Raw genomic sequence first — 143,111 nt, forward strand, 5'->3', positions numbered from 1 at the left:
TCCATACCAGCTTCCACACAATCCTCCCCCCCATCTCCAACACATCCTTCACAACAACAAGTTGTCCTTGGCATGACCCATGTTTCCAGCTAGTAAAGTCCTCCTCTGTTCCCCCCATTCCCTCAGAAGGCATCAGTTTTCTATTTTAAAAATATCAAGTCACCCTATCTCAGCTGCATTATAAATAAAGACAAACAAAACAACCCAAAACAGTTTTGTGTGTGTGGAACAAGAACAAAACACTTCAAACCCAACGAAGTTTCCAATAAGTCACTCATTGAAATTCAGGAAGAAAAAACCCCAAAGGGTAAAAATACCCCCACGTATCCAAGTTCTCTGAGGCCATTTCTTTCCCTCATCTGTGTTCCATCATCTTCTTCCTTATCCAAAAAAGTTGTGGTGTCCGTGGGAGTATGAAAAAACATTGGTGTGACCACCGAAAGGAACTCTCTGTCTGGCAGCATAAAGCCACGCGTTATCCCGTCTCCAGGAACTCAGCCTTGCTTCAATGGTCATAAATATTCTCTGATGACAAAGCAAAGGGTAGTCATTCATCCAGACTGAATAATACTTTAAAACCTTGAAAAGCGCACTGGGATCTGTGCTCTGTCCCCAGCCAGAATATAAGAACCATGGGAAACAACCCCTGATTGGTCTTGTGTGTAGGACACCCAGTGCTGCCCACCTCCACCTTCATGATCATCAAGGCAGGAAAGAGGGCTTCTCCCCTTCAGAGCTCCCAAGCCACGTGGTGGCTGTCAAATTTATCTGAGGACAGTATGAAGCTTTAAAACCTTCCCAATTCCCTCCCTTGTAAAAATACTTTCCGGGGTTTTTTTTTGCTTGCTAGCCTCATCCCATCTTGAGGGTGTATAGGAAGCCGGTCTTCACATTACACAGGCATCACTGGATGTAGTTTCACAGAGCAGCAAATTAAAATACCATACCTGTGGAAGTGATCAGCCTCAACTACCTCACTGAATGACATGGAGACACTTGGAGGATGAAGAAAGCATCCAAACACAGGCTGTCTGATTAATAATAGCTAGTGTACAGTATTAAAAGGTCCCCAGAAAGCTAGGTCATGGTTTTAGATACACTCTCTGCCCTTGGAAGTTTTCAAAGCTTCACAAAACATTTACACACATTTTTAAAAGGGAAGAAAAAAGAAAAAAAACCCGACTCGTTACAATATTAACTGTACACTACGCCGCGTAATCAGAGATCTCCTAATTTTCAAGAGAGTGTCACTTGACGTGTCGTTGCATAAGCATTCTGCTTGTGCAAGCGGATCCATGAATGATCAGTAACGTACGTCATAGTCTTGCAAAAGTTATTGATGAGAAAATTATCTTTATGACTAGCTTTCATTTAGTTTGAAAAAAAGCAAAAATATCTAAATGTAAATCGCTCTCCTCTTTTGGCCTCCCTTTCCACTCCCCATCCCAGAAGTTAATAACATATTTACAATGAATGAATAACAACTTTACGCTTACCCATATGACTTCTCCTTTTACAGTATTCTTTTAAATTAAATTTAATCTTGCCATTCAAGTTAGAAACAAGTAATAAAACTGACCTGTTTATTAGTCAGTGTCGTTTTAGAATTATATTCACATTTCTTCCTTTGAGCATGTAACTGATTGTTGACACAATGGAGACCAAGCATGCATTTATGGTGCATGATATCATTGTGTGGCTAATAGAGGGAGTTTACTTACTCCACAGATGACTGCCACAAGAGAATGTAATTGCTCAATAATGTGTCGATGTACCCATGGGAAGGATTTAAGTCATCTGAGACCTGTATTGGGAACTTGCCAGGGACCCCAGCACTACCTCTAATTTGCACGAAATGGAGGAATTGTGGCCATCTTCCGCAATAAGGATAAACAGAATGAGGGAGAAAGTCAGGAAGAGCCAAAAAGGCACCCCAAATCCAAAAACTGGTTAGACTTTCAGTCGACTGGAAGTTTAGAGATTAAAAAAAAAAAAAAAAATCAAGTTAAGTTTCTGATTTAAGAGAAAGACTAAGAAAAAACTTTAGATTAAAACAAGGTTTTTAAAAATATTTTTATTTTTTAAGGGGTCCAGGATGTGGAGAGTATTGCCACCTAGCCATAAGATCCTGGCAAATGTAAATGTTTCCTCATAAAAAATGATTATGACATGGTACGTTAAATAAATGAAAGAAGAAAAAGTATTTATCAGAAAATTGAACACAACGAGAAGGGAAAAATTGTTACCCAGATGCAGGAAATAAAAGCTGTAAGAGTAACAAAACTTCCAAGGGGACAAGGCAATATAAGTGCGGTATAGTCCAGTACACAGGATGATCTGCATCAGGGAGAAATTACCTCAGCAAGAATTAAAGGCTCAAAAATAGAAAAAACACCTGACTGAAAAACTATTTACGGACAACGAAATCTTTGTATCATCTGCTCTGTGGCTTTATTTTTTTAATCATGTATGAAGTTAAAGTGGAACGTCTGATTGATTGGATACTAGTGTGAGATAAATACCAAAGCACAGTTAAGAGCTCACTGAGTACTGCAAATCAAGCAGCACAATGCAGGATCAACTTAACAAATCAGAATATTTCCCATACTTGTCAAGGATGCAGAGAGTCACAGGATGAGATTCAGTTTGGTGGATGCCTACTTTTAAGAACATAACTCCTTCCATTGATTTTGAGAAGGCTACCTAAACGCTTTGGTTCAGGTATATGCATTAAAAAAAACCTGGGTGAAGGCAGGCCTTGGTTAAGAATTCATCACTGGATGTTGAAAAGCTTTTCAACCAATGGAAATTGGGCCCATACGTAACCTACTCCACTAAAAGTTTAAAAACTCCTGTACTAGTTCTGCTACTTTCAGGTTAGTTTTTCAAACTAGTCCTTTCCTCCATCCCTCCCGCTATTTCTTCCTCCCACCCCAAGCCAATTTTTCCCATTTTCAAATAAGATTCAGAAATCTGCCCAATGGCAGGTGGGTGGAGGCACTCCAGATACTATGTTTATTGGTAGCCCAGCAGTTATTTGTGGTTGACTTTTTTGGTTGCCCACAGGAATTTCCAGGGTGGTGTAAATAGACAGATGTGGGTTATTTTCTGCTATACAGATCACACCATAGAGCGATATCAAAGGAAAAAACAAATCCATGAATAATGCACTAGTGGCAGCGTTTGAAGCCCAGAACTTTAAAGACTGGCCTCTGAAATTATCGGTTTAATTGTTGAGTATGGAGATTTAGGCCACCAAAGAGCTTTTCAAATCAAAACATCACTGAAAGGTTCCCTGAATATTTAAAAGTTTGTAAAAAGTGAAAGCGGGCTCAACGCTGCTCCTGCCCTGACAGCACTGCCCTGATCTTAAATGCTAAAATTGCTCTTTCCTCTTCCTTGGTATCGTACTGATTTGCTTTTTTATTCAGTGAGGCATCTCAACAACTAGTCCATGGCTGTTTGCTGCTATAACATCAGCAAGCTCAAGGGGAGGGCTTCGAGGGTATGGGTGCCCAGGCAGACTTTTTGCTGGTGTAGATCAGTGAAGATCCACGGATCTCAGGCCAACTCATATCAGCCAAGAAATTTTGCTCCTGGTTCTTTTTTTCTTTTTACTGGTACCAGGAGGCACAAATTACTTTTGCTGTGTGATTTTTGTGTGCCTTATACTCACAGAAGAGAAACATCGGGGCGTCTTTTCCCTTGAGACTAACGAGCAGCGCATGATTAAAGTCACGTTAACTCAACAGTGCAACTTGCTAATCATTCTTACTCTGGAATTGCCAGCTAAAGCTTTTTTCATCATTTATTTTTTCAGGAGGATTTGTGTATGTTACTGTCAGTCTATTTTAGAGCATGGCAGGTTACAGAGGCGCTTTCATTCATGGCTGGACATAGATTATTTTAAGTAGAAGGAAAAAGGAGACTTGGTTTTAACAGCATTGCACTGTCATCTTGCGGTTGCAGCGCTCGGTTCCTAATCCTTATTTGGAAATGCCTTGAACAAGAATTTGATGTGAGCAGGAAGAAACGGTGATTGCCTCACTCCCGGGGCTTCGGTTTGTTTGGAGGCCTCCTTCCTGCCACTCTTGTGACAACAAGACAGACTGACCTTGCCAACTGTTTCCACTTCAGTTCTTTCCATCTCCGTCCTCCTCCATGACCTCCTCCCTAAAACCATCAGTATTTAGAAGACTTCATCTCCTCCAGACTTCCAGTGCTTCTACTATGAACACTCATTCGAAGACACATTTTCAGGGCATTGCTGGGTACAACCCTCCTTCCTGCCCAAGCTTTGAAGAGGGAATGCTCTACCACTGTCAGCTCCTGATTGATTATACAGCTGTTCACAACTGAGGCAAATCACTTCAAATGCCATCTTGGCTTAATTCACTCTTCCCAGCTTGTAAACCATTTTTGCCTCTTTTTCTGGACTGCTCAAGATACAAGCCAGTGTAGGAGTCTCCTTGTAGACTTCCAATCAGCTCAAGAGAGTTTATTTCCTGAGCTTGTCCAAAACATAAGAGCTAGGCTTCCCTTCACCTCCAGTTGTGCTGTGCTCAGCTAGAGCACGGCTCTCCCACCTGCCTTCTTGTACCCTCTTTTATGGCGAAAAAGAAACCATATTCCAGGAAGATATGCAAAATGTATCCAGTCCCAGTCAAGCCTGACCCAATCATCTATCGGTGCATGACCAGAAAGGATGAAATGGTAGTCAGCCTAACTAGTTACTTGGAAATGTGCAGCATGATGCTGCCCCTAACCTAAACTACAGATTCCAAATGCTGCAAATCTTGTCCTCCTCCTCAAAAACCCCCTCCTACTATACAGATTCTTCCTTACTCTTACCAATACCAGGAATCAAAAGCTTAAAAATCTACATTGTTTGTATTTGTGCTCTTCACTTTAGTAATTTCTCTCAAGTTCGAGAAGAAAAAATAAGGTCACTATTGTAACCTTCAGTTTCAGCTTTTGTATTTGGGCTGCCAATACTTTGAGGGAATGTTTATTTTTGCAGAAACCACTGTTAGCATTAAAAGTCAGAGAAAAAAAAAATCAGAAATGGGTTCCTACGGGGCTTAGTTTAGTATTTGAGAAGAAAAACACTGTATTTTGATTAGAATTGTGTTACTATTGTTCCCTGAGTGGAATTCAGAGTATGCATACTGAATTCCCCGTTTTCAGAAAGAATTGCCTACAGCTTAAAATGTTGTAAGCCATGTTTGCTTCAATTTTTTTTACATGTGAAAATTTTCATGATCTTGCAAATAGATTACCACAGCTAGACTTCTGCATTGACCCAAAAATTTTACTACCAGCAGAGGGATCCTCTGTGGGCTTTGGAATCCATTCATGGACCGGAGTACAAGAGGGTTATACTCTAAAACTTCCAAAATACAAGATACTTATCTTGTATGCAAGATGCAAGATTCTTTTTTTCAGCTATAAGGTAATTTAAAAGGTCAGAATTATCTGTTTTATCCTCACACTTTCCAAATGACTATGTTTTGATTTAACTTCAGAAAAGAACAAAACTTTTTGCAGAGATAAAATGTAAAAACACCTCAGGAAGAGGACTGCAAAATGATGGTGGGAAACTTTTGGAACCGACAGCTACCACCAGTGCGACTGCCATTATGAAAAAAAATGGCCTGAAATGTGAAGAATCTTATTTGTGGCAGATTTAAGAGAGATGTTAGGGGAGTTATTTGACTGATAAAGGGTGCATGGGGAAGTCCACCCATCAGGTATGGAGATGCCCCCGGACACAGGAATTGATAAACTGCAGAGGGCAAAGCAAAACCAAACCAAAACAGGGGCACGGCTCACAGCTTGGTATTGTGGGAGTAGAAGTTATAGTCTCCCCAGAGGGAAAAAATACACGTGCACAGACAATCCAGACAGTGTCAAAACCAAGCTGCTGCTGCTGTTGCAGGGTGCCTTGGCTCTGTTTCGGAGAGACCACCTCTAACAGCAGAAGACAGCTCGATGGCTAATTCAGTCCTTCGCCTCCCCGATACTGCCAACGAGGCTGCTAATTAGTACTAACTGTGGCAGTGGTTTCTGTGATGTGGAGGGCTGCTTGCGAAAAGCTGGACGGAGACCACCAACTCACTTCAGACAGGCCACTAAACAGCCATCTGAGGGTAACCACGAGGTCGTTGGCAACTTGGGTTAGATTCAAACTAGTGACTTCGAGGTGAAAAGGCTCCATATTCCATTACCAGTCCCCTGAGTCATCCCATCCACCCTGTATAGTTATTTCAAAGTGCTTTGGTAAGCAATATCTGAGGACATTACATGTGTTCAAAATGCTAAAAATACACGTCTAAGAGGGCCGGGAAAAGATCAGATCACCCAAAAGTAAATTTTCCTTTCTGTTTAAAAAGAAAATAAAGGAAAAAAAAAGAAAAAACCCCACCACAATTCTAACACTTCAAGCTTGTTTTTTTAAAAAAATAAATATATAAAAGGCCTCCCCCCGCCCCGCTTTGCCATTCCAACTAATTTCTTGCACATATAACTGGAATGCTAACGAAAAAATAATAATAGTCCTTTTACCTTTATATTTTCTAAGTAGCCAGATCAATAGTAGAAAGAAGGTGAAAGTACTTGAGGGTGGGGGGTGCGAGAAGGGTAGCAGGAACAAAACAAAATGCTGGAAGATGGATTAAGAAAAGCCCCGTGCTGAAAACGATAACTCCCAGGGATTCCACCCAGGGCTTCTCAAACTTGCAGATTTGTTTTAAGAGCGACGCTGCCCTCTGGTACCCCAGGATATGGTATTTTCAATGCAACTCCAGAGGGCAACCAATCTATTTTTGTCACCTATCCTGGGATCTGACAACTCTCACCAGGGGCTCAGTTAAACAAGCCTCCAGTTTTCAAACAAAGTGGATTTTAATTGAGAAGCACCTGTGGCGAGAAAGTCTACTGGCATTATGAAAAAGCAAATTTATCACAGTGAATCATAGAGGCAGGGGGTGGGGGGGACCACGCATACGTCATACCTGCAACACAGTACTATTCCTTTCATAAAACTCCCTTGAAGAAATGTGTAGGATTTGACTGCACCCCATGAAGAGTGTTTTTCCCAACAAGCTGTTCCCAGGGTGTTGAAAAGCTATCATTCATAAAAAATTATTGAGGAGGAAGGAGGTAGCAAAGGGGAGTTCAGAAGGCCAGAGACGCCAGTGGAAACCACAGAATGAGCCCCTCTGTAAAGCGCGCACCTGTTTATGGCCACCATAATAGCTTAACTAGAAAATTGTGGGGGGTGGCAGAAGGGGGGAAAGAGGGAAAACATAATGAAAGCTTGTTCTAATATTAAAATACGCTTTAACCCATGGAGTGCAGGCTCACTATGGACAGCTGCAATTGAGAGTAAAGCACTGACAATGAAAAATAGACAGAATTGAGGGGGAGGCTCTTCAGACACATCTTGGGATCATTAAACAGACGTGCGCTTGGGCCAAAGATTGGAAGTGCACCACTTCTTAAAATAAGTGGCTGAAAAAACCTGTGTCTTAAATAATATTTAATGGTGGCCCAGAGAGCAGTTGAGAGTAAAGACTAGGTGCTGAGGTCTGTCTAAATGCAGCAATGACAACTGTAACAGAAGAGTTTACAAGGCAAGGAAAAGACAGTGAAGCCACCCCGCAAAGCCTTGGGTGATACACAAATATTTAGAATGACAAAGAATGGGCTGTAATTTGAATGACACTATCAGTACAATCCCTTGGTGATTTGTATCAGTGTACCTTTGCCCTCAGTCAGCAGTACCAGTGATGCACACAAGCCTGCTGGTTCAGCTGAGACCCGACATTAAGGACGAGACTCCTTGCAGGTATCGGTCAGGACAGATGCTTTTTTTCCTCAGGAAGAAACTAGGCATTTTTACCCATTATTCCCTTACGAACTGGTGTTCTTGACATTTTTGCCAAGACTTCTCAAAATGTTTTGAGAAAACGAATCACAAATTGAACTGAGGGAAACCACAGGCAGGGGAATATACATATCTCACAAAGAAAGCTGGGTTTAAATCTTTTATCTTAAGTATTCTGAGCAAGGCTGCCTTTGATGCAGAGCGCTCAGTCTTGCTAACAAACTAACACTTCTGGAGGAACCTATCATGATGGGCCTATAAAAAGGAGAACAGGAGGGCTGCCCCAGGAATTTGGGGTAATACAAGCCAGCTTTATGTTTCTTTTCATTAATATTGTTGGCCTGACATTGTCCCATTTATTAGTGCACACACAATATTGTCTTTTTTTTCCCTTATTCATATAAATCAGCCTACCGAACCTCACTTGTAATCAAAAGTAGGAACAGTCTATGATGTGCAGAAGAAATGAAATACATGGTGCAGAATAAAGGAACTGAACAGAAACATCACCTGCTCTACACCCTATGTCTGGGAAACATAATTTTTTTAAGAATTTATCAACAATTATTTTTTTTTCCTTTTAAAATCCCCCCCAAAGTAATAAGCTACTTTTGCCCTGCCAGAGGGCTTTGATCTGCAAGGCTTGCCTTAACATTTTTATTTTTTTTTAAACATTGACAACTTAGGCTGTTTAGATCTGTATTTCAAGGTGTAATCCTTTTCAGTCAGCCCCTCTTATATATCCTTCCAGCATGCTCTTCCCCTCCTCCACGTTAATTCTTACATATAACATTAGCAGCTGAAACAGTTCTGTCACAACTGTAGGCAATTTCACCCACAGTTAATGAACAGGTAACCTGAAGCAGCAAATGGTTTCTTCTCCCCCCACCCCCCAAAAAAACCCCCACAAAAATAAAATACATTGCGAAGCCCAGTACAACACATGATCTTGCAACATGAGACCACAACTCCAGGCATCCCATGACAGGTTCTTATCACTCTTCCCACTGTTCTTCCCAGCCATTGCTCTACCAAAATTCAGCACCACTTCCTCACATTTCCAGTAACAAAATATTTTCAGAAATTACTGGGAAGAGATCACTTATCATTGAAGCTAGTCATGCTGTGAATTATGTAAGAAATTAGCCACAAGAAAGTCCTTTGTCATGAATACTTTCTTCCCTATTTTTTCCCCGCTTTGCCCATAAGCAGTTTATCCCACAGAATCCCACATACACTAGTTTCATGATCTGTCCTGTAAGAAATGTGTCAAACACATTACATGCTCAGTGTTAAACTGATTTCTCATTAAAATTGTTTAAATATATTTAAAACAAGCAATATAGAAAGGATTTATCATGAAAATTCAAGAAAATGCTTTTATAAGCATTCATTAAATAGCTCACGTGGGATAGATTTTTAAAAGTATGTAATAATAGAAAGATTCAGCTGTATAACAACTTTCAGCAAACACTATTTCAAAAGCCAAATTGCCCAGGCTAACAGCTGAAAATCCCCTCTATACCCAGACTTAGGACTTGATATTTAAGATAAATTGCATAATCCATATTTTTTCCTTATTATTGTGCTGTGAATACAACATAAACATGTATTTCTGAAAAAGTCAACAGTAGAATAGCTCTCATCACCAGCATGCTTATGTCCTAGACTTAACACCACCGTTGAGAAGCTTGATCAGTTCATACATTCCAGATTTTTGAGATTTTTTTTTTTCTTTAGAAAACATAGCTTTTGTGCCTACTTTGATCACATTTTCAAAATCTGACAGAAGAAAACCTCTTAAGAACAACCCCACCAAAAAACCAAAGTAGAGATTGGACTGTTCATCTTATAACAAATATTGACTATGAACATATGTCAAAAGAGTGAAGATATTCAGAACTCTTGATTTATTACAAAACACCCCACAAAAACTAAAGGCATCGCATAACAACTCCACAAGTGGACAGACAGGTTGAAATACTTCTTGAATGACAAAGTGAAAATTCAAACAGAAATCCCTTTTGCGCGATTATGTGTCTAAACTGATGTTTGATTGTACTCAAAAATGACAGGAAACTTTTAAGTTTAGCCTAAATATGTTATGGAAGTCCTCTGAAGTTTAAACAAGACCAAGTGCAAATTACAGTGTGTCTTACTGACAGAGCTTCAGTGATGTCTCTGCATCACTACTAGGGAGGTGTTGGCTGTGTGTCTGAACCGAGGGGAGATGCCATGCAGCAAGAAGAGGATGAGGTTAATCTTGAATGCTCTGGACTTCCATCTGTCTTTACCTCCAGCTGCTTTTTCCTTTGCTATGAAAAAGACATGAAAAATTAGAATTCTCTGATTTATTTACATATTCTCTGTTTTGGGTTTAAATATTTTAACTATTTAAGTATTTTCTGAATTATATAGTACTTTTAGAGTAAGCTGTAAGGCTGCAGAAAATGCTGAGCCAGACAGCAGACTATCCTTGATTCTGATAAGGCAACTAAAACCAGTACAGAGCCAATCCTGTCCAAAATAAATTTGGGGTGAAAGTAGACATTGCTCTGATCTTAGTCTGGAGAAGGGAGGCTCTTCCTAAAGGACACCTTTTGGACAGCAAAATTCTGCAACTGTCACAGTCTAGGGGGAATGATGCAAAATAATAATTTATCATTTATTTTACAAACAGACTGATGATGTGTTCCCCATCTTCCAGTAGTCTTCTCCTGGACCTGAACTACTCCCTCTCTCCCTCTCTGAGATCCCTTTTTGTTACTGCTATCTTCAGTGTAAGTAGTTTCTAACTCCATGTTAGATGGACACCACCAGGCATTATGTGTGGTTTCTGTTTGTTTTTTCTTTTGTCTCAATTTGTCAAATTACCTAGCATGAGTTTCCTAAGTAGTGCTGCTAAAATAAAATGTTAGAAGTTTTATAATTACTGAATTGAAAATGACTTCTCTCAGAGAAGTGGATAGAATCTCTCAGTTCTTGATTTCTTTTGCCAGCATCACACTAGTTGGGAGCAACAGCTGTTGAAAACACCCCGTACAGCCCCTGGATTCATGACCAGAACAAAGACAGTGCAAAAGCAAATTCGGCAAATTTAGTAGCTCAGCTCTCTAGTCTCTACTTACAATGTATAAACTAAGGGTTTCCAGAGCTTACAATATGGCCAGATGTGGACTGCATTATGACAGGGAAAAATGCATAACTCTCATTTATATTGGGAATAGTTAGCCTTTAAAAAAAAATTTTAGGGATACTATTAACATATACAAGAAACAATGGCAGTTTCTCATCCTCATAAAATACTGGATCTTATCAGAAATCACTGTGAGAGAAAGTTCCCATAAAGAAACCAATTAAAACCTAAAGCAGCATGGAAAATTTCCACTTGAATGGTTATGGTTTGGTCAAGCTACAAGCAACCAGAACCAGATCTTAACATGTAAAGCATCACTTAACCCTGAACAGAGACACAGCTAACGGGTCTTCCCATAAACAACAAATTCCTAAAGACCTAAATACACATAAACAACAAAGACCTAAATACACGTACCAGAGGAAGAAATATTTGTCTTTCAGTATACTTTAAAAAGAGCACGCACACCATTACCCAGCTGTGACCTCAACATACTGCAGGAAATGAGGAAAACGGTGGCAACTAATCTTGGAAATCGCTTGCCACCTGAGGGTTGGGCACCGAGGTTCGGCGAGCTCCTTCCGCCGGGCAGCTCTGTCAGGACCTTGGACAGCACCCGCGGGCCGCCACCTCCCAACCCCGTGCTGGGGGTGCAGGATCCACGAGGAAACCTTCGGGATTTTGGGAAGGAAGTGAAAAAGCACAGGAAAATGCGTTTTTCTGCATTACTTCATAAATTATTTGCCCCCCCCCCCCCATCATTACGAAGAAGTCAACTTAGAGCACTGTAAGCCAACAGCAAATTCTAAGTCAACATAAACCAATGGTATAGTTAAGGCTAGGGACAAACAAAGCTTTAAGGTAATTTTGGGTACAGCTTCACACTTTTAGTACTTTTTCATTTGCAAATAAAAGGGAGTTTTTGTTGGAGTCTCACTATGCAGACACACCAACCTCAAACTACAAAATCAACTGCAACATAAAGACTGTGACAATGTCATTAACTGCCTGGGATTTTATTTTTGGTTGGTTGCATTTAAAAATGGTGCTTCACAAAAGCAAAACAAAGCTAAATTACTAGAAGCCGTAAAAATTCAGAACATTTATGCTTATTTCTCACAATTTGCGAGACAGCTCTTTAAAAATCTGTCCACTTATGATGAAAACCAACTCCCTATTCCCTTTTAATAAAAAATAGACCTTAAAAAAAAAAAAGATCTGATCACTATTGTTTGAAAGCACTCAAAAGCAATAAGATGGTCACAAGACTTGATCTGACTGTTCTGCCCCTTTACAAACTCAATAAAGCTTGCTTTTTATGACTGATTGCTGTGCTGTATTAATCCCTAGCATATAAAACAAGCCTATTGGAGACCGGGACTCCACTGGGGGAGGACAGGGAAGCTGTTGTGTTCTGAGAATTAATCCACCTCAGAAAATCAAAAGCCAGCCACTCACAATACAGTAATCAGCATGTTCTCCACTGTGAAAGCCCTACATTTCCCATTTAGAAAACACAACTATTACTCCATTATGTACTGAAACACACAAAACCCTTTTATTTATTTGTGTTTGTTATTATTTGGCTTATATTTATGGGTTTGTGTGTATTCCATTGGTGGGTATACAACCATCAAGTTAAAAAAACCCCCAAACCCGTCTATTCCCAACTGCTTAAAAGGAAAAAGGGACTCCCACTGCTTTTTCCACAACTTTCTGGATTTGCTTTGTGAACAGGATTTTAACTCTTTATTACCCTAAATAAAAGGAAATTCTTTGCATTTTTTCCTTACACAGAAAGTTCATTTTCTGTTCAGGATAATTATGTGGGTTTGGTTTTTAGTTTTTTTGGTTTTTGTTTTGGTTTTGGTTTTTTTTTCTCTCACTTTGTCAAATTACCTAGCATGAGTTTCCTAAGGAGTGGTGCTAAAATAGAAATGTTAGAAATTTTGTAATTACTCAATTGAAAATGACCTCACTTTATTTCTAGGTGTTATTATATTTGATTCTCCTTTGTTAGCAAAAGCTTATTCTTTCCTTTTAAAGTTGAATAATGTAGCCTTCTAAGTAAAACTTTTTTTTTTCCAGAGTAGATTTTTTTTTTCATTTAGGTGCTAGAAGTATGAATTTTCCGTTGTGTTATGGAGATAAAGATTAAAAAACCGAAACAAAACCAGCTGCATATCTTATGTGACACAGTAATTAAACTGCTAAATGCATTCTGGCCTAAACACAAGAATTAAGGCTTATGGAAATCATTGAGAAGCCACAATCTGACAGACAATGTCCTCAAGAAGAACCAAAAACATACAATCCTTTTCCAGTCAGCTAGCAGAAGGCACCTACCTGCGTAAGAAATGACTTTGTAAACCACCACCTAAACACAAGTTTTTAATATCTGCTGAAATGTGCCTATCAAATTATTTTAAAAACAACAAATAAAGCACTTTGCTTATAGTCCTATTTAGACGTTGCTAAAAAAAAAGAACACTTTTCTCCCCCATTTGTTTTTAAAGAAGTCACTAAAAGCAACAAAAGCTATAGTCTTTGTTCCTATTGCCATTATCCCTTTATGCAAATCCTTTACTTAATAAACGGCAAAAGACAGCAGTTTTATATCATTGCCTTTAAAACCAACAGGTGACTAAAATCCCACCAGGTCAATTCCAAAGTCCCACCCGTCGGCACAGCAGACACTGCAGTCTCATGGTTAACTTGAAAGGACCTTCGTAGTCTGGCTCTACTCACCAGCAGTTTGAAGTACTCCTATGTATTTCTCATGGTTCAAAGTATCATGTGGGTTTTTTCCATTTTTAACAACAAATTGGAGGAGCAAAAGCTGATGCACATGCCTGAGCGTCTGTTACGTGCACATGTAGTTCTAGGACATAAACTTGCCGTTGCATTTAAGAATGGGATTAAATTATGAGAACAACACGAACAATTCAACTTTTCTGGGACCTTCCGTTTAGACACAACTGAAGATAACAAAACGACAGCGACACACAAGTGCTAGTAATATTAAGCTGTAATTCTTGTCTTGCTTATGCATGGAGGATTACACTTGGCTACCAGGGCAAAGCTATGGCACACACAGAGTTAACTGTGCCCCCCCGCCCTTTCTTCACCCCCCCTTCTCCCCCCATCTCATTCATGCCACATTCCACAGTGGCAGGGTCCAACAACAATATAGGAGGGTACCCAAAATGAAGAGGCAGGGCCTTCCATTCTTCTGCCTCTCTTGAATTAATTAACTGGAAATGAGTTTTGTCAATGTTTTGGAAAGGCAGAGGGGTGAAAAGAAACTGCTAGAATTAATCACAGTGAGAAACTACCTCTTCAGCAGTCTGCCAGAGTTCAGAAAACCCATGAGAAGTGCAAAATAAAAGGAAAGTGGGCTGACTTACCATCCAAAGGAACAAATAAAATTCAAACAAACACCCAAGTCTCCAAAACAGAGACATGCCCCAGTGCAAAGGAATGTAGCATCTGTTGCCACAACAGCTTCAGCTTTGTTTTTAATATACTTGTCATGAAGACTGAAAGGTAACAAGGTAGAAGAAACAATTTACTAATAACTCAAATATACAGAAGGCATGTTGTGTTTAATTCACTAAATATTTATGTACATCCAGTGTTCCACTGATCCTTGTATAAGGAGAGATATTTAAGCACCATGATTGAAAACGAGTAACTTTCACTGTTTAGCCCTGACTCAGCACAGATCGTTTAAATGGAGAAGGCAGACTGCAAAGCAGTTATTTCTTTGCTGAGTTTTTAATGATAGTTATCTCCAGGTTCAACAATGGAAATTATAACAACTTAATACTGCATGCATGACATCTTTCTACTGAAAAAACCAAGCAAGCACTGAAATTTTAACTATTTGAGAAGAAGGATCTTTTTCCATAGGTTAATTTACCTAGGTATTTAGAAAATGTATAGGTGTCCTTTTGTTTACAACAGCGAGGCAGAAGTATCATTTGGCAGTTTTTCTGAGAATGAACGTAACACTTCCAGCAGACTGGAACTAAAACAGAAGAAATCTTGATTGTCTGAACAGGGAAAAATATTTTTAAAAGATAAATCCTTTTTTAATGATTTGACTGTTCTTAATTTTTTGTTCACGAGGGCTTTTTCTTGACAGATCTCAGAATTAACTTGTCATCTCGTTTCTCTGTCTCTAAACCCATACTCTCAAGGGTGGAATTGTCTGCCAGCCCCTTCTCTTCCATCTGTGCAATGAGGTCTTGGTTTCTCTCATTCTGTTCAGTGAGATTGCGGATAGCATATACTGCCCACTGGTTCACAACTGTTGGACAAAGTTAAGGATCATTTATTTATTTAAAGATGAAACAATGCTTGTTTTAATTTATTACTGCATTCACCTTCCCCTGCTGCACACCCCCCTGCCCCCATCCCTCAAACCCAGAAAAACAGTAGAAACCAAGGGTTAGAAAAAGACATTTACAGGCAATGACTCTGAACCTGCAAATACTCGTATATGAGGTAATTTAAGCTTAAATGAGGTATGTCCATTAACTTCAGGCAAGTTTATTAGGTTTTATCTTGAATTAAAGAACCCAACCAAACCAAAACAGAAATGAACTGCAGGAATTAAAAGGACATATTGTTTAAACCAAAATTACAGTTAATTGAAATGTTCCAATGATCTTCCTAGTGAGATTAAAAAAAATAATAAAAAAAAAGTCAGTCACCGTGTTTATGATCTGAACACTTCCGACACTGCACTTCCAAGAACTGGCAAACTAAATGAGCTGTAAACCAGGTACAAGAAAGAAGACAACTATTATTTTCACTCTAGAAGCTGAAGAAATGTAGAAAAAGAGAAACGTCTCTTCTGTAGGTTAACAACTGAAAGTAGCATAAATAATGTGGGAGACACTTCAAAATATTTAACTTCTAATGTTATCTAAACTTGGTTGTTTGTGCCTGGGTGCTTTCACAAACATGCCAAGAGAACAGACACCAAGATCACCAGCAGGTAGCTCCTGCTCACATTTAAATGGGCACAAGCTGCAACTCATTCACCTTCTAAGGTGGTCCCTTGAGGCCAGGATTGAGGCACATGTCAGGGCCATAGACAAAGGATTTACATTCCCAGGATTATCAGTCAGGCATCTTCCAAGTGAACTACAGTGTTCATTTTATGATGTGTCAGAGATGTTAGCCCCAATTCTGCAGCTGAAAAGCTATGTTATGATATAATCTTTCCCAAGTTACCCATACGGGAGGCAAGCCATTCTGAATCACACAAAAGTGGTTTGCCTGCAGGGCACCAATTATTTACTACATGTAGCTTCACATCCAGTAGAAGAATATGCATAATTTACTCATCTCCTTGACATCTTTTGGGTTGGACAGTGTCTAAGCACAGAGATAAGACAGTATTCTTATGGGCATTTGCCAGGGGGTGACTGAAGGGGAAAACTCCTCAGTTGTGGAAGATGGGAACTTCAGCCAAAACAATAAAATACAGGAACTGGACTTTCTTACACAATCTATCATGACAGCATTTGGAAAATCCAGTACCACGGCACGCACATTCTCACAGTAGCAGTGTTGCCGTTTTCTCTGTGTGCCTTGCACTGGCTGTTGTGGCTACCTTGTGCCACTTCCAGCTAGTCCTCAGGCTTACATCTCTGCTTACACCTTCAACATCTTACAGTCACTCCTGCGGGGTTGTTGGACGCACCAGACAATGTGGACAAACAACAGAACGTAGCAGGAACACCTTGCTTAATGTAAGACCCGGTCCTGCCTTCATGAGATTACATTTTAAGAGAGAGCAAGTGATAAACTGAGAATAGAGGAGACTAAAACACAAGTTTATGACTATACCTAACCACAGCTCTACTTCGATGCCAAAAGAGACTAGAGAAGGGACTGAGATAAAAAGCACATGAGGAATCATCAACAGACAGAGAAAGGTTTAAATGAAGAGTAGCTTGGACAAGTGTCACGGGAACCTATGTGCTAGGGAACAATCCTGTGCCGGCACGCACCAGTGGAACAGCCCCCTGCCTTTTAATAGCAGTTCATATTTATTTTCATGTTCAAGCAACCCAGGACTGAAAAATGGCAAAGCAGTAACAACTACAGGGCTTTTTTCTGTCAGAGTTCTTCAGACTTTGTCAGGAACCATGCTGCATAACTCCTTTGTTTAAAATATTCTGGCAAAAGGCTGGATCCAGGTCGGGTAATGACAGAGGAGAGAAATTAAGAAAAAAAATAATTATGTATCACATCAAAGTCTTAATAGGTGAACACAACTGAGAATATCAATGTATTCTCTTCTGTCAGTGTATCACTACTATGGTTAAGTGAAAAGACAAGTGCCAAACTACATGTAAGTTACATAAACCGAGTATTTCCACTGAAGATTACACTTGAGTCTATAAACCAACAATAAAATACCAATCAAATCATATATAAGCAGAATCTCACTCATCAGCTCCAATGGTGAAAATAAATTTCAGAATAGTAAAGTACGCAAGCTGATGAATGCACATGAACAAACAGAAGAACAAAGGCTGATACCTAGCAGGTCTTTCCAAGGTGTGATTTAAGGCATTTCACAAGTGCCAAAAACTAATATGAAGATCTCCCAATGAACTGTGAGAAACATGCTACTATCCTCCCTGGCTCTGCTCCTGGGATGAGGAGCAGACTTCTTGTGTTGTGTTCCTAAAATGAAACTCTGCATAAAATACAGCACTTGCATAAAAGAATACCTCCTAAAATTAAAAAAAAAGTTATTTTCAAAGAGTGACAGTCCTCAATCGTGCCAAGTGCCACACAGAGAAAAAGTACTCCCAAAAATATTTTTTAATGTATTAGCCTTGGGAATAATCCTGTTACCATCATCTTTATGTCCTTCAACACAAAACCACTGCTAAACCCCACAGCAAATGTTTTCCTATTATCATATCCATTCATGCTTACATAATATCTAAGACATCCCTATTATCTTATGAACTCTACCATCATTATGGCATTTATCATTATTGACTACTGTAGCTGAAGCTGCAAAATGGTTTCAATAACGTTTTCACTCACTCAAAAACTCTTTTCTGCATGTAGGTTTTCCATTGTAAATTCAGTCATGAATATGCATGATTTCCCTTGTTCGCATGCTGTGTGAGGCTAAGACCTTTGGATGGCTGTGTGCAGACCTAGACAGACTTAAGTGTCAGCAGAGATTAAAGCTAGTCCCCAGCTAATATTCACATTACCCTCTTGCTCCTCTCCAAAGATAGAGACACAGAGAGAAAATTAAACATATTCTAGAGTCTCTAATCCTTACCAACACTTTAAGCACTTTATTGTATGCTCAGCTTTAGAAAAAGAGCTTCTAAAGTTTCCATAGTTACTACAAATAAGAGCATGAGCCTGCTTCTTGTGAAACCGCATAAAAGAAAAGAAATGCAGCAAGCACAGTAGATCTGATTGCATAGACTTGTCTAGATTTTTCCAAGAGGACCTACTGCACTCTCAAATGAATTATAGACAAGGAAGTGAAGATCAGAATATCTCCGTCACAGTGCAGAAGGCATGCAAAAGAAATAAAAATTTTCATTTCTTTTTGCAGGAGCTTCATTACTAGACTACCTGTGTGTAGGAAATGAAAGCAAACATTCGTACGCATTTATAGCGCGCCTCTTTCAAAAATCATCAGTACTGTATGCTATGGGATTCCTATGTTATTTTGACTTATACCAACAATAACAAAACTGAATCGACTTGCTCTCTGTTCCATACTTGTGTAACATCTTCATACAGCAATTTAAAATTTATCATCTAAACTCCTCTGGGCCATAACTTCATTTGTCAGGGAGCGGGGCATACAGGAAGAAAGGAAGAGAGGTGGAGAAAATGTGCTGGAAATCTGCCCTGGAGGATGAAAAATTTTACTATCTGGAATAAACCACAAAAATCTATGCCACTAAATCCTGTGGAAGTTTTGCCACTGACTGCAAAGGGAACTTTTCACAATTCTTTTTCATATGGATTCTACTACAGGGGGTTGCTAGAGTCAATGCTAGCAATAGCACAGTGACTGTTTTATAAGTTTAATGGTGTGTGAAAATACAACCACATACTGTCAGGAGTTGCTAACCAATATCCCATTGTGATGCATTACTGGAGAGGACGACTTACAAACCATTTCCCTAAGAGACTATTCCAGATTTACATTCTCATATTAGGAGGTCCAATTTGGACTAAAAGTTATTGGCAAGTCTATTGCAGCCATCGGAAGCCCTATGAATTGTTCTATAAAACAATTTGGATTCTATGGATGAAGGATAGTAGACATAATTTTTAATGAGGCTTCAGTCTGATGAGGTAGCTATACTGCAATGCATAAGTAATCTTGAAAGTATGTTGCTTGAAAAAGGCAAGTAGTAAGTTTTAAAAGTTAAGTATTATCATTAACCAATACAGGATGCTGAAAAGTGGTGACAAAAAAATGAAATACGTACATCTGTTTTCTTAAGTCCCTTTGATAGTTACTAATACTGAGGAATTTCTAAATATAATATCCTTGGTGGAGAGATTGATTTATTGTACAGTGTAGATACTTTTTTTTATTTCAGTTCCCCGCACTACAATTGATTGTCAATAATCAAATGATTACTGAGGGAACTTTCTTCCTTAAGAGTCATTTGGCCTAATGAGAGAAAAAGGATATTCTTTGCCCAATTCCATTACCTCATTTAAACCAGATTTTTGACTATTTAAATATTAACTACATTTTAATCAAATATAGGAAGAGATACAAAACTTTAGCAAGAAAGACAACCCACATGGGTTGGAACCCTAGTCAAATGGGCTGTTTATGCAACAGCTAAAGCCACCCAACTTCTCTAAGAGCTTTTCTGAAACAGGGCTCCCGGGCTAGAAACCAGAGATAATGAAAATACAATTCTTGTTAATTATGTTTCCTTCTGGTCTTCAACAAGTAATCCAATTATCACTAAAACTTCTGTAGACAGGAACGAAGTACTAAAGTGTCACGTTAGAAGAATTACTTCCACTTACAGACCTGACTGGATCATGTTGAAAAGACATAAACCATTTCCCCCTCAAGTCTTTCAGTCCTTTTAAGTACTTTTGTTTCACAGTGACTTGAAGATAATTCTTCTCACCACTAAAAGAGGTCTCTAGACAGCTACTGCAACCGTTAATCACAGTTTGGATCAACGTGCTGTGATTGACCACACGTAGTAGACAGTCAGGATTTTGGTCCCTCACAGCCAGCCAAAGTGCTTACAAAGCTCCATGAGTTTCTTCCTGTTGGGGGTTTTAGTAGTTTTATGAAGTCCTAGAAGCTGTATAAGATGACAGCAATTCCTCGCAACTCCTTTACCTTTTTTATGTAACTTTTATTTGTGCTTAAGACATTACCAAAAGAGTAATCACAGAAAATGTGAAGAACTAGAGGTTTTATCTTAATTTATTTACTTATTTTAAAGAAGCTAATTAATATTTTTATAATTAATGCTTTGGACTCTATTTATACCTGACATTAAATTATCAGCATCAGAAAACTTCAGAAATTCAGCCTATACAAACTTAAAATATTCTGCCTAGAAGTTCGAATAAAAAGGTCTAAAATATTTCGGTTGCCTGTATTTTTATTTATTCCATAGCAGTTATTATCACCTATGACTGCAGTCACCACATTCTGGGTTTAAAAGCTAGAAACAGGCAGTGCTCTATCACCTGGGAATGTCCATCCTTCCTTCCCTCCCCTGTCTGACCTGGCTCTTGCAGAGCAGACACAGCACAACTCATCTAACCTAGAAGCCTCTGAGGTGAAGAGGCACCATTGGATGCTGGAAGAGGCATTTATTCTGGATCAGTCTTTTTAGGGGTCAGATTTCTAACCCTAGGGAACCTAAAGCAGAGGTTCATTTCTGCTACAGGTAACTCTCACCTGGTCCAAGAGATCAGTAGGAGGGTTGGACCAACCATTGCCAAACAAGCTTCAATCTCCACCACTGCGTGGCAGCAAAGCTTCACTGGAAACGCATGGAATAAGATGCCTGCAACCAGCCCTTTCCTACACCTTCCTGGGACAGAAAGACCAGGGTGGGCTGCTGATGCTTACTGCAACTGCTCCCATTACAAAAAAATTTGCTTCCACAAAATATTTTGGTCAAGACGGAAATCCTATCCCCAAAACCCTGAACTGGGATATACAGCTCAAATACCACTCTGTAGAAGAACACTGCTTTGCCAGAGAAAGATCTCACATGATACCGTGTCAGAATAGACAAATGGGCAAAACTACTCAGTTTAAAGTAAATAGTTTCAATGCTAAGGCAACATTCTCTGTAATGCACAGCCGACAGAAACTAGGAAACATCTGTAGCAGAAAATAATTGTACATTAAGTATTTTTTTCCAGTTCCCAAGCCTTCACTAATCTCCCATGCCAGTAGATACCTCTTCCTCTAGCAGACAAACACCATCTTTCTGGCTACCTGTATTTAGATCAGTCTCTGAACATCCTACCCATCATCTGTAATGACGAATCCATTTCTTAAAGTGTTTCTTGTGGGATACAGGTTTCTTTAAAATGGGACTGAGATCTTCTGTATAATCGACAGGCATGTTATATCTCATGTCTAACTTCCAGTGAACGTTCACCCATTTAAGTATCTACGGCCAACAAATATGCTTTAAGACCAGAATGGATGATTATACCTCTTTTGTTCAACATTTCTGCACAGAACATAGATGACCAAAGGCCAGCCACTCTTGAAATGAAGCCTGTCGATTCTGTTTCATGTACAAGATGTACTCACGCCTTATTCTGAAAGACATCCAACGCCGACCAGGAGATTTCACTGTGTCCCTAAACAAACTGTTCCAGTGAGTAAATATCTCATTCATTACAGCCCGTGATTTCTTTCTGGTTTAGATTTGTTTAGAATTGTTTCCAAACACAGATTTTCATTATAGATAAAAAAAAAAATAATTTACAGGTCATAATCAAGGCACTTGGTAAGCACCCTTTGCATGAACTAAAGAGAGAAAGTGAGGGAGATATTCCAAGTTTTGCATAATTCTTGTAGCACTTCCCTGCATTTGTATTTTTCAGCATCCCTTCTGAAGCACAGGCGCCAGAGCTATGTAACAAATTGTGTCAAAATTTGCTATATGGCTGATCACAGGTGCAATGCAGTTGCCTGCTCCTTCTGCCTATTAATAATTCAGAAGAAGCGAAAAACAAAAGCTCACAGTATTCAGTCGCCCTCTCACTCCTAGCTATGATGCCACAAGCAGAGTCCAAATTCTCCAGGTCATTCAGAAACACATTTTCAGCACTGTCCAATTCCGACACCCAGAGCCAAATCATGAAGCTCATTCTTCATTCCAAGGCTTGACCGCTTTTAACTCCACATTCGCTTCAGTGACGCCCAGCTAAATGCCACCCAATGTTCATTAAAGTGCTGTTTACTACTGCAGCAATTTGGGTTACTAAGATGTTTCTTAGACCAATGTGGCGATTTTTCTCCCCAGCTCACTGGTACTTCTAGGTTAACAGATCACAGAAGACACCACTGAACAGCATTATATACCCAGTTCGCTATTAGTCTTTAACGCCTGCCAGCTAAACAACATTTAATCCATATTCTATGTGCCTCTTTTCATGCTCTGTGGGACTTCAGAGCACAGTGCCAACACACCTTAGTATACTATGAAATTAAACACAAAATTTCAGTCAAGTACTCCGGAGCTACAAAAGTCATAGTACATGTTTAGTTATGTCAGGCTATTTTTATTATAATGTCTCTTATGCCAAAACTTACAGAACTTAAAAAAAAAAAACAAACCTGAGCCATAACCTCTAGTTTGTTTTACTTTTTCCTATACTCAGACTCGTAATACTAGCTTAAAACCATGAATATGACACATTCATTTTTGCTGCTTAGGCTGCCAATTTTTTTAAAATTATGACTTACATTTTTAATAGAAACCCATAATTTTTGAGTAACTATAAATCATCTGGTTTTAAAACAGAAAGAATCACACCCTTGATCAATTTCAAGCTAATGCTCCACAGTTATAATATTTGGTTCTTACAGTCCCTTTTATTACACTAATCCCATTTTAAGAATTCATGACAACTAAATCTGTTAGTTATCTGTAAGAGGTACCAGAGAGTTAGCAGGTTATTACATTAAAAAGAAAAAGCTTCAATTGCTGTTACCTAACTGTTAGAAATGTCTTAGCTTATCTTCTTTTCCCAGGTACAGAAAAAAATGCAAAATTCCATTAAGTTGAAACTCATGTATCAAATTACTATTAAAACCTACCGCAAACATTGAGATGTAAAGCACTAAAGCATAGAGGGATGGTAATTGTGTTCACAAACTGATTAAGTATCGGGCAGGCTGTAGTCATTTTAAATTTCCTTGGACATGTAAAGAAAAAAGCTCCACCTACACACAGAAATATATTCATGTGCATTTATATGCATACATATAGAAATAAACAGCTTTTCTGAAACATTTTAAAATGGAAATTATAGAAGTCAAATAAAACTTCCAAAATATGGCACTAGACTTAAAAACCCAACCTAGTTAATATCTGAGATGTGGTCAAGGTAATTATAATGTATCACTCTAAGGTAGATGACAAGATAAGCTGACTCACAATCTGGAAGCTCTTTTCCTTTTTATAATCTCTAGAGATTCATCTCTTTATATAAATTCAATAAGGATCTGTATGCCAGCTTATCTCTCAGCATTGTAGTTGAGTATCTTATTGATTCAGGGTCTCTGAATAACTTATATAGCATAATCCTGCTGATTTTGGTAATTTCAAATGCCACTTTATGACAAATAATCAAAACAACAAAGGTAAATGAAAATGCAGTTCCAGTCTCATAAACACCAGATGATGTCCAGCGTGCATCCAAAAATAATAACGGTTAAATAAATGGGTGTTTTGAAAGATGCAGCTAAATTACAACCAACTAAAGTTCTTCTCCCACGTTTTGCAAAATAGCCATTAGCCACAATTATATCTGCTACAATTTCAGGAAATGGCTGCACCTCCTTGAAGAAATCTCAGAACACCAAGAGACAAGAACAAATCGACAAGGTTAATGGAATGGACTGCAAATATATCCTTAGTGAGAAAGAAAGGCTAGATTTTTGGAAACCATTTCAGAAATAGAAAGACCAAAGTCTAAACAAAGATCTGGGGAAGTGAAGGAAAACGATTTAAGGATCAGAAAGGAGCTACATAGGACAATGCATTTGCCAGCTGAAGTTACAGCTTGTTTTAATAATAGTGACCGAAAATGGGACAACAGAAAAATGTCAGAATGAAGATATTATGCAAAGCATTGGCCATATGACATCGGAATATTCTTTGGAGGTATGCAAGAAACAATGTCAAGAAGACAGACTGAAATATGATAAGGTGGTTGGAGAAGGCATTCCATTCTCAACAATATTTTTGAACCACTCCTAAGCTTTATTTAAAAAAACCAAAAACCTTGAGTCTCAAATTTCTAGTGCTCTGTCTCAGCCCAGAGGGGAATTTTTCAGAAGAAAGTCTACAGAAAAATCAAGCAAGCTGTTTGAGCTATAAAAGCAGTGAAATATTATATTTTCTCCATTTCTTTTTCTTTTTTTTTTCTTTTTTTTTTTTTTTTTGGTGCTCCTGGTAACTAAAGATCCGCTTTCTTTCAAGAATTCAAGCCTGTCATGGATTTAAATCCACCAAGAGGATTAGGACAGAGGACAAACATGACAATATTTGATTTAGAAATAGAGTTATTAACTTTAATTCCTCACTTTTACATGCATGAGTTGGTGCCTACAGAGATTACTCTTCTCAAGGGATTAGAAATATTATAATGTAACATTTGAAAGAGCCTTCTTGCAATGTGTATACCTCTGTTAAACTTCCTCCAGCTCTAAGAGGGAACCTGTACATCACAAGTTTCTTAATGACAGTAGTTGTCACTTACTGGAGCTGGGTAGAAGTGAGATACTGAAGATTAGACTTGATATTTACATCTCTGCAAATCTGGTTTAGTATTTTATATACGCTCAAGAAAATTAATACTCCCCCCTCCAACTCTGAATTTCAGTATTTTAATCATCGTGCAGAGGCACTAAATAAGTTGCATCCTGAAATTATGGAATCAGCTACCTGAAATATACCACTAAGAATTACAACTTTGTTAAATGTCCAAACACTAAATTTAATCTGTGATCATTTCTGGAGGGGAAAAAAAAAACAAAACAAAACAACGGGACAGCGCTTTCATTTCTCAGACTATCTTTTCCTGTACTGCACACTGCATTCCCTCTGAGGTCTTAGTCTTTTTCATATTAGGAGAATGTTGCATTTGAGAAGAGAACATTTTTTCTTGGGGAACAGTATGGATTACTGATATAGCTAGTAGATGTAGGACATCTCACAAGAAAACTTCACATTTCTGTTTCCATTCTAAAGCAATCATTTTCTTGCAATAAACATTTCAGAAGTGCAGCCTTTGAGTCAGAATTCAGATCTACCAAATATCATGCTTAACATGGTATAGTTTTTTGCTTGGTTCTTCACCTTTAATTGAGTTCTGTTTCAAAGAGTTTACAACATACAGAAATAAACAACGGGTTAAGACATGGAAGCTGTATTATCCCAACTCTTCACATGTGAAGCCAATGTCAAGAGGGATTTAAAATAAAATTAGGTGACACAAATGCCTCCTGTACCCTTTTCAACAGGGAGCATGCACCTAGATCCTCCCCCTCCAGAGTTTTATAATCATCCCACTCAGGGCACTTTATTCAACACTGTATAGAAAGGGAATCCAGACCTCTTTAGTGCACTGACACTTCTGTAAGAACACAACTTTTCACTTGCAACGCTTCTTTCAAGAGTGTAAAAATGACCTGATACAGAGTGATAGAAGTAGGCATTGGTGGGCAGATGACCTTCCCAACTAAAACTGAAAGCAGTGTTTGGGAATAGCCGTGTTCTTCCCCTTTCACCATGAGAAATAACAAAAAGGTTGAAGCCTCTTGGGAATCACTTAAGAAACTGGCCCCCTACTGCAGTCAAAAATTCCCACCACAGAGGGATTCCCTTGTGAGACACACAGACCTCTCGACTCCATTAGTATCTAACAAAATATAGCTATAAACAGTTCCCAGCAACTTGCAGGAACAGGATAGGATTTGGTCTGCTGAATAAGGTGAAAGAAATAAGCCCCTCTCAGACTGTTCTTGCTCAATGAATAACCACACTTGTACCTGTTCCAGCTTCTAGTCTGACCAGTTCATCTGAATATAATTGTAAGATATAGAGAAGGAGCTAAGGTTCGTGCACATGCCACAAACCAGAAATCTTCCACTCTCTCTTTAAAGAAGAATTCTCAGCACATAGGAGTTGAATTAGTCTGAACTGGAGTGTGGCAATACAGCGATTTCTTCTTGCCTGACCATTTTTTTTCCCATCCTCATTCCATCTATAGTAGCTGGCTTCCACTCAGCTGATATTTTGTGTTGTCTTTGGCACTATGAACCTAAAAGTTCAGGCCAACAGATTTCTGCTCTTTACCTGTGCTGACAAGTCCCAGTCTCTTACTGCTGACCTCAGCCACTGCTGGGGCACTAAAAACTTACTATCTACCTTTTTTGTTAAACTCATAGTGACACAATCAGTACTGGTTTACAGAAAATAAGATTCTAAGTGCTCTGTGCCCCAGGATAAGGGTTGCAGCAGCAGCAACCTGTGATAATGCAGAATCAAAGCCCTCTACCAAAGAATACACTTCTACTTAGTCCAGGTAGACTTCAAATTTACTTCTACAGCAAAGAAAGTTACTTCTACAGCAAAGAAAGCGTTAATGGGACGAGAAAAAGGGTAGTTTCTTCCAAGTAGGCAGAACTTGACTGGGCATGGGGAGGCCATCACTGTTTTCATCAGTAGTCTAGGTCCTTTGCACTGACCATATCCACTGAAATAATATGATTTTATATACGCTTATGAAAACACAGAATCAAGTTAACTCACCTCAAATTACTAAACACATTGGCAGTGCCTAAAGTGAGCTTTCCAAAGGCAACCATTGCTGATGTAACATTATGCTGTGTTTTCTTGCCAACATACATGAGATAGCCACATTTACATGCAAATGTTCAACTGTATGATGGTTTACTCTAAAAAGTCAACTCACACTCCTATTTTTGCTTTCTTCTGGCTTCTGTTCAGCTGTGAGGCTTTTTTTACAGTATGTGGCCTGTTTTAGGTTGCACTCTGTAACTTAGAAATAAAAAGTCTGTCAGCTCCCCTAAAAGTCTTTGCTGGCATCTCACAAACTGCCATTGTTGTAGACTGTGGCAACTTGATTTCTTCTAGCTTTAGCCAGAGGTTTCATGAACCACAATTATACTTGCTGCTGCCATGAAGTCAAAAGTATTTTCAACCTACCTCTTAGATGACTTTCAGACTGAGTATAACAGCAGAAGCTTAAGGAAGGAGTATCTGAAAAGTAACTTGTATTTTCTACATTTTCATCCATTATTGAAACTAAGGGGCCTACGTATGGATATCCACAGCAACCACAGGTCTTCCTTTCACAAATGCTGAAAATTCTTACCCCTAAAACATAGCCAGCTGGGTGTTTACTCATATATATAAACACATATATGTGTGTGTACATACAGGGCAGTGAGGCCCTGGCACAGGCTTCCCAGAGAAGCTGTGGCTGCCCCCTCCCTGGAAGGGTTCAAGGCCAGGTTGGACAGGGCTTTGGGCAACCTGGGCTAGTGGAAGGTGGCCCTGCCTGTGGCGGGGCAGCGGGGTGGGGTGGAACTAGATGAACTGTAAGGTCCCTTCCAACCCCAACCACTATGATTCTACAACACCCCCCCCCCCCCAGCAAGGTATTTTTTCTTCAAGTATGACTGCACTTTTGGCTAACAGAAAAACATACCTGATTAGGGGTTAATATAACATGGACACACTTACATAAGGTCATTCCAATTACATTCAGACATTCACAAAATTAATTTATCAAGAGACCTACTATAAGAATCTCAAAAGGTTAAGACTGGCAAGCATCCTGAAAAAATAAAAATATTCCATCTTCAAAACTGCCTTTCACTTCTGATTTTCAAGTTTTACCACTAACAGCTATTACATTGCAGTACTTTGGATAATATGTTTTTTCCTAAAATAGTAATAAATATTTCTAAGGACAGCCATTAAGTTAAAAAAAAAAAAAAAAAAAAAAAAGAGGCACATCTGTGTGTGTTACTCATGAGTGTAAATGTTAGAAAGTAGCGAAAAAACAGACAACTTGGTTAACTGAAAAGTCTTCAAAAATAAACAGGTTAGCTTATTTAAAGTCTGTCATAAGCACCTTTTTCGTATGATTAGGGTCGATAGTCTTTTGATCAGAATGGGCTGGCCTCCCTCCTTATGCTTGCCTTAAGCAAATGGAATTTGTGAAAGGTCAGAAATGAAGCTGGAAGGAGCAGAAAGAGCTTAGGATGAGGTAAAAGACAAAAACAAAAAGAAAGGCTCTCATCTGATGCTAAAGCCGGTCAGAAATGAGGAAGATGGTGGCTCAGAGAGCAAAACACAAGATATTTTAATTTAGAACACCTTTTCAACCCAAGTAACCTGAAAAGCAGGATCTGGAGTAAATTTTTTACTGGTATTACCCAGATAGGCATCTCCAACCCACTCTGCTATTCTGTGGCAGGTTTAATTTATTTGTGTTTAAACACAGGTTACATAGGTAAAGCACAACACTCCAACTTTTCAGAAGCAGGATAAGAATAACTAAAGTTTCAAAACCAAAAATTTATCTCATGAAAGAACCTTTCCTTAATCTAAAGGCAAATGAGTCCACTTGTATTTTGAAACACCCCTTTTTCTTTTGAATACAGAATGACAGTTATGATTAGGATACAGCCAGTCCAAGATGGAAGGTTTAAAGGGTACAGAAAAGTTAGTGACATTCAGCCTTCTCTGAAGTTTAACTCTTCAGACCTCAAGGCCCATGATAAACTGCATCTTCCCAGCCTCACTCTGTTTACCTTTACCCTGTGCTAAAAGCCTAATAGCTAACAGTTGAAAATCTGGCACCTTTCAGTATTTCTCCACTGAATTTACTTGGAACCATGCAAAGTTACAGTAGCTGAAAATTTAAAATATCAATTCAAATAATTGCAAGAGGTACAGCAAATTTGTTCTTAACTGTCCATAAACATCTTCACGCCTGTTACTAATGAGGGTGGGGTTTTTTGTTGCTTTTACTCATGAAATATCCTGAAGGAAAAAATACTTTTTGTTAGTATAAACATAAAAGATACAAATCTGTCTGAGATGTAATTATACAAGATAACAGCTCTTCTGAACTGGGCACTGAAAGATGAATTCAAACCTAAAAAGTTAGAGCAATGCAAACACGTCAGCTGAACTTCAGCTAGCGACCTCGTGAGCAACGAACCTCCTGATATTTCTATCAGTGTTACAGAACTGTTCAGGATCTCCAAGGATGCAATTTTAAGGTAATGACAGGTTTACAAAGGAATTTATTTTAGGATAAGAGCAGACCCATTTCCTCTTTCAGTATGCTTCCATATGCCACAAATAAAAAGATTTATCAAAGGATTTTTCCTCTCAAAGGTAATAAAGAGCTCTTTTTAACATCTAACGTGGCATTCAAGCTTCTCCTGATGAATTGCATACTTCAGGGAAATTATTTTTTTTCCATCCAGAAAAAAAATCCTATCACTTTTACCACAAAAATGACATTTTTCTTTGGAAAATTTTGTACATGTAGTTTGGAGGCAAAACTTAGTAAAATGTAGAAAAGCAGTGTATCAACTCTGTTTTCAGTAGAAAACATAATGACATTGTAACTACAGAGCTTGGGTGTCTCCAAACTGGATATAGATCAACAAAGATGTGCATCTACAACAACTTTACTAAGAAATCTAAGAAGTTCTTATATAAAAGGAATCTGGATGAAACTTTTTCCAGTCAGCTTTACCCAAGGAGAAATATATCTGAGTAACACAGCCCTGAAACCACAAAAACGAGCCCTAGAAACATGAATGTAAAGAGGAGGTTCTGGACATGACTCCTCGAAGGAACCACGGCTGAAGAGCTACACTAAGCTTTCCCTTGCAGCTTTCTACGTCACCTTGGCAAACTGCAGCACCACTAAGTGATCATATTTAAATTTCAGCAACTCTTCCAACACCCAGCTCCAGAGCTGCCTAAATACTTCCTTTTAATTACTCTTCCTTGAAGAGAGAAAACAGACAAAATATATATTCACTCTGGAAAAGTTACAATGCAAGTAGTTTTAGGATGTTTCAGTTTTAAGCAAGTAGACTTTCAAATCTTAGTAAGACCATTGCTCTGGTTTACATCACAAAATGGATTTGTGCCAGACAGGACTGTGTGTGCAGAGGGAGGAGAGAAACAGCTGAATCTCTCCAGAGGAATGTTATGCAATGGAGTTGGGCACCTACACGCTACTAAGGACTTGGTTTGTGGTGTCTAGAAGTAGCAGAATATGCTGCAAAGCAGATGAAAGTAGAGACAGACACAAACTGCAAAGTCCTGCTTCCCTGCATAAGACACACTGAGAATGGAGCAGATGAGGAATGTTAGAGGCAGGAGAGAAGCAAGGGAGCATTAAGTTCATGTAGCACAAGAGCACCTGGAATAGCTCTAGGTCAAAACGATGAACACAGTAGTAGTTAGTAGCTGTGCTCCAAGAGCTGACGCAGCAAACTTTGTCACAGCAGGCTAGTCAGCTCTCTGCCCATCTGCTGCTTACTTTTACACATACCTGAATCCTGCACACCATGGATCAGTGGTGAAAGCTCACGTTAAGAGGTGTCATTATGTCCAGTAAGTCTTTAAAAATCAAGTAAGCAAAGTTTTATCCTCTGGTAAGAAGTTTATGGTACAACCATAAAATGTCTGCCTGTATCAAAAGGTGTAAGAAGTACCACATTGCTCAAAAGGCAGTAAAGGCTCCCATGGTATTTTATTTTCATTTAATTCAAGATTATAAATTACACCTCTGCCCTTTGAAGGCCTCAAACTTTATCCTCTTTTACTAACAGCTAAAATGAAGAATTAATCCTAGAAAGAAATCCTAAAAGTCATTGCACAGCTGTGCTTTCCAGCAAAGGAAAAGTAACTCAGGATCAAAACTCCTTACTAGGTTTTGTCAGGGCTGCTCTTCTGCTTAGGGAAAGGTCACTTTCCCTGCCCTTCCCACTGCACCCAGCAGTGCCCTTGACCAGAATTGGACGTGGAAGTACAACAGAATGGATGGCATACTCATTTCAGTCTACTGAACAGATTTCTGTTGAAGCAAAAGCTCCAAGATCTGATACAATGACCAGACATAGTCTTAATTCAGATTTCTATTACAGCTCTCCAAACTGACATTTATAAACCAGTAATATTTATTATTTTAGGAAACAGAATACAACCACAGTTCAACTTACTTCAAATCCAGTTCATGAAAGCATATTTATGAGTTTGCTCACTTTTGAACCAAGCATTTAAATAGAACCTAGAAACTCATGAGGCCAGTTAGACTTAGGTGCCAAGTGAAAGCAATGCTGGCATAAATATATTAAACCCCCACACCTCTTCTTATGAGTCATATTCAATAATTAGAATTCTTTTGAAAAGGATACAAGGGTTGTTGTCATCAATGCTGCAGTTGTCCAGGATCAAGGGGATGCCATCTAACTCATAAACCTAAATAAAACCAGAAGTTTAATTTAACAGATGTCTCAACAACATTAATGTCATTTCATGCAAGAAATATGTAAAAACATAACAGGGATGTTTGTTTCATCAAAAATATTAAACATGTTAACATAAATTGCAGAGTAAATCTGGTATTATCAACAGTATCACAAAATAGTAACACAAGCAGACATTAATTTCACATTCTTCCTTCATTTAGCATGTGTTTGACTGAGGCAGTGCCTATGTCGAGCTTCTCACACCACGCCAGAAAAGCTGCTTATTGACAGCTCACGCTTGCTTCAGAAGGAAGAACCATGAAAATCTGAGTGAAAAAAACAGGGAAAAAAAAGCCGAAAAATACATATACACATACACACAAGTTAGCATGGGGCCATGTGTCTTCTGTATCTCTGCAGACTTCAAAAGCAACATGTTACCTGTATGTACCTAAGCACAAATTCTTTATATCAAGAGACACTGACTTTTTGCTTTCAATAAGGTGTTCATTATGTTATTAGCAAAACAACAAAGATGAGATCTGTAATTTTTTATTTTCTATATATTCATACACATGTGAATTCACAAATTACACTAAAACATTTGTGTCTGTGGATGAGATAATAACAGAAAATCCTAACAGACTCACACATACATATACATCCACACTACCAAGAACTCAGGACAAGCTGATGTTATCAATAAATCTGTGGCATAATTATCTTAAGAAAAGTATATTCCATAAGAAATTTATCTAGATTTCTAAGGCACACTGTAACACCATACATCATCAGGCACATTTATAGCTTTAGAAAGTGTTACTTATTTAAATGAAAACTTGTTCTAATTATCTGCAAAATTTCAACCTTGGAAATACCTTCTTAAGGCATATAAGCATTTTTTTTTTTTTTTAAGTTAAAAAAGTAGTTTCAAAAAGATTTGAGAGCATGAAGATTAATTGTTTATAATCTTATACCCATATATTATTTATATTCTTTAAGTCACCTGGACACGTTCCTGGGCAACCTGATCTGCATTTAAGCAGGGGAGTTGGACAAGAGGTTCCTCCAGAAGTCCCTTCCAACCTCAACCATTCTGTGATAGCCAAATGGTACTTGTCAAAATCTTAAAATTCTTCAATTCCTTAAAATTTAATTTCAAACCAAGAACTGGGGAGCAAAGGAATTTAGACAGAACGTCAAATTAGGTTGCGGCTTGATGATGGGATTCTCTCTTCCATCTTTTTTTGCCCAAAATAAGATGTGATTTTATGTACCATATAAAACAACAAATCACTGCAGGATGGATCAGCCTTCTGAAATGCAAGTTCTGTTGTAAGAGAGTAAAGTTGGGTAGGAAGAGATTTAGATGAGAAATCCAAAACAGTATGGATCGGTAAAACCGAGTTCAGAGACAAATCTGAGCACATCCCTCTTACAAGTTCCTTTCCAAATAATCTTATTGCAGAGTCTCAAGCTATAACATGAGAAAGTAAGAGAGATGGATTTACAAACAGGCAAGGCTTACACGTGAGAAAAGCAAAGAGCATTGCCAGCTCTTAAGACCTAACTGGCACATCTGTGCTAACATGCGTAACTATACCTACATCAAATACAGTTTATAACGCAAGTTTTAAAATATTCATTTTTTCCACAAAATTTCTGTGTTCTCTCCAAAGGTCATGCATCATGTATGATATCATACTTCAAAGCTTGAACAAACTGACCTTTCAGTAATATGCTTGGGAAGCATTAGTTCTTTGATTTTCATGCTGCAGCCAAACTCTGATATGCCTACAATGTTACCTTTTATTTTTCATCAGTGAAATGCTGAACAGTACAAATAAATCTAGATTAAGTGCTGTCAACTGAAATAAACCATGCAATCTGTTCCAGTTCGATTCAAACGAGACATTCGGTTAACAGAGTAAGTAAATATTCAGGGAAAATAAAATTTTAATTAAAATCCACACATGCTTCAAAAAGTTACGGCGGGAATATAATGAGATTCCTTCCAAGTTAAGTGGGAACAGAAGCAGCAAACCACAGCCTTAGTGATACCTTGATGTAAAAACCAGTTGCTAACTACCACTGCCTTACACATCCCACAAAGAGTGCCTTGAACATTGTATGATTAAATTGTACATATAATTTGACCAAGTTAGGCATCACTTTTGTCACCATGATGTCAGCTTTACTATGTGTCACCTGTGACTTATTACACGGTGAAATGAACCAAGGAAAAGAAACACAGAATCACAGAATCATTCAGGTTGGAAAAGACCCTTGGGATCATCGAGTCCAACCATCAGCCCGACTCTACAAAGTTCTCCCCTACACCACATCCCCCAACATCTCACCCAAATGACCCTTAAACACACCCAGGGATGGTGACTCCACCCCCTCCCTGGGCAGCCTATTCCACTCTCTGACCACTCTTTCTGGGAAAAATTTTTCCCTAATGTCCAGTCTGAACCTCCCCTGTTGCAGTTTAAAGCCGTTCCCTCTTGTTCTGTCACTAATCACCTGTGAGAAGAGACCAGCACCAACCTCTCTACAACGTCCTTTCAGGGAGCTGTAGAGAGTGATGAGGTCTCCCCTCAGCCTTCTCCTCCTCACACTAAACAGTCCCAGCTCCTTCAATCTCTCCTCACAGGATTTATTCTCCAGACCCTTCACCAGCCTCGTTGCTCTCCTCTGCACTCGCTCCAGCACCTCGAGATCTCTCTTGTATTGAGGTGCCCAAAACTGGACACAATACTCAAGGTGTGGCCTCACCAATGCAGAGTACAAACCTTACAATGTGTCCATCCAAGACAAATCTATATACTTCTCAGAGTGACTTGTGAGGCAAAGAGCTCTGACTCCTGAGTGACCACTACTAGAGAAGTTCCAGTCCATGCCAGCTGTTCCTGAACCACCCCTCATCCCCTGAAACAGCATTTTATGGTAACCTAGAATTCATATCAGTGTACTGTGATGATCTGGGCTGCAATGTGAGCCAGTACAGCCACTGCTCTGCATGTAGTGGAGCAATTTCTGCAACGTGAGTGCCACAGATAGTCAAAGGAAGGAATCACTGTCCCCCACCAGGCTGTCCCACTTGTATGTTGAGAGTCTCTCAAATCTTCTCACTTTCATCTGCCTGTAACCTCCCACACCAGCAGACTTTGTAAGTATCGAAAAACCACCATCCTAGGTCTCAACCTCTTACACAGATTTATTTGGACTATACTGCCCAACACAAAAAGGTTAGCGAGTTTTTCCAACTAATTACTGGCCTCCAAGTTTTTCCTTTGAAGAGAAATGTCCATGAAATGCACAGCACACAGTAAGGCAGCGGAGCTTTTCAGGGATCTTCTGCAGGGCTTGGGAAAGGAGTCAGGATTGCACAAGCCTCAAGTCTCACTTTAAATAAGGTGCAAAAATATCCTGGGAGGAAAGCATGTAGGGGCTGGTGTGAAACTGGCTGTAATCCATCCAGATTCTGGAAGAAATTAGAGATAGAAACTAAGGGATTCAACAGTTCTGGTGTCTGTCTTGTAAAAATAATTGCTCACATTGGCCTGTGATACAAAAGATCACTAAACCTATTCTCCGTTTAGACTATTGACAACGTAGCTGGGCAATAACACGGAACTGCACTGGACTGTAACAAAACTACAAGGTTATTTTATTATGAAGAACTATAATACTTTACTCTGAGCTACACTGAAATAGTAAATGAAGCTGCAACCTATATGTAGGCTGAAATCTCGACCATGTTTAAGTTAATTACAAAGGTTACTTAAGACAAGTTTAAAATTAAAAAAATACAGCCCTGCACTAGTGAGCTCTAGTGCTTCAGTCAAGCCAGTACCAAAACTTTTGCCCTAATGTTATTATGTTGGTTTCTGAAATTGTTTTCTAAAAACCAGAAAAATAGCACATCCAGCATTCAATGGCAGGTATTCGTCTCTGTCAGTTAAAAGAAGATATCTTTCACCATATAGCTTTATACTGCTGTCCCACTTGTTTTCTGTACTTGCCTTTGAAACATAACGAAGATCAGGATCACACCAGTGAGAAATTGAAATGTATTACACTTAAAATAAGATGCTTTTCCCAGTGACAAAATAACTGATAGTTTTTACTCCTTCTCTGTACCTGGAATTTAAATCCATTTCCATTACTTAAACTGGACCCTAAACAGAAGCCCATGTAGGCAGAGGTGCTATATAAGTATTAAACAAGAGCTTACAAAAGTGACCAGCCCAGATTGTATATTCCCACTGTTCTCACAGCCAAGGAACAACATAGTGTTTTATTCGGATGGTTTGGGACATGTCAGTCCATAACCAATGAAAATATTCAGACCAAAATTAAAGCTTTTATGTTATCTTAACAGAATTTACATTTATTGACCTATATATAAATAAGGTCAGTAGCATAATTAAGGATAACTGCCTGAACAGAACTACTTCTGATAATCTCTCAGTTAATTATCATTAACTCAATTATTCACAGCAGAGCCCAGGAAAAGCATAAATTAACCATAGACTGTTTCTTGAATCTTTCCCTCTAGCAACAATGGAGCCAAGCTCAGGGGTAAGAATTCAAATTCTCCGAGCATGACAGTGCTTGTTGCTGAATCTGCGTGCATCTACTAAAATGCAACTACAATCTCCAGGTCCAGCAACTATACAGACAGCAACAGAAAACCTCCAGCACAAATAATCTCTTCAAAGAATCATTAACATTCAGGCATTAGTAACATTACCTAGTCAACTAAAAGAGTACTGTTAAGCAAAAGGAACATTTGTGCTTTTAGATAACAACATAAATTATTCTTCCACCAGAACGCAACCAATTCTCAGTCCTGAATCGATGCAGAAGGCAGGATGAGAGAAGTGTTTGTTTCAGCCACAGAAATGCTTCTATTTCTTAGAAGGTTTTTTTGGTCTAACTCTAGATAAGCAAAAGGAAATGTGTTGTCACAAACAGAAGTGGACTACTAACAGGCTGAGTAATCCACGCTAACACTTGCTCTTCTTTTTACATGTTACAGACAAGTACATTGACAAATAGACAAATTTCTAGTTTGAGAGGTGGTTGGGGGTAGGAAACACTCTAGAAACAAGTCAAAAAATGGGAACAAGCAGGAACCATTTATAGGGAAAAACTCCAGGTAGGTCATTCATTACACATCCCCAGTTTCCCACCAGAGGACAAATCTGTCTCCAACAACGGTCACTTTCAGAGTATTACATTTCAATTCACATTATGGAACTTAAAAGAAATAAAGGTTTCTGAGAGCAACAAAACTGGAAAACTTCATGTTTTTACGGACTTGGCTTCTTCACTTCACTCTTCACAGCGCTCCTAGTTCTGTCACACAGCTAAAAGTGTCCAAAACCACGCAAGCAGCAGCACATGGTTCACAGGTACAGGTGTGTTGATCGGTTGCCAAACATCAGCCTTAGTCTGTAGTGGATCAGGGATTAAGCTGCCACTCCCCAACTTCCCCTCTCATGACCGCTGCTTTGGGTTTCTCATTTACCTATCTGCTGATTCTCATGAGGCAAGAAGGAGTATAACAATATTTCTGATACCCCTATTTCTCTGACAAATTTGATTTAAACTGGCTAATGGATATAAAAGCTGGGGAAGGTAAAGTAAGGAAGAAGGGGAAGAATAACACTGCTGGGATGGCATGAACACAGAAAACCTGAAGAACGTATTGAGGTCACAGACAACAAACTGTTTGACTATATTTTCTGTTTTCTCTTAGTAGTCTAGATTACTGAAATTATTATAAACTTCTCAAGAGCCGAATCATCAAGATATTAACATCCATCTTACATGAAACAACAGCATCCTAAACTGTATCAACAGCAGCATAGCCAGTAGATCAAGGGAAACAATTATTCTCCTTGGTAGTCATTAGACAGCAACGCACTCAAGGGGCTGAAGCTATGCCATATGAAGAGAGGTTGAGGGAACTGCTTTGAGGAAAAGGCTCCAGGAGAACCTGACGACAGCTCTCCCATACCTACAAAAAGGTTACTAAGAAGTTAGAGCTGCTCTCCTGACTCAAGTTCACAGTCGTTTAGAGAAAATACGGTCGTAAAAATGAAACTGAAAAGGTTCTGACTGGATACATGGAAAAACTTTTTTCTATGAGGATGTGAAGCAGGTTGCCCACAAACACTGTAGGCTCTCCATTTGGAGATCTTCAAGACTTGTCTAGAAATGCTGTGAGCTACCTGCTCTGAATTCAGCTTCGAGCAGGAGATTGGACTACAGACCTCCTGATATCCCTTTCAGCATGAATGACTGTGCGAGTCTAAGACTTTTCCAGCTCACTCCAACAAAAATGAAAGGTCTAAGACCATGGAAAGAAGCATAAGTCCATTCTCTTCCTCACATTAGTTCAAGACCAGATTCCTTCTACCCTAATACAACCTTTTCTTGGTTATAAAGCTGGAAAAAGTTGTCAGAAACAATTTTTCAGAGTATGTAACAAACAGAAACAGTGCTAGAAAAAATATGATTCTTGCCCATTGGTGGAATAATCCTGCATATTCACTGACTTCACATGACAGAGAAATCTTAAAATAATTTCTATTTTGGATGCCAGATCATTCATGTAAATTTATTCCTATTAACTCATGTAACTCTGAACTAATGACTGAGTAAATATAAAGGATCCCTCAATGCACAAATAACTGTACAAACCAAGACAACTTCATGTTTTCTAGAGTAAAAGGTAAGAATCTTGCACGATCCAATATACTGAAGAAATATCTGGTCTGACTAGGAAGAAAAAGGAATAAAAGTGAGGTCTAAAATCCACAATTCATGAAAAAAAAAAAAAGCAGTAAGATCATACACAACATGGTTAACCTACAGCAGAAGCTTGCTAGTGAACAAAATAACCCTTAACCAGCTTCAAGGAAAAAAGTATGTTCTATTATGTACATCCAGGAGGATGAGAAGTAGTGAGCCTAACAAACAGAAGGTTCACATTACACATTCATAAATATTTTTAAGAGTAATGGTCAGTCAAGCACTGCAATACACCGAAACACAAGTCTCAAATACTCCTGGAGCAGTCTCCAATATTGCAAGACTCCACAAATGACCTGGCAATTCTTAACCGTGAATACTCTAGCCAGTCCTGCTCTGGACAGGTGAATGGTTACGATCCTTTGAATCCCTTCCGTCTCTAAGTCCGCATAACTTTCTTGGACAGAAAATCATATTTGAATAAATCATGTCAAAGAAAAGTGATCCAATGAAATACACATTGGGGATTTGTTGCCAATCTTTGGTCGTCGCTAAAGATACATTTAAGTCTTAGTCCTTCTCAAAGTACCACATGAGGACTGCATAATGGCTGTGTAATGAGAAATATACCCTTCAGGCCCTGTCACCAAACAGGCTGACCAACAGGAGTCAATTCTCCTCCGAGACCTGCTCAACAAGATAGGTAATTAGTAATTAAACATCCGGGCAGAATCCAGCTTTTGATTTGAGTAACAGAGCGGCTTAATAAGAGTAGGAATATATCAACTGGTTTGGTTCACAAATTGGCTCCTCTGCAGCTATGATGGTACCGAAAAATGTTGTTTCATTTGTGAGTCTCAGGGGTTTGTTTTGTTTTGTTTTTCCAATCAGCAGAAGTGACAGGAGATACACAGGAGATTCTACCTCAGAGGACAAAAGAACACTTTAATCCCTTAGTGTGAGTGGATTCCTAGGTCTACTGCAGACTACAGGCACTTTGGCTTAGAATAGAGGCAGCTGTGGCTTGCGGCAACCAAGTCTATTATTGGAGTTCACCACATCCTGCAGATCTACTGAAATACTTGTGGACAGAGACTCCTTTCTCCAGGACATCACAGCAGGCTTGCTTAGCTAGTTTGAGAGCTCCTTGCACCAGCGTGAATGACTGAGAGCTAACAGAGATCTTTATACATCCATTTCAGTCAAGGCCGTGTCCCCAGAATACTCATCCACCTACTACACTGTTTAGGTAAGCACGTATTTAACATTTTAATGTGTGACATTCAGAAATCATGGCAATAATACTTGTTGCTCCTGCTACATTAATTTCAAATATATTCTCCCTCTTTCAGCATTATTTCCTGGAGAGACATGAGGTTTATTTCAACTCTCCCAAAAGACGTGACCCTTGGCTCTTTCTGGGAGATTAAAAAAAAAAAATTTAGAAGAAAAAAAATCTTAGAATCTAAAAGCAGGATTTCCTTTGTGATGTCCTAAAACTCTTCCAAAGAGAACTGGTTTGGAAGATGATGGTTTTGGCCTTACTGAGGGGTAAGGGAAGAGAAGAGAACATAAAGGTACCAAGTACACAATCAGGACTGAGCCAAAACAAGCAGAAGCTAGAGTGTCCAGCTACTAGGAGAGGGTAACAAGCCATCTCAGTTGCTGAATAATTTTTTCCGCTAGTCTTTCCAAGGGCAAAACACAGGAGTTTCCAGCCATTGAGATGATAATATAAACACTTGAGAATTCAGAATAGGTTCCCGCAAGAGACAGTAACACAATTGGTTCATTTGTTTTTTAAACAATTCAGCTTTCATCATTCACTTATTTACAGTTCCTGAAACAGAAGCCACTTTTCGGTAACAAACTGATGCTGCTATGAGGAGCAGGCTCTTAGCTCTTTTTTGGTTTAGATCTGCTACTTAACGTGGATAAAGTAAAGTCCAACACAGGACAGATTTCGCTTGAACCAGACAATAATTGCTAGTGTGGTCTTTGCCTATCCTGGCAGCAGCAGTAAGAGAAAACAATGATGCTAAGCGTTATCCAGTATTAATCCCCTGCGCTTTGTATCAGTTGAATTTGTACAAATTTCCATCAACAACAGAGTATGTCTCTCTACTTCTAGTCACTATCTTATTCTCAGTCCACTAAAACCAGTAATCAGAGGGTCTTAGTTTGCTGATTTCAAATCATTGCTATAAAAGATGTTCTCCTAAATTTTTCCTTTCGTCAGAACAAAAAAAAAGCAAGTTAAAGGAAATTAAGTGTAAGAATTAGCTACGTGACTAGAACTGGGCTGAGGACACAACTTTTACAAGATAATCAAAATTCCAAAATTGTACTTTGTTCCAAAGCAGAGTGAAAACTGAAGACTTCAAATTACTCCAAAGTTCTGAAAAAAATACAGATATAAAGTTTGGTTAAGTCACATGATTCATTTCAGCTGTTTTAATCCCTACTGCAATAGGAAGTTCCAAGTCACTCTGGCAAGCTGCCACTGTTTTGGTGGCTATGGTATTTTTGTCTTCCATGTCAAGCTTTACAAAGCATTTTCAGCATCTCTCAATTAAGATGAGGGACTTTTTTTTTGTTGGTTGTGTATACTTTGTGTGTGTGTTTTTGTTTGGCTATTTTTTCTCTTCAGTTTCACATTTTATATTATGTTGGAATAGCTCTTCTTCTGGAACAAAAATTCCAGGCATTCTATAAAACACCCCAATTTTGAAAATCATTGACATTGACAGAAAAAATAGATTACCACAGGATGCTTCTGTTGAAGACTTCCTCATTACCGTACTACACATGATCACACACTCTTGTAGCCAAAAATCAGCACAACAGTCTTGTGACTCTATTAACCTCTTCGCTCTCTTAGTCATGTCAAGTTTGGTACTTAGTTCATTTCTCCCCCAGCAGCCTGCACACGTGCTTTGCTGCTACCTTCTCTCAACATTCCAATTGCTCCCTGAATTCCAGTTCAGCTGAAATACCCCGAAAACCACCACTTAGAGTGAGTGGGAATGGAAAAGAAGGAAAAGCAATTCAAATTCATACCCTCTTTGGAAGAATACACAGCCTCACTGAGGCCACATGTCACCACTCTCCCACATTTCAACTGTATTCCAAAATTGCTTCCCCTCCCAACATCAAGCATTACAATTCTTCCTTGGAAACTTCTGAATTCAGCAAGCAAAAATAAATGCCAATCAGATGTTCTGTGTTCTAATGATGACTTTTGTTGTGTCCAGCATTACTTAGCATTCTCCTTTTATTTCACTTTGAGCCAAGGGTTTAAAAAAATTCCATGTCAGATGTATAAATTCATCTGTGGCAAAGACAGAACACACAATACTCAAATCATGAAAATAACGTGTGAGAAGAGATCTAGGATAATTTCAAAATGTACAAGGATTTGTGCTGGTGATTGCCGCGTTTCACGGTGAAATTCTGCAGCTAAATACAACAGCATGCCACGCTGAATTGCGGCACTCGGAGTGCACGACAGACTCAAGACTAAAAGCAAAGTACCACAACCACCCAAGTGGTGGCAGTTTCCTGTAATTCCCCAGAGTTTCCTACTGCAATTATGAAGTGACTTTAATAGTGACAAAATGTTTTAAGGAACTGTAAAGAATAAGTTATTGAGTGTATTTATATCACCCCAAACTTCATGGTCAAGGGAGGGTGGGAGGAAAGAAAAAAAAAAGAAAAGAGAAAGCTGGTAGTCTAGAAGATTAGAAACAGCACATAGACATTATTAATGGCATTCACTATTCTCTGTTTCCACATTCCCTCGTATGCAGAGCTTCCAAGATTTTAGTGACGGGTCAAAGAACAAACCATTAATTTGCTAGTACGTGGGTAAAGGACACGCACTCCATTACATGCTAAGTATAAAACTATCCTTGATGATAATTAAATTTTCACTAGGCTAAAGCATAATAAAATAAAGAAGTGTTTCAGGAAAGGACAGTAAAATGCCTTTCTAGAACTCTACAGAAATTGTAAATGGTAGACCGCAGGACCTGGCCGACTACTAAAGCCGCAAGACAGTTTAACAGTGTTTACTGCTTGTGTTTTAAATCAGACCAGTCAGGGAAGCCCCAGCAGTCTGCAGCCAGCCATACAACTCCATCACTTAAAACTGCAGTAAACAATACTTCTCACTGACCAATGCCCATTTCATACTCCATTTTATACGAAATTTTACATTTTCCAAGAAACAGATAAATAACAAAACTATGGTCCTTTTGAAAGAAAAAAAAAAAAACCACACCAAATCTTGCAATTACAATTTGCTTTGTTTCAGGAGATGTGGTCTCAATTTGCTGCCGAGCAATACGTACAGCCTACTGGGGATGGTTTCCAAGGAGGCAAATGCAGGTGCAAATCAAGCCTCGAGTTGGGAGGAAAGAAGCTTTAGACACACACTGTTCTGCTGAGACCAATTCATACCTTCTTCTCAGTAACTTTTTCCTTTATGATGCCTTCAAGTCAGAGTATTCTTCATCCAAAATAAAACAGGTGGCATGTCATTTCAAATACAAGGCAAAGCAAATACACTTTCTTTTGTTTTTCAAAAGTAATTCATTGGCTTCCTTTTTATTTTATAACCTGGTACAAAATATCAATCCTGGTCTAAGTACTTCCCTGTAAATCCCTTTCATTTCTTCCTCCAAGTCATTTTATAACAGAAATTTATTTTAGTCTCAATACACAAATAAATCCCAATAACTTTCACTGGAACATTCAGGAAAAGTAAGAGAAGGTTGAAGTGTTCAGCTGAACTTCATAATGAGGACTAAGTCCTCTTTTAAATGTCATCAGGCACCAATCTCTTTCACAAGCTCTATATACTCAGCTATCGGTTTCCTCCCATATTATCTAGAAGAACAGCAATTGAAACCTACCACTTTTACTTCATATATAGCAATAACAGACTGACTGACGTGTTGGGGTTCATGTATTTAAGTTTCTTACGCTGCTTTTTGGTACTGTGCTTCTGTAGAAAGAATCTACTATAAAGTAAAACAAATTGTAAGCAATGTCAAAAAAAATAAATGACCATAAATTATTATAAAATGAACACAGCAACTTTTGGTTCAGTTTAGCATTGCGTACAAGTCAGGTTGAATTTATTTCTTCTTGACTAAAATAACGCCACAAACTACTTCAGCAACATTTTTACTGAGACAACTATAGTCACACATTTTATGAATAAAAACCCCTTGTGGTCAAGAACTTTGCCTGAAGAAGATACTCTCTTGAAAACAGAGTATCCCAGACAGACTAAATAATTTCCCACATGCTGAAACTGAACTTTAAAAGAAAACAGAAGACTCAGCGACGTGTTTAAAAATTTCATAGTATTAATGGAAGGGAAACTGGGGCATGAGAGAAACACTTTTTAATGGAAAAAGTGTTCAAATGCATGAAGAGAGGCTTTATTCAATGATCAGTAGTAACATGATGTGTCTGTTCTTCTCACTTTATGGCACCCTGTGAAAAACAATGACTATTTCAACAATTATAAATCTGATTTTCTGTAATCAAATTTGATTTCTCATCAGCTGTGTCTTACATAAACTAGTCATTTAATGAGAAGTAGAGCTGTACTAACGAAGGTGTTTTGAATCAACAACTGTTATGGAGTGGCTAGCAGCACTGTATGCTAATATGAAACTTGGAAAATATCAATGCATGGGAAGATGACAAATGAGACTTTTCTGTTATTTAAAGAGAAGAATATTAACTTAAGGTTTGTAAACCAATACAGTTGCACTTAAGTGTTATGCTTTATCAGCTTAACTAAATAAGTGGGGGAAATCCCTGTGCACACATACTATTCAAGCTTTTAATGTTCCTCATATTGCAGAACAAAAAAAGGTTTTACTTGGGTTTAGGGTCTTTTTTACAGCTTTTATACAAACAGAACTAAATCCTTAACAATTCCAGGATTTTTCTAGTAATGGTGTTTCATTTTTAACTGAAAAAGAAATCTGAATGTTGATTTTTAAATGACTGTTCATCGTTCTTCATACTTGCAACCCCTTTTGCTAATGTAACTGCAGTTAAAAATAACTGCTGGAGAGTTTTCCCACTGACAGTCATTACAAAGTGTGATTCTGGCGGTGTAAAGTTTTCATAACTTTTCCATTATAGTTTTAGAAACTTCCAAATTGCCAAACCACAAAAGGATTCAGAAAACAAGCCGAATTACACTCTAGGTTAAACTGGTGTAATAGCTCAGTACTTGGGCCCTTCAGGAGTTATCCACAAACATACCAATATATGAGCAGAATAAATCCTTGCACCTTACACTACACCCCTGTGACAGCTCAGGAAATCAGTTATCAAATTACACGGTCCACTTGCTTCATAACCCAGCCCAACTACATTCTGAAATGCCACCGCTGACTGAATACCTATCCCCTGGAGCACCCTTCGACAAACAGATAAATGCAGTACTTAACAAAGCTCTCCTGCAGGTTGAGAGCTATCTGTGTTTTGAAAACTATTTTCAAAGAAAACAAACTACTGAAAAGGGTTAGGAACTAGGGAATGTCAGGAGGTTAATGCAGAAGCAGGGCACAGCAGCTTCAAAACCACGCGCTGCAATTCAAGAGGTCTGCAAAGGAACTAGAAAGGAGTTGTCAAGGGTTTACCTACACAGAACGTCTTGAGGTGGGAGTCTCCATGGCCCAAGTCAATTCATCTGAAGACCCCCAAGGTCTAATTCTTCTTATTGTGATCAAAATAAGTACAAGAATCATTACAGGAGATGCAGAACATCGGGTGGAAGGAAGGAGAAGAATAATCAACCTCATCTTAGGTGAACAATACGCTAGCGAAGCCTGAAGGCTGCAACAACCTTGGGTCATTCCAACTCATTTCAGTAGAGTTTCTAATTGCATTAACCCAAGAGATGCAGAGCCAGGATGCCGGGCTTCAGCACCGCCTTGTGGTTGCCATTTCTTGCTGTACTTTTTGGATGGTGCCGGAGGGGCTGTTGGCTCATGACAGTGAGCACTCCTCCGGACAACATTCAGGAGTGGCTGGGTATATAGTGCAGGCTGTGGGCTCTTCCCAAGCAGAGGTATGGGAAAGGCAGTTCTGTGATTTGATTTTGTTGGGGGAAGATTATGGTGAAGGAAGAGAAGCCCATAAAGGAGAACACTGTCATGGAGATGTGAGCCATGACAAACTCTGCAACTTGCCCTCAAGGCTAGAAGTGGTCCCTAACACACTTTACTTGCTGTACCCACTAGGGACTGGCCCAGTCCTCATGTGACACTGACTGTGTTTCTTTGCTGACGATCCAGACTTACAGAAAGTCAAGTGATTATTCTCTACATCTACCTGAAATTCTAAGAATACACATTTTCTTTTAATGATTCACCAAACATAACCTTTGCACAGGATCAGATTCTCTTATTAAGATAAATTTAGCCACCTTGTTGAGATTAAGATCAGCTTTACATTTAGAAAACACAAGAATCCTGATGTTGTGATTTATATGTCTATAAAAGCCATATATTTAGTATGCATGATATACAATAACTCAGGTATGCATGCTCTAGCACTAAATTTCATGCTGAAAGCTTGCTAATGCCTCAGGCGATGGAGCGAGATGATACATGAAGCTGTATATAAGGAGACTGCATACTAGTTTCTTAATTTACCTCTAAATTACAACTACCAGAGGTTTTTTTGCGTATTTGTGCCTCTAAATGTCTTGCAGCCTGGTAATAATAACTGCAGGTACTATGAAAGTAAAATTGCCAGCTTCTAGCTGAACTCATATATCCACGATGAACAGAATTCTAAGTTTTTAAATTTGTAAAGGTGGTGTTCAAATAGTTTTAAAAAATCATTGATAAATGTATCCTTTCACATGGTCAATTTACATGAAAATAATTGTGCAGAACAGGGTGTGTATATATATCCCCAGGCACTATGCCAATTGTTTACAAAATTTTAAATGTTCTGTTTAGCTTTATTTACATTGTTATTTCCTTTCTTGCAACAGATCATTAATTTGATTACAGGTCTGTACCTATGAAGTCAAGACTGCAGGTTCTAACTGAAAAAGTTCTTGTTTCAAGACACAGTTTCATTACTCTACATTAAGTAGCATGTTATTAAATATATCACGTTATTAAAACTTCATTAAAGGAAACCTACACGTGCACAGCAACTCTTCCTAGCGAGTCCATTAAAGAAAAAAACATTTCATATGAGAGCAGAGCTGGAGGGTACATTTCAGTAGCTGAAATTTGTACCAGAACAAATGCAATCATAAAATTAGAAACATTTTTAAAAAATCCTTAAGATCTGCAAGTCACTATTTTTTTTTTTTAAAGAACAAAGACAACTTCTATAGGAGTTTATTAATAAATACTGTTTTCTTTGAAGTTGATTTTCAAAGGGACAGGTCGACACTTTTATAGAAAAGCCTGCAGGAGCAGGTTGACAGTAATGGTGGGTCAGAAGGTGAGAGAAGAAAAAACACTGAATCAGAACCTCAATCAGCTGCCACCAGATTGATCTACTGTAGGGACATTAAAAATGACATTTTTACTTTTAAAATTAAGAAAGCATTTTTAAGCTTTTTTTCTCAGCCAGTACAAATTCTAAAAGCACTTTCAAAAAAATGCATTACATGGTGAGGTGCTCATGAAATTGCTCGACTCAAAGGCTGGAATTAAAAGGCGACACTCCCAACCACCAAATACTCCAATTGGATCGCAAGTTCCAGAAGAACTGGCATGAGAATGCCCTCTCAAATTGCATCAGCTTCTCATGACTGGAGCTGCGAGGAACACAGAGCCGACACAACTAAATAGACCTGGTTAGAAAATACCAAGGCAGTGACGTCTAATTAAGTTCAAGGCAACATAACTTAGGTGCAAGTTCAAGGGAACTTACCAATTTATTATTAATTTTCACTAAACTGTTCCCATTTTTGTTGCAGGCAAAACACTGCATTTTTATTTATTTATTACTACAATACTGAACAACTGCCTGAAGTAAAGCCCTTCAGTATTTCCAGGGTCAAGTGTGCAAACTTAACTTTGCTGGACTAAAGGGTGAAAGCATTTTTAGAAAAGCTGGAAACTGTCCTATGGAAAATTGCAGGCACTGAAGAGCTCCACAGGTAGCACCCCTCCTTTTCTAAAAAGACAGGGGGGGGAAAAAAAAAAAAAAAATCATCGATTTGGAGGTCATTTACCCTTACTAAAACTCAACGGAAATGTCGCCAACTTCCATATGAATTCACTGAGCTCCATAACTGTGGTCTAGAACAGTAATTTCTAGACCAAAATCTAAATCCTTATTTTGTCATAGCTAAGATTAATGTCAAACCAAAGCAGACTGTAATGCTAAAACACACAAAAAAAGAAAGCAACTCAATACTTAGTTTATGACAGATACAAAAACTTTTATTTTCTCAAGATGAAGCCAATCCTCATATTAAGTCCAGTTTCTATATTTCACTTGAAACATCAGTCAGATTGTAATAAATTAAAAATATTAAAGCAACCTGAAATATTGCACACATCACCTCAAAAATTACTAGACTGGAATGAAGCACACTGGATATTTTTCCTTTAGAGGCAGTCAACTGTCTAAAATTTTTTGTTACACTTAAAAGCAGCAAAATTATACTTTTGAAGTTACACAAGCAGAATGAATCTCAAACTCAAATTAAAATACTGCAAAAGCCTCGGTTATACTCATTCATATTGCAAATAGATCCCTTATACTGGGTGTTCTGTTCCTCAGGAAACTGTCATCAGGGGAATATAATTTCCATGGTTTGTATCATATCTAAATTGCACAGTGTGATACATACACTGTTCAAGACTTGCACAGTTTTGGCATTCATAGTCTTCAAAGTACTGCTGGCTTGCAAAGTAAGATTTTTTCAGCCTCTAAATTCATGTAATTTATGTTCATACAAAATTTTTCATGTTTTCAAGTATCAGTGCTGTTTCTTTTTTTTTTTCTTTTCACATCAAAACTGATCCATAACTCATTTTTAGCAAAGTTCATTGAGAGATGCCAAAAACCAGCATCTTGCCATCAATGAAAATAAGATCTAACAAGGTACATAGAACTTATTCTACAGTTGTTTTTTTTTAAAAAAAAAAACCTAACGATGCAACTTTTTTCCCAGGAATAGAACAAAAGTTACGATTCTTACTCAAGAGATTAATTAGTCTCCTATTTGAAAATCTCTTTCACAGTATATACGAGTAAAGCAGTGTAAACACTGCTTGTGGGAAGATCAGTAAATCAAAGATGAACAATTCATTTCAACCAAAAATAACACCCCTCTTCGGTATTTTTTCCAAAGTTGTCGCCACACAGTAGTATACTGAAGCAACGGATCAGGGTGTGTGTACGTGTATATATATACACCTCTATTTATGTATGTATATAGAATCCCAGATGGTTTGGGTTGGAAGGCACCTTAAAGATCATCTAGTTCCAATCCCCTGCCCTGGGCAGGGCCACCTTCCACTAGCCCAGGTTGCCCAAAGCCCCGTCCAACCTGGCCTTGAACCCTTCCAGGGAGGGGGCAGCCACAGCTTCTCTGGGCAACCTGTGCCAGGGCCTCACCACCCTCATCATCACAAATTTCTTCCTTATATCCAATCTAAAACTACCCTCTTTCAGTTTAAAACTGTTACCCCTCGTCCTATCACTACAGGCCCTGGTAAAAAGTCTCTCTCCATCTTTCTTATACACCCCCTTGAAGTACTGAAAGGCTACAATAAGGTCTCCCCAGAGCCCCCCTCAGCCTCTCCTCACAGAGGAGATGCTCCAGCCTTCTGACCATTTTCGTGGCTCTCCCATGGACCTGCTCAAACTGGTCCGTTTCCATCTTGCGCTGGGGTCCCAGAGCTGGACACAGCACTGCAGGTGGGGTCTCACCAGAGCACAGTAGAGCGGGAGAATCATCTCTCTTGACCTGCTGGCCACACTTCTTTTTCACATATGTAATATATATTTATATTCATGTATATATTTTATATGTACACACACCCACCCCCATATATTTATATAAAATTATACAGATTACCGATAGAAAACCAGAAAATAGCTAATTTCTATTGATTATCAATTTCCCTATTCCCTAGAATTATGGAAGATATTCCATTTCATAAATGAGAACAATGAACAATAAAACAAGAACACCACCTTGACAGAAAGGCTGTATTTCCAATTTCAGAAACAAACTGTTACAAGTGTGTGGGTTAGTGCTCAAAGTGCATGCAAAACAAAGCACTCTTCTGTACCTCCTCAGATCACTAAACTTTTATACCTACAGGACATTTATAACCCACCAGAATGATAACATAAGAGTTATTATATTGAACTTCAATTTTGTTTTATCTTGCAAAGAATGACTTTGGTCAAACCATCCCTTATTTGTGTATCCCAACTGCCAACAGTTTCTATACCTATTTTAGCCATTTGCAACATGCACACAGACATTTATTTTCTCTCAATCAGTGGCAAAAAAGGGCATTTCTGAATTTCAGACTGTGAGGATACATCTGAAAATTTAGTAAGTCCGTCTTGGAGACAAGGGTTGTTTGGATACAACCCTGCTAGAGTCCACAGGAGCCTGTGTCAGTGTCTGGAAGGTGAATAAATAGATGTGCAATGCTGTTGTCTATTCAGTTACTCTCTCATGCTAAACCCACAGGGATCCTCCACCTGAATATACATCAATTATTAGCAAGCACCTAATCTTATCCTACGGAGGGATCACCTTATGAGCGAGAAGACAAACCACACTGGAGGCACAGGTTTCTTCTTTCCTTAGAGAAGAGCTTCACATCAGGATATGGGATGGCAGCAATGAGTCCTGTGATGTTTTCTGATGGAAATGCTTGGAGGGAAGATGGAAGGAATCTTGCTAGCAGTCTCTAATCAACTAAAGCTTAATACCTACAAATCAAGCCATCATCTTGACTTTTGCAAATTTAGCTCATTCTGCATTTCCCAAACAGCAGAGGATTAATTCAACATCTTCTTGGTGCTCTGACTTTCAGCACAGAGATCACTTGACATAGTACTTTGAAGTTGCTCCCACCACTACAACATCTAAATGTAGGCAGAGCTCTATTCAGGGAACTTAAACTAATGCCCAACTGTTCTTCCAGTGTCTTTATTAGATCTTTGGTCAATGTCCCTTCAAAATCCTTCCAGCAAATCACTTCTGCCATAACAGTCTGAACAAGTCTGACTGACTGCAATTATGATGTGTGAACTTGGGAGACATGCAGTTTTAAACATTTAAATGCTCATTAATGAGGTAATTTTTATCTCTGCTACTTCTTTATGGAAATACTGAGCTGTTTTGATTAAAGAATAGAAATTTTTCAAAAAGCACAGTTAATGTGAATTGCCAAAATAAAGATATCAGTAGACTGTAAAGGGAATAGTGCTCTGTTCTCCCTCAAAACACAGATGGAAGATCCTCACTACTTATAAAGTCCTTAAACAATGTAAGAACTGAGATATTTTTCTAAAATCTCCTTAAAGATTAAAAGATGTTCTCCTCTCTTTACCCATTCTACCACTGCATAGATAAAAGCAGGCATGAAAAGCTAGGTAGATTTCTTCCAATCACTGGCTGTGGATAGAAAGGAGATTAGATAATCCACAGCTAATAAAAGGATGCAAAAGCGATCACCACTTATTTTGATATTATTGCAAGCCTCTAATAATATTTGGGCTCCTCAAAGTGCCCTGCATTTCAAGCAGAAAAGATAACTGAATGGAATCCTGCAAGTAAGATCTGAACAGGCAGAACCTTTGCCTATTCGGACATGTGCATCCTCATTTCCCCCTCCTCCTCCCCCCCTGCCCAACTTCTGCAGGCTTTAAAAATGAGACTGTTCAAGTACTTTAGTTCCCTTTGGGCACCTGCATCACTAAACTTCGCTCAAGCATGGCCATGCTGAACAGCGAAGAGCAGAATACTGCAGGTCTACAATTTAGAACAAACAGCATCACCCAATGGCAGAAATCCAAAACTGCAGATGACAGTCACTGCACTTCCCTTTCTCTTCCCAAAGACACAAAGAAAAACAGGAGAAAGGGGGAAAAAAAAACTAAAGAAAACCAAATCTGAAGACTAGGTGCTCAGATACAGCCTCAACAGGAGTTTTAGAAAACAATTTTCGGGGCTGGTAACAGAAGTTACACTGGCTGGAAGAGAACTGAAGGCTCTCAGCTGCTTTTTTGATAAGACAAAGCCAGGCTGAAGCCTCCAAGACATCAGAGCTCTACTGAACCTGGTGATGGGCTGCCACAGGAGTGGAGGGAGTTAAGGAACTGAACCCCACTGTGATGACACTGAAACTGGACATTTGTAAGCACAGCTGTAAGCTTCTGTCTAGCTCAATGCTTCCCTGATTTTGGTGGGAAAGTTAATAGCAGGACTTGGTAGCATGTGTTCAGCATCCTACTTGCTGATCACTGGTAAGGGATTTTCCACCCCCCCCTTCCACAAGCCTTTATACAGAGTCTCTTTCATGTCCTCCTCACCCTGAATGTAGCACAGAGTACCACTAAAACCAAGAGCTACTGCAGTGAATTAATCACAAAATGTAGTCCATCACATAGGTCACGCTCCCTTATTTCCTCAACGAAACTATTTTATTGGTACTTCCAAAACGTGAATTGAACTGACAAATTACAAGTAGAGATGGCTAAATCTCAATACCCAACAAAACAGAAAATTTGTGGGTTTTTTTTGCTCATGCCTACGTTTATAAACTTTAGGATTGTCATAAAAATACAAGCTGAGAAACTTCAATATCTCAGGTAACCAAAACTTAGTAACTACCCAGGAAACAGATGAAAAGATGACTGACTCCTGTGCCTCACTGGATAATTAAAACAACAAACACAACCTCTTGTAAGAGGAAAGGAAGAGAAAGTTTTATGTATCCAGAAGGGATCATGTTCAACGCTCACAGTATTATAACATGAGCTCATTGTGAAGTCTGGTGCAGCTTTTAAAACAAGCAAACAACACCTGCCCCCCCCCCCCCAAAAAAAAAAAAAAAAAACAAACAAAGAAATTTTATGTGGGATGGCAGTTAAGAAAAGACAAGAGAAACTCAAAAAGTTCATGCTGAGGTTAAAACAATGAAAAACAACATAGAAAATTAGTGAAATTCCTTGTTAGAGTAATGGAAAATATGTCACTTGTATCTGACACCAGTAAAAGTTAAAAGAATTGAGATTAACAGCTCAGATCTGAGCTGGAGAAAAAGTATTCAGAAAGGTTGACATTCTTCCAGATATGGTGGCCTTGCTCCCAGCAAACAACAACACTGGCAAAAAGCAGGAAACACTGACATACCCCCTTCCTGCGACACTGGGTACAGTATGTCTTCAGAGCTTTCTTTTTTTTTTTAACATTAAATTAGCCACATCAGAAGGTGGTTATTTTAGTAACAGTTTTCCTAACGTTGAGTACCCCAAACAAATTCAGTTCTTCACCACCTAGTAAACTAGCAAGAAACATTTTTGGTTGAATTGTTGCTCTTTATTTAACTGAGAATGACATATAGAACAACAACAAAAATCTCTGAATACTTCAGAATATTTTGCAAGCTACTAGAACTTTAACAACCCATGTCTTACTAAAGTATCTGAATCCAAGCTGGGGAAAGGAGAAAAAAAAAAAGCTGTCATGACTCTCAGGCTCCTTCTTCGACAAGCTAGGCCACATCACCTGCCACCTTTATAGGCCTCAAAATGTACACCCGGAAAAAGAAATGACAAGGCTGAGTCAGATCAGTGAGGAAAGAAAAGACATTTTCTGATTTCAGCATTCTTTAAACCAGGGCGCTTGCCCAACAGATGCTGAGGCTATTCTAGAAGAGCAAAAGCCCCTCCAAAGCCCAGGAGAACACTCCTCTGTTTTACAAAGGAGGTAACACGCCAAGAACCACCTGAGATGTCCACAGCACAGCTGTAACCCTCTCATCGTATGGTTCATGCTGGTGTTTATAACAATTACTCCAAGCAGAGAGGAATGCCACACAATACACCTTTCAAATAATTCTGCAAACCAGCAAGTCTAAAAAGCCTGCAACAGGACAAAAGACTCTCTGGTGAACACCAAGTTTAATTCACATCTACCACATGTATGATAACTACTACTCAGCCCATCGGACCAGGAAAGGAGTCACAGGAACCTCTGAAAATTCTTCCATATAAAGGTCAATACCTTATTTTTAGACTTCAGTCTGGCTTAAAATGAGTATTTTTACATGAGCTGCTCATCTTCAACAGGCACACTAAACATCAATGCTACAGAGGCAGTTTCAACACTTAGAAAGTTTGAAAAAGGTTTGGAAATGGCTGTTTGACAACAGCATGCTGAGCTTTCCTTTAAAAAGAGCTAGAGTCCTGTGCTGCGCCGCAATGGTAATGGGGTTCAACACCAAATAGGGTTCAAAAAACCGTTCAGAATCGAGGCCAACAAGTCTGTAAATTGGTACTGACTGTTTGGAAATGTATGCAGAGCCAGCTTGTTTTAATTTTGAACGTTAGAAGACATCTAGTCAACTTACTCTCTTCTATCTTCCCTCTCCACTATAAATCAAAGCAATTAATCTCATTTCTAGAGCTATCCAACATCTTAATTTAAAACACTATGAACTTCAGAAGAATAATCCTCCTCCCACAATCCTTCTTTTACTCCAAAATGCCCAAGTCCCATTCTTGCTTTTGGCAAACGCATGTTGCATAAAATCATCATTCTACAGACATCTTCACATTGGGAGAAGCCAAAGTAGTTTATGTTTATGTATACTCAAGGTTTGCTCAAAGTCTCAGCCCATGAATCACGAGAACATAATACTATACGGATTGATCTTTATACACCTGTTAGATGGTAATTACTGTAATCCTCCACATAAAGCAGGCCAGTAATACACTAGAAGGGAAGTATGGTACTGCACGTGTCAGCCTTCACCTAATCATTGAGGATATCCAGACAATCAATATGTGAAGATGTTTCTATGTAGCGTGCAATTTAAATATCAAATGGAAGCTGTTTAAAATAAAACCTAGAAGAAAAACAAAGAAATAGCTTACACGCTATTAACATTTCCTCTAATATGAAACTTTGACTGTACCTAAGTGCATCTAAGTTCCTTGCAAGAGAAAACTTTCAATGCATTTTATGATCAAGGCTTCAAGTGAAATTGGTCAAACCATAAAAGTCACAAGGTACGACTGGATGAGCTGTATCAATTGCCAAAAACTGGTGGAGCGGAAGGGGGAATAGGAGCAGGACAAGAGGGAACATTAGCTTGTTGCCTATAAAGGAGCAGCACAACAGAGTAAAGTTTTGTATTATTCTCTAACAACAAATGAACCACATTGTTATAAAACTAATTCAGCGCTTTACAAACTATACTGCATTAGGCATGCATCTCTGACCTCAGGGCAAAAACAGTCCACACCAACCCTTTACTACCCACATTGTCCCACCACTTAGAGATCTCATGATTCTTTTTTGTTTAACAGTCTCTAGAACTTCGATGAAAATCTTGGCACTTCATTAAGGATTCATGATTGTGACAAAGCTGAAGACTAACATAAAATCCATATGGGACCAGGACTAGAGACAGTTACCTTCTATGTCGCAACAGATACTTTAAAAAAGACACTCTGGAACTTTTCTACTTGGGGTATCTCTATACTAGTTAGGTAGATATCTCATTTCCACAGCAAAACCTAGGCTTTTAAAGCACTTCTGTGAGAAAGTCCATTTTAAGCTTTACTGCTGACTTTTGCAGTGCTACACCTAGACAAAACTTACCAATTAAAGGGCTCAATCCTGCCAACACCCTGAATGTTTTGTCCTTATCTAGCAAAGCATTAAAACATAGATAGCTACAACATTAGAATCGCCCCATTCAAACAGTGGAACCATGCAGAACTTTAGTTAGGTGTGCAGAAGCTCACCACTTCAGAGCATCCAGATCCAAAAGGCTCCTCCTTTTTTGCTCAACTCTAAACCAAGAATCAATTCCTTTTTAGGCTTATGTTTAATATTAGGAAAATACAACTATCACAATTATGAAGGTTTCTAATGAAGAAGTCAAAGTGGTTTATTTCTCTCCTCCCTCTCTAAACAGCATATGCAGATAAATGTGGGATACTCTTCACTGCAAGTAACTCCAAATCCTGCCATGTCAGGAAGAATATAATTACTTTAAAAAGTGAAACTAAATCTGAAGAAAAAGAACAGATAAGCTCATACAGTCTTTTTCAAAACCTTAGGTGAAAAAGAATGAATTGTTAAATAAAGCAAAGTATTTGTTTTAGTATTTAGTTTGAAATTTGCTATTTTATAATCACTACAGCAAGAAGATTAAGTTAAGGAGTTGAATGGTGACAATTTGATCTATGGATGCTGGCACCTTTTTCTAACTGTATTCTAACTGAATTCCTTGCACACCCTACCCCACTGAAAAAAAAAGAATGGAAAACTGAATTCCAAACAAGTCAAATCTTGTTCATACTTTCAACAGTCTTCAAATTAGGGATTCTCATATAAAACAATTTGGCTTAGATGTATATATAAAAAAAAAATCCAAGTTACATTAAACAGTATCCAGATGTTTTAATTGCTACTTTTATTAAGATTAATTTTCACTGTAGAAGCTTTTCTTTTCCCCTTCTCTCCCAGAGCACTTCCCTTCTCAACTTTGCATTGACAAAACCCAATATAATTGCATTAGAGGAAGCATTGCTGTCACCTCAAATAAAAAACTGGCATGTGAAAAAATTTCCCTCATAAACTGTTCACCCCATTAGAGTGATTCCATTCAGGTAAGAAGGTGCCAGTACCAAAGACAACTCTGTATTTAAAACTTTTTCCCCTACATAAACAATAGGATAACTTTACCAATGAAACACACATGTTCAGAGATTTAACACTCTATCATTGGGTCCATCAGCATCCCTGGTATCTACAATGTCCTTGGCATAAGGGTATGGATTGCTTTCTTTACCTGAAGGGATTGGTTTTGCTTTTAACAGCCTGATTAAGAAAAAGAGACATCTCAGAGATATACTTGTGTGTATTCACTATTCTGCAGGGGGATAGAGATCTCTGGGCACGTATCAAACTATATTGCTAGACAAAGTAAGCAGGTAGCAATAAACTACCCATCCTATTAGTAGCAAGAGTCAGTTAAAGATGGCAAAACCAATGCAACCAGACTACAGCTCCAAACCCAAGCTAAGTGCTTTGTTCTTACTAAGTTAGGCTTAACTTTGCATTCAGAAACGTCACAGTTTTCCCTTCAGGATCCCTCTCAGAAGGCAAGAGTACAGCACGATCTCAGCACACCGATGTTCTGCCAGCTGGCTGCTCCCCCGTTGCAAGGAACGCAGCTCATGTCTCGCATCTCGCTTGTTCCAGACAGCACTGCATCCTTCGGTAATGGTTTTCACAGGACAGAACCCCCAGGCAATTCAGATTCCCCTGTTTGATCTCCGAGGTAATAGTGAACTGGAGTGAATAGTGAATAAAGACTGCAATTAAACTTTGTCAAGCTTTCTACTTCCTTTCGATTCCCTATTTACTAACTCCAGCAAGGTTACGTGATTGAAGCCTTTACAAGAGAGGAAGGGAAACAATGCGGAATAAGGTCTACATTATTCCGTTGCTTATTCAAGTACTGATGACACTTGCAATTAAATCAAGTATTTTAAACACCTCACAACATAAACAAGTTTTAGGGAAAGGTAATAAGGTTGTGCAGAGCAGTGCTAACTGTCACAATACGGCAGAGATTAATCAACTCACCTTCCAGTACATAGTCTTGTAAATGAACAAAGAAATAGGGGTCCAGATTAATTGCTGTGACCCATTTCGTATTTGTTTCATTTCTACAGTAAAGAATTATATCCTCTATACTTCATTCATTAGGTTTCTTTCATAAGTTTTATTCTTTATTAAAATAAACAGGTCCTCTATACTAAACAAGCAGAAAGAGCTGTACTGAACCCATCACTTCACAGCTTTAGAAGTGAGAGTGGAAAATAAGGGTCTAAAGCCTCTCCCCAGGAAAACAGTATAAATACTGTCCAGATGATAAAAACTGAGATGTTTAGAAGGCAAGTCAAACAAGGTGAGGGGAGTATGGAGGAATTTTCACTTTTTCCTTTGGATAACTTCATCAGCTACCAGACAAAAACTCCACTCCTTGCTCAGCCCGAGAACCCACCTCCTTCCTTCCAGTATATTTAATCAAAATGTACAATCCAGCTTTGTGAAGGAGACGTAGCAAAATAGAAGCCACAGGACTGCCCCACATGCATGACAAGAACTCCTGAAACCTCTTCCTCCTACAGAGAAAGCAACTGCAGATGAACTGCACATCCATTGCAGACTCTTGGCAGGTTCAACACAGAACCAGCTCAACACTCGGTGTCCTAAGTTCAGCATTTCTATTTGCTCTTCTCTGCTCTTCATGCAAGAGTGCGTGTAACTCAGGACATCCACATACCCAACATTTATGAGTCCAAAACGAACGTTTTATCAGACACTTTTCTTACAAATACCAACCCATCCAGCCTCATCGAACATGCCAGTGGGCAGTAAGCCTGGCAAGACCCATTTTTAATAACTGCATCTCAGTTTATGGCTTACATGTCTGCCCACTCCCTTGTATCTTAAGAACTTATCACAACAGTGTAAGTAAAACTATGAGGAAGAAAAGATGTAAAGAATGCATTCCTAATGCTAACAGAGTACAAGCTAAAGAATGCTTTTTAACAACAAAGAATGGTTTTAAACAGAAAGTGAAGAAGCAATAAAGCACTAGTAAGATATTTCTCTGTTCCAAAGCATTACAATATTTTTCACCACTGCCAACAAGGCAGTGCACTAATCCCCTGTAATTATTGCCCTTATAGCAGGCAGAGACCATAAACAGAGATGGAGAAGCAGCCTTTGCAGAGCAATTATTCTCCCCCTCCAGGTTTTTGCTGTTGCTTTATCTCTGTCACCAGTGCCCCACGCAGCAGGACTGTACCGCTGTACTTCAGGAGACGCACACCGCCTGAGGTGTAGGCTGGCTCCAAGACCCACCTCCCAGAGGACAAGCAGGTTGTCACTCGACTCTTGAAGAAGCTCCTGAAAACAGTGATGAAACTCTGTCCACTTGGAGGGCTTAGCTCAAGTCACCGTTTGAGCCCCAGGTCTTTGGGAACTACTTATGTTTTCAGAACAAGTCGGGCAGAGCGACATCAAGCAAGGTTATATTATAAAATTAGAGGCTATATTTTTTTATTATTTATTATTAGTAGTGGCTATTACTTCATTTACTACAGCATTATCGTTGTTACTGGGAAAAGAGCTCTGCTAGGACTGGAAATTACAGAAAAATATTAGAGAAAACAAGTGTGAAAGCCTCAGTTCATTAAAGAGTCAGAATGTTAACACTGCTTCAGGAGCCTTTGGTAAGTGATGTGCAGCCCTCTCATGCTAGGCAACCAGCTACACTGACCAAAGAGGAAGCCACTTCCCCATCTTGTGCCTACAATTCCAATGGTAAGTCACACAAAAACAACAGTCAATGGTAAAGCCCACGGTCTCTCAGACGCTTTGATCAGTTGGCTTGTTATATAAAACCCCCACAATCTACCCTGTATTAAATTATTTCTGATTGAGTACAGAAAGTAAACTCTGTGTAAACCCAATAATGGATATAAAAGACATATATTGTGAGATACTACTGTGAAGAGAGATGTGGGAACACATGAACTAACCCCATTTCCATTCAGTTCTAGGTCTGACCCATGCACATTGAACAGTTCACTCTTATCTCAAAACTTCCATTTTCTTGTCTGTGCAGTGATATGGGCTGCTTTCCCTGTCCTCACAAGCATGTGTTTACGTATGGAAACTGCCTTAAAAATGACAAGTGCATTTATTAGAACCTATTTAAATGTATGAAATAAGCTGAAGGTACAGACAGGCTACCATACTATTGGCATTTCTAAAGTTTCAACGGTACTTAAATAATGTTCCATGATATCACACACCAGAATCTTAAGTAATTTTCAAGACAGCATAAAGCAATAATATTTGCAGGCAGTTTAAGGCAAGTTAATACCCAACTTCCACTGAAAACACTAAGCCTGCATGCCTAATTGCTCCAGGGGCCTTTGAAAATCTGAGCGAAAATGAACAATAAGCAGTAAATCAACCCTTTCAAAATGAAAGCAACACCCTCCCCTCCACTATCATGAGGTATTCCACAAAAATGTATTTCACTTATATAAACACATATTACATCATAACGGTCAGAGACAAAGCTATGCAAGAGTGATTAATAGGATTAATAATATTTTCAGAAATATTAAAACCTTTTATTATACACTATAATATGAATGGGGAAAGGGAGGATCATTACCCTATTTCCCATCTATATGCCCATATTATTATCATTTGTCAGACAGAGGGTAGCATTCCTCAGGTTTTTCATTTCTCTGCTCTGCAGAAAAAAAAAACACAAGGAAATGGGAGCACTGCTCTCATATACTATGAAAATGCCCTGCTGCCACTATAAAAGTCTAACTTGGTAGACACTGAAGCTGTTGAAACCAGAGTTGATGGCATCAGTACAAAAGAATCTATTATCTTTGTAAAATTAAGTAATCACCAAAAAAAAAAGTATTTAGGAAACAGAAGCTTCTAACAGAGATTGATTTTTCAGTACTTGATGTCTCGATAGCTCCTTCACAACACAGAATTAGACTCAAGAGTGTCTCATCATACGCAACTTCCTGCGGAATAACCAGTATTAATTTACTGTGGTTTTGGTACTTGGTGACATGGGTCTCATTTGTCATCATAAGAGAGAAGTAAAATACTCCATTATCTCCTTTAGTCCTTCTTTGATACAGCCTTTCTTCTGTGTTTTTCATTTTTTCAGGCTAAAAATTTCTTCCTTGAGAGCAGGTGAAAATTTTGATTCAAATTAATAAAGAAAAGAAAACAATCCCAAATTTCCCCGTTCAATAACAAATATCAATACCAAAGGCTACTCAAGACCATTTCCTTCCAGGACAAGGCTGCCGTAAGGAGTAACACCTCTACAAGAAAAGGAAGATACAGAAATCAGAGGGTTTCTCTATAACAAGGAAGAACTAGAGAACCAGAAACCTTTCACTAAGCTGAGGCTACTGTAATACACTACGTGGTTGCTTAGGCCAAATGAGAAAAGTAACCTAATGGATTTTTGGAAGTTATTTCAACATTATTTCACCACCGCTTTTCTTGCTGACATTAGTCTAACAAGTCCACATCTTTTATCACTCTAAGAAAAAAAGGTTTCATATTTAAAAACACGCTGTTTCCTCTTTTTCCTCATTGTGGAAGCAAATTTTTCCATACAGGAATTCTAAAGATAAAGGGGTCAAAGTGATTTGATGGAAGCAGACCTACATTTTCAATGAAAAAATTTAGGGAAGGGGTGGGAAGGGGGAAAAAAGCATTAGAGAATAATTCAAAGATTTAAAATTAAGTTCATGCAACAATTCTCATCCATTTCCCTTCAAAGCGAAGTTGAGGTTTAGTCTCAGACATTTTCTTTTCAAAGAAAGTGCAAACATGAATACAATAAAGGAGTTAGGCACTGGCTTGCATTCTATATGACTGAAGTAGAAGGTAGACAGGCACACATCACATTGTTATTAAAATTTAGCATGCCTGTGATAAAAATTCAAAAACACTGAAAAAGAAAAAAATTATCTCCTTTACATGACCAATTTTAATCTCTATTTATAGATCAACAATATATTTTTCTCAGTAAAATCATTGTCAGGTATGTCAGAGTTCTGCCAGAAAAACGTATAAACTTACCTTGTCTTGGTTTTTCTTATTTTTGTAACACAAATTTCCAATCAAACGAATGAGATGAGATTTAAAACCCACAGCTGGATGCGAAATTTCTTCCTGCCCTGTCATATGTGTGGCAGTGAAAATATTTACAGCCTGTTTCCCAGCAAGATGAGTTAATCTCAGAGTATCTACAGAAAACAAGAATATTTTAATTACCCCATGAAAATTAGTATCACTTTGCACAGAGCTTTACTACTCTTAGGTTGAAAGTTAATCAATATAATTTCAGATATGCAGCAGTATGTCAAAAGAACTTTGAAAGTTTTCTTAATTTCTTAATTTGTCCTAGTATAACCATAAAAGGCCATCCCAACGCCAGAAGGTATTTTTGTGTACTTTTTACACACTTATATAGTTCAGACATGAAGTCTGAAGGCTGGTGCTATCAGTCTCTACTTGAAGAGTCAGAATTTTTAGGCTGTTGATGATTCTGGCACCATAAATCTATTGCTAAACCCAAGTTTTTTAGAAAACTTCCTTTAGTTCAAACTTGTCACAGCAATACATTCTAATCACAGAATAACTTTTTTCTCTCTTCTCCAGTCTGTTCCTAGCTCTGGAGTATCAGAAAAGATTTTGAGTACATCTAGCACCTTGACACATCTTTACAAATCTTTCAGTGCCCTAATCTTGTCAGCTAAGAAATACTAATGTTCCTGTATGGTAAATGCCAGTTTACAGCAACTAGGATTTTTTCTTCAATGCTCCAGAGAGGAATCGGGGAGAAGGGAAACTAAAATCTGTGAAAACAACATTCCACAAAGAGACCACACCTAGAAGAAACGTTGAAATCATGTGAACACCTGAGAGCTCATACAGCTGAGAAGTTATTTCACTAAAGGCTGTGCCTATATTTAAAAACTAACAAGTATTTCTCCTCTAAGTGACCTGCAATACTAATAAATGCCTAGGTATGCCATTGTCCCCCAGAAGCTTCACACAACTTAAACCGGAACAGTAAAGCCATAGCAAAAATCAGGTTATAGCACATATAGCACAGGTTATATAAGCCCTATCCTCCTCCTGCTGCAAATGTGACAACATCCATAGTGGAATGGGCACTAGATTTCCTGGATTTAAATCAGAAGAAACTACATAGGTCCTCATATTATAGTTTCACTCCCAGATGATACAGGAGAAGAAAAAGATCTCTGTGCTAATAAAGAGGTAACTACATGTTTGGTAGGGTTTTTTTAAATATGAAACTATAATAGGGCCTAGAGGCCTCCCAAATGACAGCTATCACTTCTTTTTGTTCATACTTTGAACTAAGAAAAATCAATCAATCTCCTGATTGACCCTAAAAAACATACATTCATAAAAATCAGCAGCGTCTCATATCCTTCTCATGGCATTCCACTTTGTGTGCTTCCTTGCCTTACAGTCTTCGTATTTTCCCACACAGAAACACTAAGAGGGAATTCTATGGTCTTCCCAAACCTCCTGCCTGCCCTTAAGAGGGACCCCTGAACAAGAAGATTAAAAACAAAAACCAAAACAAACCCCAAAATCCTCCAAAAAAGTAAATAAAACTCTTCAAATTTTATTGCCGTGCAGACAAGAAATGCAATGAGCAGTGCACCTACCTGGAAAGAGAAGCACAGGAAAAGGTGGAAGGAAAGCAGCCACCTTCCATGCATGATGCCAACCCAGAGAGAAGAGCGCTCCCCTCAAACGTTGCACGTCAACGCAACACAGCAACTGCTCCTGGGATGTCACCCATGCTCTCAACTAAAGGACACCTCAGTCTGCCGTTCCCTCATCCCTCAAAGAGCAATTCTTCCAAAACGCCCTTCAATCCAAAAGATCGTTTCCCTCCCTGGTGATATTTCCCAAACACTGTGCAATCAAGCTGTTAACAGTGCTAAAGATATTATTAACACTTGCAGAATTACTCTCTAACTTAATCCAACAATTACTGAAAATAGCGAAACACATTCCTTAGTTGATACTTAATATCTGAATGATCTTTTTCCAGATCCTTCAATCAGTCTTCCAGTAATTTCCAACAGGAAATTTCTCTTCAGTTTATATCATGAGAACTGCTTCATCAAAAGATCTATTAGATGAAAACCTTTCGCACTATCCTTATTCTTCTGGTCTTCAGAACTAAATACTGAAGGTGATACATCAATACAGTTTTTCCACCCTTTTTGCTAATCCAGGATTAAAGGAGTCTTGTAGCCAAAAGGTAGTCTTAAAGAGAAACTATACGAGTTGATAAATTCCTGTTGGCTGAGGGCATGTGGGAAATACGTAGGATGCACATGGTAGCAATGTTTTAGCCTGGAGACCGCTGTGGAGAAAAGTCAGCCTGGGCACAGCTAGGGAACAGAGGGCTGGCCTATAAACTGCTCAGCTTAACTGATCTGCAGCTCCTTGAAATTCTCGTTTAAGTTGAAAGACTTACACAAGCATTCAGATGACACAATGCATAACTTTGAGTTTCCTCAAAACACACACACATGCACAAAATACATCTTCTTGTTAGTCATCTTACTGTAAGCAACAAAACTATGAACCTGTCATCGAAAATAGAGGTTTGGATATTTTTCAGTCTTTAGGGTGGGTTTTTTGTTTGGGTTTTTTTGTTTGTTTTAGGTTTTTGGGTTGGTGGGGGTTGTTTGGTTTTTTTACAGCAAGGACCCTCTAAATATCTCAAAATAGTAACAGTTAACAGCCGTTTCACCCTTTTTCTTTCTAGACAAAATATTGTATATTCTTCTTTAAAATCCATAAACTTGTACAATTTTCTCAGAAAATGGTGGCATACACCAGTCTCAGAAAGTACTAAGATTTAGGAAGGCACAAGTCAGTACACATATACCCCCTTCTCCTTCCTTCCCAAGTATATAGGGTCCCTCTGGACCATCCTGGCTTAATTTTTTTTTGTGTACGGCCCTTTGCTTGTTGTTTCTTAGCAGAAGAAAGCTTCTTTCAAACTGACCTTTAAAAGCCAATGAATTTGGTTAAGAACATTCAAACTACCTACTTTCAGTTTTCAGGAATTTGGGAAGCAGAAGGGAATAAGCATGGAAAAGTCCTTTTTCTACTTCTTGAGGAAATTCTTCCACACACGTTCAGCCAGTGGAAGAACACAGGAGGCAGCTGTCCTTTGCCCAACTCTTCCTGTATAAATAGTGCATTGCTGACGGTTGAATCAAGGCTCTGTTGGGTAATAGGGGCCAACAGAGCAAGCAGAGAAGCAGAAAAATTCCAGGAACAAGTCAAATATTTGAAAACGTAGATTAACTCAATCTCCTATTTATTTATTTTATTAAAAGGTCAGAATGATAATTATCACCAGTTGTGAAAAACATGTTTTCATTCACAGAGCAACATGATTTGGAGCAATCCAACAGTTAATAAACCTTGTGGCTTTTCACTCACCTATGGCTGTTTCAAGCAAACCAGGCAAAGCCTGTAGACCTTCTAGCTGTCCGTTGTTTGATGTCATTTCACAAAGAACGTCAAGAAGACGAATTGTAACCAATGCTTCCTGTAAATGAAAATTACATTTCTGAAAATGGCTTATGAAGGATACCATCAGAACATAAAACTGATGATCTAAACAGAGGACAGGAGCTCTCAGCACTCAGGTTCTTTGCACGTCTTCTAAACTGCCAAGAATAAATTTATATAAAATGAGGACATCTTCCTAAAGTAACAATAATGTATTACACTGCAATAATTTCTTTTCTGCAGTCAGTGTTATACGTGCCCTGAAAAATCATGGGGAAACCAAAACAGAGCCATAAGGGATACAATTTTAACAAAAACACAGTAGCTTCCAAAAGCAGAAATGCAGAAAATTACTAGCTGAGAAAATTATTTCTGTATAAATGTTTTCTTTGAGTTTATTCAGTAGGAGTGTCCCACTTTAAAGACACAAACACCGCCTGCAAGACACCAATTTGTTATCCGCAGGAATTCTGTAAAGTTCTGTGGTCAAATGAACTTTGGCTGCGAGAATTTACATTATTCTTGGGTAAATAGGATTGGGATCATAGATGAAGCATTTTGGTTAGGTATGAGACACACAATTTTATTTGCATATTATTTATTCAGCCAGAGGACTATTTTTTCTCACAGACTATGTTGATGCATGCTTATAATGACAATCCAGCACTTCCAGAAACTACCTTAAGAGCACATGGCATAATGTGGAACACCACATATTGCTCAAGAACCAGACTGTGACTGCAAGATGATTCCACACAAGGTGTGGTACGTAAACTGTTAGTAGCCTTGAAAAGGCTTAGACACAGGTCACAGTAACTATTCTTGCCTTGTCTCTTTGTCCTGGACCAAATGTCTACTTACCAAGAGCAAAATATTTTTGAACCCGTATAATCAACATAACATAATTGAAATCATCAACAATAGTGTTCAGTAATTAAGTACTATGATTATATCCATTCCTTGCTTCTTCCTACGCTCCTTGAAGACAACAAATTGGTATAGGGTCCTAAAGCTGTATTTTCATTTTTTAACTCACACAGGTGTAGGAAGGTGCAGGTATTGCCCTAAATTATTCAATAAATTGCTTTCAACAGCAGAAAACCTGCCTCTGAATACATTGATCGTTTTCCTGTTATGAAGTAAGAATACCCCAGCTGTATTTCAGAGACAGTAAGCAGGTATTTACAATTTTTAAGCCATTTTGCGTTGTTACAAGACAGTAGCTTAACCAAAAGCCTCTTCAGCTCATACGCTTAACACTTACCTTTGCACAAGGAAATGTTACAGGCTTTGCAACTGTAAAGCAAACAAATATCAACAGGCAACTATAAATCACAGCAGTAAGGTACAACGGCCCTTGCTGCCTGTGTACCCCATTACCCACGTACATAACGGAAGATCTGTAGCAGCAGATACTATGAGTTGTGGCTTTTCCTTTCTCAGGCTTACCCTTTTTCACCCACTTCCCCCCCTTTTTTTTTTCACCACCCTCTACATATTTCTTCCCAAGGCTTTACACTACTATCTCTCCCTTTCTCTATCCTACCAACTGGCTTAGTTCAGCAACTGTTCCACCTAGATTTGTGAAGAGGAACAGATTACTTAAAAAGCACAAAAGAACCCCCAAATTCTGATCTACATTCACAACTCAATACTTTCAAAAAACTGTTCAAACATGTCTGGTTGGGTTCCGCCCTCCTGCCTCAACTTTCCAATTTTTACTTTTTTTTTCCACCCTCCACCTGTACAAAAGAAAGGCAATAAAGCAGAATACTTCAAGTTCAACAGTAAGATGCTGTTCAAACCCCAAAATATTTTGAAGTCTGACAGCCATCTTGATGTGGATATAATCTGAAAAGTAAATAAGGAAATAATCGAAGTGTTTTTAAATAAACATATTTCAAGAGAGACTCAGAAAAGATGTTCTTTATAAAGAGATGAAATAAGAACTTAAAATCCAGGGAAGGGTTTTATTTTGCAAGTATGGTTGAAAGTTAGTGAAAGCAAACTGATGCTCAAGTCAGGCTTATAATGGAAAAGCTATTTTAAACATTGGTTTAAGCACTGCAGAAGCATATGATTAGCTTTTCATTGGTTTAAGATGGAAGCTGCAAGACCTGAGGTTCCTTAAGGAAAAAAGGCAGTGTCTACATATAATAAATTAAACACTGGATGGGACACCCAGGCAACATTTTGGGAGTCAGGCCAGTTCAAGGACTGTTCCCAAAAGGCGGTTTTCAAATGTGGCCTCGCAGTTTTGGAGGCTAAAGCAGCTTACTAGTACAGACACAGCCTGATCAAGGCACTTGGCTTCAGGGCCATAGAACAGTCCAGGCAGAGTTTAGTTTAATATCACAGATGTCACCTAAAGCATTTTTAATGACAGACTCTACATACACAATTGCATTTTTTCAGTTAAGTACAACTCTTACGCAAAGACTAAAATATTTATATAATCAAGGAGAAATTGGTGCAATTTTTGATTATTTCTAGAAAGAAAAGAAACAGTTTTATGAATTTTAGCTGGAATTTCTCTTTTCCCATTGCAAGCATATGTTATGAATAAACATTTACACACAATATGCACATACACACATTTTTTTAAACTATTCTTGCCATTGCTCTCCATTTATTCAGCTATTATGACTTATATTTTGTGCTCATTAAATGATCCACATTTCCCACCAAATAGTGATACTCAACTTATCATATATCATGTTTATGTGAGAGAAGGATAAAAAGTCAGTGTCAAGCAGGGCAAGTTATGCAGTAATATTCTCAATACTGCTGTCCCAGCACCTTCAAGTTGGACAGAGACCTCCTTCTGCTAGGCGCAAACAAACGTTTTTTTTCCAAGAACTGAAACCACAGAATACTTGGAAAGTAACCACACAGGATTAAATAAAAAAAAAAAAAAAAAAAAAGAGAGAGGGGGGCAGGGGGAAGGAAAAAAAAGAGAACAACAGAGAGAGAAGGCAGGGGGGAGATGGAATTGTCTCAGTGTAATTCCTCTTACTGCCAAGATGATACCTTTTCCAGAAGTAGTCAATTAAATTTTCTAACATAATAGACTAAGCAGTTGGGGGGGAGAGGGGAAAGCTGGGCTTCTTGGACAGATAAGTAGAGATTGCTGTGTGGTTAGCTTTTTTTTAAACGCATCCAACTATCATCTCCTCAAAGTGATTTTTAGTATCTTTTCGTAACACCTCTCAACATACATTTAAAATTCCTGCGCCTATTTAAACAAATGAAAAAAAAAATCAGCAAATAAAACACTGTGTAACATTATCATATAAAAGTATTTAAAGATCACTATTTTTTCACTTTGATAGTAAATTCGTTATGACAGCTGTTCTCACGAGTTTCTACAAATGAAGCTATTACAGGTTAATTTTATTTTAATAATAAAATGCTTCCGACTACACTCATAATGGGTAACAATTTCAACATACTGTTGGGGTCACTTGGCAAGACAGAAGCTAGATGTGACTTTTTTTAAAAATGTATTTTTAAATATCTTATGAAGAAAACACATTACTGACTTCTGAAACTAAGCATGATTAATCAGAGAGAATCAGTGATTAACTAATTCTACGTTTAACAAAACCATTTCTCAGACTTTTAGTTTTCTTAAAATAAAAAAGACAAAACAAACTAAAGAACTCACCCCTAGATCAGCTGAAAAACATGAAAACTTTATCTATATGAGAGGGATTAAGAACTGAGACCAATAAGACCTGGCACTGCCTGCTCACAAGACGATGACCTAAGACAGCACAAATAAAGTCACTGCAAGTTATGGTGCAAGTTGTTTTCTGTATTCCCAAAGGTGGTGTTAGATCCTCAAGCAGCTTGTTGGAAGTAAGGGGAAAAACAGAACACCAGATTATTGGAAAAGACCTCTGCCCTTAGATGGCCTAAACCTCCCTACTGCACTATATGGTATGGCAAGTAGCCAGCAACTCTTTTCATAAGGAGCAAATAAAATAAGGCCATCCAGGACTCAGCTCTGCATCAGAGGTTCCCAGAGTGCAATCCACAAACCATCTGTGACCCATAAAAGCCTTCCTATTTAGCTTGCAGAGGGACTTCATTGTGGCCGTCCTCAACAGAACCAGTTCATTAAGTCTGAAGCAATAACAGATTTCTTCCAAGTGGACTTGGGGTTGGGGCAAGTGTCCGGGTGCTCAGGAGACAGGAGCCGTCTGCCACGAAGAGCCCAGCAAGCTCTGCAACTTGATGCTGTGGACACCAGCTGGCCCCAGGAGCGACGCCTCGTCAGAGCCATGCGAGGTCCAACAGTGAGCCCCAAATCATTGAGAAACAGGGAAGAATCAGTAACTCAAGCCCTCGCTTGCAGGGAGGATCACTGTACGTTTCAGACAGGTTCCCTCCACTTAAGCCTATCACACACCCCCACAGCTCTCCACGATCAGAACTCCATGTTCCGGGTCCCAATCAGATCAGGAACACCCACCTTTCAAGCAGCAAATGCATTTTCAAAGATCTAGGATTTGGGGCCTTAACGATGTAATAAATATCAAGTTATAATCAGTTATTTAAGTCTAAAAAAACCCCCACAAAACGAAGATTTACTTTAGTACTGCTAGAAAAATAAAAGCAATTACTCCATTTTTACCCCAATTTTAAGAGAAAAAAAAAAGAGATTCTGCTTCCCACCTATAAATAAAATAAATATTTTGTTTTGATTCATATTTGAATAAAATATAATTCACAACCCAAATAAATTATAGACATGATCCTTAGGACGAACATAATAAAACATCCAAACATGTAAAATTTTGAACATTTTTAAAATTTTGAGATTTTTAATGTGTGGTAGATTTATTTCTATCTCAATGTACCATATTCTTTGTCATCCTCGAATTAAAAGGAAAATTGGGCTGCTGTCTTATGGATTCTACTGTGAACTCTGCTGCTGCTTTCCCAATATAAATTGGGAATGTACACAGGTGCCACTTGGGGAACAGTGGCAATAAAGACTCAGCACTTCAGATTCTAGTACTATAATGTTTTTTTATCAGTCATACCTCATCTTCTGCATCTGCTGCAGAAGTTAACTTGAGCACAGCTTCACATTTCTCTTGGAAACAGCCTGCAAGGAACTCAGCATGTCTCATGAACACATTCATTTCTTCACTGGGAACCGGGTTCTTGTCACTTAATTCTGCCATCATCAGCTCTAACAAAGTAACTCTAGAATCAGAAAACAACTAGTTAATCAAATTCACTAAGCCATATAGAATTATCAGTAGAATAAGCAGATACAGTTATTAAAAAAGATACAAATTAGCATGCTAGTAACAGAGCTGATTTTTTAAAATTAAGAAGTCTTATAAACACTGGCAATCAGTTCCAGTTCGCCGCTTTATTACTGCACACCACTAATTTAATTCATCATTCAATTAATACAATCTGGCCAGACAGTCAAGTCAATATTTTTCTCAAGTCTATTTCAATTTCTAATTTCTTACGTCCTAACACAACATTACTGTGACTGCATATTCCCTGTGCCTAGAATTTCCACCAAAACAGCTCTTAAAAGCTGTTGTTAAATTCAGCAAAATAAACACAGACTATTTGACAGCTTCCGTTTGAAAACAGCAGCTTTTCACAGCCCTTGCCTTGCACAGAGTCTTTCACTAATTCTCCTTCCCAACCCCAAACTAATTCTGAGCAGAAACAGAGGAAATAAAAATTGATATGCACACTCGGTTCTTTACAGCTGTTTTATAATTGCCACTAGATGGACTACAGTAAATCCAAGTTAATTACTCATTCAGCCGGTAAGAGTTACTCAGTGTATTAAACCAGCAAGTAAGTGCATACATAACGATGCTGCTCTATAAAATGTACTTGGGTCATTTATTTTAACAGCTTTAATGTCATTTTATTTCCAATATCCCTTCATGTTGTTAGGGCAAACTGGGAGTATTTTGTGGAAGCAGGACTTTTACGTGGCAGAGGCCCTCCTACAGCTTCCCCGTTCAACTCAGCGCAGAGGAGCACATGGGTTAGTGAAGTCCCACTGTAATTCTCTCAACCTGAAAGAGCCCTATTTATTGAATGAATTCAAGAGCAGGCTCAGGGTTTTCTTTCACTTAAATATTTGCAATTCAGATGGAAGGACTGACATTTAAAACATGTGGAATAGTTCAAATGCCTTTTTTTTTTTTTTTTTTTTTTTTTTTTAAATTTACCAAGCAGGTTGTCACAAGGGGAAGAGAAATGTCTTTTTCTGTGGAAAAAGCACGGTCACTGCTTTATTAACCTCCAGGAACCCACCCCTATTAATCACGTAACAGCTACTCAGTTCTTGCTAAACTCAACCCTCAATGTCATTAATACAGCCGCATTAAACAATTATCTGAATGAGGACAAAAAGCTTTTTCAACACAGTAGCACAGAAATGCGCTCAACACGTTTGGGAAAGGGTGGACTCCAGACAGAAGGCTGTCAAACACCCGTAACCTCTCTCACAGGCTTCGCTGACGTGTGTGACGCAGCAGTGACACAGAACACTCGTTCTGTTTGTTCTGCAGGTTACAGCTGGGTACCACACACTTGTCCATCTACAAACTCCAGTTACCCAACATCCCTATCTGAGCGGAGGCTTTCAGATCTGGCACACGATACAAAAATCAACTGAAGTGCACAGATATGTCATTCATCCCCAAAGACAGGGCTGGATTTGACATGCCAGTTTTTAGCAAGTTTAGAGCCTTTCAAGCACATGCTCAGCTAAGAAAACAGGCTGCTCACAGACTTTACAAATACAGGAATTATTCCAGTAAAATATTACCTCCTGCATAACAGAAGTCTAGTCAGCTATTGTTGCACCAATAATCCAAAGAATACATGTTTAAAAACGACAAGCAATCCTTCTGTAAAGAAGCTGGAGGGTCCCCACATATTTCCAAAAACTATTAGTGAGATGAAACTGTTGCCAATAGGGAAGTTTTTTGCATTACTCCTCCTCTTGCAATATAATCAGGTGCCCTTGTAGACAACCATAATCCTTTCAGAGAAATAGGAGTGACATTAAAGCTCCACCTGTATGTACTTTCTTTTAAAATTTTCTGTTCTCTTTAGGCGTTCATGTCAAAAATGTTTTCCTGAGTTTTCTTCCAGGCGCAGTCATTCAGGACATGCCCATCTTTCCCCTGAATTTCAAGCAAGTCTTGCCATTCAGCCAACAATTTCCTGAGAGCAACACCTTTTGTTCTGGGGCAAGTTCCCTTACATTCCTTTCTTCTATTGTTTCTTCCAAGACTCACCCGAATTTTTCCAAGTTAGTTCTCCCACACAATGCAATCTGCTCATTTCTTTTAAACAATCTCACAACTGTTCAGCCATTCAGATGACAGAGTTTGTTCCTATTTGTTTGCCTACAGCTGAATACAACAGATATGACAACCAGGTTTAGCATGTCTCATCATGAATTTTTGTAACACTCAGTTCAATATCTGAAACACAATTTTGTATTTTATATTTATTATTATATTTCTACTTGGAAATGATCATGCTGTGTCATCTTCCATTTCTTTAGGCATCACTTAGAACGACTTTTTGTCAATCTGTTGCTTTTTTTTTCCCCTCCTAGCCAAATTTAAACAAGTTCTTCCTGAAGTTGATCGAATTGGCAAGAACTCAGAACAACTACTACAAAGTATTTGCCATCATCAGTAAAACACATTGCTCTCTCCAATAGTCTGCAAATAAACCACAGCATTAAAGGGCAATTTATATCTGGTAGCTCCTTATTACAAAATAAAGTGAAGTCTAGCTGAGCCTGTCTAAAAACAGTATTGTAAAATTCTATCAATTTTATTATTGCCAAATAATTTTTGTATCAAGCATGCTTGGTTTATAACTTCTTAGCAAGTGTCAGACACCTGGGACATTCTTCCTCTGCAACTGAGACTTCTCTTTCCTGAAACTCTTCACTGTCAGCAATGGTTCTATGAGACAAATTAGGTTCTTCCTCGAAACTTTCAATTCTTTCATCTTCGAACAATACTTGTAAGCATCCTATTGAATGAAAATTGGTAGATTTGTGAAGGACTATAATCCAACACTACCTTCAGCTAGTCTATTTCTATGAGCATTACCAAGAACAAAAACCCACCACAACAGCCCTGTGGTTGAACAGAAGCAAGAAGTGGTGCCACTGATACTACCTGAGTGCCCATTTCCAGGCTGCAACATTCACTGAGAACACCTCACAAGCAATAACACAGAATTCAAAACTAAAGATGTAAGTAGTTGAGCATCTTAAAAACACCTGAAGCTATTCACTTGCTATTCAGTTGCATTTTTGTTGCTGTTAATTACAAGACCCCTTCTTAAAAGGGACAACACAGATGTACTCATATTGAAGATTTTTACAACATAATTAAGACTATCAAGGCATTAACTTACACTGTCCATGCTCAAGGCTAACTTGGATTAAAGCAAAGCGAGCTTCTTCTAAATACTTCTGCCAAATACTTGCACACACGTGCAGGGAAATCTCAAATCTGGCAAAGAATTCAAGAATCTACAATCTTTTGGCTCAATACCATAGCCATATGTTTCTGCAAGAATCACTTGCAGAGAAACAGCAGGCACTGTCACATCATCATACACTTTTCAAAGCCAGAATACCATTAAAAAAGCTGATCGTATCATCACAGTATTTATTTCAGGCCATTTGCAAACTCAGACATGCAACACCAAAGTGCTTAAATTTGTTTGGAAATGCAAGAGAAAGGTGTCCGGAAGTCAGGAATTTTATTTTAATTGAAAATTCAGATTCCAGATCCACTTCTACAACAAGAACTACTTCATGGCACGCACCATGGCTACTGTATCACAAATGCACTAGATTTCAATTACAGGAAATACTTTGAATAGTGCAAATACTGTGAATAGTGCAAATAACTGCGGTTATGCAACTGCATATACTTTGGTTATCTAAGGCAACTGCCAACTTTAACAGTCACCGCTAACGCATGTATTCGCAAACTTTCTCAGCACAGTTAATTTTGTTTCAGTAAATACATTTAAAGTAAGTGTATTTAATGTGCATGATAGAGAACACTGTAACTGAGAGTTACCATATATTCATGAGCTCAAGCTGCCTTCCCCAGACACCTCAATACCACATCTGTCCTTTCTTCATTTATATGACTTAGTCAGCCTTATTGGACACCCAATGCGGAACTCTTGCGGTGAAAGCTCCTTGTCTCATTTTGAAACAATGAATTCCCTGTGCTTTGGTTTATACGGTTACTTTTTTCTCCAGTTAATGACAGTCAAAGTGTTTTTATCTCATTTGGACTTGTCTCCTCATATATCTCAAAAGAATGCATTCTTAAATATGCTAACGTTATACAGGAAGATGCCATGGCACGGTTTTCTTCTATAGCTGATGCAAAAGGACTACTTCTACACTACTTCTGTGTTTGACAGTAAATTAAACAGTATCAAATTCATAATAAACTGTACTGTGATTATGGTTTTGGAAATCTTAATTGAGTTTACTTGATTTGCAGGACTCTTGGGACTGATAATAAATTCAGCGAATATGCTGTGACTAGCCATTGCACATGCGATCAACCACATGATGCTTACACCAAAAGCCTTGCAGTCGAGGCAGCCGATCATCTGTAGCATGGCACATGCAACGAATGCAGCTGAAACCTCTCTAGAAACTGATTACATCTATTGCTTAAAGTACAACTGAACACCCAGGCCTGACTGTCCTCAAGGGGATTACGAATACATACAAACAAACTGCCATTCATGACATCCCCTCCCAATTAAATCTAGCTCGTTCACTTAAAACACTCTTTCCTACTAACTGGTTAAGGAGCCCCCACCTCCAGGCACAGTAAGGACACAGCTCATATTCATTCCCATTTGGTCAGCCTGAATAAATGAGGAAGCCAGTATTTCCCTCCTTATCATTCCCATCCCATGTTTTCCATCCCATACCTATACATTAATATTGTATCTATGGTTCTCAACCTACCATATACTCTTTCTTTGCCTGCCATCCCTTTTGTTTCTTCACAATCTCTGATCAGACTCTGTATCCCCATTTGTAATAACGCTGTGGTTTTAATCACAGCAAAAAAACACAGGAAAGAAAAACATTAAGGGACTGCTTTGTTTACTGCTTTCTCTTTCACCTGCAAAAACTATAGAGGCAACTTGCAGTTTCCCTGAGCAAATGGGGAACAAAGTAGCCATGTTGAATACATAAACAAGATCTTCAAGCAGTTGGAGGAGCTGCAGAATTATAGTACAGGATTTCCCAAAGGCGGTTATTCTAACAAAATATTTTTTTATCTTCCCCGATTCTTTATTAAAGCAATTATAAATAAGATTGTCTCAATTCTAGCAATGGCCATTTCCCATCAATTCAGCATGCATTTGCTTAAACGCTTGAAGGAAAACTAGCTAGTTTCTTTCAAGGTGACGGTTTATTGAAGAATTTTATATTTTCAGTAATGGAAATACCAAAAGATTAAGTAATCATGGGCATCTGCCCATCTACGTTTTTTAGGTTCTGCTAATCAGTATTAGACAGACTTCCAACTTTAGCAAAGGCTTCCTTTTAATTTCTTGTTATTGCAACAGAAGTATGAACAGCTGAGGACATTTCAAATACAGCTGTAAAACACTGCAGGGTGTGGTGCTCTTATGAAATCAAGACACAGGCATGAAATCTTGTCTTTTTTTTTTTTTTTAAGTGTTTCTTTACCAAGTAATGGCGCCAACCTGGATTCTGCAACCCTACATAAATCACTGCCAGTTGTGGCTAAGCTGTAATGTTAACCAACCAATTTAAAACCATTACTGACATAGAAACATGTATTTAGAGATTTTGTGCCAACTATGAAACCACACAGTTTTTCAATCATGTGAACAGGATACTCTATATGGAATGCTAAATACTAAAACCCACATTGGTTTTTGGGGTTACCTTTCTTGATTGCTCAGTTTGGCATAGAGGGCTTTTACCAACTCTGGACATTTCAGCAAATGGTCTGTAACAATCAAGAACCTAAAAAAAAAAAAAAGTGTTACTGGTGCTACAAAAAGAGCATCTACATTTACTCCAAGTGGCATTGGTTATTTTTACTTGCAGATGACCATGTGACATGCTTCTGGTCCTATTTGCTAATAGATACAAATTGTCACAAAATAATTGTGCATTGTTCTGCAGTATTTTTCCTAATAGAGCAATGACCATTTCCCATCAATTCAGCACACTTTCACTCAAATGCTTGAAGGAAAGTTGGTTAGAGTCTTTTGCCAGTTATACAAAAGGCACACCACAATTCAAATCATAAAACACTCATCCAATTGTTTAGGCATCTCAGCAAAAAGCTAAAGTTCAAGCTTGAAAGCTATTATGGTACTCATCACAACACTGGTTTTAAGCTCATCAGTCAAAAAAGTGCCGAAATAATTTCACTTTTAAAAAAACTTCTAACAAAGCATCAAAGTAAACGGAAACTTCTTTGTCAGAGGCAAGGCAGCAAAATGCTGTTCTCAACTTACAAAAAAATACCCTGTTCAACAGGAACTTAAGCTGATAACCAGCTCTAACTCCTTGCTCTACGAGGCAGGTAGGTAAGGTCAGTCTAGCCTTGTGCTAATACCAGTATTTACGCTGATCACCTTCCCAAGTACCATTCACAGCAGCCAACAGCAGATGCCAATCAATTAATTTCAAGCCAGACATGTGCTTTCAGTATTATGGGAAAAAACAAAGTATGGAAAAATATTTTTCTCCTCAAATTACATTCCTAGGAGTACTAGCAGTGTTATATATGCTGCATAGGTATATGCATACTAAACTATGCATTTTTTAAGCAGCGTGTCTACCTGTTAAATATAAGATAACAACAGGTCAAGTCTCAGAGAATCCTCTGAGCTGATGAACCTAGTGAGAAAGAATAGCTAAAATAATATGAAAACCAAGCAATTTCAGTATTCCTTCTGCCTCCTCCCTACTTTTACACTTTGCTGACAGCCTTTTATTTTGTGTATCTGTAAATCACTACATAGCTAACAGGAAGATCACATAGAAGCCTTCCAGCTGCAACGAAGTATTTTTTGGACAAATACTTAATGGCAATTGGGGAAACAGGAGAACAAGAGGTGTCCAAAAGATTAACAGCTATTGTATTTCTAACAGTAACTGTGGACTTAGCCCGGATCTGCTTCAGTTACTGTAAACTAGACATTTTTAAGAGGGGGAGGGAGATGAAAAGCTGGTTTGTGCTGTGCTTTTTTTTACTGATACTTGTACACACATTCAAGGAAAAAAATAGTATAGGCATAGGGAACAATCAATTTAAAATTGGCATTCTGAGCAGTGTAGCATTTACTCAAGAGTTTCTCAACACAAATTTGAACCTACAGACTTCCCCAAAGTCAACAGCACAAATGTATTCCAACTGAGCAGCGCAGACTCGGCCGTAACAACTGAATGAAGCCATCAGCAGTGCAGTCAAGGGGAACACTTCTACAGCTCCTGAACCGACAATTCACAGCACACAAGCCGTCCATGGTTAAACCTTAGAATGGGAGCAACTGACACTATTATTCGGGGACTTGAGTAGAAGCAAAGGCTTTTATCTGGAGCTGCAAAAGAAAAGAGTGTAATAGGAGTTGTGCAGAACAGGGTACTTAGCCTCGTAACATACAAATTTCAGCTGACAATGAAGTATGGTAAAAGTGCATGTAAGGAGACAATCTGAAGCCTGATTTTTTCAATTTTCCAGTTGGGACTAGGAATTTAAGTCTTAATTTTCATGATTAACATTCTTTTGAGGAAATCTTGACTATTTGCCCTGTAGTTAAAAAACAATCCATAATTATCACAAGAAGATCTAATGCTACTAGGTACACGTTAGTGATTACTACTGCAAAGTGGAAAACCTGTATTTTAGTCGTTACTTGGGTCTACACTCTTGTACTTATTCACACGTCTTTCACGTTTGGTGGACTAAACCTCTACTGCTTGAGGAGCTTGCAGTATTTTAGAATAAAATTTCCCTTTATAAAGGAGCATAGACTTCTGGATACACTACTTACCCTTTTAATTTCATGACATGATGAAATTTCTGCTTCTGTATTTAAGTATTTATTCATATTTCACATGAAATTTCTGCTTCTGTATTTAAGTTTCTCTTTTACCTTATCCACTTCCTGCATTACTGTATCATAAAGAATAGAGTACTAGCATATTGTACAAGAGCATCACCAAAGGTAACAGAAGAATTAATAGTAGAGTAAAACACTTTCAACTCTTGCTACCATGCCCAAAAATTTCGGTGGTAGTTAAGCAAGGATGCAGCAAATTAAATCTAGTATCTTCTAGTCCACAGCCCTCCTGTTTTTCATTTGGGGCTGGGGAGATCAACAGAAAAAGTAAGACCATCCCCAACCCTAAAATAAAAAAAGACATTCAGTTTTGGGTTACTGACTGAATATGGCATTTCAGATGCACACAAAAGTCTTTCGTAGGAGATTTAAACTCCCTTTGGGGGCTAAGAGCAGAACCACTGGGATAAACTGAGGACCACTGTAATTTAGCAAAGGAAATGGTGAAAATTAAAGTTGTTATGCAAGCGTAAGACAGTAACAAATGAACAGTGTTAAATATGCCAATTTTCTTGACTTTTAAAAAATTGTTTGGCTAAAATCCTAAAAAAATCAAGTGCTTACATAGTAGATAAATACAGGAGGAGATGTTCAGTTCAAAGACTTTACAATAGCACAAGGGCTGCATTGTACCAAATTGAACTTGAGAAGCAGCCAAGATGAAATGGTATAAGCTGCATTTGCGCTCAGTATATTTCAAATGACCACTAAGCTTGCTCCAATCAAAGCCGGGTGTAAGCAATCAACTTTATCATCAAATGTCATGCTCCTTATTAAGTTGATTTGATCCCATTAGCAAGTTTAGAGAACAGTGTCCTCAGTCTCAGAAAATGAGGAAGAAAACCCCCACAAATGTTTCAAGAGCAAGATGAAAAAACTACGGCGATTCTCTATTTGATCAGCAAACTTCCCTTCCCATCTCAAAACCAAAGCATTTTTCATCATCCTACAATAATGTCACTCTATCCAAAATAGTTAGTAAGAATAGCTATTTTTACTGTAGTTTAACAAACAGATGTAACAAAATCATCCAAATTTTGAAGAAAATAAAGGAGAAAATTTAGTCAGCTAAACTTTCAAAGCCATATCACCAGCCTTTTCAGATGCTAAAAAATCAATACGCCTCATGAGGAATTGTTTGGGACCAGAGCATATTTTAGAAGCAGAAGTATTTTTTGCCCTCGCACAAGAATATAAACACCCTATCAAAACTATTTAAAAAACAACTACAAGTATAAAGCTATTTAATAACAAATGGAACACATGTGCTGTCACAAAGACCTCCAGAAACTAGATAAATCATCCCAAACACCAGCACTTCTTGCTCAAAAGAAGGACAACTAGACACATTTCCATATTTTAGGCTCAACTCCAAGTACCAAGCACCACAATACTCCTCTCCTGAGCTGAATCAAGCACAACAGTGAACACCCTTCCATCTTCATTACCCATAATGAATGCATCCTCCTTACAGGCCGTGATACCGTCCACCAAGTCAACTCTCAGGTCTAGAAGACTGAGTTTGGATTATCTGTAATATTTCTCTGACTCAGAAGACTCTCACATTCAATTTGATAGCTACATCTGAAAGGCACTAAAAAGAGATTTACTTATGCACAAAGTTGGAATAATATTTTTCTGAAGAGCTACCAAGAAGGACGCGGAAGATGATTAGCAATACAATCACTTCCTTCTCCCTTCTCTCCACAAAATATACAAGAAGAAAGAGGTGATGAGATAAATAAACATGGGAGGCTCAGCTTTGAAAGACTGAGGAAATCTGTGCCAATACACTGCTACTGCAAATAGAAAGTAGAAGCTACTCAGATCTCTACAATTAAGGAAATTTTTCCAATTGTCAGTAGTATTTAAAACCACAGTTGAACTTGGAACCTGCAACATAACTCCAACTTTCCTGGAATTAAAAATAAGAATTTCTGGAGTGTAGAAGAAGGGACAGAGGACACCCTAAACTGTCAGAGAGAAGAGACAAAGTTGCCAGCCCAAATGAAAAAAAAAAGGTAACGTTTTCTGGTTTCTCCACCACATGCATACCAATTAAGCAACAAGCGCTCTACTGAGGAGTTCCATCTTTGCCTTTAAATCTGTGCCCATGGGCGACACTCCTTGCCACAGGAGCACTAGTTTCTGTCCACACTTCTTTCCATAAGCCAGGACAAAATAACCAAAGGCAAAAAATGAGGAGGGGGAGCCCCACATCCTAATCTTTACAGTCATCATGGAGTTGTGGTTTCAAAAAGAGAAAGTGGATGTTCAGAAATTCTTACTTCCCATGCCAAACAGCTGACCACACTCTTAATATCGCTTTTCTGGAAGCCAAAAGGCATATTACGCCTCTTATTTTAAAATGGAGGATTTTTGTTACTTGCTCTTCAGGAATCAAAAATACAACCTGTTTTTTCTTTCCATAGTAGCTACACTGCCCCATGCACACACTTGGAAAAACTGATGACACAAGCTATACTCTCATCTCTAATGGAACCACCAAAGTATTTCTAAAATAAACAGCTTTTAGAATACACACTGGTCTCGGTTAGGATAAATTATAATGTAATTTTGTACTACTTTTTCCTAATTATTTTACAAAACACATATGTTTGCAGGTTCAATATTCTAAAATAGATCTCATGTGGCATTCTGTGCTGGTTTCTTTTCTAAACACAGTAGCTCCTAAACTGTGTGACACACTTTTCTGCTGTTGATCAATACAAACCCGACAGGGAGTGGATGTGTATGTGTGGGGAAACACACAGGAATGACTTTTTAAAGGTTCCACAATCTTCCAGAGCTTAAGACATAGCCCTCTGCATGTTTTAAGAAAAAGCTGAAAAAAAAAATTAAAAATGGTAGTGCCTAGCAAACCTTTTCAGCATACTACACATGACTCTAGATACGGCTTGTGCTTTGTTTTTCCTTTGGAACTGCGAGGGAGTTTGTTACAGAGGACTCTTCAGACCTTGATAGTAATCACATAGAAACAGAGTGAGTAGGAAATACGTTCCGGTTACTGAGCAGTGTATTTCAGCTTTGTTTCCTAAAGGAAGGCTATGTCCAGTTCCCTGATAGCATCCTTTGGTAGGCAGCAGCTGCTGAAAGAAAGCAGCACTGGAAAAAGAGAATTAGCTTATGGAGTAAGTATATTTGCTTCCATGTTTAACATATGTTCAACTTAGTTTGTCAATACTTCAGAAGAATTAAATCAGCATACAGCTATGGAGGTATATTGGAAAGATGGAGAAAATTAATTATTGTCTCACAAAGGCTTGAAAACCATGCTCATCCCTTTGAAGAAACAGAAGATGGAACTGAGGGGTGGAGGAAGCAGAACCAAAAGATGCATAATGCAGAAAGACTGATCACAGTTTACGAGATCGATCATCTGCTGTTAGGGAACAGATAGAAATGAACTAAGCAATACTAAAAGACAAAAAAAAAAAAAGAAAAATCACAAGAGGGTAGAAGCAATGGAACTGAAGTTGAGAAGTTTAAAAACTTCCCATGTGAGAGGAAGTATTTTACAGGGAATGCTAATCCCACAACTGTGATCATGAGCAGAGCAAGCTGGAAGCAACAGATCATCACCAACCCCTGAAAGGGAGAGACTACATTGGAGGACAAGGTCTCAGGACTAAAGATAGAACAGGAATGGTCACTCATGCACCAGGCTGTAGCAGCATGGAAGTTTTTCACCAAACTTAGTGGGTATTAATTCTTAAGCTAACAGCCTAGATAGTAGCTGCATGTTGCAAAGAACAACATGTTTTCTAGAAAACAACTGCACAGCAAAGAACCGTCAAGGAGATAGGATCATTTAATTAGTGTACGCCATAAATCAAATCAAAGAAAGGAAACTAACTTGTTTCTGCAGAGCCAGTGTCTTTGCAAAGACATACGCTTTGAAGTATATTCTGTAACATCATACTCCTCGAAACTTTCTGAGAGCAGCAAGCTCTGGGCACTCTTCGCAAGCCCAACTACAGATCCAAACATTCAGGACAAGACAGGTTAAGTTTCAACAGCTTTCAGTCCTGAAAACTTCCAGTTTCTTCTTGCTCTAAGATTTTAGCCAAAAGCTACAAAACAAAGGGGTTTACAGCCAGTCAGGCAATGTTTTGAAGAACCTCAGTTGGAGATACACAATCTGCCTCCTCAAATCATTGCTCTTGGGAGTTAGAGCAGCAGCAGCAGCCTCGGAAGAGCTGCTAGTATTCAAGATTACAGGATTGCTAGCCTGAAACAAGTTCAGGAGCTGTGTTGACTAGAAGTTTAGAGGCAGTTTAAAAATACATTGTTTAATATATGTTAATTAATACTATTTTAAAATGCCACTCAGCATCTGGTATTAAAGATGGCACAGGTAGCAACATTAAAAAAAATCTTGGAGCTGTTTAGAGGATCAAGCTTCTAAAAGAGAAAGAGGGGGAGGTATCAGTACTTAAATCAAGAGAATATTTATTAAATGTGTGAATTACATTCTGCAACTTCACAGATTTCAGAGATATAAGCATTTCTGATGCTTACAAGTAACCACAAACTTAATGAAATGAGCCTTCAGACCTTCTGGTCTGGATAAACAGGTATGAACATACAAGGACTGAATACAAAATTTGACCAGGGCATTTCTTACAGACCTGACTTCCTTCTTAAATTTATTAACTCTTTCTTAGCTCATAGCATGCCATGGAAAATACTTAATAGAAAGTGTATCACTCATGAACTGTTACCTCCCTTTCTTCCAAGTTCTGAGGCAATTTTTGTTATGCTGTCAATCTACAAACTGTTTTAAAAATGCATCTATGCTTAGTGTCTCAAAATCTCACTCTGCTGGTCTGCACAATAGCTCTCCTCTGTTTCAAAAACTTCTCAGAAAGTAGATGGCTTGGCTTTCCATCACTGATTAGATTCAGAAGTCGCTAAACTGAGGCCTTATCTCCCATAACCCACCCCTCTCAGGAAGCATAGCCAACACTTCAGACATTCCCTGTTCCCTGACAGGAGATCCTTGTCTTCTACCGAATGTCTTGTGATTCGAGAAGTAGGCAAATGTGGCAGAAAAATTCCAGAAAGCTACATCGTGCCTTCAGAGACGCCTCCTCCGCTCTCTTTTTTCTGGGAGAGGGGTTTATGGCAGACAGAAGAGGAACTGCAAAAGGTCTGCTACCAACAGCTGGTTCTAAAAAAGGAGCTCTGAGGAACTGCTCAGAATAACCTCAGATTTCCTCTGACAAAGTCTCCCTACAGAACTGCTGCGAGACTGGAGGGAGAAGCCAAAGGCATCACACTTGGAAAGAGGTTCCTCCTGAACTTTCCCTAAGGACTTTTCCAGCTTGCAGATGGAAAACTGGACTCTAAACATGAATGTGGGATCCTGAATAGAGGAAGAACTGCCAATTCACCAAAAAAAGATTTTGAAGATGTGCTTGCCCTCTTGTCATGGGTGAAGAGTAGAAAGCCCAACATGTGCTAGCAGAATGGAGTAGGGAGGACCCCAGGGGAGAGACTACAGCTCAGCCAATGGCCTTAAATCCAAATATTTGTCCTGGATGTCCTCTCCCTGTCCCAATGGTACATGGCAGCAACTGCAAAAATATCTTGAGCATCGTGTTTATTTGTGGAATTCATTGGATACTAACTTAAAGGAACATTATGTCATAAATTTCAGTGCACAATAAAAGGGAATAAAATTGTAAATAAAAGTTTTGCCTATAACCAAAACTCACCTGGTTATTCAAAGAAAGTTTTTCAATACCTAAAAGCAGCATTTGACAGCAAGAAAGACCAGCCAAGAGGAATAAACACATGTGGCATTTGCTTTTTATTCAGTGTAATACGAAACCGGATGCTCCAGCTGAGAGACAAGAAGGTAGACAGGAATTAAGTAGTATTTTTAACTTAAAAAGTAAGAACATCGGTCATTTGTGAGTCCAGCAGTGAGCATAACCTCCTGGAAGAAGAATAGTCTGCATTTCGGCTCACCCATATAATGCTGTGCACTTTGCTAGCTGTGGCACAAGGGACCCAAATCTTTACAACAGATACTGGCTCTGTTGCAAATACCGCGGCTATGAAAATTCGTTTAAGCAATCTTAGTGGTATGTACTTCAGTGAGAGCTGAAGTACAGCTCCAAATTTTCAATGAATTGCTGACAAAATGCTTTTTCTACAGTCCAGAGAGTCGTCCAAAGCTTCGCTTTGACTTTGTAAGAAAAGGGACAGAGATATTCTGCACTTTTACCTGACTATATCTCATGCACACTCTTCTGTATCAGAAAGTAACGTAGTTCTTCAACGAGGGAAAAAAAAAGTGCTTCAGTAATGAACCAAGACTTAGTTTAAACCAGGAAGATTATATGCAATGATAAAAATGGACACCAAAGCAAAAGCAGCAATACACCAGAGTCAAAAATTATTCTGAACACATTCTCAAAGCAGCAGTGACTGTGTCTGTCTTTCACATACCTAACTGCAAAAAACTGCAATTCATTCGGTATCCAAAAATGTTTTAGAAATAAAAGGCTCTAATGAAAGAATAGCTATTAGAAACACAAACCTACAAAATTTCAAAAGCTGTCCTAAAGAAACAGCATTACTACATGTCAGGACCAACACTGACCCAAGGACAAAGCCTATTTTTTCACTTACCATTGTCAAAAAAGTGTTCTTATATTCAAAATAAGAATCTTTGGCTTTCATCAGCCAAAGCAAACAACATTACTTTTACCAAAATAAGAAATCCTGTTTACTGTTCAGCTTTTGCGTTCACAGTGAAGCACATGTGAGGAAGCCATTTCCGGACGCTGCCTGCTCTGTCTGATCACGGGAACAGAGCAGCACTTTACGCTAGTAAATAGAGAGCAGTGAAAAATTCACAACAGTTCCCTGCAGAAAAGAGATGCAACATGGCAGGCATCAGTAGAGCTCTCCCCTTAATTCGGAGAACCGGCAGAGAAAACCGCTCAAGGAGGCAGGATGCAAGAAAGTCAGCACAAGAGCTGGCTAGCTTGATTCCAGCTGCTCAGCAATAGGAAAAAAAGCAAGCAAGCAACAGAAGGCATCATCATTACATTACACGACTATATCCATCCACGTTTATCTCACAGTAGAAGGATTAGTGCTAATAAAAGAAACAGACTTTCAGATTCAACTCAAGACTACCCTCAAAACACGCCCATTCTAATATTCTACAAAAAAAAAAAAAAAGAAAAAACTGTTTGGACTGGGAGGTTCAGCTGTGTGACATCAGGTCTAATACTTGCAAATACTCTTATGTTATGTGCTTTACAAATGGAAAAATGATAGAAAAATGCAAAGAAGGATCCAAGATACACGCTGCAGGTACCTTGTGAAAATGTAGTCAGTTATTCACAGGATTAAGTTAATATCCTCTGTAATTAAACCTAAACTAAGAGCAACTTGCTGCCTACAGAATACATGCTGTGTTAATACTGCCAAGGTAACAAGAAAAAAACTCTTGATAATTTGCCAAAAAAAAAAAAAAAAGATATTGCAAGACTTTACAATGATTGTTCTACTTGTAACAAGACTGCTAACTTTGTAGGCTCCAACAAACCTTTAACTACACAGAAATACACCATGCAGTACAGGCTCACAAGATGCATGTATGCCCTAAGATAAAATATTACATTAGTGTAACAGACTGACCTATGGCTAACTGGAACACGGGAGAAGAATAAAAAAAAAAAAAAAAAAGACAGAAAAACCATAACCAAAACCAGAAAAAGACTGTTTAAATCAGTGCTGTGTAATGAATGGTACACACTAGCAGATTTCCACTGAAAATATGAAAAATAAACCTCTTACACCAACCTTTTTTTTTTTTAATAAAAAAGGATGTAAAAACATTACTTTCTTACCCTCCCCCTCTGCATCAAGTAGACCAAAGATACTACATGTATTCTAATACATAAATATCAGTTTTTCAGGATGAAAATCACTTAAAAAAAACCCAACTAAGATGAAAAAAGAAGATATTTTGCCACTTAAATTACCCTCAGCCTTGACAAATATTATCTCACAATAAGAACAGATGAACACAAGGAAGAACCAGAGAGTAAATGTGTTTCTTGAAATGGGAAATCTAAGAAATGGAGTATTAGAAGAACAAACGAAGTGAGGATCAAGAAACAGGGGAAAATCAGTGCAAGATGAATCACAAAAAGGCTCTAGAGCTACAAAGAGACAGAAAAATCAGCCCCTTTCTACCAAGGAATTATCTTTTACAATTTCAAGGTAATGCTGTTTGAATACCTCTTGAATGCTTGACACTGCACTGTTGAAACACCCTTTCTGGTTTAGATTTTGCCCTTGTGAATGCACTTTACCTATGTTGACTTGAAAACCGTGCCAACATTATTGAAAGATTTCCATTTATAACTTGGTTCAAGATGACTGTATAAAATGTCAAGAAACTTGTACTAAAAACTCATTACTTTTTCTTTCAGTTGGGAAAAGTGATAATGAGCTTTGAGACTTAACTAGCCAACGTTAAAGTGCTCTGACAGAAAACCACATGTATTATTTTCTTAATGCCTGGAAGATATTCCAATGCTTTTTTCTGTATTTCCTGTATGAGGAACTCAAGCATTCTGACACGAGTTAGAGCGTAAACATTCTGCAACTGTCTTATGGTAGGACTAGGATTACTCTTTTCTACTCCTCTCTCTTCCTTCATCATGGTCTTATATCTTGTATAGAAGTTTGCTCCTTTTTCATTTCAAGACTACTCTGAAGAGAGACTGTTTCCCACCCACCTCAAACATCCACAGTGAAGGTAAGACATCTTCATCGTAACATCAACAGAATGAACTCCAGACTAGAAAGATCAAGGAATTGGATACCTCGGCATTTATTTTTATGCTGCATTTATTCTGCAATTACCTTCAAAATATAAATTTAACACCACAACAACCTCTTCCAGATCTCCCTGGCTTTTATATCTCAGTCAAAATACATTTCAGCATATCTTCAATACATAAAGAAAATGAAGGATAATCACGATAATTATTGGAAAAGCAGTCTTTCACATGTGCTTATATTGACAGATGACAAAACTAAAGACTTGGTTTGTCACTTTTGAAATAGAAGTCTGGTCGCCTGACCCTGAAACTTCAAGTTTGCTTTCAGAAAACTATTTATGTCCTAAGCAAATTGACCTGGTTATGAAAAAAAGCCCAGACACAAACAAAAAGTCATTTTTTCAATACAAAAGCAAACTATTAAATGACATTTGCTTTTCATTGAATCATCTTAACTTTGTTTAGAGACTTTCCGAATAACTAGTAAAACCCTGACAATTCTTCCTGATTAAATTTTGAATTTAAATGGGACCTTCAAAAGAAGGCTACAAAAAACCATATAAACTATCCTTTTTTTTTTCTCCCCTTGGAATGCATCATATAACAATTAAGTGAATGTGTATCCTTGCTGATGCAGGGCAGAACATTTTCCAAATGCATAACTGACAACAATATTTACAAGAATGGCCATTAGCAAAAAATTTATGAGCTCAACTGAACAAAACCACTGACTAGGTGCTCTTCAAGTATGAAAATGAAACATGCAAGATTCACAAACAAAACATCTTCTCTGTTTTGGTATAAAATTCACTGCATGTTGCACTAGACAACAGATCTATTAAAAAAAAAAAGAAAAAACCCCACATTTTATGTAGTACTCACAAGCATTAGTCATACAAGTCTTCCTAGCGTGACCCAATAACCAAAGTCTTCAAGACTATATTCTGAGTTAACTTTATTTCAAAAATCTCCACAAACCAGCACACAAGTATAAATTAGTTCGCATTCTAGAACCTGGTTTCATTAATAAAAAAAAAAAAACCAAAAACAGACCATGATTTTAAAATTCCTGTCTGTATCTTCAACAAAAATGTAGTCTTATTTTAGCAGCAAAACAGTCAGTTAAAGTATTGTGAAAATTATCTCTATACCAAGTTACTAACTTCTAAATAGATCCTCATTTACTGCTTATTAGCATCACAGATTTAGGCATTTTAATAGAGATTTACACTAGAAAAACACCTAATTAAGAGGGAGAAAGAAAATCTAAAGATACATACGACCACTCAGACTCCAACTGCTCTTTGTAGACTTTCAGGACACGAAGAGGCACAGTCAAGTTCCCAGGATCCAGAAGTTCTCTCACTTTCTCTGAATCAAGGCAGGTGAACAGGACCATACAGCAATAGGCAACTATTTTCTCATCACTGTACATTAGGCATGTCCTTCAAGAGAAAATAAGGAGTTAAGACAGTAAATTAAAACTGACCCTGGAAAAACAGACTAGTGGCATTCAGCTTGTTGAGTTGTTGTTCTTTGCTGTCTGTTAGAGAATGGAGCACGCTCCAAAAACACACTCAGAATGATTATCAAATTGAATGAATGTGCCTTTGTTACTAGCTCACTATGAAAAAACTGGCCAAACACATCAACAACATTGTCATGTGTCTGCACAAATTCGTTTATATAATATTTCATTACATATATGTCATCAAACCTCCAGGAAGATATTCCAGTGACGTTATGAGGGGGGCAAAAGTATTGGAAGACATAGAGATTAAGTCACTTTTGTAGATTCCATCTGATCCACAAATACTGACAGGTCTGCACAGCAGCGAAGTGAATAAAGAAAAAGCTGTGTTCTTGGAAATGAGTATAACCACTAGAAAACACCACTGAAATAAAGCTTATATTGAAGCTCACAATTTGAACTAGAGTTGTCTTCCAGTTTCTGTTAAATTAAATCAATTTACTGTTAGTTTAGAACAAGCAGGTTTTTAAAAAGGACCTGACCCCTGTGGTTGACTAACAAAAAAAAAAACCACACATCTACAGGATATGGTCTCAACCGTCCCATTCTCACCAAAGTTATTTTTCAAAGTTTCATGGTGTTAGTAGAGGAACAACTATCGTGTATAAAAGATTTGAATATAACCACAGAAATTACATTAGAAAAAAACCCCTGCATCCATGCTTACAAGAAGAGATCTGGGAAAGCACACTTCCAAATGCTATTCTGGGAATCTCCATTTCCTGCTGCAATGTTTCCAAGAAACTGGAGACTACAACGAAGAGCTGAAAAAAACCCAGAAAAATATATTAACAGGAATTCAAAGAAACACTGATAAATTTCACACAAATTACTAACTTCAACATTACAGCTATTCACTGCAAAATCCATCTCAATTAAGCTTTGGGTGCAGTGTTTCATTGCTACTGTACATAAATATTTGCATTTTCTCTTCTAATGCAAATAATTTTACAACATATTCTAGAGTTATACCCAAAACAAATCTTTTTTTTTCCTCAGACTTCTATCAATATCAAACATTGGTAACTAGTGATTACAAGAGCTAATTGACTCTGGCAAGGTTTAAGACAGATTGAAATCAACAACAGCTTGGAGCTACGCTTAGCACAAACTGAAGCAGCCCCATGCTCAACCAGTGGCTGCCACATGGCAGTGGTCGTTCTGTGTCTTCCAGATCTGAGGGCGCTTTCTTCTTTGTATTAAATTAACACAAATAGGCCGCCTGTCATCACCTGAACTCCGCAAGAGCAGCTCTGCCTGCTACTAAGAGAGCTCCCTAGACACCCTCCCTAAGCTGGCCAGAGACAGCTTGAAAATTCTGTTGTAGCAGGTAAAGCCAGAGCAAGAGAACTGAATCTGTTCCCTCACTACCCACATTTACTTCTATTTAACTGGACAAAACATTATATAATATAATGATGTGCCCAATACCTTCTGATTTCTATCCCAGAAAAATTAAAACTCTCAATAACTCTGCCTGCAATTTTAACACTGAATTTAATACGGCAGATTTCTACCATCGCTTTAAAGGTTCTCTCAATACAGACTTAAAATATAGGAAGATGGTATTTCATCATACAAGTTAATATCCTAGAGCCCACCAAAAGATGTAAATTAATGAAAAACAAAAGCATGAACTCACAGACCTCACAAAATTAAAACACTTTTCTTGGCCCTGTTGACAGCTCTCAGTAGCCTGACCCTTATTAATAGGTTGGCAAAGAAACTTAAAATTAAATGTTAAAATGCAGTTTAACAGATATTACAAACAGCAGCCTATTACAGATGGAGGTGGCCAATATTGCCAGGTTCTGAAAATATAAAATTAGGTCTCTTTGAAAGGTGCTGTGCCAGCTGGCAGCCAGATTTCCTACAGAGGTCTGGGCATGTATCCTCTTCAGAACAAAAAATGAGGTCACTTGGGCTTAGAGCATAGTAACTTTTCCCTCCATATATGTATTTTTTAAGCCCAAAATATGTGTGTCCTCTCCATAATGCATTTTGAGTCATATTCTCCTTTATGCTTTAGTTCTGAATATCTCTGTTCTCTCTCTCCCTGCACATCTGCACTTTTTTTATTATTTTCTGCTCGTCATTATACTTCTGCTTCTCCCATCCATCTGGTTCCCACCTTGCTGACTCAGAATTCTTCTGAAGGACAGCAAGCAAGGGCATGCTACTTTTCTAGTGGACATTTTATGGAAATACTTCCCTGCTAGGAAAAAAACTAACAAGGCAGTAAATCCTAGGAACAGGGTTTTATTCTTCTTGGTGAACTCCTTACCTGCTCTACTATGAGAAAGATACCTCAAAGAGACATGAGGTTGGTTGATTACACTCCAATCTTGACCTGAAATTTGCTTGACCTTTTTCAGCTATCAATTACACTTTGGTCATTAGAGATTAAGCTGTCAAAAAAATACTACAGACCGGCGGGGGGGGGGGGGGGGGGGGGAGTTAAAGATGCTTTAAAAGTTGCCTTGCTGTAACAAAGATGAAATGCTATGAACATGTTTGCAGTATAATAAATATCTACGAATTCTCCATTAATCACACACTGGAGTCGTAATATTTGTGAAAGCAACCAACACTGCCCTTCAGTTGTGATGTCCTGAACAAGCAAGGAGGATCCAGAAAAAGGTCACCAAAGAGAAAAAAAAAAGTTTTATCTGTAAGTGCTTGTTTTTCACCAGTAATGGTTAATATTTTTCTTCTAATTAGAGGGCATAAATCAATATATGGGCAAGCAGATAATCTGTGAGACAAAAGCTACTGTTTCTATTCACAACTAAGCAGAAGAAGAGGATGTCTTGATAATGCAACACTTCCCCATGCAAGTAATCTCAGGAATTTAAAAGAAAGATGTGATTCTACAAACACCTGAGGTAATTGAGCTAGGCCAGGAGTACAGATTACACACACAGGACCTAGGTCACAATCTGTCCAATCAATTTATGTGCTCTGTCACAACTACAATGCATCTGCTGCACTGCTTCTGCAGTGCCTGAACTCCTTTTCCATACCAAAAAAAAAAAAAAAAAAAAAGTAATTCATATTACAAAAAAATAAAACTCATTTCAGAGTGTGATGCCAGGTCAGTGACATACGCCAAACACGGTTCGTGTACTGGAGTGTCAATACTTACGTTTTGGCTTCTATGATCACGGATCTACCTTTGAGAAGCCAGGTCTGCTGGGAGCTGATGGGATTCACCTGACCAAGGGGGGGCAAGAGGGTCTTCACCAACAAGCTGGACAGACTTATAGGGTCAGACCCCACCTGGGGAACTCTGTCCAGCTCTGGAGTCCACAGTATAAGACAGACATAGATCTGTCAGAGTGAGTCCAGAGGAGGCCACGAAAATGGTCCAAGGGCTGGAGCACCTCGCCTGTGAGGACAGGCTGAGAGAGTTGGGGGCGTTCAGCCTGGAGAAGAGAAGGCTCCTGAGAAACCTTTCAATATATAAAGCGGGCTTATAAAAATGAGGGAGGGAGACTTTTTACCAGGGCCTGTCATGAAAGGACAAGGGGCAACAGTTTTAAACTGACAGAGGGTAGGTTTAGATTGGATATAAGGAAGAAATTTGTGATGATGAGGATGGTGAGGCCCTGGCACAGGTTGCCCAGAGAAGCTGTGGCTGTCCCCTCCCTGGAAGGGTTCAAGGCCAGGTTGGACGGGGCTTTGGGCAACCTGGGCTAGTGGAAGGTGTCCCTGCCCATGGCAGGGGGTGGGACTGGATGGGCTTTAAGGTCTCTTCCAACCCAAACCATTCTGTGATCCTATGTGCCATGTCCAGCAGTCACAGATGGAAAGTTAATGATGACGAGGGGCAAACAGCATTAAAAGCCATTATAGAACCACAACCAGAGTAGCTCATCACAGCGTGTTCTCTGAATCACATCACAGTATTATCTGGGTGGTTATGCTTAAAATAACAAACACACACTCTCCCTGAAAAGCCCACAGGTGCACCTGGTGGTCTTGGAGTACGCAAATGTCTCATATGCAGTGTTTGTCTCCAAAGAAGATTTCAGAGAAAGCGTACTAACCTAGCACCAAGCTACCAAGTGACAGTGAATTTTGATACGAGCATTGTAAATCTATACCTTGGTATTTATGCTTTAATTAAGAACCCTCCCCAAATCCAACCAGAGCTGTTAATTCACAGCAAGGTATGCATGCGTTAAAAAATGCAAATGCTACAATAAAAGTGAAGTATTGCATTCACAATTATTGAAGCCTCTTCTTAGCATCTAATTTCCATGTTTCTATTTTTTGTTTCACCTCTGTTGGACTTGACTGCTGCAACATATGATTGAACTATGCTCAGAAATCTGTGGAATACAGAGGCTGCTTTTCTCCTCTCCAATAATTTCATTGTCCTTACAGCAAAAGCAAGAAAATCTAGAAGCTGATTAAGACAGGCTGCATTGCACAGTGTAGCAGCTGAAACCATTTTGCCATCCATTCAATAAGTCATGTGCTTTCTGAAAAGAGGAAGGAAAAAAACAATCAAAAGAAAAAAAATAGATGACAAGACTATTTCACTTTTTCCCTGAAAACATACAGATCTTTATGAAGCTAAAAACTAATTGTCAACCACTCTTTCCAGCTGCATTAGCTAGTATTTGGGAAATACTACTCATAACAATTATAAAAAGAAGTCTGTCTTTTCCATAGGACTGATTTATTTAACAACTTAAGTTCACCCCCTAGCTGCTGGTTTCTATAAGCACTGACTTTAACAAATAACTCTGTTGCTATCAGCACAGCTAAATTTTAATTTAAAAATATTACGCTGTGTGTGGTCAACAAGACTATTTTTAACCTGATGGTCAACCACTGTGAAATTACATGTACTAAGATGTAACTTCCGATACACACATCGACCCTAGAGATGAAGAAAAATTTTCCCCCCATTGAGATTTCAATGGTTCCTATGAAAGCAGGATGTTCTTTAGCAAATGCAAATACTCAGATTACATGTTGCTTTCACAACCATCCTGCAACGGGTTATGGAGAATTTTCTAGGTTCAACGAAAATAATCTCTTTATACAACAGGGCAATGTGTACAAGGGGAAACACTGATGAATTTTGGTACCTAAATGTTTGTCTACATGTAAACTGATCTTTCAGAGTCACTCAATGCCACCCTTGCAAGAGGTGAGGCAGCTGATACCTTATGGCCCTGTGTGAGGTTAGCTTAAATGCACTCCAGCAGTTCAGCACCTTCAAGACCACAGCTCCATTTATTCCCTTCAATCTCTTATGATCACACATTAACTGAACCAAGCTCTAGCGCACACTTTTCATTTCACAGTTATATTGCAGTACTACCCAGATGGCCTGAAGGACACACATGAACCTTTCACAGGCCTGACCCTGCGTCCTGCTCTCACAAATTTCACGCAGCGTCATTTGCAGAATCAGATTATGTATTAGATGAAAACTTAAATCCTTGAAGTTATTCAGACAAAGAATTTAAGCATTATGATTTTAAAACTCAATACATATTTCCTTCTGCTCCACATGGTTAGGTGATAATATTTCCAGAAAAATTTATTAAAGTTTCAGTACTAAAGTTAGAAGAGTTTATTGCTGATAAACCTCCATCAACAAGATTAACTGCAATTTTTCCCCCCCAGTATCTTTCCTGATTAATGTTATTACACCACATACTTTGATGTAACGTATATTATTTAAATGTTTATATGCATACACATTTTTATGTCTTCCTTCCAGAACATGAGTTCTTTCCTGGTGGATAATCAGACTTCTCTTTCAAATTCTTACTACAATTTCTCTAGTCAAGAACAAGAGCCCGTGAACTTGCTCACCATTGCCTTTGAAAAACCTTGAACTCGGCTGCAGACACAATAGTCATAAGAAAAGATTCCCATTCTTTTCATTTGGGGCAGACAGCACAGAGATAGTTACAAGTACAATCCTCTGCCTTTACCAGAGTTATATAGAGATATAAAATAAATCCAATCAAAGCACGTATAAAGCTGTACAACATCACTTGCCAGATTGCAAGCAGAAAGCTGGCAAACTTTAATGCTTTGCTATTAACTATGCACGAAAGATAGAGCTGGTGTGCCCCCTCTACACTGGGGGCACACACAAAGCTTTACAAGCACTTAGACCAAATCACAGCCCTCCAACAGCCTGGAGACCTTCTAAGTTGCCCGTGAGCTTTAAAAATCTAAATTGTGGCCTGCGAGCCATTACACAGACCACCTTTGGTTGTTTGTAAACAATGGCAGAATGTTTTGTGATATATTGCCACCCCTGGAAACATAAAACCTTCAACTCAGCATAAGGTGTAGACCTCTATTACTATAAAATGTTACTTTCCACCACTATCATCCGGTCATTGACTTGTTTCCTTGTGGCTGCAAGTTAAAGCAACTTCCAGTCATAAAAAGAGTTATTTGCCTCTTCACCACCATGAATCATACCACAAATACTGATGAAAATGTATTTTCCTTGGAAAACAGTCTGTCTAGACTACTCAAATTGAATGTACAATACATATATGGGCTCTGTCATTTAAAGTTATTAAAATAGTGCTTAGTATTTTATTTCTGTAAATAAAATGAACGTCTAGCTACCGATTATATTTCCGCCTTGATCATACTGCACTTGCTGCAGCGCAGACTAGCAACCCATTTTTACCATCTGTGAATACCAAGAATGTTGTGTTTAATAAGTTTCTGTTCCCACTCCATCTCCTCCACCTCCAAAAGAAAGTAACACACTTATTTTTTTTCTTTTCCTTCAGAAATGCCAACTCTAATATTAACAGAACATTATGTGCAGTGACTGGACAACCATTCTGTTCTTGGAAGATAAACGTCTAGGCAAAATATCAACACTTTGTTCTTACTAAAAAGGAGAATTTGACACAAAGGCAAGAAAAATCCCCACCACGCTATTAAATGTGGAGCTGCAAGTGAATTAGAAGGGAGCTGGAAGAAACCATCAGACCACTCATCAGATTGGCCTCTGATGCAAATTCAGTTCTAATGAGATCTCATCATGATAGATTCAAAAAAGTTTATTTGGGCATTTACTAGGAGAAGACGCAGTTTGACAGTCCACTGCCTGACATGAGATCAGCTTCATATTGACTCCTATTCACACAGTATTAGCAATGCTTGTTAAATGCAGTAACAGCACCATTCTCTTTATCTGCTGGTATTTTAATTGCATCATTTTATTTTTAGAAAGTAAACACTGTAAGTGTGGTCATTCCTTTAATAAATTATCTATTAAAGTCTAAAGGCATAATAAATGGGACTCCTGTTATATCCCCACAAGCAGCAAAAACACATGCCTGAGATTACTCTCCTATGTGAAGTAAAATAGGTGTAAGTGCTTGCAGACTTGGGAACTGCACTTATAAGCTTCCTGCACGCATTAGGATGTAAAAATCTTTTTCTTGAATCAACCTAAAAACTGAGCCTAAATCTAACAGACAATGTCTCTTTAAAGACCCTGCTGTAGCAAAATCAGCAAGTTTGAAAGTACTGGGGAGTCTCAACCTGGACTTAAACCATGCCAGGAAACCAAGAAAAATAACAAAAAAGACTGGCCACCCACTATGTGTTATTCGTGGTATCTAACCATATGACACACCACTACATGATACCTTGTACAGGTCTTTAAAAAAAAAAAAAGAAAATTAACATGTAAAATACTAACCAAGATTATGAGCAAATTTCTCCAATTATTTTTGATGGCATACTGTGGATGTTGTTTCATTTAAACCAAAATTTCCACTGAAGTGCTTCTATTTTCCCTAGAAAAGCTAAATGATCTTCTTCTGTAAGTCTGGGGAAAGGGTATCAGACTTTTTTTTTCCCCTTGGACCATTTATATTCTGTGTCTGGCTAATAAACGGATCATGGTCCTTCTACAATAGACAGAGATCAACAAGAAAACTTACATTTAGTATTTTTACTTGCATACCCACATTAATATACAGCACCAGTTTTAGTGACCACAATTTTAGGCATTAACAGTTATTTTTACTTATTTTTCATACCTATCAAGGCAGCTTGCCTCTTCTCATTGTCTTGTTATGGTCCCTTCCATATCACACAAGATGTAGGCGCAAAGAATGGAAGAAAGGGCAAGAACTTGACGTTACAAGATTTGTACCAGACTTTTCCTTTCTACACTGGCAAGATTCCCTAAAATTCTCACTGAAAAGTGAAGGACAGGCACAAAGAATTTCTCTCCAAGCCCAATGCTGCCACCAAAAAAGGACGCTGCAGAATGGAAGAATTTTGTAGCTTGTGTCTGGAAAGCCACGGTTGCAGACAGCCCTCTCCTTTTCCACCAGAACAACGCTCATGTAACTGGAAAGTCTGGAAGCTGCGCTGTGGCAATGATCATCAAAAGGGTGAGAGAATGCCATAGTTATAATTATGTAGAATTTTACTAACTGGATTTTTATCCAAACAGGTGGCAGTTTACCCGAAGACAAGCAGATGCCTCGCGTTGTTTTTTTTGCCTGGATCTTCCTCCAGCTCCTTTCCATCCCACTTCCATCTTCCCTTTCCCTGGAGGAAGAACCATAGCACACTCTGCCCTCTGAGAGAGGCTCTTTGGTACAGGCATTTTCTCCCAGTATACGTGAAAACAGATAAGTTTTTTTCTCCCTACATTATCTTTAGGATGCTCTGTCTTTAGGAAGCTCTCTGCATTAAAAGGTTTGTTTGCCCCATTCTTCCCACCTTGATCTTACCATCCTGATGTTCCTGCTGGGAAAAACAAAACCAACCTAGATCTGGTCATATCCTGTAAGAACATAATGTAATCTTTACAATAATCCTTTACCTCTTCCCCGACACAGCCACAGGCAGGGAAGAAGCATGTGACCTGCACTATGCCCATCACTGCCAATAACCACAGGATCTATCAGGGGCAGTGTTTAATTGGCAAACCCCACTGATGCCTGCCCTTTTCTGGCCAAAGCCTAGCAGCACGTTACAAGATAAAGACGGGTTTCTCTTCCTGTCTTTGATGTAGAGGGAAGCTAGAAACAGCCACCGAGCAGCTGCTGTAAGGTAAAATGATCAAAATATGACGGCCCTGCTCACATCAGAGCTGCCCTGCGCAGCGCCCGGTTCAGCACACAATGTCAGAGCAAAGCAAAACCACCACAAAAACTTTTTCCATCAAAAGAAAAAGGCAGGGAATCAATTTTCCATCCATAACAGAACAGTCTTCCTCCCCGCCACCTCCCCCCTTACAGTCAACCAACAGCAACCATCTTAAATCTACAGATATTTCTGCAAGTTTTGATTCACATATATATATATGTAGATGAGAAACCTGCCTCATTATGAATCTTGCTGACATTATTTGCTGGTAGGGTAGGGGACAGTAAAGAGCAAGGAAGGAAGAAAAGGGCTTACAGAACACTGTATTTAAAGGTCCACAGAAATACAGGCATTACTGTTCATTTCAAGCCTCAACCAAAGTAACCAGAAACCATTCTAATTAAATAGACATCAGCAAACTCCCATTTCCTTTGTGCTCCAAGTGGATATCGGTCCACATTATAAAACCACTATGCATGTGTCATAAATCAGCAACATCTTGGCAGGCTTTACTAGAAAGCCTCCAAATTGCAGGAGCAAGAAAAAAAACAAAACAGCTATACACACTGCCTAAAAGCAGTATCAGCAAGGAGAAAAGGGAAACCTGCAAGGCAGCCCACTGACCTACTAATTGTTGTAACTTCAGGATATTAGCTCAGGTTAGTATCTCTCCTAGAAGGAGCAAAATGATTTACATTGGTTCTGAGACGGTCACCGCCTCTGTCTCCCAGTACAGCCATAAAATTTTTTTTCCATGAGTACCATGGAAAGGACAGTTTTGATCATCAGTGCAACAAGCATCGAACTGCTAGAAAGCACCATTTTTTTGTCACTATTTCAAAGCCTGCTTCCAATGCCATCCATGCCATCAGTATCTGACACGTGAACCTTATTAGGCAGGATCTGGTCTGTACTTCAAACTGTACCTCAACAAGCCGCTGCAATAATACACTTTTCGTCTCAGAGCCACGGTAAATAAAGTAATTCAGCTCAGCACAGCTTCAATCAGTCAGTCACTGCAGAAGCAACAGGACTTGAGTAAAGAATCAAGCCCTAGGTAGGGAAAAAACCCACTATCAAGAACCACTGGATTCAAACTCAGTAGGATATTTACAGAATCACAGAATCATTTAGACCTGAGTTAGGAAAAGGTTTTAAAAGAAGAGGGACTAACAAGGGATTAAATGCAGCAGGCTGGAGCTTACTATATTTGGACACAAGATCCTACAACTACAGTTGCCTGTGGTATCAAGGGTCTAACAATGACGATCCAGGGCCCGTTGGAAGCCCCACTCCATCCTCCTCACTTCACATTAAGATAAGAAAATGTTGCATTTAAATAGTATCCCTGGTCCTAAAGCTGCCCTCTTCAATGGATCTGAACTTGTGCTCCTCAAACCTCACTCCGCTCCAGATGTTATGAGAAAAAAAGAAACTAAGGCTTGAGTAAAGTCACAGCCAAGCCATGTGAGCGAACGCAGATGTGTCGGGCTGAAAACACTGGTAGCACTGGCGTTTATTCAAAATGACAGTTCCTGCTGTATCACAGAAATATAGTTTACTGTACTAACCCTGCAGGGCACAGTTAGTTGTACCTTTATGCACTGCACAAGATCCAAAGCGTGGGACTCTCAGTGCACAGAGCAAGAGTTAACCACAGGGGTAATACTAAACACACAAGAGCTCAAGAGAACTGAGTGTTTGCTAACTCAGGATGATTCAGTTTGACTTGTCTTAGGCCAGGTTTGGCTCTTTTCCTTCAGCAGACAGCTGAAAGAGGTGTAAAAGTTGGCTCCCTGTTTTGCAGTTTCTGAAAAAAGGCCAAAGAACAAAGACCTGGAACAATGACCTGAACTAAGGCCCACCCAAATCAGAGTCTTTTCACAGCATTTAAAGGATTTTGGACCAAACTATGAGGACAAAACTATGAGGACCAAACAGAAGATGGCATCGGGTTGACGTGCTCAGGAAGGGTGAAGCTTGCATGGCTGTAATCCTTGCTGTAGATGTTCTGAAGACAGACAGCTCGTTAAAAAGCCGTGGCAACACTCACCAAAACACAGCACAGATAGAGCAGCTGTGAAGTTAAAACTGTGGTACAGGGCAGGACTGAGGCATTTTTGCATCTGGTAACTTACCATCACCCAGCAGCAAGAATGCCTCCGTCCTGCCTGGACCATTCACTGGCAAAGGGGCAACTGTCTACTCAGAAAAACTTGTACTTGTTTCCTAGCATAGATGCTCCTGGGAGATGCTCACAGTCACCTTTCAAAAGCACTCAGACTCCCTTTCAATTAAAAAATAAAATAAAACTTAAAAAAAAAAATTAATGAGCTAAACACAAAGAAACCAAAAAAACCCGAAGAACCTCAAATTGTACCAAGAGAACAAACCAATTACTTAAAACTTTCCTGTTTGGTAAAGTAGTAAAATGCTCTGAGCTATAATAATTAGGGGATAGCAAAACTCAAAAAAACAGAGGATTTTCTTAAACTATGGAAACATGAAACCAAAATCCCAATACAAGTGCAAATAGCAGTTTACTTCTACCAGATAATGTATCAACTGATTGTTAGGGCATACACTCTGCAAATGCTACAAAGACCATGAAAATCCCAATATTATTTTTACAGATTGGAAAAACACAAAGGCCAAAAACAACACCAATAACTCAAATAAAAAACTCATGCTTATGTTTACATAAAAGTTTGATGAGTATAATATATTCATCACACTCCCACAATTATTCCCCGAAAATACTATAAATATTATTTTGACAATGTAATTATAGTTTTTACTTTAACAGTGGCAGCAAAGTACTGGCACCAATCCCCCATACAAAAAGCCTAGACAGACAAAGCAAAGATCACACATGGAAACTGGCAGCCCTTAAGATGAGGGCCGTCCCTTATTTATATGGCTAAAAAAAGTCTCTTTAAATTAGCATCTGGTTTATTTAAGCTGTAAAACATAGGTAGTTTAATTATGCTAGCAGTAAGCAAAAGGAAACCCCAAATACAAAAATAAATGGAAGTGCAGATTTTTAAATTCTCTTTTCTTCCAAGCAACTGAGGCATGCTCCTTTCATGCTGCTTTTTGGGAATTAACTCCATGGACTGTGGGTCCATTCAGGAATTGCTCTCTCCCACTTCCTCTCCCTTGAAAAAAAAAGCTAGTATCAATATGAACTTAAATTGACAAATGTCACCTCTTAACAGTTTGTGATGTTTTGACTCTGTACAAGTAAAATGGTTCAAGCTTTATAACCACTTACTTTCTCATTTCACATAAATCAGCATGTAGCATATGACTCGTACGACAAATCTGCTGCGTGGTAATTTACAGTATTTGCTCACAAAAAAACCCTCAAAAACAAACCAACAACAACAAAAATCCCCAACAAAACAGTATGCTTTCTCCTCCAGAGATAAATAGAGGGCACTGATGTGGGAAGAGAGGAAGGATTAATGCTCCCTTCCTTAGTCCTGTTGGTTTAAATTTAGTAGCCATTGTGTTTGAGTCTCCAGGATACAATATAAAAGTTACATCTTCTCCAACTGTAGTCACATTACAATCAAATCCATATAACCAAGCCCATGTTCAGACAGCAAAAAAAGACCTCTGTTTATAGGCAATAAAACTTAGCAATGGTTTCCCAAATGCATTGGGTGAGCTCTGGATATTCACTCTGCTGTGATGCCTGTCTAGTAAAAGTTTACCGTTCCATCCCACTTTCCAGGCATATTTTAAAATATTTGTTTTTCATATATAAATACAAGCAGTAATTTGGAAATGAAACCATTCAGTGCAACATGATTAGAGAACTACAAAAATCAGTGTAAGCAGAATGCAAATTTTCTAAAGAATAAAATGAAACAGGAAAGATACTCCACAGGAAATAAAAAGAGAAGCACAAAACATGAGGGACAGACTCTTTTGGTCAATATTGGCATTCTTTAAAGAATATTTAGGTTCCATAGTTGACCACTCTGTTTCTCTTTCCTGTTAAATTAAAATACATTGCCGAATGACCAGTCATTCCAAATGATGAGGTACACACACAAAAAAAGAAAGTATCAAAAATAGTCCATAGAGTCCTATGCCAGTACATAAGCCCTAAATTCCCTGATTTTTAAACTAGCTGGTTGTGCAGAGATACCACTCAGATGCATTCTGAAAAGGTCTCAGTATTTACTTCGAGCTCCTTTTCCTAGTGGGACCAAAAGTAACAGTGCTGCTGTTGCCGTTGCCTTCTAGGAGAAGAAAATAAATAAATAGGTAAATAAATATTGACATGAATCAAGAAATGGTTAAGGACACAGGGCTGCCCACTTAAAGAAGAAGAAAGGAAAATCAATTTAGTGTTCTTTGCCAGGTTTGAGAACGTCACCTTCCCCTGCTTTTCCAGACCCTCAAAATTAGCCAGTCTCGGTTTTCCAGTGCAATTCCAATTTGCAAATGGCTGAGTGCAAAACTAGGAACAGGTCAGAGCAAAGAAACATCTCACGTGTCAGTTCACTAAGTGAGGACAGAACCGAAAGGTTTATTTCTCCTAGCGTCTCTTGAGGAAGTAGAAATCGCTTGAATCACTTAAATGGTATTCATTCATTTTTGTTTTCAGGAATACTTCTGCAAACATAACAACTCAAAGCTCCCTGTTTTACTCAGATTCTCCATCAGGAGAACAAAAACATTTCCTTTTCTATAAACCCTTGAAAATTACTTCCAATTAACAACTTTTTAGAGGGGATAAGCTACCCAATGCAGCTGCTGGGAATTTCTGATCTCCTCTTCCCTATTTCTTGTCAGAAATCTCTCATAACAAAATGTCAACATGATTTTCTAGTACTACACGAACTCCTACAGCTAATAATTCAGTGGCTTTTTAAACACAGCGTGCCTTCACCTGCAAGAGTTTACAAAGAAATCAATTATCCTTCTTTGCTCAATTGTGTGACATTCTCTGCAGACTTCAGGAGAAAGTTTTTACCTTGTTATTTCATCAAAGATGAAATGCTTCCATCCCATCTGGCTTTTGCAAGAAATATCATCTCTGGAAGCTATATACAGCCTAGGTTCCTTACCTCTTATTTTTGAAGCACATGCACACCCTTACGTTTTTTTGTTTTGGTTTTGTTTTTAAATCTCTATGTAGAGGTGATGTTGTTTTTATTTTCACAGAGTTCTGAATTCCAAGGTTACTTATTGTCATTTGTTCTACAGAGTACTTCTCTTCCACACTGACAGATTAAAAAGTACTTTCCAACACACTTTCTTCTTAGACTACAATCAACCCATTAGGCAGCAATGGGTCAAAACCAGTTGTTTTTCAATTAACTAGAAGAAAATACACATGATAGCTGATCAGGTCCAAATCAGTCTGAGTACTTAAAGAGCACTGACTGAAGCTGACTGTGAGCTCTCTTGTAAGTACATGGCATTTGGAGTATTTGAAAAATATTTCAAACAAGATATTCCATATTTTCCCACACTTCCTCCCTCAAGAAAGGAGGTGTGAACAGGTGTTAGACATACAATATTCACGTTGCTCACCATCCTACCAGAAAATGCTCAAGGTACTATAATAAGCACAGTATTAAAAAAATTTACATAGAGTCATCTTTCATCACTGCTTTTAAAGGCACATTTTAAATTCTGTTCCGAATAGAGTATCTGTAGCCGTTTAACTATACCTGAATGCTCTTCAGAAAATTGGAAGCAAAGTCAAATTCCTGTTCAAGGATTCAAGGTTATCATCCATTATAATTTACCCAACGTTTCTGGATGTCAAAACATTAAGGGCAGTGAACGACCTAAACTTTTGTATAACAGCTAGCACATCTGGGCCCTGATTTTGACCGAGATCTCCAGGAATACCCATGACATGAACATATTCTGTTACCATTCTCCCACTAACACATTTTTATGTGGCTTACCCTGGTTGGTTAAAACCCCTAAAAACGTAAAGAGGCATGGCATCAGCACAGCATAACAATAACAAGGCCCGTGCTGCTGGGTTTAAAGCTATCACCAGCTGCCTGGAACCGAGGAATGCTGGCGTGATGCTCCCAGCACCTCCCTCAGGCAGGCACAAACAGCGGCTGGTGTCGTGCAGTTGCACTCAGTTCTGCTCAGAGAGGACAATCAACTCATTCAGAGAACCTGCACAACAAACTGTCCCACGCAGGGCAGCTATCAGGCATTCAATGCCTTTTCATCCTAGAGGAGAGAAAAGTATTTTGGCAGATAAATACTTTTTAAGTAATTACGTTGGAATTCAAAGCACATTCTTCAGTACTGGCAATATTTTGAAGCGGTGAAAGGTTTGAGAAGATCTATTTACAAACAAAAAGATTAAAGCCCCTTCTGTCTGGGATGGGGTGGGGGTAGGAATCAATGAAAGGATCAAATGGGACCCAGCCTCTTGAACACAAGCTTGCTTCAAAACAGGCATGCCCTCACTGCAATTTATTAAGGAGAAACAAAGCTATCTGTTTTTTCCAGATTTCAGAGATGAATCCTAAATCCAGATCTCACACTCCAAAATCTAAAGATCCATCATCTTGACAAACCTCAATGTACCTTCCCAAAGGTCTGCTAGATTCTGCTGGAAAGCTTAAGATTTGCCATAGGAAAAAGAAAAAAAAAACCCAACCCCACAACCAAACCAAGACACATGCTATGAAGTGAAGGAGATTTTCTACTTGGGCTTCTGACAAGGATATTTCCTATGTCTGCTGCAATCCCTAACATACTGAACTACTTCTTAGCTTTTAAGAGATCTGGGTCTGCTTTAAGTTCAGTTAAAGTTCATCTGGCAGCTTCATCAGCCTGCTCCTCTGGCAAGTGTTCTTGGTCTTTGTACCCACAGCAGAAAAACAAAAACCAACTTGCTATAATGATGCTTTTCTATTTTTAATTAAAAAAAAATAACTAAAACAAACGGGATGTGGAGAGGGTACTATGAAAATTCCATTAAATCTGTATTCTGGAGAGACTTTTTTTTTTCCTAAGACTCAAAGTAAAAATTTGAGTATCTTATTAGCCATTTGTTGGAAGACTGTGGTCTTAAATCAGTTAACGAAGAAACATAACGGGCCTTCTTGCATGCAGCATTTCCCCATGAGTAGGTACAGTTCCTGCACCTTCAATCCCTATTAAATTAATTCTTAACTGGGGAGGGGGCACAGCATCTGTCATCTTCTCTGTCTTCCCACCAGGAATATCCAAGCTCTGTAATTTCAAAGGTTAAGTACCTCCTTAGACAATCACCCACTTCCTAGACTTTCAATATAGTTTTAATAATACTGAGATGAAGTCCAGTTTTCAGATACCATCCAAGAAGTACAGCACTTGGCTTTTTCTCTCTTTGACTGGGAAGTTCTACCTCTTGCAGAGAAAAGGAGGGAAGACTGCTGGAGCAAGAAGAAAACAGAGCACATTTACAAGTCCATGTGACTTATCTGACACAAATCAGTCTTGATGCTGCCCAGAAGGGCTACAAATTGTTCACCACTTGTTAAGCATCATTGCCCATCAACCCCTGAGGTCATCTAGCTGTTGGCTTTCACCATACAATTCCTTAGAGCAGGTTCCCTTCTCCAAGTACTACAGAATATGAATTGCTCGACAAATTACTACTATGTATTGTAAACAATTATGAGAAGAGAAACTAGGCTATGGAATGCAACTAAAACTAACGTGGGAAGTAAGAAGGGAGGAAGAGTGGGGACAAACAGTGACCTGTAGCAACACCACACAGGAAAGGCCTAAAAATGTTCTTTTAAAAAGCAAGATTATTATCACAGGGATGGCTGGCTTGCAGGTGGGGTTGGACAATCTTTATATCCCATGTGTATGAATTAACTAGTTGTTTTTAAACCTATCTGAAGCCTTGAAGAGCTACTCCAGGACAGACATACTAACTCACCTTCAGGTTTTCTGGCCCATTGCCTCAGTGGTTTATCATGTACCCAAAACAACAGCTTTTTCCACAGCTGGCTGGGACAAGTACGTTACAAGCATACAGGAATTTATCTAACTTTTTATAGCATTAAAAACCAAAAGACATATGCTGAAAACCTGCAGTAGAGTTGTGAAGCAAGGAGCCAAATTAACCACGTATATAACACTTGGGCCTAAGATAACTGTTAAAAAAAGTTTCTCCTAGCAGCGAAGAGGCAAAGGAGTTTGGATTTAAATGAATGCATCTTAGCAACAGTTTTTAATCACACAGCTTTGCACAGCACCTCCTTTTTGCTGCTTTGATCACTAATACATTGTTACAACAGGCAGTTCCTCCCCTTCCCTTGGAACCACCATACCAATCACAGCAGTGGCCAGAGAATAATATACTTTATTTCATTTCTGGTTTCATCCATTACAACTTGTACTACACCGAACTTTCCTATAAAAAATACCACACTATTCAGACTTGACAGTCTTAACAGTTACCAACAGATAAAAAGAGTGAAAACATACCACAGATCAGGTTAAAATAAGTCTGCATAAATAATTTTCAATCTCTCCTCTTCATAAATATAATAATGTTGGAACTTCAAATTTATTTCGCCTACAATTACTTGCTCTGGGAATGTGTCACAGGGACATGAACTGAAAGAGTGTTGTTCACTGTGCAATACAGCATTACCTCCTTATCCTTGTATTTTGTTGCTATGGAAGCAACATGAAGGTATTTAAAATACCTTAAGGATATAACAGGCACTCAGAGGGATCATCAAATCCAAGCAGCCATTTAAAGGAGGAAACGGGACACATATCCAAATGAACAACTTGAAATATTCCACTTAACACATAATTATCTGCTAGAACAAAATACTCATGCTACTCTGGTCTTGTGACCCGATTTCTGTGTGAAATATGAGGAGGAGAATCATGAAGCAGAAAAACAGTTAATAAACACCGCAACATTTACTAATTTCATGGGTTTCTTTTGTTTCAACAGTGCTGTCGAAGTCCAATTTCGCAATTTGGCTCGCTTTTGAAAGTATGACTAATAATCCACAGCTGAATGTAACTTAACTTCTGAGGTATACCTTGCTGAAGGAGTTGGTGCTCTAAGCACTAGCTTAATTTTCACTTTGAACAAAGTTCATCACATCACTCAGCAAGGAATTAGCAACACTTGCTTGTCTATAATTTTTTTTTTGTTGTACTGACATCAATGGAATACCTAAGCCATGCTCATCACAGATGTTTCCCAGTGAGATCAATACTACATACAGTATCAAACCAACCATCTACCCTGGGTCAACACATCAAATTTTAGTTACAACTCAAACTGATTTGTTGAAGAGCTATGTCACAAAACACTTCTTACTGAAATACTGTTAAAAACTTTCCGGTCAATGGCCCCCATAATTCAAGTGATAAAAAGAGATTTTACAACACACTCTGGCTAGGAAAAGGAATCTGAAGCAGTTAATCAAATTATTGGGTTTCACCCCCTCCTTTCTTTTTTGCTGAGTAACATTTGCTGCCGCTGCTCCAGATCCCAGCATCAGGAGAACAGCACACACGCACATGACAACCCATCGAGGAGGGGTCAGCAGCCACAAGACTAAAGGGGAAACGTCAGGCTGTGCACGTAACCAACAAGGGCTACATCCTGCTCACTCCCCTCAGGTGCTGGGAGGCACCACCGCCCAGTGGTATTCTCACACCACGATTCCCGATGCTTTGAATAACCTGAAGGTGGGAAGTCCACTTCCCCGGGACAGCCTTTCATGCCTACTGCTGTCAAGGACCCTAGCAGGGACAGTGTCAGACTGGACAAAATCACCATTTCATTTCTCATCGCTTCTTTTTTTCTCTTATGGGTCTACAAAGGGGTTCACAACCCTGGGGCAGGACATTCTTGCCCTCCATGCCTTTTCCCAGTCCCCCCATCCAACCCTGCGACACAGCTTGAGAGTCACTCCTGTGTGTTACCAGTTCATCCTCTTTATAGTCATGACTGGAGAAGAGAAGACTCCGGGGAGACATTACAGCACCTTCCAGTAGCTAAAGGGGCTACAGGAAAGCTGGAAAGGGACTTTTCATAAGGGCATGTAGTGATAGGACAAGGGGTAATGGTTTTAAACTGACAGAGGGGAGATTTAGATGAGATCTAAGGAAGAAATTCTTCCCTGTGAGGGTGGTGAGGCCCTGGCACAGGTTGCCCAGAGAAGCTGTGGCTGCCCCCTCCCTGGAAGGGTTCAAGGCCAGGTTGGACGGGGCTTTGGGCAACCTGGGCTAGTGGAAGGTGTCCCTGCCCGTGGCAGGGGGGTGGGACTGGACGATCTTTAAGGTCTCTTCCAACCCAAACCATCCTGGGATTGACCAAGCCCTCTTTTTGCCCCCTGTAGGGTTTAGTTCTGGTCCTCCCACACTGAAGGGCTGTGCTAGCATCACTGATCCTGCCCTGGAAGAAGGATTCCAGCAACGGGTGAAGGAGCAAACTTGGCTTAAGCATAATACCATCACATGCCTGAAAGGCTTTATTTTGAGCCAAATATAGCAGCAAAAGGAAAAACAGTATCCTGGACTTCACTGCTTTTTCCCAGCTTCATAAAGGTGTTTGAGGGTAGGTTACTGTATGACAGTAGTTTCACTTGCTTTCACAAAATGATAGAAAAGCAGCAACAGGAACCCAGTAAAAACCTCATCCAAGTAACGGGAGTGAAAAGAAATAAAAGCAACACAAGAAACCAAATGTTCCATACTCTGTGCAACCACAGACGGTAAAGACTGGGGTCCAATGCCCTGTATCAAGCTCCACATACACACACAGGGAAACGCAGATTGTGAGAAGAATTACTGAAAATGCCTTAATATCCAGTGAAATGAGCTTGGCAGAATTCTGGAGCCATAACTGCCATTAAGGAGGAAGGATACTATAGTCAGACTTTTCTCTTCACTGCATGAAAAGAAAAAACTCATCCATTAAGGAAATGTGAACACTATTCAAATCAGTACTTTGTTCTTGGCAGATATTACCCCAAATGGCCAGCAACTACAATACAGAAATTAAAATTTAAAAAATAATTTAAAAAAAGTCACAACTAAAATTTATTTCCTGGAATCAGATAGATTATTTCAAGTGTCATCAAAATAAAATAAAAAAAAAAAAGAGTATTTCTCCATTTCACTACGTTTGCAGAGCAAATAAAAAGACAGTAGAACAGCAGAACATATTTTGAATGGAGGTATTACAGGAACTTTTCCTTTTTCACAATTCAAATATTCTGGTTAAGTTTAAACAAGTTTCCACATATCTTTCCTTTAACAATCTACAAAAAACAGCTAAGGGAAAATACAGCTGAACTAGACTTAGGGATAAGAGTTTTTTCAAGCAGCATAAGAGAAAGCTCCCCCAATTCTTAACTGCAATTCAAGAAAAAATCACGCCTATTTACGAAAAAAAACCCGCATCAGTAACATGACATCACAGCACCACAAGACTTCTGCATGTAAAAAAAAAATAGCACAGGCTACATATTTAACAAAATCCACAGCCTTACCGGTCAATAACAATTCTTCTTTGGTTTGTATTCCATCAAGCAACTTGATCAAATGGACCGATGTGGAGATGAGACCCAAGTTCCTATTATTAAATTGGGGGGGGAATAAAAATCATTTGTTGTGAAATACACTCAAATAAAGTGAAAAGGCTTTTTACTGAAGTTAACGGCAAGTCTTTAACATCTTCAGAAACTAAAATAAAAAGCAGTTTCTCCTAGTTAGCTATGCCTGACTATCAGTAGCCACACTACTACCAGCAGAAGCAAAACAAAGGGGTTTACTGCATCAGCCCGCACATTAACAATTTGGGATACAGTACCTTCAGAGCTAAGTACCCTTTCCTCTCTTTTTGCCATTCTTCTGAATCAGATGTTAAAAATTAGCAGGTTATTCCTGTAATTTAAACAGCTTTATCTGTGTAAAAACTTCGCTTTGTTTGAAGTTCAAGTGTTCAGGGAAAGTGTCAATGTACCTTACTTAGGAATAAACTTTGAGGATTTTAAATATCAATGAAGCGATTAGTGATGGCCATCAAACGAACAACAGGGCCAGTTCAAAGAGAAACAAAACTCTCAGAGGGAAGCAGTGAAGGTCAAGTAATCTTTTATCCTTTCTCCAGTGAGAAGGAATCGTAGGTAGAATCCCAGATGGGTTGGGTTGGAAGGAACCTTTAAAGATCATCCAGTCCCACCCCCTGCCATGGGCAGGGACACCTTCCACTAGCCCAGGTTGCTCAAAGCCCTGTCCAACCTGGCCTTGAACCCTTCCAGACATGAAAAACATGGTGATAGTGAAGATAAATCAGTGAAGCCATTTGGAATGAAAAAAAACCCAAAATACTTCTACGGCCAAAGATCAGCAATCCTGGAAGGAGACAACATACGTGCCAGGATGTGCATGCAACAGCAGTGAAAAAACAAAAGTCAAAGGATACAGCATAAACAGATGAAGTTTTCAGCTTTTAAGCTGCTTGTACTTTAGTAGTCAAGATTTCTGAGAAGAGATCAGCCAAGACAGAGTGCCTGAAACTTCAGAACACAGCAATACCTTCTCTACCTAACCTCCACACCCATGCATGAGTTACTTAAAAAATACCATATCATCCCATGTGAATGCTGAGTAATTGTCTTCTGCAGATGTTTTCTAGACAAACACATTCCTCTAAGTTCAGAAAAGAAGCCAAAGATACATTTATAAATATATAATACACACATGCACACTGGTATACATACAATCTATTAAAACATTTCCCATCCCTTCAGACCCCAAATTTCTCCACAGCACACAAAGCAAAAAAACCTGACCCTGGAAGGAACAAAGCTTCATATTCCCCAGTAGTTTAAAAGCTGTCACACAATCCATGTGTTTACAATCTTTGCATTTTTTCCTAGAAACAATCAGTTTCAATTTGGATCAAACAATCTGCAGTTTGGGGGTGCTTTTTTGGAATATCTGAATGTTGCACACTTCAAACCAACATCAAAGGCACATTCGTTTTCCTTCCATTCACAACTTTTGACCATTCAGGACATTTGTTTCCTAAACAAGTTGTGCATTTGCAACTGTTTAAAATCAACACAAACATATGACAGATACAGAGCTGGCTCAAAGCACCCAGCACCGTATTAAAAGGAGCATAAATTATGCTGCTACAAAGCCAAAACTGTATCCGCTGAGTGACCCACCGAATCCTTCACTGTCAGAAACATGGTCAGAACTTTCTCTACACACAGGCCTTCTCCCTCCTGCAGGCTAAAGCACAATTACTAGCCTCCAGCTTCCTAAACAAGCAAGGCTCTGTTAAGTGCCTAGTGAGGGCAAGCATGCAGCACAAGTATAACCAGTGCAGAGCGCACTTCTGTCCAGGAGCAGGTTGGATATCTGAATTTCATTATTCCACCTTCCACTAATTTTACTTTCTAATGGAATTCAGATAGCCATAACGAGGTTGTATTTGTCATGCTACTGAAAAGGGCACTTGTGCCAACTCCTAGCCACACCAATCTGTTCCCCCCAGGTTTTGTTAACACAAGTCACTAGGGAGCTACAGTAAGCTACAATAAGGAACCCAGATTGGCTGAACATCTACCAGCAAAAATTTATAAACAAGCATATAAATTTTCTGTCAAATCAGTTCCTTGACCCACAACATGATCACAAGTGCTAGCACTTCCAGGTACAAACAGAGCCTGAACTTAGATTTACCTTACTCTAAAAGTAATGACTTTTCATAAAAGTCCTGCAACTTTTGTGGCATTAACAAAATTCTGCCCCAGCACAGAAGTTGCAACTTTGTCCCCTGTCAACATTTGACAAGTCCCATGAAACCAAATTTTAAGACTGTATTCCACAACAATTCTTCATGATCTAACAGACTTGTAACAGGTTTTGGGGGGGTTTTTTTGGATTGGTTGGGTATAGGTTCTTGATGGGGGGAGGGAGGGATAATATTTGTTGTTGTTTTGGGGTTTTTTTAAACCAGCAGGTAGACTGCCAGGTTTTCAGTAACTACAGCTGGTTGTATCCCCAGCATCCCCTCAGTGTTGCAACAGACACAGGCAAAAAAGAGAGGCTAAATAACTTAAGGAGTCAGACTGACTTCTTATCCATTAATATCAGTTTACCTGTGTATATGTACCAGGGTTGATACGCACAATTCTACACGCTGTGCTTTGCCACGACCCCCAGACAGATCTAAATGTACCTTAAAAAAACATACTAATCCTGTAACTGATAATTGACTGCTTACTCATTATGTTATCCAAAAAATTAAAAAGAAATGAAAGAGAAAAAAAGGACAGTTCTACAATCAGACTTCCAAAAGGCTTCTATCATTTGCATAATCAACACGTACTAAGGACACAAACACTTTGTTCTATTATTCATCAATGCCCCAAACTCTGACCTACAAATAGGTCAGCTATTTTTGTTTCTTGCATACTTCATTTCAAGTGATTGCATCAAGCAGGAAATACCAGTTAATAAATCAACTAACACAGCGGTGTAAAATAAGAATCTCTATATAAAACCACACAAACATCAGAAGGTTATATTTTTGTATGGGTTAAAATGGATCATAACTATACCTCATGACATGTTGATTCCTGGCACACTCAACACAGGCATTCCTCAGACATCTGAAACACTCTGCTATGAGCAGCAGGCAGGTGTTTAGATCTACCAATTCACAGGAGTCCTTATAGGCCTGCTCAATTTCACTTGAGGCGCTCATCAGGATTTCCAGGAGATCCTGAAATATACTTTCTTTTGCCATTTCTCTGAAAGAAATAAATTTGTAGTGAATGAAAAAATGCATTGCTATCAAAAAGTCTACATTATGACAACTACACTTCTTATTGTAAACCCAAAGATGTTCCTGCAACAATCTTTAACTATTCATAGTACACGAGGTATTTTGAGTAGAAAGAGCAAAACATGCACACAGTCACCCCATCAGCCTTTTCAGAAAAGGGGCTGTGAGAGAGTTGTGTTGCCTTACTATTCTTCACAGCTTTCCAACAGTTCTTTGGAATCTTAATTAAAAAAAAAAAAAAAGTCTTCCTAATGCATATAGCTAGCATATTTATACATGACACCGCATGTTGTTTCAAGAATTAGGAATTGCTTTAATTAGTGAACACAGTTTAGATGTTCAGCACTAGATGTTTCAGAAGGAGGTATCAGACACTCTGCTATAAAAAACAGCCTGCCACAAATTTCACCAGAGGGAGAAAGAGAAGTGGTGAAGAAAGCTGCTGGCTGCTGTGTGAATCAAAGCCAAGGGAGAAAGTCAACTCTGTCTACTTCAGCAGACAACTACCCCAACACAAAAAATACCATATACCACAAATACCAATACCAACAGCCAGAAGTGGTTCTTAGAGTATCAACACCTTATGGTTTTGTAGTGTTGTTTTCCTAGCACATAGACAGAAACTATAGGAATGGATGAGAGAGCTGACGCTGCTGCACCACGTAGATTCACCAGACCCCCCAGGACCGACCTGCCCATCTGCAGATGACCTGTCACACAGATATGCACAATGCTTTCAAACTACAGCTATTCACATTCTCTCTCCCCTGATTTTATGTTCAGAAAGGAGATGAGGGCATCACATTACAAACGTTGCTAACTCAGTTTTGATGCTACATGCTGGTAAAAAGAAGCTACTCCAGAGTGGTTATGACATTGCTACAGGAAAGCTCAATAAATTTGCCCATCCAAAACTTCTGACAAGAGTCAGAAAAAGGAAATCCAAATGCAGCCACCTTGAACCTTAAACAGACTTGTCGCATACTCAAGATCAAACAGGAAAGTTAGATCTGAGATATAAACTTGAGAAATACCTCCTAAGCTATGAACAGAAGAAAGAGATGAAATGGAAATTAATATTAAACAAAATACGTTCACACAGAAAATTCTTCCTAAAGGAGAATTTTACAATTTCTTGATCAAACGTTAGTGGATGATACACTATTACCTGTGTTCTGCTGCTCACTGAAATGTCTAAATATTTGCACAATTAGAAATTCTACCTACTCTTTATCATAAGTGATCACATGTCCATAAACCAAACCACAGAATCATAGAATCATTTAGGTTGGGAAAGACCCTTAAGATCATCGAGTCCAACCATTAACTGACAATTCCACCACTAGACCATGTCCCTAAGCACCACGTCTACACATCTTATCTGTAACACCCTTACACATGTCTGAAGACTATCCTATTTCCTATTCCTGCTCCTGCCATGTTCTGTTTCCTAGACTAAATAAAACCAATCCTCCCAGTCTTTACTCACAGTTCATGTCTTCTAAGCCTCTTATCACTCTTGTTGCTCCAACAGTGACACTTTCAGGTTCATCTACATCTTACTGACAGTACAGTGCATCCACTACTGAGGTCTGTTAGGGTGTGGAGTAGACTTACAAAGAAGGGAGAGCACTTGTACTGTGGAAAATACAACAATATAGACAAATATCATTCAATTACTACAACATTAGATTTCAGATCTCCAGGAAGTATGCATTTTATTCTACAACCTCACAGTTGATCAAGACCAATACACTTAGATAATCTCCATCTACATGAAAACATAAAAAAACCCCACCACACCATCAATGAGAATTATTGGAGGGTGAGGGGGAGGCTACATTTTACAGTGGTGGAATACTGAGAGGAAAATACCATGGTGGCACAACAAAGACCACAAGCAGACCTGGCCCTCAGTCATAAAGAAAACAGTGGAGTTTATATAACCAGAAAGGTTTCAAATTTGGTTTTGGTTTTAAGACATAAAAAAAGACATTCATGAGACTTGAACCTTTGACTTCCAAGAAGTGGTACAACTTCTGCCGCTTCATGGCAGGCATGCAGGCCAAAAGCAGACTCAGTGGCTGACGCGCCACGGTACACATGGTAAATGCATCCAGACACAAGTTTTCCCAAATGTCAGAAGAGCTACAGTCTGGTAAAGGAGCACCCAGCCAGGCCCCGTCCCAGACACACAAAAGCCATGTTTTCTCTAGTGAGTGGAGATGCCATACAGAATCATTAGCTGTTAGTCAGCTGAGTTTTTAAACACTGAAATTATTCTAAAATAGGAAAATTCTCAGTCCAACTGCAGTTTCTTTTTATTTGTCTATGCCACGTGTTGGATTATCACATGAAACTGGTCATTTCCTGACACAACTTCAAAATACAGAAATCAGTGGTCAGTGCAAGACATGTACTACTGTAAAACATTCAATTATTTGGAATTGGTAAAACAGAAATGAAAAAAGCTGCAAGTACTTTTGTGCGCGTTCTTGTGACTCTACTGGTAAAAGGACACCTTAAAGTTATTCTTACCCTGGAAGGGTTTCTACTCTCGTTACGGAGTTATGCAGCAGAACAGAAGTTTTAGTTAGATACTGGATCACAAGCATACTGGGCTGTTGTGACAACTTTTTGCTTAATATTAGATTGAAAGTAAAAATACCCTAAGAGCATGACATTTCCAGTAAAATACAAAGATGAAACTCTTGTGTGTCCTAACAGAGCAAGTGTGAGGTGCACAAGGAAGTGCCTGTCCTCACTGTGTACATGGAAGTAGATGCAGTTTTTTACATATCAGTGAGGAGAGACAGACCTCCAAATTGCTCTAGCACACCAAAAGAATATGAATGTGCTCAAGCCAGATCTCTCTGGGCAGAAATTAAATCTCTTTCTACAACAGAAAAGCCTAAGTGAACAAGCAAAAGGTGTTCCAAACAAACAAGGGATTACTTAAAGGCTGTTTGGTAAAGCAGGATTCTATACAGAGAAAATGTAAACACAACTCTTAAGCACCTATACATCATTAAAATTGAAGTGTGTACTACAAAGGAATTTTAATTAAAATCATCCTTCTGCACAAAAAAATGAAATTCTCAAATTAGTAAGGAGGGCAGGAAGTGTTTAGCTAACATTAAGAAATTGGTCAGGAGTGATTTCAGGTAACTGTTCCACAGCAATGCTTGCAACCATTTTTTAAAAAATAATCTTTCCCAGCAGACAAAGATTCACAAACAGATAAAAATAGCAGCTACAAGTATTTAAAATGTATTTTTGAAACGAAAAGTATTTTCCTTCCATAGCCTTTTCCCTAATCTTTAAATATTAATCTATAAAACTAGCAAAGAGCCTGCTAAGTAGCTTTTAGATTAAAAAATAACCTTCTATTGTAAACAGGCCTTGAAATTCATTCAGAACTGGTCTGTGGATATTCCACGGACTTCTGTTTCCTGTTTTGTTGCCTAAAACAGGATCTTCACAATTTGCTGCTGTCACCTGTCCCTGAATTCAGCATCAAGTATTCTGCAGGAATACAAAAGGAAGCAGAAGCAAAGGGTACAGCAGCTCAGCTCTCAGACAAGGAAGACATGCACAATTTCTTGTTAAGTCAAAACAAAGAGTCAGAATTCATGTATCCATGCCAAAAGGAAGATTACTGTCACTCCTTGTAAGTCCTAAGTGCTTGATTGTTAAAAATAGAAACTGCACAAGATAACATCACAGTGAACACAGAGTTCAAAACATTAATGCAATGCTGTTCAAAAGACCAGAGCTCCAAAAATTATAAAATTAGTCAGGAATTATGCAAACAATCCAGAAGTTTGCAATTCTATATTTCCACTCTATGTTTTAGGTACTTACACAATTCCACTCCTGTAAGCAGAGTCCCTAAAAAGCCTTTAAAGTCTTTACCTTCACAATATTCCTGGTAACAGAATAAAGCCATTTTCTTCCTTTTGTAGATTAGTAATGGAAGCATAAAAAAATCAAGTCACTTGCTCCAAACCATTGGAAGTCTCAAGTAAAGCGCACAGCTGAATTCAAGTCTCCCAAATTCCACATCATGGTCTCATAGTTGGGGCATTATTTCCTCATCTTATTTGCTTCTGACTTACAGGCCACTAGAACTCACATTTTTAAATTATTTTGTTCCCACAAGCACTGAACAATCACATAATAACAAAAGAATTGTCACTAAATATCACAACTTCAAATACCAAACATCCATTGGGTTGCACCTTCTGGTTCAACAGCACCAACAACGGTATTTTCCACCATTGGCAAATTTATTGCCAAAGTTGCTCTCAGATGCATTCCGTTACATCCTAGAGGATGTAAGCTAACACTACAGCTTTGTCCTTCTGGAAGGGCAATTAGTATGTCTTTCAGCCCACCTGCACCCACTAAATGTGGCTATTTTGGGGAATATCCACTCCTCTGTCAAACACAGTGGCAGAGGTTTCAGGGAGGAAGGTGAGAAACAGAGAAAGCATCAGCACGTAAGCCCAAAATTTGCATGCGTCCCCCTCTCTTCCTAGAGAAATTGAGATGAACACCAGAAGAAAAGTCTCCTGTACATGCAAAGATCAGAGGAGAATAGTTTTAGGGTACATCTTCCCCCACACTCCCCGACTTGTAAATGTGGATTTAATTAACAAAAGTAGTATCGGGAATTAAAAAAACCAACAAACAAAACACCACCACACTTTTATGCTAAGCTAAAAAGTTTGATTTCTTCATTCTTAGGTGTAACAACCCTCAAATAGCTGTTAGGAGGAGGAAGCACAAGCTTCACACCAACCTATGCCCCCTCCCACCTTCCAGGAAGAGCAAAAACTATGATTCTAAGCCCAGTCACGCAGCTGAACTTCCACATGTCCAACCTTTGCCAAAGCCAACAGCAGAGTGTGGTGCTGCAGAGGTGTCCCCCCGACCTTATAAGCACAGCAACACTCCATACCGGCTTTCTCCAGTAGCTCCATGATTTCTCTCCCGATTTTAAAGCTACTACAGGGCCTCCCCAACCTTTCCTCCCACTGAAGCCACCACAACCCAGCATGTGCCCTATTGCCAAAGCCTACAACCACCCGCCTCGTCCCAAGGCCTTGGCCTCGCATGGGCATGACACAGTCCCCCAGCAAGGCCTCGCACGGCACATCTTACCCATTTCTAGCCACCCTGCGGGACTCCACTGTGGCTTTTTTTGTCCTACAGCTGCTACTCCTATGGCTACAACCCCCCTGAGCATACCTGCCTAGGAGAGCAACTCTTGTCACCTGCGACTGGGAGGCACAAAGCTTTTCCCCCTGCCCTGGGCCTGCCACAGGCACAGGGACACGAGCAGACCGCCAATTCCTCATGGGGACCCCAAGGGAAAAGAAAGTAAAAAGGACAAGTCACCCCCCTGCGCCCCACAGGTGACTCCCGGAGCCCACACAAACTGCCCCCCGCGGGAAGAGGCAGAGATTTCACAGGAGGGACCCGCTCTGCGGGCACTGAGGGGCCATTCCCCTGCAGCCGACGCGCCCGGAGCGGAGACAAGCCCGGCACACGGACCACCCCGGCCCGCCGGCACCGCCGCTTCCCGCCGCTGGAGCTCCCTCCCCCGGCCCACGTGGCCGCGGGCGGCCCCTCCTCCCCGCTAACCTGGGCTGCGCCTCCCGGAACAGCCCCGCCATTGCCCGCACGCTTTCCAGGCGGGTCTCCGGCGCGGCCGCCACGGCACGACCCAGCCGCGCCGCCGCAGCGGGCACCGCTCCCGCCGCCGCCATCGCCCGGCCCGGCCCGGCCCCGCCCCGCGCGGAAATGGCGGCGGCCCGGCCCCAGCGGACGGGCGCGCGGGGCTGGCCCGGGGCCCGGCGGTAAAATGGCCGCCGGGCCTGTAGGGGCGCGGACGGGCGGGTTGTGCTGGCCCACGGAGGGTAAAACTGTGCCTTTTCCCCCCGTGAAAGAATTCACCGTGGGGGCAACTTGCAGTCCCGCCGCCTTCCGCGGGGCCGCCCCCCGGCTCTCCTCAGGGAGAGGGTGAAGGCCGGTACGAGTCTTGTGCTTCCCCTCGTCCCATCTGTTTTTCGAGACGCCTGCATTTAAATAAATATTTAATTTATTTAAATAAATATTATTGGTTTTTTTCATTTCAGTCCAAACAAATATTTCAGCATGTTCTAAACATCTGTGTGAAAAGTTAACATATACATCAGGGAAAGAAACCAAGCTTCCCATGAATAAAAAGGCTAATTGTGGCAAAATTGTTAAAGAATTTCACCAGACTTTAAAATTCTCCTGCATAAATACTATAGAAACCTTCATTAAACTGAAACTAAACTACATTTACCAGATATACTTGAAGGAACCTGAAAGCAATACCTCCAACAGAAAATGTATGGCAGAAAAACCCACCTGTGATTAATTTATCCCTGTTCACTCGTTTCCCCTTGTGTCCTCAGTTCCCGAGGCCATTGTGGGGAGCGGAGGGGACCTTGTTGCCATCCCAGAACCAGTCCCTCCGTGGCTGGTGTCTGCAGGATGTACCCCTCTTTTAGAAATAAACTTGCATGTCTTGGGTTACCAGTGGGGTGGACTTTTTATGATGTCCACTCTCAAACTTGTTTGTACATCAGTAAGTGCCATTTCCAGGCCTCTTCCTGGTAATTACTGTGTATCGCTAATGCACAACCAACCAGCTCGTGACAGCTCTATAGCAAAACCAGCTTCAAATAACAAGTAGAAATCAAGTAAGTAAAAGATGCCAGTCAAGACCTATTGCAATCATGCAAATTATTCCTGCTAACAGTTTCTATTACTTTTAACAATCGCCTGTTCATGGATAAAGAGTAATTTGTTTCAAAGGCAATGAAACTCGAGATTAAAAATAGTGAAGCATCAGAAGTGTCCTGGCTGTGGCTGACTATGTTGTGCCCGACAGTGATGACTCGGCTGCAGCACATAAAATTTTTCTGCACGTTCTTGCTACCATTCAGTAGTCCTGGGCAAGCAGCAGATCACAACTTCAGTGAAGGAAGCAGTGGAGTACACTAAAATCTGACAAAATAGTCACGCGTGCTCAGTGAAAACTATCTGCAAATGTATAATTTTGTATTTAGTTGTATCCTACCCTGTTTGGGAAGGGGTGCCGTTTGCCCAGCAGTCCAATTTAACTCACTGTCTTCATCTTTTAGCTGACATTTTGCCTTTTGCCAAACACGAATCTTGTAAGCAACAGGCTTTTTTATTTACCTTTTATAAACATATCAGTTTAGGGATTTTTTTTAAAACATCTGATGTTTTAAGGTGACCATTAACCAGCCTGCGCTCCATTAAGTATACAGATTTTTCGTGCAGTGGACTGATGAGTTACATTGCAAAATATTTCACATCAAATAGCTGAAAATACAGACTAGACCATGGATGTCCAAGACATCAGATGGGGATGCATTAGTTCTCTAATTCAAACTAGTACATTGTTAAGCCTTCAACTTAACCCCAGCTGACTGTAAAGGAAGACAAAAGTAACTCATTCTTACCCTGGGGCAAGGTTAGATATAGTACAGCAGCTCCACATATAAATATGTTCTTTTTAAGAACACTTTAAAAGCAATGAAGAACAGAAAAGTCTTTTTTTCTGGCAATCTTAACAGAGTTCTGATCTTAGTGATATTCCAATAATTTCCATAGGCCAGCTTTACCCTGTTTAGACTTGCTGCCTGTTTCATCAAATGCCTCCTCAATCAGTATTATTGATTATTACTTGTGGATCCTTGTGAAAAATAGTTTTGCCTATGTATATGATCTCTCTTGATTTTTTTTTTTTTCTGCCTTAAACAGCCACACCATTTTTGGTTTTCCTCATTTTAGTCTTTCCATGCTTTCATTCATTCTCAACAACATACTCAGAACCACCTTTATTACAAGGTTATGCAATACTTTGAGATAGGCTTTTCATAAAGGAGTTTTGCAGGATCTTAGGGATATCAAATATAGAATTTAGTCATTTTTACCAGATTACTCACAGATGTTATATCTTGAACTCATGTGATCTGCCTGATTCTGTGAACAGGGGCAGATCCCTTAAAGATTCAGTTTTTCCCTCAAAGAGCTTACAGTCTAAATAACATTCATTTTACTTAGCACAGATTTAGAGAACTACAAGAAGGGAAACAATCCACCTAGAGCTGACTACTCCATCTGAAAATAAAATGATGCAGAACCTATTTTTAAGGGTTCTGCATAAAATTAAGAGGTAGACCAGTCTCCTGAGGCACTGGTGTTTGAAGCTGATTGCAGAGAAAGATCCATCCCAGCAGAGACTCCGGAGGGAGACAGTTGCCCCGTTTCAGCAAACACTGGCTCTGCAGGAGGCAAAGCCTGTCAAAGACTTTGAATCCTTCATGTCTCAAATGTTGAGAGATGGCCGCTCATTCTAATCACAACTTGTATACTAGCCTTGCCCTTTTTTTATTAGAGGTAACTTCCATCAGAAAGTAAAATCTGGGCTCTGGAAAAAGTTACTTTACACTAAAGAAGCAAATCCCACAGCATGTTATATTTCCGGCATAAATATTAGTTTTCTGTCTCTTATTTTGGGCCTGTATTAGATTAAGCATGACTTGGGCCACAGAGCTTTGAAGCTGTAGACCAAAGCTTTTATTTTTGGTCTAGTATTTAATAGGATCCAGTGAAATTGATTGATGCACTGGAGAAAATGCTTTTGATTAGCCTTTGTTGGTGAGCAGTGAGCCCCACGGCAGATCCACTGAGCTGTGGAGCACACCATACCCTCATGCCTGTCCTCACTTTCCCACTTACACCAGGCAAATTACAGTAATTGGCCGAGGAATTCTGAACACCTATGCTAAGATGAGGAAGAGCACATCTGGGAGGAGATAGCACCACCTTCTTAACCACCAGAGGTGGAACACAAAACAGCTTTCAAGTTTTTTGGAGGTACTCAAGAGCAATGAAGAATCCATATGAAATGGATGCTGCGCAGACTGTCTTAATCCCAAGAATAGCTATTGCAGTCCCAAGCCAACAACTCCAGAGGTTATTTGACTTCAGATGAGATGTTACACATGTGTCCAAGGGCCATAAAAGAGCGGTTGCATTTGATGTTGAGTTGTATGTGTCACTCCTTTGTTATGTAATAGCAGAAATAAATTTAATTCTTCACAAGAAAGAAGTCCCTCCATCTGGAAAGAAAGCCTGCAAGGCCCTGGAGGAGATGTTCAAAGCGCTTTGCAGTTTGTCATGGAAACGAATGGTGTCTTCCAAGAAGTAAATACAGATGAAAAGCCGTCCCCTGCACAGTTGTCAGGCTCAGAGCCACTGCAGATACTCTTGCCTCATTTGTTAGATGCAGTCCAGTTTCCAGAGTGAACGAGGAGTTTCATAACCATCATCTGCCCCTCACAAAGTTTTTATGCCACATTTGCGTGGAGTGTTTTTGTCAGGATCGGCATTACCATCATCATGTTGGGCGACTGTACGAGCATATGGAAGGACACAATCCTTACCCTGCTCAGCTGGATTGGAGAGACACTACTTAGGTACCCAAAGTCTAGTTCCTTCATAACCTGGGCAATTTCATGGTACATTAATTTCACCTCATTCATGTACCAGTTGATTTATATTATGTAGAATTTAATGTCGGGTTTTGGTCTGGTGTGTCAGGAAATGAAGCTGAATTGTAAGAAGGCTGGTTCTAAATGAAAGGAGATTATGTGTACGCTAATTTACATAGTCCTGCTGTTTTCTGTAAGAGACACAGAGATGTCTTACACATCAGTAAAGTACGTGTCAGCCCTGGGAGCGTGAGGGCTGCATCCAGCCCTGGCTCATTGCCTCTGCGCTTCTCCAGCGTTCTGATTTTAAACAGTATCGACCAGGAAACACCCAGGAAAAGGTCTTTTTTTTTTTTCTCTGCTTGTCATTAGCTTTGCCCTTGGCAACAGCTGCCTCTGAGGACAGAGGAAACACTCGTGCTATTTTACCACCTCCTCCCTTTCCCCATCCTGGCCCATAGGTGCTGTGCGTGGCTCTGCCCGCACCTTCCACGCGTTTCCCAGCTGTGCCTCTCCTGTCCTCCAGCTGAAAATACCTCTTGGGCTGCTTGAACGTGAATGTGAGCTGGCCAGGCATCCTCCGGAGATCCTAACAAGTGCCTTTCTCTGCCTGCCTTTCCCCTGGCTCCCTCCTTTGCCGCGGCGACCTCTTCCCTCCCAGTTGGTTTGTAGTTGTGACGCGAAGTGATCGCCGTGCTGCGAGGGCGCAAGCAAAGCAAAAACCTTGGCCAGGGAGAGGCCTCCTGTTTAGAAATGTCTTCTCATGGATAGAGACTCTCCCTATTATTACAGGGTTTAACATTAAATCATGTTTGGGATTTAATTACCAGGACTGGGAGGAACCCAATGGCAAAACCTGTACTGACTTCTGTGTCGTGCCTGCATGCGTGTTTACACGTATAAAACCATGGCGTGTGGCGTATCAGAGACAGGGAAACCTGTACAAAGCGTGGGGAGTTATTCTCTGTTATTGCACCAGATACACTAAATCAGGACTGAGATTGGCACGTGGGGAGTGATGTTCTCATTTTTGTGAGAGCCAGGGTATGTATGGATTGGAACGACTAAGGAGGTGAGTGTAATCAAAATAGAAAATGGATGCGTAGAGGAGAAGGTGGGGTACAGTCCGCTCTCTATCAGACACTCTGAATGACATTTTTCTTTTTCCTGTACACTGAGGTAATGCAAATTTGAGTAAAACTAAACCTTAAAAAAAGTTACTGATTTTTCCTCTTTTTAGGTGTCAGTTGACAATATTATAGTTTAACACTGTGGCAGGGGAAAAATTCAGTTACTGCAGTTTAATGTCTGTAGGAAAGGACAGGGCTGCTTCAGGCAATCCCCAAAGCAGGGAAGGACATCGCTCTCCCCAAGGCAGGCTGCTGTTCACACTGATCACAAGACTAAAGAGGAAAGATGGATGTGGGGAAGGTGACAGTAAGCAGTGGGTTTACAGAGAGGCATGCCCAGAAATGGATTGTGCTGCATAGAGACAGGATATCTGAAATAAGTTATGAGCATTTTGTTTAAAGTTTTGTGGGAAAGGAGGATTCTTGAGGAGGACTGTGAAGGTGAGAGTGTGCAGTTACTTGTCTCTTCTTCTGACCTTTTCAACTGCCCAGTGTTATTTTAAGTCCTAGACTCCCGTGTGAAAATGCTCCCATGAGCAGTGCTAAGTTTGAAAGTTGTGCCATATAATACGGATTTCCCATACAAATACAATCGGATCTCATCTCTCATGTGAAAATCTTGGCTTTTCACGTGTTTTGATAGCAGCAACAGTTTTTCTGGACTTCAGCAACCCGGACAACTGAGCATCCAAAAAGTTGCTATTAAATAAGCGCACATAAATCACTCCTGTGCTCTATACTGAGCTCACCAGGCTTTTGTGCATACACGGAGTAACTCTATCACAGGACAGAGAGTTCAAGCAGACTCACTGCTTTTCCATGCAGCGTGTAGTCACTCTCCACATGCACATTAAACCTGACATGCTGAGCTTGTATCATGTTTGCAGAGCTGCACATGGGAAACTTACCTTTTCGGGGCTGCAGAAGCCACTGGTTAGCATCTGTGAGCAAAATCCTCCAAAATCCTGTGTACAGTCCTGGAAATATTATCCTGATTCTGCTGTTTGGGAAATCTAATTCATCTGCTAAGCCTGTAGTCCAGCCTTCCTCCTTCAGTTGTCTTATAAACATACTATTGGAGTGGTGAGAATACTTTCTGAAATTACATCTTCCCAGAAAATAAAAATAAATATCCCTACTAAGGAACAGAAATAACAAAAAAGCTCCTCACCACCTGCTCGCTGACAGGGAGTAAAATGACATGCACTTAAATATTTTTGAGGAACTCACAAGTGAAGTAGTCCTCCTGGAGGGCAAAGACAGGGGCTAAAAGAGCAAAGAATGAGAAAAACCCAATATAGTGACTCAGAGTATCTCCTGTTTTGGGTTACTGCTGGTGATTGGAAGTGAAGAATTGTAGCTGTGATCCTGACCGTGCTTGATCCATGCTCTCTACTATGAAATAGGGATTAAACCCCTCCAGCTCTGTCAACAGTCTGACATCTAGTGGAGATAAAATAATGGGCTGCAGAACTCGGCCTAAAATCATCTCTCGAACGCCTGTGGGGAGTTTGTGTTAGTCACTGCAGATGTTCAGGTCATTTAATTCATTAATTCTGTTTGTGAAATATAAAATGGTTTCATGAGTGAATCTACAAATCTTTACTGTAAACTAAAATCACAGATGATAGGTAAATTTGCAACATTTCATTTAGCCTACACAGAAATAAGGTTAGGATCTAACTAAATCACATAAAGCCAAGGCTTTAAAAGGCTTTCTGTACTTACAAAACTGTGTCAGCAGATAAGCTTTGTAAAACGAGGGCAACAGGACTGAGATTTGTATCTTGGGCGTTAGCAAACAAATACCTACAAAGTTTGGTTTTGGAGCATTTATGAAATGTCTTATGTCACCTTAAGGAATAATATTTGAGAAGATGCTATTGGTAACTCAGAAGTTGCCATATACATTGTCTGTCTGCCTCTAAGGATGAAATATATCCATTTATATAGAGAGAGTTGTTAGACTGACTGACAGATACAGAACTGAGAAATAAAGGGTTGGATCTTCAGTTCTCCAGAATCTTTTTCTTTAGGTCTTTGTCAACTTTTGCAGCTATAAGAGAAGTTTAATAGTCATGAGAAAAGGGTAGTGAAAATTTTGGGTATTAATTTTGATATAATACTATGAAACTTGTGAATATCTAGTTAAAAATCTCAGATCTTATTTTCTTAGAATTGTCCTATGCCAGCTTTATATTCCTTTGGAAGAAACACACAACCTAAACTTTAAAAAAGGGAACAAATATTGCTATTAAAGTAACATCTTCAGAAGATTTCTGGATATGAGGATGTTTTATTGCCTTTTAATTTCAAAACCTTAACACACCAAAGAAATATCTGATGAAGCTTTGCTGTCATACCTGTGGACCTGAAAAAAATAAAATTATGGTTCTTTTAAACCAGTATGTAAAGGCTGTCCAAAAAGTTCATCTAATTATGTATCTGAAGGGAAGCTTTGATCCATCCATGTTTTATGTTTTTTTCCCACAAGATCATATCAGTAGACTAAAGTTAAGTGATATATAGATTATTATATTTTTAAAACCGCCATCTTAAATTCCTTGAGCGGCCACAAATATAAATGAAATTACATAATTTCCTCTGCATGTGCTGATTACACGGTCAGTGTTAGGTTAATGGTTGGACTGGATGATCTTCAAGGTCTTTTCCAACCTAGATGATTCTGTGATTATAAGATTCAGCTTCTGTAGAAGTCATTATTTGTATTTACATGACAAGATTCTGATTTTCTAAATTTAAAAATCCCACACTCTTTAATGACTGGGAGTAATAATGTTACGGAGCTATAAATTTCCCAGCTCACATGGAGATAAAAGGAAGTTTTGAAGGAGGGTGTTGTCTGTCGGTTCACCTGGGCAATGTCCTCCTTAAGCCCACAACTCACACAAATAAAATCAGCCCACTCTGTTTGCATCTGCCTGCCACACATTATCCACTTGCTAGATCTAGACTACGTGGGTTTTATTAGCTTCTCCCGCATCATTTACCAGCCTCTGGATGTGCCTGGTACCTCAATAACACTGCATGCAGTTATTAAGTAATATAAATTAATAATTAAAATAAATATTAACTATTAATACCATGCAAACACAGACATGTTCAAGACACTGTCAGGGATGGGTGAGCCTGCTTTTTGATCTAAGCAAGTGCTGATATTCACTGAATACAAATACCGGTTTCACTCGAGGGGCAAAAAAGGAGAAAATCCAGTGGTGAGTCAGAGGTGGAGCCTCGGTTAGCAAGAACTGGGTCTGGGATTATGTTAGTCTAAAGCCCCTCCTGAATTCTCTCTTCCCCTTTCTCCTTGCCCATCATTTTTGCTACCTGGGACTCTGCAACTGCACAAGACTCTGTGTCTTCCCATTAGTCTTGGGAAAACGTCTCGTTTGTCTCCCTTTCTGTGTGGTCTGGTTTAGAGGCAGGATAAGAAGGGGAATAAAGCAGAATATGGCATTCGTGTCTGCTGAACTTCATTTTTGTCTTTTACCCATGCTTGCCCCGCACTGATGAAATAACCACGCTTGCCTGCAGGGTGAATCGGCATAGCAGGCTCGTCACACCCCTGGGGCTACGCTCGGAAATAACAGGCATCGGGATTTACGCTGTTCATCACCCCGGTGCAGGGGAACACGCAGGACGAGATATTTCTCATATAATTAACACAAGGTAAGAAGCCTGAACTCCGCAGGCCACAATCTCTGCTCCTCTGTTTTATGCCAACATCATCAAAAACCGGAGACCTATCTTAGGCAAAATCTGTTGAGTTGTTTTCCCAGCTAGAAACTCCATCCAGAAAACTACATCTGGTATAACTTCCCAAACTAACATCGCCTTACCTCCTAAAATGTTATTTACACCTGCGCATGTCTGACTTCTGAATACAGACTGTAGTTTCCCGGCACCGTCACACTTAGTTGGACAAAAGAGGAGTCACTGAATAAATCAAAAGCAGGTAACAATCAGTTTTTTCCTAGCAGAAGACAAAGGTTTATAAGACCATCGCGTTAGGAGTATGGTGTGCACCCTCATTCCTGAAGCAAGGAGTGCCTCTACCGAGGAATCTGTTATAAATCACATTTTTAGTGAGACTGGCAAAGCTGCATAACTCTGGCCTCAGGGAATCTGTCTAATTTGTCAGCTAAAATTCAGTCTCCTGATAGAAAACTAGTCCATTCATGCTTCGTGAAGGCTAATTACCCATGGAAGGAATCTGCTCAGGGAACTGTCAGCAGTGATGTGGTGTGGCACCATCATCCGGCTGGGAGCTTCCTGGGGAAGGCCGGCAGAGCTCCCCCTCCTCCTTGTGCTGAGCCTTAACTGGGCAGCCGCTCTCCTCCATCTCTCCTCTGAACATGCACGGGCAGCAGGATGTCCCGAGAGAGAAGTGTCCCAGCGTGGTGCTTTCGCATGGAAACCACTTGCTCCCATAGCAGGCTGTCCTCTGCGTCTGGAAGTGGTGGGAGTTTGCTGTAGTCAGGATGATCTAAAAGAGGCAAGATTTGCCAGAAGGGGTATGTTTTGCTAGACTATTAACACAGTTGCAGAAACCAGAGGAGTTCTTATGTACTCATGTCCTTCTTCAGACCTACCACAGAAGCTGCTTACAAACTCACAGTCACTTATGTGTCTAGACGGAAGGGTCACAAGTAACATATGGCAAATAGGAGCTTCCAAAAATAATCCCGGGAAGAAACACTACGTAAATTCTTAAGAACTTATTTTTTGTAATCATTCGCGTGCATTATGAACTGTAAAAACTCCAGCATTGAATGAATTGCCACAGATTTAACACTTCCCATATCAGAGAAGAACTTTGTTTCTCTACTAGACTAATGAAAGTAGTTACAAAGATTTTCTAACTACAGATCATAACTTAATTCCTTTCCGTAGTGTTAGGCATGCAGTGTATTTTATTTCTTCTGGGAAATAATTCTCTGTTGTTGGTCCTAAACTTCAATGAGCTAAGGATCTCTAGCTTCATTTGTTCCACCTTAGTAGCCTTTTTAAATGACCGTGTTTTAGCACTGCTAAAGACACAGCTCAAACTTTGAGTATGTCACTAGAATAGCAATGAAAATGGGAAGAGATGTTGGAACAATGGTTGGATGTTGGGAAAAAAATGATAATTCACAGTTATTAGCAACCATTAACAACTAGAGGTTCGGTACCTGTCAAGGCCAAGTCATGATCCTGTAAGAAAGATCTTCAATTGACCGTTTAACTTACTTCAGAAGTTATTCATCATGCAGTTATGAACAAGTATCCTGGACTGAATTAATTGTATTAAACAAGGAAAATAGGTATGAACAAGAAGAACTTGGAAAAGTTATGTCCAGCCCCAAACTATCTATAGCCGCTTTTTCATTTGCTATTATAGAAAGACTTATTTAAAAAAAATACTGTTACCAAAAATTGTTCTCTGCAATTAAAAAGTATAATGCAGATTGACCGAGCAAGCCTGAGTTCAGTAGGGTGCTGAAACCAATGCATGTTTGCAAGAAACTGAGCAGTCTTGGGATGATTAGCAACCTTAAAGTAACACCCATGTTTAAGTTTCTTGATGTACCAAGGCCCCTCTGTTCTGTTTGACTCCATCAAGTTTGTGTGTTTGTTCTATTAGATAGCATCAATAACCAGCCTCTTCTCAGAGCGCTGTGTAGAAAAGGGAGCATAATTGTCTGAAAAGAGGCCTAGTAAGTGTTTGCTTTTAAATCAAAGAACACTTTTGAAATATTAAATAAAGAGGGACTACAATATATAAGTCACTCCAACCCATCTCAAAAATACTGATGTACATTAATGATTTACTTTAGGCTTATACATCTATTTGCTTTCGTATTCAAAACACTGCATTGTTACCTTGGTAACCCCAATATCTCACAGAATTTAGCTTATTCTCCATCTAAAGTACACCCTCTTAAGGAAATTCATACAGGTTCTCATGAGAGCACTTTTCCCTTTTTTCCCCATTGTTTGTAAAGGAAGAAATAATGACTGGTTTTGTCATGAATGGGCCATTTTTGCCTTTTCTTCCTCCCCTCTCCCATCCCATTAATGATAGCTGAGATTTAAACACAACGGCACATTCAGCCACCGTGTTCACTGTTTAACAATGTTCCCAGTCTTGAATGAGTTGGGCTGCTTTACGCCCATATTGACGCGTATTGATGTGCCACAAAGAGCCTTTCTAAGAAATTCCTCTCCTTATTTTAGAGGATACCTTAATTCTTAACAGTCTGGCTTCTCGTATATTCCTTTAAACGAGAGCAAAGCAGCTCAGCTCTGGTACTCTGGTATTTTACTGGGGCATATTTCAGCCCTTCCTACCATTGAGGGCCCTTTCAGCCCTTGGTGCAATGGCAAACATCAAGAAGAGGTTGCCAACGAGCCTCAGAGCCCTTCTGCTGCCCCATGGCATTCCCTGGCAGGTAGACAAAGATGGGGGGAAGAGCAGTGAATACTCTGTGAAAGACTGTACCTCTCGGAAGCCAGAGGTGACGTAAATCATCTGCCTTGAAGCTGTCTGGCCTCCCTCACGCGCTGGTGGTGATTGCCGATAATCCACCTCAGGGACTTGAGCTGGTCAAACACGATGGCCGCAGACTGACGTTGGAGGTGACAGCTCTCAGAAAGGAACAGTCCTGCTTTGCCCTGGGTGCCAGTTCCCACCCGCACTCTGTTGATTGAGGTCTAGCCATCACCCGGCGGGAGAACGAGTTGATTCGGAGGGCTGATCGAGCAGGAAGCCTGGAAGCTGACTCCAGAACTCTACCCTCCTTCCTCCTGCCTGCTCTTGGTTGCTGGTGTCCCACACCTCCCCGCCTCCCATGCTGGGCTGCTGCGAGCATTTCTCTGGCCACACATCTCTCTGGGTTGGTGACCTGTTCCTTTTTTTGCCACATCATATCCATATTCTTGTCATTATTTTAATTAGTTGCCGACGCCGGTCCACCACACAGTGGCTCAACACTCACCTTAACACAAGGGAGACAGTGGGGACCTGCAGGAATGAGGCACAGGGAGCATGAGAGGGCAGGATGTGAGAACTGGCATTGCCACCCTTCCCTCAAAGCGTGACAGGGCAGGTGATTTTGGGGAGGCAGGTCAGAAAAGAAGATAAACTTTGCATTTTGTGCTGGGCAGATGGCCACCTGTAGCCCACCTGTGGCCACCTCTGACACAGCCCAGAGCTACAGCAGAGCTAGCCCAAACTAGACCCCAAGCAAGCCACGGGCAGCTCCTGAACCAGAAAACACCATCTACATCGCATCCCTCCTGTCCCCTCCTGGCACACCTGTCTGAGCGCAGGGCAGGAGGATACCAGTCAACGGAAAGCTCTAGAGAATCAGTTCCAGGGGAAAATGTTCCCGAGAAGGGGTGGATGGACAAAACCCTACCGAGCCCATCCCCAGAGGAGGTACAGCACAGGCACAGCCACACGCTCACCCTCAGCACTCTGCTAATGCCAGAAACAGCAAGAAGGCTTGTCAAGCACTGTGGTTTACATGACAAATCAATGTTTGTTCCAGATGTTGATTTTTTTTAATTAAGAAGATTTATTCAGACCAATGCAGAAGAAATGGAAGAGGTAAATGCAAGCTTAAAGCTTCAGAAGAGTTTCAAAGCTCGTTACTCAACATTATTTACTTGCTGCGTAATCTCTTATCACTCATTGGCCTCTGGCAAACAAAGAGTTGAGCTGACAGCAGCTTCCAACTTCCTTCCTCAAGCCAAGATTCTTAAAAATACTTTCTTTTTAAAGTTGTGTTTCAACCTCTACAGACACTGTGCAATAATCTCTCTTAAAAGCATCATCCTACTTGTCTTTCACATTTAAGAAACTTGCTAAGAGGACTTCACAGTAAACTAGGTAGGTAGCTTATTTTTTCTTAACAAGAGTACAGGGGAAAGAATCCCAAAAGAAGTGAAGCCAACCTGCTTGTGTAAAGACAAAACCGCTTTTCTTGATTTTTTCTTTTCTTTGATTTATAAAAATGTCTTGTTAATCACTGCAGGGTTTCTGAGAAGAAAAAAAAAAAAGCTGAGATCCCTACACAACAACATAAGTTAGACACACATGAAGCAGAAAAGATGGACTGATTTAATGATTAAACAAAAAGAGGATGTGTAAATGACTGAGGAATGTATCAGGGAAACATATTAACTGCAGTTTCTCAACGTGTCTACCTTTGCATTCTTAATAATTCACTTAGAGGAGATGCTGAGGGGGACTGTCTCAGTTAGCTTTTGCTAACCTTAAATGTAAAGAGGTTTTATCCATCTCAATCACAAAAAACCCCCTCAGACTCTATCCACTTTGTGACAGTTTATAAATCTATCTGTCTCAGAGGTGATGAAAGCTTTCCAAATTTTGGATGAAATAAAAGTGGTTTTCATATTTGCTCAAAACCAGTAATGATTTTCTTTTTTCTCAGATAGGTAATTCTCTGAAATTGTCCAAGTTTTGAAGTAGGGATGAAAAACATTTATCAACATTTGAGGTGAAGGAGGAAAGAAATTTTCATTAAAATCTTTGCAGCATTTGGATAAAGCCAGAGAAAATAGAGTGCATCCTAATCTACTTAGAAATGCCAACACACAACTACTTTTGTTATCACAGTTTAAGTATGGAACTGCAAATACTAAGTGCCAGCAATATGGTCTCAAGGAATATTGTGGAAAAAAGTACAGACTGAGTTTGCTGGCTTAGTAAAAGGAATAGTTTCACTGAATGAATTGGTCAGATGAGCTTAGTGAACTTAAGTAACAGTGCAAATGAAGGTACTTTGTAGGAGTTACCTCCAGGAGATGAACAACCTTCTGCTTAGCACAGATGGAAAGTAAATGACTTAAAGTGGAAGTTACTTGGCCATCTAGAAGGTCCCATTGACCTCAAACAAGGACAAGCATCTCTGTGACCCCTGCGCACAGGAGCCGTTCCTGCCCTACGATCTGATTGCTTCCTGTGGCTCCGAGCATCGCTGTTAATGCACTGGACTAGTTTGCTCTATACTGGCTGGTCCTTGGAAAGCCTTTACACTCTAAATCAGATTTGAGTCACATACACTAACACAAATTTCATCTCCTCATTAGATCAGTCTGTAAATTTCTTGGAAAATAATGCCTGGGTTCGCCCCTAGAACGAGTGCAGCACAAATACCATCAGGGCAGTATCCCAGGAGCTTTTCCCACACTAAGAAATAGCCTGGGTTGGCATTCAGTTCCTAGCTCTTCCATTGACATCCCTCAGCAAAGGTCCCTGTTGAAAATATGATCAATTATTGGCTCTGTCGGTGCAGGACCAGGCTGGTGCCTGTTGAAATACGATCAATTATCGGCTCTGTTGGCACAGGACCAGTCTATCTCAGGCAAGCTACCAGGCGGGGAGGTGTTATTTGTATTGGATGTTGGGGTAGCGGTGAGAAAGCCACGATTCCCCGTGAAAGACGCCCAAGAACAGGAGAGTCTCTGTCTGGGGGAGTTTGGCTGCTACCAGCTTGGGTGAGATTTGAACTGATGACCATCAAGTCAAAAGGTTCTGCAGTTCATTAGCTGCTTCACGCGCCAAACCGCTCTATCACCCCATTTCAGATTAACTTTACTACAGAACGCGTCTTTGTATAACACAGTGGAGTTTTGCTCCTGGCAATGTGCAAGTGTGAGTTACTGGTAGCCAGGGCGAGGGGCAGAGCTACTCCAGGAGCACACCAGGGATACAACTGGGATATAGAGTTAGAATTGCCTCCTTGGAGTATTCTCTCCTCCTTGTTCCAGTTGGGAACACGCCCAATTACTACCCATATTAGGGGCGTAGTATCTTCTCCTCCATGAAAGCTTAGCTGTGTTGCCTCACAAATTATTAGAAAAAAAAGCCAAAGCACCTTCCATTTATGACCGGTCCATGTTCCTCCTCTCCCACCCCTGCAAAAGCCATCCCACAAAGCTTGCTCACACAGCCCTGACTGTCCCTAGCACTGGGAGATGGTCTCCATGTGTGCCTGTCCAGAGTGATGGGATGTAAGAGAGGAAACCATGACTGCGGGTTAGAAAGGAGAAGCTTGAAGTGTGCTTTCCTCCTTGCCTTATCGGTTTGGAAACAGAGGGGTGGGGGGAGAAGGTAGTTTCTGGTTGTAGCACACATTTTCCTAGCTCAGCTTAGCTGGAGTACGCATGCTTGTGGTTCATCCTCACAAATGCCATGTCAGGCACTGGGCCAATACAAACACCAAGTCTGTCTTCAATATATATAGCGAAAAAAATAGTTCCAGCTCACTCCAAATTAGAGTGTGTTTGCAGAGAGAGGGAGGAAATGAGGAGGGCTCTGGTAGTTGTAGCCGAGTAGTGCTGATCTCTGCTCTTAATAGGTTATGTTGTGGAAAGCACAGCTATTTTCCCTAGCTGGCATGCTTTAGAGTTGATTATAATGCACATAAAAAGCCACACCAGGCCAAAGACCCCAAATGGACATATATTAATTTCTGTAGGATAAGAGTTTTGACAGGACTGTGTGGGAATTAAGGCCAGCATGCCCTGTAATTTGAGGGATATACAGGTGCTTTATGCCACATGCCAGTGTGAAACCTCCACTGTTCATTTCAGACAAAGACATGTTAACAAATGAAATTATATTTGTTGATTTTGTTGTTAACATATTCCCATGTTGTAAAAATCTGCAAAACCACCACCCCCAAACTCAGGCGTTGGTAAAAACTTTCAAACCTGACGTTAAAATAGGCTGAGATCTTGAAAAGTTTTTAGTTTCTTGCGCCTGGAGATCCAGTCATCCATGAAGCAGAAATAGCATAAAATAAAATAAAATAAAATAAAATAAAATAAAATAAAATAAAATAAAATAAAATAAAATAAAATAAAATAAAATAAAATAAAATAAAATAAAATAAAATAAAATAAAATAAAATAAAATAAAATAAAATAAAATAAAATAAAATAAAATAAAATAAAATAAAATCTTTACAAGAAAAGCAGCAACTGAAATGGTGTTTGATCACAACTGCAGATAGGAAGAAAAAAAAAGAGAAAAGTGAACTTTGTTTGCAGGTGGTCGGACACTAAAAATTAAATTGAAAAGAAAAGAGACCATATTAATTAATAAATTATTCATGGAAATTAGTTTGCCAAGCATAAATTCATGCAGTTTTCGTTTAGAATAAAGATTCCAGTCTGGTTTCCTGGCCAGGTTCCAGATAAGGTAATTACATTGTGCCTACTTAAATTTCCCCTTCTGTTCAGCATGATATATGTGTCTTCCTCTCCCAAAACTGTCGTCTAACAAATCTAAAGCCTGCCACTTGCCTTTAGATGTTGGATAGCTTTGGGTTTTACGACAGGACTGTTTATACCTCTACCCCAGTAGGCTTCATATTTCTTAGCCCAATAGCATTTAAAAATAGATCTCAAGCCATGGCCTTGCTAATTCCTAATATTTCTAAGATTTTCATACAATTAAATATTTTAATGCTCTTGAGTCAAAAGTCAAAACACACAATTCAGCCCAGAAAGGGCACTGACTTTGCCCAGCCTCCAGAAGCTGCTACATGTTTTTATCATTAGTTAGGAACAAAATTTCAGTCAGGTTACCCTCTGCAGATACGAACCTTGCATCTTAATGCTTGCCTGTGGGCTGGGGATTATCCACACGTGACTTCAAGTTTCGGAGCAAGCTTAAAAACATTTCAAAAGCAGCTGAAGGCTGTTCCTGCAGCTCCACCTTTTGGGAGCTGGGTATCAACCAGATTGCTCGAGTTGGTTATTTCTTTGCTAGAGAAGGACTTAACCTTGTATTTGTGACTGACATTAATCTCTAAAGTACACAGAATAAAGCGCTTTGGAGGTTTTAAAGATGTGTTGATTCCTCACAGAAAGCCCTAAAATGCATTAGGATGGAGATATGTTTATTCTGGGTAGTTTCTGAAGGCTGCTCAGTATCAGCAAGAACCCCAATATATATCATCATCATCAAAGTGTGTTTCTCTGGCCTTTCTGCTTAAGATTCACTTGCTATCATTGTGCTAGATTGAGATGTAAGTAGACCACCATGTCAAATATAACAGGTTCACACAAAATTCAATACTCTTCTTGTACATTTGAGTTGGATTGGGTTTCTCATCCTCCACTTGCACACTCACAAATGATTGCAACCTGGAAACATCATGCAGCAAGGTCCGAGTACCTTCTGCACTGTTAAGAAATTTCTGTGCTCCAGTGGGAGGTCAAATTATTTGGTCTCTTTTAAAGAGGGCCCAGCACACAGGAGGAGCTGGTACCCTGTATTGGTGGGACGAAGACGTTTGAAATGTGCAGGCAGCAACCTGGATGCTGTGAACTTCCAAAACACCTGGATCTGGACTACAGCACAAGTCTACCTCTGCTGGAAAAACCAGGGGTATGTTGGAGAGTACCGAAAGGACTGATCCTGAGCCCGCTGGAAGGTATGGCACAGACTGCTTCCGCTGGGACCTGAATCAAGTCTGTGGTGAGCTTCAAGAGGAAAAGATACTGCGGTGGCCAAGAGTGACCTTTAAGAGAGGAGAATTCTCCCCCAGAATAAATATCCTCGCTTGTTGGTTCCAGAAAGTGAAGGGATGAGTGAAAAAAAATTAATAACTCACAGATCAACAACGTAAAATCCTTTTTACCTCTTTCCACTATTCAGCTGTGGATTAAATTGCTTTGATGAATATCAGACATGTATTTGCCTTTCATCACTTTTCATGTTCTAAACCTTGCCCCCAGACTCGGCATCTCTGTTCCAGACTACTAAATATTATATGTGCACAGGAGCAATTTGGTGTATATAATGATAGGCATGATTGTTAAATTGGTTTCCAGTGTCTTTCAGGCTACGTCCCTGCAGAATTGCAATTAAACACTTGACAAACCACAAGGCTATGCTAATCCCGCTTCAAAAATCTCTGATGGCAAGGATGGCAGCCTGCCTTCCTTCTCCACTGAAAGACAGGGAGACCCAGCGTTACTGAGGCTCTTCTTAAAAATACTCCGTTTTTTCCCTTTGGCTCAGTGGTTCATGTTTCAGCTGTAACATTCTGCCTGGGTTCGCTATTGCCATGTAACAATCTCCTCTTTGTTTAGCCCTGCTACCTCATTTCTCTCGATTAGCCTTTAATCCCTGTCAGGGTTTCACCTTTGCAACGATGAGGTCACAGCTCACGTTGATTGGGAAAGGAAATCCTGATGATTGTTGCTGACAGAAAGCTGATAATGCTGGTTTGGGCAGCAATAAATTCTCAGTCTCTAAATGAAGACTAATCTTTGAGCCAGAAATCACCTCTTTCAGTAGTTTTTTTGGGCCTCATTCACAAATATTTTCCCATGCTCAAGCTGCTTGACCTTTGGAGCATTCAATGCACCTATGTTATTGTGCAGAACTGTTTTCCAGGGATCAAAATAAGCAGTCATCTATCAGTGAGAGGCAGGTGAAATTATGAAATAAATCAATGATGTTATCCTCATCGGGAATGCAGCACTTGGAGCGCTCCGTAGCCTCTGCAACCCTAAGTGCAAAATTGGTATCTGCTGCTGAGCAGTTCTGTCCTGTCAGCGTTTTTATTTCTGCAAATGACTCTTGTTGTCAGGACCAGTTATTTTTATTTTTTCAGGACAAAAGCACATCATGCAGAGAGATAAAAGAAGTGAACAGGAGGCGTTTGTGCTGTTAAATTCACGTTGCTGACCCGATGAGTGATACCATAAAGATAGTTCTTAAATAACCCTGAGCAATGCAGATGCTTCTTTTACAACATCATAAACACTGTCTTTAGTGCAGTTCGTCACTTTAAATCAAGTAAGGCCATTGAACTGACCCTTCTGCTCTACAGTATCCGTGATACACAAACTCCGTGCACCTCCTGCAAGGCCACGGCTCCTTGCCAGCAGCGAGCAGCAGGAAAGTTCAATGGTTGAACTTCATTGGAAATCCAATAATTCAAAAAATTGACAATACTGTCAAAAATCTTAATTTCTGCATATTATATGTTTTTCTTTCTGTTCCTCCTGCTGTTCCCCAAAACAGATGCTCCTTCAGCACACTGCAATCTAATCTACTCCTAGTGTCTTACCTACCTAACAGCCTCAGTGCTCCCAAATGCAGCTTTTTTGTGCACTAATTCCCTCCTGGACAGCTGTATCCAGGCTTAATGCTCCAAGAAGTGAGAAGCTGGTGGTTGAAAGCTTCAGCTCGCTCTCTGCCAGTCCAGTCTGGCTATTGTTTTTGTCTCTATGGCAGGCTATACTCACTCCTTTGATCAAAATAACCCCGGACTTGGGTCTGAATGCAGATTTGAACTTTACAAATTGGGTCTCCCCCAACTAACAAAGTGGGCATTTTACTCCCTTTCCTGCTAGCAGTAACAAAACTCCCTGCTCCCATGCACAGCTGGTAGCATTTTAGTCAGGCAATCCCTATGTAATCTGTTAGAATTTTTTTTTCTTCCTTCCACAGTGTGTCGGTCTTCCCAATGGTGAAAATCCACTATTGCCTGCCTGTAATTCTCACTGAATGCAGGCTGCAGCAGAGCTCTCGAGGGGAGCAATTCGGGTGCCTGCACACAGATGTGCAGCACCATAATAGATGATTTAGGCTAGCCGAGATACCCACCCCACGCTGGGGGATGTGATATAGGAACTACGGAAGATACACACCTTTCCGGAGGGCAGCCAGAGCCCAGGCAGGCTGTTATACCATCTTGAAAAGGTCTCAGCTCATTTCAGACACCTGCAGCCCATCCAGGCAACACTGTGCCATCAGAGGGGCAGATTGCTTCCATCCTGAATGGATAAGTAAGTTTGCCCCATACGTTATCAAGGGTCAAAATTGGACCATTTCATGATGGTATGGAAAGCAACACTTCAGTGTTTATACTGACATTCCCACCTTTGCAAGGACAAGCATCAGTATGCTTGTATTATATCCTTACACCTACAGGTAACTACTTTATGCATCTTATACATGTCCGCATGTGTCAGATTTTCCAATATTTTTGTCAACTAAATCTACCAGCCTGTGGGTTAAACTTTTTAGAGGAGGAAAGGGAAGCACTGTTCCTTGAATTGTTCTGACTTTAAGATTCTTTCCAATCTTGGTTTAGTGAAAACCCTAGCATTACCTACATTTTGTTTGTGTGCAAGAGAAATTTCTCATTAATTTGACCAGACGAAGAGTCGTAAACCTGCCTCACATCCCCAGCCGAGAACCCCTCTTCACACACCCACATCACACTTTCTGTCAGGGACAGCTCAGGAGCTCCGTGACAGCGACAAACACAACGGCTGTGGGTCAGACCAAAGGTCTAGGACCACGGGGTGTAAGCAGATAGCTGGGAAATGCTCAGGTGAACTCGGCCCAGGGTCCAGGGAAGCGCTCTTCTTGAAAAGCAGAGGCTGAGGAGCCAGCACACACAAAGCAGAGACCGGACGTCTCCTTGGGGCTGGGGGAGCAGTGAGGAAACAGGAGGGGTAAAAGCAGGAAGGCAGCTGCGATACAGAGCGCAAGCTGAGATGGTGGCCTGCTTAACCTGGTTTCCATTACCTGCCTTGGCTGAATACGGGTGAATTTCCTTAATTGCAAGAGCATTATCTCTGCCAGGGATTGGGCTAGATAGTCTGGCTCTTGTTTCTGCCCTTTATTTGTATGCTGGGGGACGTTGGCAAGAGAAAATACTGCCTAAATGCGTGGGTAAATATGCTGCAGTGTAGCAGTCCAACTCAACGGGAGCCCAGCATCATCCCTCCCACGCTCCCAGGACTCGGCTCCAGCTGACAGATCTCCCAGGTTTGTGCTGACCCCTTTGATCACCTGGCCGTTTGCTGCCCGTATTGCACAGCTTCATTTCACAAACCTTAAACCTCAAACTGAAAACAGGCATAGTGATACAACCTGGAAGGGGGTTGTGTGTGGAGATACGCTAATTGCTGATGGATAAAGTCCCAATAGATGGCACCTATTTCTCCCGGACCAGATCAAACTTCCTTCTATTCATTGCAAACAGCTTTTTGTGTGCATCCCTTTACAAGCAGCTCCTAACAGCAAACACACTATTCCGCTTTTTGTACAGATCTATTGCTAAAAAGAGCACACATTATGGTTTTAAGTGTCTTTGTGGTTTTCTGGTATCTTACATTTTATGTATCAATATAACACAAAAGCTAAAGAAAAGCAAAGTAATCTTAATATTGCTGAAACATAAACCTAAGCCATCCAAACTGGCATCCTGAATCTTATCACAAGGAAAAAATAAGCAGCTCAAGACATGGAAAACTCTTAAAGGAAGTAAAATTGGGATGTCCAGTACAGTGCTACTATTCTGCAATGCCAGTTTAATCCAGTTACACAACTAGAACTGACTAATTAAAGTCAGCACAAAGCTTTCTCCAGCTCTGCACTGAATTCATTATTCCCATTTCAAAATATAATCGCTTAAGCTAAAGTAACCACAGTATTATTGTCACAGCTCTGCGGCGCTGCAGCTAGATTGGATACCTTTAATCTTTCTCAAGCAATAGAGCTGAGGGTAGACTCTTGCAGCAGAACAGCTTGAACGCCGTACCACAATTACATGACAACCTTTGGGACTGAGAATTGCCTTGGGTTTGGGAGATTTTATATAAATAAATGCTCTTTCTTGAAAAACAAACAGTTAATTTCATCAGTATTTTAACCCCATTGGCTGCAGGCATTTTTCCTTTAAATCCCATTTTCCATTCTAAGATTTCTTCTTATTTTTTTATCACCTCTTTTTGTTCAAAGGTTGTATAACGATTATGACCAAGTCCCCTTTAGAATATTTGGTCTATCCTAGCAGTGGCATATAATTAGTCTAGTCTAGGGCCTGAGAAGAGGACCTGGCACACCTGACAAACTGGGTTTTCCAGGGAACTGAGAGACTGCAGAGATGCCCCACTCATGAATCTGTCGTGACCTAAGGCAGGAATTTCGAAGGTCAGATTGACACTTCATGAGGTGCTTCATGGCAGAGACTTGAACTTCTAGTGCACTTGGTGATGAAAACTTAAGATGATTCAATACCAAAGAGCCTTGGTGAGATCTGATGGTTTCCATCTATAACAGATGTGCACCTAAGTTCTACCTGCTTAAAAAGATGTAGTGGCTAGGTGCTGAAACCTAACATATCATAGAATCAGAGAATGGTTTGGGTTGGAAGGCACCTTAAAGATCATCTGGCTCCAACCCCCTATTGACTGAGCATTGGTTTTCAAGTCTCCCAGTTCTTGTATTTTTGTAGATTTTCTTGGAGGTGGAAAAAGTTGCCTGCCTGACAGAAAGGCCATCCCACCTGGGAATTAGGGATCACGTGCTCAGCAGCCTGAGAGCATGCCAGGAAAAAAAGAAGAAAAAAAAACAAGAGAGAGAAATCCATGCTTACTTTAATATAGGAAAACTGAAAATTTAGACTTTTCATTAGCAACAGGCAGCGCATCTTATGCTCCTCCATGGCACAATGCACGTTCACCCCCTCTTCTGGCACCCATCAGCTCAGGTCTATGGTCACTCTGATTTACCATAACTTTGTGCTTGAAAACATCAGGCTCGTTCTGGCTAAGAAAAAACACTGACCTGAGCCAGAGAAAATTTCTGCCCAAACACCAAGATTTTGCCACAATCCTAGCGCTGAAAAGAGTATCAGGTAACAGGGAGTGTTGAGCAGAAGTAATGGTAGGCTGCACTGCCAGCTCCTCCTATAAAGCAGAAAAGAGGAGCTGGGAGTTTGCCCCTTACTATCAATTACCAAATATTCCCTTTTTTGCAGCACAGGGTGCTTTTGATCTGTGTAGCGTTCTCCATACTTATAAACATACCTCTGATAAAGAAACCCAATGTGCTTTCAGGTAACCTTAGAAAGTGGTTTCACTTACCTCTGAATTTTTTGCAGAAATTAACTACTCTAAAAGGATGGGGTTAAGTTTTAAAAAAAAATTATTCAGGCTTTACAAAGTAGGAGGCTCACAACGTGACATGGTGGTTGTTTTTTTTTTTTGCTAGAATTTATTAATCCCTAGGATGCAATAGATCAGGACCAGCTGCTTCACTTCTATAGCTGGGATTTCTTGGTCACCACTCCCTAGCAAAAGACCTCACCCAGTCTGTGGAGAAGGGGTTAAACTGTATTTCCTGCAATGTCAACCAAGTTCTAGCCACCAGTTGCTAAAAAGTCCACATTTTGAGTTGCACAAAGAACATGACTGTGTGTGGGACTGTGGAGGGAGGCTGCTTACTTGGAGGCCAAAATTTGGACAAAGGGATTATAGTCACTACAAGTATAGGCACACCAAACTGCACGTACCTTACTTCTCTGATAAAGCAAAGGTAATTTTTTTCTTTTTTTTGCACCCTTTTATTGTTATTTATAGCTGCTTTGTTCTGCTTATGTGGTCTTTTAAGGTAATGACCTATATACCAGACTGCTAAAAGCACCTGGGTTAACACACCTTCCACAGCAAAGCAGGGATTCCTTTTTTTAATGCAGACCATGGAAAAGACCTGGTTTACAACACAAATTCTTTAAAAGTTGCATCAGCCATAGTGGTGGGACAGCTAAGCACCGTGCAGGGTTTGAAAACAGTGCTGAGGAGCAGGAGATTCTCAAACTGGCTTTGAGAAAGAAACCTGTCACGGGGTCTATAACCCCTCTGAGTATTGTAGAGCTGTTCTCTCAGGCCTGGTTTGAGCCACCCGAACATCCGATCCCCTGATGAATATGGAAAAGTCTGAGCTTGGCCAACAGCAACACTAGCTGCTTGTGTCCATATAAGCTGTAGATTCATACAGCATCGTGTGCACTGAGGCTTTCCACCGGTGGCAGATTAAAAGCTTCAGTGTGATCCAGTCAGGGATTTTTTCGCCCGATGTTTGGTAGGATGCTGAGATTCGGGCTGAACAGATCTGTTTTCATAAAAAGCCTCTGGGTTCTAGGGAAATCACAGTTCTGTGTAAAAACATGAACACCCAGTGCCCAAAATATTGAGCTGAAGTAGTAATGTTCAGTTTTTGGTACTCTACCACAACATCATTGAGACAGAGTCTGTGCCCTTTCCCATCATGGACCACTTCCCAACTTTGGGGAAGACTTGTGGTGTTATTGTGAGACTGAAGGACCTCAGCTGTTCTGGAAGAAGGAATATCCAGTTTCCCTCTCCCTGCAGAACCACAATATCATTTCCAAAGAGGTACATTTCAAATAAAAATAGTTCAAAACCGGAATCACTGAAATTAATTATTGGAATGATTAAATTTGAAAAATCTGAAGCCTTTTAAAGAAAGAAGTGATCAATTCAAGTATTGTTATAATATGTTAGACCAGAGGTCTGTCTTGCTCCATTACCCTATCTCTGGCAGCAGCAAATACTGTGTACCTGGGGCAAGCACATAGTGATTCTTCCCAAGGACACTCTCCAATCCTCCAGCAATTTGCAGCTCAGAGTTCCTGACACACAGAAAAAGTCTTTGAGAAAATATCCCTCTGTGAATTTTACTTCTGGGAATCTGTGCAGCCACTTGTGTAACCTCATGAAGCTTTAGTATCTACAACATCCTGTAGCAAGGAACCCCACAGCTTAATTACCCATTGCATGAAGAACCGCCTCCTCCTTGTTCATTTTCAGTCTAACCTCTACTAATTATGCACCTACTAAACATCACTTAATCTTTGCTTATATATTGTCAATGAACGCTGAAATAAAATATGCTATCACATCTACTATCATTATCACAGTAGCTAAACAGGTCACACATAAAAGAACCTAGTATAGCAACATCCCTACAAGACAGCGGGAGTAAAAGGGTTATCTGCATTGGCGTTTCAGTTTGCACTTCTGAA

At 39.4% G+C, this 143,111-nt stretch overlaps 1 protein-coding gene across 3 annotated transcripts; it reads right to left on the reverse strand.

Moving 5' to 3' along the window:
• Positions 1-14,516: 14,516 nt before the first annotated feature.
• Positions 14,517-118,334, reverse strand: ATXN10 (ataxin 10). Of its 3 annotated transcripts, none has more exons than XM_074872114.1 (11): positions 118,173-118,334; positions 112,297-112,488; positions 109,210-109,292; positions 89,241-89,337; positions 88,323-88,487; positions 76,014-76,094; positions 70,072-70,237; positions 64,949-65,057; positions 61,520-61,686; positions 31,762-31,825; positions 14,517-15,336 (listed from the first exon to the last, which is right to left on the reverse strand). In XM_074872114.1, the coding sequence occupies exons 1-11, from the start codon at positions 118,295-118,297 to the stop codon at positions 15,149-15,151; spliced, it is 1,437 nt and encodes a 478-aa protein (XP_074728215.1). In that variant the 5' UTR covers positions 118,298-118,334; the 3' UTR covers positions 14,517-15,148. The 3 variants fall into 3 exon arrangements, with proteins under 3 accessions (XP_074728215.1, XP_074728217.1, XP_074728216.1); XM_074872116.1 differs by lacking the exon at positions 118,173-118,334 and adding an exon at positions 114,013-114,234; XM_074872115.1 differs by lacking the exon at positions 76,014-76,094.
• Positions 118,335-143,111: the final 24,777 nt, after the last annotated feature.

The sequence above is a fragment of the Strix uralensis genome, chromosome 5, assembly GCF_047716275.1.
Source record: "Strix uralensis isolate ZFMK-TIS-50842 chromosome 5, bStrUra1, whole genome shotgun sequence".
In the NCBI taxonomy this organism is placed as follows: Eukaryota; Metazoa; Chordata; class Aves; order Strigiformes; family Strigidae; genus Strix; species Strix uralensis.

Excerpts from the sequence above, each read along its gene's own strand:
- ATXN10 (XM_074872114.1), bottom strand. The coding sequence starts at position 118,297 with ATGGCGGCGGCGGGAGCGGTGCCCGCTGCGGCGGCGCGGCTGGGTCGT. Across the intron at positions 89,338-109,209 it reads AGAAGAATTGTTATTGACCG|CTCTTCGTTGTAGTCTCCAG; the intron begins GTAAGGCTGTGG and ends GGTTTTTTTCAG. Across the intron at positions 15,337-31,761 it reads CATTGATGACAACAACCCTT|TTGTGAACCAGTGGGCAGTA; the intron begins GTATCCTTTTCA and ends TTTGTCCAACAG.